Here is a 144179-nt window from a genome sequence, read left to right on the forward strand (position 1 = left end):
ATCATGTTATCTGCAAATAGTGAAAGTTTTACTTCTTCCTTACTGATTTGGATGTCTTTTATTTCTTGTCTGATTGCTGTGGCTAGGATTTGCAGTACTATGTTGAATAAAAGTGGTGAGAGTGGACATCCTTTTCTTGTTCCTGATCTTAGGGGAAAACCTCTCAGTTTTTCCCCATTGAGTATGATGTTAGCTATGAATTTTCCATAAGTGGCTTTTATTATGTTGAGGTATGTTCCCTCTAAACCTACTTTGTTGAGGGTTTTTATCAGAAATGGATTTACTTTGTCAAATGCTTTTTCTCTGTCTATTGAAATGATCATATGGTTCTTATTCTTTCTGTTATTGATGTGATGTATCACATTGATTCATTTGTGAATATTGAACCACCCTGGCAATCCAGGAATAAATCCAATGTGATCATGGTGAATGATTTTTTTAAATGTATTGGATTCAGTTTGCTAGTATTTTGTTAAGAATTTTTGCATCTATATTCATCAGATATATATTGTCCTGTAGTTCTTTTTTTTTTTTTTTCTGGTATCTTAATCTGGTTTTGATATCATGGTAATGCTGTCCTCATAGAATGAATCTGAAAGTTTTTCTTCCTTTCTATTTTTTGGAAGAGTTTGAGAAAAATCGGTGTTAACTCTTCTTTAAATGTTTGGTATAATTCACCTGTGAAGCCATTTGGTCCTGGATTTTGTTTGTTGGGAGTTTTTGATTACTGATTCAGTTTCTTTGCTGATAATCAGTCTGTTCAAATTTTTTATTTCTTCCTGATTTAGTTTTTGTAGGTTATATGTTTCTGGGAACTTATCCATTTCTTCTAAGTTGTCCAATTTGTTGGCATATATTTTTTCATAATATTCTCATTTTTTTTTTTTTGCATTTCTGTGGCATTTGTTGTTATTTCTCCTCTCTCATTTGTGATTTTATTTATTTTCCTTTCCCTTTCTCTTTTTTTTCTTGGTAAGTCTGGCTAGAGGTTTATCAATTCTATGGATTTTTTTTTCCCAAAGAATCATTTCCTGGTTTCATTGATCTGTTCCATTTTTTATGTTTCTATTTCTCATTTATTTCTGCTCTTACGTTTATCATTCCCTTCTGTCTACTGGTTTCAGGTTTTATTTATTTTCTAGCCCCTTTAGGTATAAGGTTTGGTTGTTTGAGATTTTTCTTGCTTCTTTGAGGTAGGCCTGTATTGCTATATCCTTCCCTCTTAGACTGCTTTTGCTGCATTCCAAAGGTTTTGAGCTGTTGTTTTCATTTTCATTTGTTTCTCTGTAGTTTTTTATTTTAACTTTTATTTCCTGGTTGATCCTTTCATTGTTTTTAGCATGTTGTTTAACTTCCTTGTATTTGTGGTATTTCCAGATTTTTTTTTCTTGTGGTTGACTTCTAGTTTCATAGTGCTGTGGTCAGAAAAGATGCGTGGTATGACTTTAGTCTTTTTGAATTTGTTGAGGCTTGTTTTGTGGCCTAATATGTCATTTCTCCATGAGAATGTTCCATGTGCACTTGAAAAGAATGTGTATTCTGCTGTTTTAGGATGTAGTATTCTGAATGTATCTGTTAAATCCATCTGGTCCAGTGTGTCATTCAAAGCCATTGTTTGTTGATTTTCATCAATCTACCTATTGATGTCAGTGGGGTGTTAAAGTCCCCTACTACTATTGTATTACTATTGATTAGTTCCTTTGTATTTATTATTAACTATTTTATGTATTCGGGTGCTTCCATGTTGGGTGCATAAATATTTACAATTGTTATATCTTTTTGTTGTTTTGTCTCCTTTATTATCATATAGTGTCCTTTTTTGTCTCTTGTTACAGTCTTTGTTTTAAAGTCTATTTTGTCCAATATAAGTATTGCATAGCTTGCTTTTATTGACAACAGTCTAAGCATTTGTTTATGGGTGCATGTTTGGGTTGTTTCCACTCTCTTACCTGTTATAAGGCATGTGTCTTATAATTTTCAAACATATGAGTCTGGTAGTTTTAATGTCAATGCTGTGGAGGAGAGAGAAGTAAAATATTGCTACTTAGGTAGAGAAGTTAAAGAAATTACTTTTTTTTTCTTTAAATTTTTTATTGTTATGTTAATCACCATACATTACATCATTTAAATTACTTTCTTTAGCCCTATCTCTCCACCTGATTAACTGCTTGTATTTCTCTTCCTAATCCTATCTTTTTGCTCTTCTTAATTTATATATTCTGGCTCCTGCTTTATTTCTTATCTTTCTAATATCATCTACACCTGTTCATTTAAATAGAGTAGGAGGAGTCAGTCATCCCTAAATTCTGAATGACTTAATAGAAGAAAAGAAAGTTGTGGTGGTTATTTTATTCAGATTTGTTTATATTAATGTTGATAGTCCCCTCTATGAAGACCCTTTCAACATTTCTAAAACTCAGAATGTGAGTTGAATTTTCTCTGCTGTTTCCTCTCAAAGTAAAGAATCTTAGTAACAATGGTCTGGGAGAGTTAGAGTGAAGTAAGCCAAGAAAAGTTTGATAGTTGAATAAGCTTGAATAAACAGAAAATAATCTTACCTGTTTCTCTCATCTTAATAATATTTAGCTTATGGCTATTGTTAAAAATGTATCAGTGGCTGGAAATAATAAAAGAAGCTCAACTGTTGGTGAGAGGTTTTGGGAGATTGCGTTTATAATATTAATTTTGTTTTTCTTATTTTGCCTCATTCCTTCTTTTCTCCTCTTCCCAAAACTGTGGGAGGAAATACACTACTGTAGTTAAGAATAATAGCTGGTGTATTAGGCAAGTAAACTGACCACTTTAAGGTTCATAATGCAGTTTCCCTTTTGATATTCTCAGGATTAAAAGTAAAGTGCTTAGCACAGTGACCAAAACATTGTGAGTACTAAAAGAAACACTGTATGTGCTCAATTACTAAAGAAAGATTAAAAAATGAATGATAGAATGCATTGCCCTTAAGGGGCTCAAAAGCTAGTGGGGAGAATACCTATCTATCTTTATATCCATCCATCTATCCATATTATTCTAAAAAGAATTTGAAATATATTAGAAATATAAATGAAGTGCTATTAGAGACAAAGGAAAAAGTGATTAATTTTGCTTAGGAAGAAAAGGAATAAGTAGAGTAGACCAAATAAAGGAAATGACATTTATACTAGACTTTGAAAGATAATTCAATTTTTTGATAGAGAAATATAGTTGTGAGAATGCCTGTTATGCATACAGAGAGAACAATATAATACATAATATGGGGTGAAGAAATTGGCGTCCTTGTAGACTGAGAGCAAAGAGTCAGCATAGAGATAGAGGTTGAGTGGAAAGGCACACAAAATAGAATTACATCTAGAGGAGTTAGGAATAGGAAATTAAGAAGTATAGGAAGAGAGTTAGCCTTGAAAAAAAGGAAGGTCTTTCCCTGAGTTGCTAGGAAAGGAGGTAATTAAAGTAGGCGTTCAATTTAGACATGGAAGAGAGGAAAATTGGGTGTTCATGGTTATGCAAAATATTTTTTATTATTTTGATGTGCTGTAAGATGAAGGCTGTGAGGTGGTCTGTTGAGGGCTTGAAAAAAGTGATGAATATTTAGAAAAGCCATTTGGGAAGTCAACCCAGAATGAATGAAAAGGAAACAGCAACAGAAGTTTACTTGAAGTTATAAATCTCTTCCAGGTAAGGATTATTTTTTGATGTGATGGATTACTCCAATTAGTTTAGTTTTGACATCTCTTGCAAAGACTACTGCTTGAGATAGTCATTCTATCAATAAATATTTATTCAGCACTTAAGAATGTTAGGCACTGGGCACCTGGGTGGCTCAGTTGGTTAGGCGACTGCCTTCGGCTCAGGTCATGATCCTGGAGTCCCGGGATCGAGTCCCGCATCGGGCTCCCTGCTCAGCAGGGAGTCTGCTTCTCCCTCTGACCCTCTTCCCTCTCGTGCTCTCTATCTCTCATTCTCTCTCAAATAAATAAATAAAATCTTTAAAAAAAAATGTTAGGCACTAACATTCTCATAGCTGACATTTAGTGTGTGCTTACTGTATGGTTGGCATTTTTCTATCTATTATTTAATCCTCCTAAAAACCTTTGAGGTTAGTACTGTTTCCTTGTCATATTTCACATAAGAAGTCATTGAAATTAGAGACGTCAGGGTCAGAAAGTTATGATTGGCAAAGCATGACTTGAATCCAGGCAGTCCAGCTCCAGAGCCTATGCCCTTAACTTTTATGCTCTATGTTTCTGCTTAAGGTACAGTAAACAAAACTGCCTTTTGGGGCTTATCGTATGAGAACAAACAAAAACAAATAAAATATGTATATAAGTGAAATGATTACAAATTTTAATAAATGCTAAGGAGGAAATGAAGAGAGTGGTAAGCTAGCTGGAGATAAGGTGCAGGATAGAAAGAGGTGGGAAGGGAATCTGCTTTAGAGAGGTTGTCAGAGGGATAATCTTAAGGTAAAACTTGAGGGTTGAGAAGGAGCCAACCAAGAGAGAAGCGGGGGACAGAACATTATTGGCAGAAGAAAATATCTGAAGGACCTAGAATGGGGATGAGCTTGGTGGTTTTGAAGACCTGAAAGAAATCTGAAGCATAATGAGGGAAGGAGTGAGAAGCATGAGATAAAGATGGAGAGGCAAATAGACATCATATCAATTGAGGCTTTGAGGACCATGGTAAGAAGGTAATCTTCTAAGTGATTGTGAGAAGTCATTGAAGGAATTTAACCAGGGAAGTGAAAATATTTATTAAATAGATATCTCTGATTTTTGAAAAGAATGGATAGGAGTGGGTGAAGGTGGCAGCTGGGAGACTAGTAGCAGCCTGCCATAGCAGATCAGAAAAGATATAATGGTGACCTTGACTAGGGAAATGGCCAAGGAGACTGCAAAAAGTGAAATGGTTCCATGTGTACTATGAAGAAGGAAACAACCAGTCTTACGGAGAGGGAAAAGTAGAGATCTCAGGGATGACTTCTAGGGTTTTGGTTTGAGCAGTTGGGTGGATAGAGGTTTTGTAATGGGGGAGACTGTTGGTATGGAAAGTTTTAGAGATATAAATCAAGAGCTGATTTTGGATATGCTAAATGTGGGAAACATCCAAGTGGAGATACTATGTCATTGGATATGCAAGTCTAGAACTTCCAGATAATTCATAAAATTGCTGAATTATGCATTCTGCTGGGAAATGGGCAGTTGACAAATGCTTTTAGAATCATAAACCAAATTTAATAAGATTTGATTTGTGGCTCCAAAGCCATCTAGTCAGGTATATTCTTTGTTTTAATAATGAGTTCAGGGAAGACTTTGATTTCTTAATATCAAAAATAATATTTTTCCATGAATCAAATGAAATTTTGTAACTATATCTTACCAGTGATGACTTACTAACTAGAAATGTGGGAGTAGGATCTCTGCCATGTATACAAGCAAGACCAAATCACTGACTGGCTATTTTTAGGTAGGAGTTTGCGGGCATGGCCAATTCTGTTTTCAAGTTTTATATGCACCAGCTCTGATCATGGGGAAAGATTTTCCACGTATCATTTTGGCAAATACATGGCATATACTGAGCCTGTGTGCATGTACATTGTCTCTGACATTCTCAAACTGAAAAATTGACCACTGATACTCTGTTTTGTTGCTTCCTCCCAAACAGAAAAAGCAAACTGGACTGTGTAATATTTGTGCACCTATAAGGCAAGCAGTAGGCTAACAAGGACCTTTCTAGTCATCTGGCATAACTTTCTTGATTCTCTCTAATGCTCTTGCCAAGGGGATATCAGATAATTCTCAAATATCCACAGTGTTATATAAATCTCCAGTTACAGGAGTCCAATTTTTCATTGAAAAGTCAAACTATTAGAAAGTTTATGTGAGTCAAAATTTATCTCCTTATTACTTTAATACAACTGTCCTTCTTCAATCTATTGGGCACATGGAGAAAAGGGAACCTTCTTGCACTGTGGGTGGGAATGCAAGCTGGTGCAGCCACTCTGGAAAACAGTATAGAGGTTCCTCAAGAAGTTGAAAATAGAGCTACCCTATGACCCAACAAAGGCACTACTGGGTATTTACCCCAAAGATACAAATAGAATGATCTGAAGGGGCACCTGCACCCCAGTATTTATAGCAGCAATGTCCACAATAGCCAAACTGTGGAAAGAACCGAGGTGTCCATTGACAGTTGAATGGATTAAGAAGATGTGGTGTGCATACAGATCAGGAAAGATATAATGGTGACCTTGACTAGGGAAATGGCCAAGGAGACTGCAAAAAGTGAAATGGTTCCATGTGTACTATGAAGAAGGAATCAACCAGTCTTACGGAGAGGGAAAAGTAGATCTCAGGGATGACTTCTAGGGTTTTGGTTTGAGCAGTTGGGTGGATAGAGAAGGTTTTGTAATGGGGGAGACTGTTGGTATGGAAGGCTTTAGAGATATAAATCAAGAGCTGATTTTGGATATGCTAAATGTGGGAAACATCCAAGTGGAGGTACTATGTCATTGGATATGCAAGTCTAGAACTTCCAGATAATTCATAAAATTGCTGAATTATGCATTCTGCTGGGAAATGGGCAGTTGACAAATGACAAATACTTTATATATAGTATTTTAGGCATTTGAATTTATAGTTGACCAAAACCCAGTGTCTTTTTTACATGCTGCCACAAACTACATCTTCCAACCCAATCTTAAAAATATAGGTTTTGGTCGAGTTTCATTCTTCTGTATATAGCTGTTCGATTTTCCCAGCACCATTTATTGAAGACAAGACAATTATATGGTTTCACTCATATGTGGAATATAAGAAATAGCACAGAGGATCATAGGGGAAGGGAGGAAAAACAGAATGGAAAGAAATCAGGGAGACAAACCATGAGAAAGAGACTCTTAACTATAGGAAACAAACTGAGGGTGGGGGGATGGGGTAATTGTGTGATGGGCATTAAGGGAGGGCACGTGATGTGATGAGCCTTTGGTGTTATGTACAACTGATTAATTACTGAACTCTACATCTGAAACTAATGATGTACTATATGTTGGCTAAGGAAATTTAAATAGAAGAGTCTTGTTTTGATTGTTTTTTTTTCCTTTGTTTCTGAAATTCCACATATGAGTGAAATCATAGGGTATTTGTCTTTCTCTGAATGACTTATTACACTTAGCATTATACTCTCTGGGTCCATCCATGTTGTTGCAAATGACAAGATCTCATTCTTTTTTATGGCTGATCAAACATCCTCACTTCATCAACATTCTTCACATGATGTGTTATTAGTCCCTTTACCATCTTGGTTGACCACGAAGGGCAGCATGTCTATAACCATTATATAATTAAATATAAAAATTTATGTGTGGTTTCATCAGCATACAATAAATTAAAATTATTATTTCCTATTTTGTTAGATATTCCACTTCTATTAACTTATCCTAAAACTGCATTAGTTTATTTGAGAGACAAATAAAAATGAAAATAATAACAACAACAAAAATACCATGGACTCAATATTGGCTATGTACCAGTCAATATGCTAAGCACTTTATATATAGTATTTTAGGCATTTGAATTTATAGTTGACCAAAACCCAGTGTCTTTTTTACATGCTGCCACAAACTACATCTTCCAACCCAATCTTAAAAATATAGGTTTTGGTCGAGTTTCATTCTTCTGTATATAGCTGTTCGATTTTCCCAGCACCATTTATTGAAGAGACTTTTATTCCATTGCATATTTTTTCCTGTTTTGTCGAAGATTATTTGACCATAGAGTTGAGGCTCCATATCTGGGCTCTCTGTTCTGGTCCATTGGTCTATATCTTTTTTTTTTTTTTTTTTTGTGCCAATACCATGCTGTCTTGGTGATCATGGCTTTGTAATATAGCTTGAAATCAGGCAACGTGATGCCCCCAGCTTTGTTTTTCTTTTTCAACATTTCCTTGGTGATTCAGGATCTTTTCTGATTCCATACAAGTTTTAGGATTCTTTGTTCCAGCACTTTGAAAAAGGTCATTGGAATTTTGATCGGGATGGCGTTGAATTGCTCTGGGCAGCATAGACGTTTTAACAATGTTTATTCTTCTGATCCATGAACATGGAATGTTTTTCCATCCTTTTGTGTCGTCTTCAGTTTCTTTCATGAGTGTTCTGTAGTTCCTAGAGTTTAGATTCTTTACCTCTTTGGTTAGGTTTATTCCGAGCTATCTTATGGTTTTTGGTGCTATTGGAAATGGAATTGATTCTCTAATTTCTCTTTCTACACTTGCATTGTTAGTGTATAAGAAAGCAACTGATTTCTGTGCATTGATTTTGTATCCTGCCACATTACTGAATTGCTGTATGAGTTCTAGTAATTTGGGGGTGGAGTCTTTTGGGTTTTCCACATAAAGTATCATGTCATCTGCAAAGAGAAAGAGATTGACTTCTTTAACATTTGAATACCATTTATTTCTTTTTGTTGTCTGATTGCTGTTGCTAGGACTTGTAGTACTATGTTGAACAATAGTGGTGAGAGTGGGCATCCTTGTCGTGTTCCTGATATTAAGGGAAAGGCTCTCAGCTTTTCCCCATTGAGGCGGGTATTCCCTGTGGGTTCTTCATAGATGGATTTTATGAACTTGAGGAATGTTCCCTCTATCCCTATACTCTGAAGAGTTTTAATCAGGAAAGGATGCTGTATTTTGTCAAATGCTTTTTCTGCATCAATTGAGAGGACCATATGGTTCTTCTCTCTCCTCTTATTAATGTGTTCTGTCACATTGATTGATTTGTGAATGTTGAACCACCCTGGCATTCCAGGGATAAATCCCACTTGGTCGTGGTAGATGATCCTTTTAATGTATTGTTGGATCCTATTAGCTAGGATTTTGTTGAGAATTTTGGAATCCATATTCATCAGGGATATCAGTCTGAAATTCTTTTTGATGGGGTCTTTGCCTGGTTTGGGGATCAAAGTAATGCGGGCCTCATAGAATGAGTCTGGAAGCTTTCCTTCTGTATCTATTTTTTGAAACAGCTTCAGGAGAATAGGTATTATTTCTTCTTTGAATGTTTAGTAGAATTCCTCAGGGAATCCATCAGGCCCTGGACTCTTGTTTTTTGGGAGGTTTTTGGTTACTGCTTCAATCTCGTTACTGGTTATTGGCCTATTCAGGTTGTCAATTTCCTCCTGTTTCAGTCTTGGCAGCTTATAGGTTTTCAGGAAGGCATCCATTCTTCCAGGTTGCTTAATTTATTGGCATATAATTGTTGATAATTTCTAATAATTGTTTCTATTTCCTTGGTGTTGTGTCTCTCCCCTTTCATTCATAATTTTATTAATTTGGGTCCTTTCTATTTTGTTTTGGATAAGTCTGGCCAGTGGTTTATCAGTCTTATTAATTCTTTCAAAGAACCAGCTTCTAGTTTTGTTGATCTGATCTACTGTGTTTCTGGTTTCTAATTCATTGATCTCTGCTCTAATCTTAATTATTTCTCTTCTAATGTGTGGTTTAGGCATAGTTTGTTGCTTTTTCTCCAGTTCTTTAAGGTGTAAAGTTAGTTGGTGAATTCTCTAACACCATACACAAAGATAAACTCAAAATGGATGAAAGACCTCAATGTGAGACAGGAATGCATTAAAATCCTAGAGGAGAATAACTTCAAACAGCAGGTGTACTTATTTCTGGATGGGTTCGTTTGGAGAAACTTCTATTTGTAGGTAGCACACTGAGAGATATATAAGGGAGGCTAAAAGGGAGAGAGCAACAGAACAATATTGTTGTGGGTAGAAATGAAAGACCTCCTGGGGTAAATGATAGAGGGGCATATTGATATGTTCCTGATATAGGTCACAGACTTGGGACAGAAAAAAGATATGGCTGTTCAGATACAAGTACCTTCACATGACTTACTGACAAGTTTCCATCAGTTATTACCACCTTTCAGATTATAAATTACTCAGCAAACTAGAAAGAAAATCTCCAAGGGTTTGAGAGAACTGTTCACCTTTCTCCATTCTAGTTTCTTCTTGGGAGTGAATTCTGTGATTTCTAGGTGGTACATTTGTTTTCAGTGACATAATCTTCCCTCGATGGACAAATATATACATTGATTATCTCAATTTTCTTGTTTATCTGTTCTGTACTTTTTCTTCAGGGCCCTAGAGGAGAAAGTAGCCCTGGGATGAGGAGTGAGGTCTAGTAAGAAGGGTAGAAGATTTGAATTTTGGGGAAGTAGGCAAGGGGAGAAATCCAAACCAAAAGTGCATCAGTGAGATATGGCAAAAAAATATTAACTTGAGAAATTTAAGCATATATGGGAGACTTCATGTTTACTCTCTGATCTTGTTTTAGGGCAATTAGCAATCTCAGCCACTAGTAGCAATGGAAAAACCTCTGAGAGCCATGAAAATGTGAGTCCACACATTTACCCAAGGTTTTCCCAAACGAGGGCCATAAAGTGCCAGGAGCATAATGATGCAGTTCAGAAATGGTTCAGCCTATATTTCTGAGATGGAGACAAAGCAGTTTCCCAGCTAGTTCTCTGTAGCTATGAATTTTCTGACAGTTTATCTGCATAAGTGGAATGTGGAAAATGGCTTAAGTATCCTTAAGATTGGGATTGAGTGAAGACTTGGAACTATAATTTCCTTTTTCTTCCCTCCTTCTTACCTCCCTCCCTTCCTCCCCGCCCCCCGCTCTCTCATTTTTAGATTTCAGATGGACCTTTTCCATGTTTTATAATCTCACAGGCCCTTCTTACCTCCCTCCCTTCCTCCCCGCCCCCGCCCCCCGCTCTCTCACTTTTAGATTTCAGATGGACCTTTTCCATGTTTTATAATCTCACAGAGTGACACATCCTTCTTTATGTCAATTATGTCAAATCAATAAGTTGTTGCAATCAATGAATTATTGCACCATAATTTAGACAAATCAGCCACTCCATAGAAGGGTTTTCACTTTTCACTGGGATGTAATAGCTCATTGTAATTGCAGGTTTATATCACATACTTTAGACCTGCCCTATGGAGTCATTCCCATCAGAGTTCACCCTCCCTATTATGATGAATCTTTAACCAAATGAATTCAATTTCAATGTGTTCTTCCCAGAATATTTTTGCTGAATTAGTGCAGAATCAGTTACCTATATCTAAGGAGACAAGTGCGCTACTATGAGGATTATTTCTTAAATTATGCTAACTATGGATAGTATTCATGACTTTAAAGACAATTTAAAGCATAACACTTTAAGTCATGAAGATATGCCCTGACTTGCCATAAGCAGGCAAGCAGCCATCTAGTCACCTAATGAACCAAATAAGCCAACCAATAAACAAAAGTGGGAAAGAGAGAAAAGAATTAGAGAAAGAAACTGAAAGAAAAGTCATTTTACCAATGATTCTTTTCTGCTCTGTTTGGTTTTATGATGGAGGGGATTTGGTTGTATGTTTAGGGGATATTTGAAATACAGTTCAAAAAGAGGCTTGTTTGGAAGTCTGGGTGCTTTGGGAGCAGATAAGTCCACAGTGATAGCCTATACAAAAGTAAGAAAGACTACAGATACAGTAGTTTGTTTAAGGTTTGTTGAATGCTTTGGATATATGACCCTTTGGAAGGTGAGGAACATAGAGCTATTTTGGATTTTTTTAGTTTATTTTGTTTGATAATACAGCAATTTACACACACACACACACACACACACACACACACACACACACACTTTTCTATTTCCCCTTTGGAAGCTCTGTGATTTTTATAAACACATTTTCCCCCAAAGATCTTGAAATGAATTTTATAGGAGTCTGCAGTGGAAAACATTAACACACTTCAGAATATGACTGAATTTGGCACCTGTAATAAATTTCCAGTGTCATTCTCTGAACCTGATAGACCTTGCTAGAATTTTAATAGCTTCTCCACATACCTGGAAATACAGCTAAAGTGTCTGTCACCTTTAGAAAATAATCATTCTGACATGCTTTATTCACTTACAACTCATTTGACACATTTTCAGTTACATTTGAATGTGAGTTTCATTTAGTCCCTCATTTCACATAGCAGAGGTTAGGTATTCATTACATAAGTTGTTTCCAGAGATAGAAAGACTCAGATCAACAGAATTAGAATGTAATGTGAGCATGGTATTCTTGTTAAATCTTCTGTGTTCAAAATATATTTACAATTAATTATGAATGTCTCTAATGGGATTTCAGGCTAATGGAAATATCATTATTGACTGTAAAACTACCCACCTGCATTTTTTTCTAGATAAGAATCATTTATTCTCATTAGGAAATATTTTATACTTGAAAATGTGCAGTTTGCTGAAAGGAGGAGAGAACTGAGTCATTATTCAGATCTTGCATTTGAAATCTTCAATTTGAAGTATTTTCCTTTTCATTTCAATTTGAGAAGGCACAGAAAGAGTTCACATTTTGGAGGCATGGTAGTTTATTTCCAAGCTAGAATGATCTGGCAATCTGTTGAGGACACAGGTGGACCAGGAACTCAGATTTTCTGTTTTTATTGAAAGGGAATTTGAGGCTGAGGGAAACTCATAAAGAAGACAAAAGCTCAAGAATTGGCTAGCTTTTCACTTAGTGATTAGTTTTCTGTTGCCAAACTCTAGTCTTGAGGATTAATGTTGCTTCATAGTGCCAGCCCCCGATGAATGTGTTGGCAGATGATTTGGATGATGTAGGGCGGTTGTCTACTAGGTAGGTAACTCTGTGGCAGGGGACTGTGGCTGACATTCAACTTATGGCCTGGAGGTGGAGGCAAAGGATGATTTCAGCTTCCTCCAGGTAGAACATGGCATGTTGAAGAGGGCTCAAAATAGGATCTTGTTCACTCTCAAGCTCAGGCAGCTGGGCTCTTTGCTAAATAGATGTGCAAATTGTTAAATTAATTAAACAAGGAGGCCATTAAACTGAGGTGGTTTTAAGATTTCAGACTATGTAACAGCAATCCAAAACCTAAGCTTGTAAATGCCTCAATGTTAAGAAATCAAAACCTAAAGGCAAGCACTAAATTATAGCCAATCGAATGATTTCCTTGCTTTGCTCCTGCCTTTTTCTATGAAATCTTTCACTTGGCTCCTGTAGGTGGAGCACTTCCAAACACATACGGTTTGGCGCTGCCCTATTTCCACTGATAAATGTTTAATATGCTTCAGTTCATCTTTTTTTTTTTTTTTAAACAAAATGTATTTAACTATGGTTTCAGATGGCCATTAGCAGAAAAGGAAAGGGGGAAGAGGAAGGGAGGAAGCTGTGGGGTTGGGGTTGCTTAATCTTATCCAATTATTATGCAGAGAATGCCAGTCAGAGTCCGTCAGGCCTTAGCTTGACATGGAAATGCTCTTTAGATTGAATGTTTATATGATGAAAAGATCCCAGTAAGTAAGGGAATGATTCTTCCTCCCAGGCACAGTGTAGAAAGTGAGCTTAAAGGAAGATTGTTCATTTAAAGTGGTGCTTGGCCAATTACATTTGTACTGACTGGCCTTTGGATTTTGCCAAGTGCCTTAATTTTTCATAATCTCTTTTGTCCTCTAAAACAGCCCTGTGAAGTAGTTCAGGCAGGCATTTTTCTCAGAGGCCTTCTGAAGCTTGTTTACTACACTGCTTCCCTGGAGGAGCCGTAAAAGGAGAAAGATAAAAATATCCTCATGGTGAACACAGTAGGGTCACAGCATTTATTCATTTAATCCAGACACTGGCTTTAGTTTATTACTTCAACCAGCATTGTTCCTCCACTTCACTCTTCCACTCCCAGATGCACATTAGAAGAGCTTGGAGTATGGAACTGGGCATTCACATGCAAAAACAAACAAAACTTTAACTTCCATAGAACCTAGCCACACAAAACTTAACCACAATGGATCATAGATCAAAATATAAAATGCAAAACTATAAAACTTCCAGAAGAAAATATAGGAAAAAAGTCTGTATAAACTTGGGTTTGAAATTGAGTTTTAAGATATAATACCAAAGCTTTTTTTATGAAATAAAAATTTGATAAATTAGACATTAAAATTAAAACATTGCTCTATGAAACACAGTTAAGAGAATGAACTAAGTCACTGTCTAGAAGAAAATATTACAAATCACTTCTCTGATAAAAGACATCTAAAACCTATAAAACTCCTAATTTCAAGAGTAACCAAAACTCAAAACTTGGCAAAAGATCTTAACAGACACTTCACCAAAGAATGTATACAGATGGCAAATAAACATGTGAAAAAAATGCTCAACGTTACTTGTATGTTAAAAGAACAATAGGATACCACTGCACATATATTAGAATGGTTAAAATCCAAAGAGCTGACAATACCAATCTCTGGCATAAATACAGAGCAATAATAACTCTTGTTCACTGCTGGTGGGAATAGAGAGGGAGGCAAACCATAAGGGACTCTTAACTACAGGGAGCAAACTGAGAGTTACTGGAGGGGAGGTGGGTGGGGGGCTGGGGTAATTGGGTGATGGGCATTAAGGAGGGCACTTGATGTAGTGAGCACTGGGTGTAATACACAACGGATGATTCACTAAATTCTACCTTAGAAACTAATAATACAGTATATGTTAACTAAATTGAATTTAAATAAAAATATGGTGTAGCTATTTTGGAATACAGTTTGGCAATTTCTTACAAAGCCAAACGAAGTCTTACCAAACAATCTAGGAATTGTGCTCCTAGGCATTTACTTAATTGACTTGAAAATTTATGTTCACATAAAGACTTGCATGTGGGTATTTATAGCAGCTTTATTCATAACCCACTCAAACCTAGAAACAACCAGAATGTTTTTCAATAGATGAATAGATAAACAAACTTTGATACATTCATACTATAGAAAGTATTCAGCAAGAATGAAAAGGAAAGAACTATTAAGCTATGCAAAAACATGGATAAAGCTTAACTGCTTATTGCTAAGTGAAAGAAGCCAGTCTGAAAAGGCTTGATGTTGTATCATTCCATTTATACTACCTTTTGAAAAAAAGTAAAACATTGGAGTTTCCAGGAATTTAGGAAGGGGAGAAGGATTAAGTGGGTGAAGTAGAGGAAATATTTTTAGGGTGAGGAAACTCTTATATGTAATGGTGGATACATGACACTATACATTTTCAAGACCCATAGAACTTAACAGCACAGAGTGAATTTACTGTATGCAAAATAAAAAAAAAAGATTTAAGAAGTTTGGGGATTCCAGGATGGAATGCAGAGTGTGATGAAATAATCTAACTGTATTTAATATGTAAAAAATAACCTCACCAATGGAGGTGGAAAACTGCTGACCTAAGTAACTTTGGAAATGAGTGGAGACTGAAAGACTGAGGGCAACTGGAAATGCACATTAGCATGTATTCTAGTTGATGAAATTTTTCCCACTGAGATATGGGTAAAAAAATTCTGAAACCACTATGCACGTATGTATCCTGGAATTGAAAAATGACTGATGTTGCGAGTGATTTTTTTTTTTTTTTTGGTTACTGCTGGAGTGAGAGGTTACAGACAAGCAAGGGGAGAAAGCTAGAATCATCCATGAAATTTTGAATCAGATATTCCTGGAATGTCTTGTAGTCCTGTGGTGCTAAAAGGCATGGAAGTGCTAAAAGAAAAAACCCTCCGAAGTGATGCAGAAGCCAACTGACAGCTCTTGCTATGGCCAAAGCTAGAACAATTGAAGCAACACAGTTAATAAAGCAGTATCTAAGTATAAAATAAGTATTCATGACTCATTCATGACATAAATGAATGATTAAATAAATAAGTTGGGGAAATAGACAAATCTGTGCCCAGGAATTCCAAATAATTTATGTAGATACTGTGTCCTCAAGGAGGAGGATCATGATCACAATTCAGCTCTCCTTAGATGTAGTATGAATAATTTTCTTCTAAAGAGTACCTGCCTATGTTAAGAGAGGAAAAGAATAGCTTTACACTGAAGGAACCTGATAAACCCTCAGCTTAGGGAGCAAGGTTAACATCAACAGTGATAAATCATGTTGATATGATGTGATGAGAATGACACTTTGTGGATTTCTTTCTAAAACTCCATAACTCCAATCAATCTTAAGAGCATCAGACAAATCCCAATTGAGGGACATTCTACCAAATACCTGACCAGAACTCCTCAAAACTGTCAGGGTCACCAAAAACAAGGAAAATCTGAGAAACTGTTATAGCTAACAGGAGCCTAAGGAGACATGACAATTAAATATAATTTGAGATACTGGATGAGCTCCTGAAAGAGAAAATGGATAAGATTAAAGAAATATGCATGAATTATGACCTTTGGTAAATAATAGTGTGTTAAAATATTGGTTCATAAATTATAACAAAGGTACCACACAAATATAAGATGTTAACAATTGGAGAAACTGAGTTTGGGATACACGGGAACTCACTGTACAATTTTTGCAATTTTTCTGTACATCTAAAACTATTCTAAGATTAGAAAAATAAAAACCCCTGAGAACTCTTAAAAGATTTAAAAAAACCAATTAAATAAATCTTACAGGAAAGTAACAATATTTTGAAAGTATCCACCCATCCCCATTGGCTGCCAAGCATTTGAATATTATAGTAGCAGAAATGTTCAAATAATCAGAAGCCTGCATGGATGATGTTTTTATTCCCTCCATTATTCTAGCTAACTGATTCTCAAACTTTGATATGCACAGTAATTACTATTCAGGGTTATTGATCAAGATCATGTACAGTGTACTTTATGCCTGATATAAGGAAACTTCTAGGTTAATTAGATTTATGTGATTTTTATCCCTGTACTGACTTTGTTATCTAATCCTGGAATAAGATTTTGTTTTGCTTCAACTTATCTTGGTCAAGAGACTTTGGATCCTTTGATGTGGACTGTTAATGATGGTGTGTTATAGACAAAGGATTATGATTGATCTAATTCTTTGCAAAGAATTTTTTAAGGTGGCAACAAAAAGGGAAAGGAAGGAAAACCTAAGCCTGCTATCCTTTCCCCCCCTTTCCTTTGAGTGTAGTTTACATACAATGTTACATCAGTTTCAGGTATACAACTTAGTGATTTGACAAGTTTATACATTATGCCATTTTCACCACAAGTATAGCTACCATCTGTCCCATTACATTGCTACTACAACATCATTGACTGTATTCCTTATGTTGTGCCTTTTATTCCCATGACATATTCCATAACTGGAAGCCTGTATCTCCCTCTCTCCTTCACCCATTTTGACCAACCCCCACCTCCCACTGTTTTGGCAACCATCAGTTTGTTCACTGTATTCATAGTTTTGATTCTGCTTTTTGTTTTTTGGTTTTTTTTTTTTTTGGATTCCATTTGAGTGGAATCATATGGTATTTGTCTTTCTCAGTCTGATTTATTTCACTTAGTATAATGACTTCTAGGTCCATCCATGTTGTCTCAAATGGCATGAGCTCATCCCTCTTTATGGCTGTGTAATATTCCATTACCCTACTGTTTTGATTACTACAGCCTTATAGTATATTTTAAAATCTGGAATTGTGATACCTCCAACTTTGGTCTTTCTCAGGATTGCTTTAGCTATTTGGGTCTTCTGTGGTTCCATACATATTTCAGTATTATTTTTTTCTAGTTTTGCAAGAAAATGCTGTTGGTATTTTGATAGCGATTGCATTAAATCTGTAGATTGCTTTGGGTAATATGGACATTTTGACATATTAATTCTTCCAATCTATGAACATGGAATACCTTTCCATTTCTCTCATCTTCAACTTCTTTAATCAGTGTTTTACAGTTTTCAGATTACAGGTCTTTCACTTCTTTGGTTAAATTTATTTCTTGGTATTTTATTTTTTTTGGATATAATTGCAAATGGTGTTGTTTTTTAAATTTCTATTTCTGTAACTTCATTGTTAGCATATAGAAATGCTACCAATTTCTGGGTATTTTTTTGTATCTTCCTACCTTATTGAATTCATTTATTACTTCTAGTAGTTTTTTGGTGGAATCTTTGGGATTTTCTATGTATAGTATCGTCATCTGTGCACAGTGACAGTTTTAACTTCTTTACCAATATGGATGCCTCTTATTTATTTTTCTTGTCTGATTGCTGTGGCTAGGTCTTCTAGTACTATGTTGAATAAAAGTGGTGAGAATATGTATCCTTGTTTTGTTCCTGACCTTAGAGGGAAAGCTCTCAGTTTTTCGTCATTGAGAATAATGTTAGCTGTGGGTTTTTTATATATGGCCTTTATTATGTTGAAGAATGTCCCCTCTAACCCCATTTTGTTGGGAGTTTTTATCATGAATGGATGTTGAATCTTGTCAAATTCTTTTTCTGCATTTATTGAGATGATGATATGATTTTTGTTTCATTTTGTTGATGGGGAGTGTGACATTTATTGAATTGTGAATATTAAACTATTTTTGCATCCCAGGAATAAATCCCACCTGAGGGTGGTGAGTGGTCTTTTTATTACATTGCTGTATGTGGTTTGTTAATACTTTGTTGAGGATTTTCATATATGTGTTCTTCAGGGCTATTGACCTATAGTTTTCTTCTTCTTTTTTTTTTGTAGTATTTTTGTCTGGTTTTGGTATCAGGGTAATGCTGGCTTCATTGAATGTATTTGGAAGCTTGTCTTCTTCTTCCATTTTTTGGAATAGTTTGAGGAGAATAGGTATCAACTCTTCTTTAAATGTTTATTAGAAATCACTTGTGAATCCATCCAGTACTGGACTTTTATTTTTTGGGAGTTTTTTTTAATTACAAATTCATTTTTGTTACTTGTAATTGGTCTATTAAGATTTTATATTTCTTCCTAATTCAGTTTTGGAAGATTGTAGGTTTCCAAGAATTTATCCGTTTCTTCTAGTTTGACTAGTTTGTTGTCATATAATTTTTCATAGTATTGTCTTATAATCTTTTGTATTTCTGTGCTATCAGTTGTTACTTCTCTCCTTTTACTTATTTCAGTTTTTTCTCCTTTTATGACATTTTTATTTATTTATGAGAAGGAGGGAGAGGGGGGGAGAGAGAGAGAGAGAGAGAGAGAAGCTCTGATCTTTATTTCCTTTCTTCTGCACACCATGGGATTTTTTTTCTTTTTGTAGTTCCTTTAGGTTTAAGATTAGATTGTTAGAGTTTTTTGTTTTTTGTTTCTTGAGGTAGACCTGTATTGCTATATACTTTCCTCTTAGAACTGCTTTCACTGTGTCTCAGAGATTTTGGACAATTGTGTTTCATTTCATTTGTTTCCAGGTTTTTTGTTTTTTTTTTTTTTTTTGTAATTTCTTCTTCGATTGCTTCATTGACCCATTGGTTGTTTAGTATCCTGTTTAGTGTTCACATGTTTGTGTTTTTTTTGTGTGTGTGTGCCAATTTTTTGGAGAAGATTTTATTTGACAGAGGGGGGAGAGAGAGAGAGAGTGAGCACATAAGCAGGGGGAGCAGCAGAGGGAGAGGGAGAAGCAGGCTCTCTGCTGAGCAGGGAGCCCAGTGTGGGGCTCTATCCCAGGACCCTGGGATCATGACCTGAGCTGAAGGCAGACGCTTAACCATCTGAGCCACCCAGGTGCCCCTTGCCAATTTTTTTTCTTGTGATGTATTTCTAGTTTCATACCATTGTGGTCAGAAAAGATGCATGGTATTTCAATCTTAAATTTATTGAGGCTTCTTTTATAGCCTGATATGTGATCTGTTCTGGAGAATGTTCCATGTGCACTTGAAAAGAATGTATATTCTGTTGTTTTGGTTGGAATGTTCTATATATATCTGTTACATCTATCTGGTCCAATGTTCATTCAAAGACATTGTTTCCTTATTGATTTTCTGTCTGCATGATATATCCATTGATGTAAGTGGAATGTTAAAGTCTCTTACTATTATTGTATTACCATCAGTTTCTCTCTTTATGTCTGTTAATATTGGTTTTGTATTTAGGTGCTCCAGTATTGGGTGTATAGATATGTTATAGCCTCTTGCTAGATTGATCCATTATCATTAAGTAATATTCTTCTTTGTCTCTTATTACAGTTTTTGTTTTAAAGTCTATTTTGTCTGATGTAAGTATTGCTACTCCAGCTCTTTTTTTGCTTCCATTTGCATGGTGAATGTTTTTCCATCCCTTCACTTTCAGTCTATATGCCTCTTTAGGTGTGAGTTGAGTCTCTTGTAGGCAGCTATAGGTGGGAGTTATTTATTTATTTATTTAAGCCATTCTGCCATTCTATGTCCTTTGATTGGAGCATTTAGGCCATTTACATTTAAAGTAATTATTGATAGGTATATACTCATTGACATTTTAAAAATTTACTTTCTGCTTGTTTTGGTAATTTTTTGTTCTCTTGCTCTCTTTCTTCGTGATTAGTGAGTGTCTGTAGTGTTTTGTTTGGCTTTCTTTCTCCTTATTTTTTGTGTGTCTATCATAGGTTTTGGGTTTGTGATTACCATGGTGCTCATATATGACATTATAAGTAAATAGCAATCCATATTAATTTGATGGTCATTTAAGTTTTTAAACACATTCCATAAAAAAGAAAAAAAACCTAATTTCTTTTTTCCTCATCCGTTTTTACTCCCTTCTCCACATTTTATGTATATGTTGTTATATTTTACATCCTTCTATTTGTATTTTTCTTATGTTTAATTATGGTCCTATCTTTTCCAGTTAACAAAATCCCTTTAATATTTCTTTTGAGGCTGGTTTAGTGATAAACTCCTTTTCTTTTGGTTGTCTGGGAAATTTCTATCTCCTTCAAATCTGCATGATAACCTTGCTGGGTAGAGTATTCTTGGTTGCAGGCACCTTGAATATATCATGCCACTCTCTTCTCGCTTGCAAAATTTTTCTGAAAAATAAGTTCATAGTCTTACAGGTTTTCCCTTGTAGATAATTTTTTTGTTTTTCTCTTGCTGGTTTTAGGATTTTCTCTTTTCTTTAATTTTTGATATTTTAATTATGTGTCATGGTATGGACCTCTTTGGGTCCATCTTGTTTGGTAGTCTCTTTGTGTCCTGGACTTGGATGTCTATTTTCCTCTTTAGGTTAGGGAAATCTTCAGTTATTATTACTTCAAATAAGTTTTTTTTTTTACATAGAGAAAGAGCATAAGAAGGCCAAGTAGCATGTAGAGGGAGAGGGAGAAGCAGGCTCCCCGCTGAGCAAGGAGCCCGATGCGGGACTTGGTCCCAGGACCCTGGGATCATGACCTGAGCAGAAGGCAGTTGCTTAACCAACTGAGCCACCCAGGCACCCCTTCAAATAAGTTTTCTACTTTGTTTTCTCTTCTTCTTCTGGGACCCCTATAAGGCAAATATTTGTTTGCTTGATGTTGTCCAGGAAATCTCTTACTCTATCTTCATTTTTTTATCCTCATTTTTAAGTTTTTTTCTTGTTTTGTTGTTCAGTTTATGTGCTTTTCATTACATTGTCTTACAGATTGCTGATACATTTTCCTGAAAATCTGTTGATTCCCTCTAGTATGTTCATTTCAGTTATTGTATTCTTCAGCTCTGATTGATTCTTTTTAATATTTTCTATCTCTTTATTGAAGGTCTCATTGAGTTCTTCCATTCTTTGCTCCAGCTGAGTATCTTTATGATCATTACTTTAAATTCTTTTCAGGCATATTGCTTATCTCTGTTTCACTTAATTCTTTTACTGAGGTTTTTTTCTTTTGAAGCATACTCTTCTGTCTTCCCATTTTGCTTGACTTTATGTTTCTATGGATTAGGTGAAATGGCTACTTTTCCTAAAGTTGAAGGAGTGGTCTTGTGTGTGGCAACTCCTATGCAGACTATGTGCTTGGTGACTTTTGCTGGCTGGCCGGAGCTGCAGCTCTATATAAACCATGACTTTTTACAGAGAGATGGTAACAACAACAACAACAACAAAACAACAAAGAAGTAAAGAAGGAAGAAGAATAATAAAGAAAAGAAAACCAAAAAGAAAAAAATTAAAACAAAACAAATTTTTGAAATGTAAAACAGAAAACAGAAAACAAAAAACTTCCCAAAACCACAGTTTGTTTTCTGTGCTGGGCTTGTGGTCCCTGGACTCACTGAGGTTGCAAGTTCCCTGTGAACCAGGCCCTGCTCTGGTCTGGGATTTTAAGGTGGAGGGGGAGAGAACATTCCCACAGTTGTCTCTTTTATATGCTAGATGCTCTTTTAAATCTCAGGTTTTTTTGTTTTGTTTTGTTTTTTTCTGTTTTCAAGGACAGAGGAATCTGTTCCCACTTCCTCAGTACTATCCCTCCTGGCTGCTATTCATAGCGTTGGGGCTGGGGATTCCCTTTGTTGCTGTATCTCCATCTCTCTTCCTATACTCTTGCCATTCTCTCTGAGTTTGGTGGTTTTGTCAGCCCTTAGTTCTTCTTCAGAGGGAATTGCTCTGTTAATAGGTATAATTTGGTGTGTCCTATGGAGGAGGTGAGTTCAGTCTTCTTACCTCTCCATCTTGAACTGGAACTCTCCTCCCTGCTATTCTTTTTTCAAGGACAAATTCAAGCACATCCTTTGAACTTTTCTTGATTTCCATAGTGGAATAAACCGATCTCTGACAACATGACAACCTGTAAATCTAGGTATTTTTAAAGTATATCTTTAAGATTTGATGCCCCTCCTCCTTCTTAGAGTATATAGGGGACATTTAAAAATCTTGACTGATGTTAGGATTCTGCTTGTTTATTCCACAAAATCTAAGCTGGATCACGTTTAATGTGCTCTACAAAACCCTAAGTTAGTCCTAGGGAAAATGAGTAAGTGAAACCTTTTGTCCTTTCTTTTTATTAATTGGTGCTCATCCTGGGCCTGTCCTTTAGAACCAAATGGATTTTTCTTTACACTTTCCTAAGCCTTTCCACCCCCACCAGAGTTAGCTGTCCTTTTCCTCATTTGTGAAGGCTGTGCTGGGTATCTGACTAACCTATCTCAATGGATGTCAGAACTGGAAAGGACATTCATTTATTCATTCAATAAAGCAGTTGTTTTAGGTCCTGCTTTTAGGTGTCATGCTAGGTGTTGGGGCTACAAAGATGAATGAAAGATGGTTTTTTACTTGAAAGGCATTTATAGTCAGGGATTGCAGCATAGCATGATAAATGCTTGGGATAGGTGAGCATGAAAGGCTTCTTGTAGAAGACAATGTTTGAGCTAAATTTTGAAGGATAATTAAGATTAGAAAATTAAAGAAAGCAAAATGTCATTATGTGTACTCACTATACACCCCTGTCCCCAAGGAGTGTGGTTTGGTTGGGAAGACCTTCATTTACCCTGTGTCTTGTATTGCTCCCTTAAGACATTTATGAGGGGGCGCCTGGGTGGCTCAGTCATTGGGCGTCTGCCTTCGGCTCAGGTCATGATCCCAGGGTCCTGGGATCCAGCTGAGCGTCAGGCTCCCTGCTCAGCAGGGGGCCTGCTGCTCCCTCTTTCATTCCTGCTGCTTGTGTTCCCTCTCTCACTGTTTCTCTCTGTCAAATAAATAAATAAAATCTTTTTTTAAAAAGACATTTATCTGAATATAACAATTTCAGAGAGAATTCTATACTCAGTCAGGGTTTTCCTGAAGGAGCCTCCTCCTATGTGCTTGAGTACCTCCACTGTGAGCCCAGCCAGCAGCCCTGGGCTGACTCCATCCTGCTCGCTAAAAATAGTCATAATGATGCTACTGTTTGTTTTGCCTGCAGCATTTCCTCAGCCCACAGCTGTTATTGTAAACTTCTCCAGATACAGGGGTGCATTAGGATAAGTGATATTTTAGGATAAATCATTTGAAAACCTAGAATGTGGCAGTTCATTGAGGTTAATTATAATTCCTGGTGAGCATTTGTGTGGGTTTTCTGGGCTGCTGTGAATAGCTAGAATCCTGTCTTCCTTCTCATTTTTGAAGTGGGGAAATTCTATCCTGTCTAGTGCCAATGTTTCCACCAGGTTATCTAGGTCGTACTTGGGAAAGTGTGTTTCATGGTGTTTCTGGTTAATACTGCCCATTTATGTAATGTTGTTGCCAAAGACATGCAAAGTTGAGTAGCCTGAGGAAAGTAGTAAGTCCTCTCTTTTAAAAGCAAAAACATCATATGTGCCTAAGCTATACAGTCTTTCTGATCTGAAATGAGGATATTAGAGATAAAAGTATTGTCATCTTTTGAGTAATAACAAGTGGAGCAGAATCAGGGAAGTGGCATTAGCTGAAAGTACTGGCAGAAGATTATAACGTTGCTGAAATACATGGGAAAGTTGCAGGTTTTTTTTATTTAGAATTGTTTCTGTTTCATATGCATTGCAGTTTTTGAATGCTTGTGGGGTAAAATGACTTGATCAATTATTATGATAATGACACATGAGTCAAATTATGAGTTTAATTATAATTACCATCTTTATACAGAGTTAATTAATCATAAAAGAGTACATTATATAATTTTTCTGTTTAATGAAATTCATTATAGAGGCTCCCAAAGGCCTAAATACAGTTTTAAACAAATTAAACCTGTGACCAGGGTGAAGGCCATTAATGCAAATATGGTGTGGATCAGTCACTAAAAAGGACTGAATAAGACATTAAGCCCCCAAAGTGTTAAAGCATCAGACCCTGATGACATATCCTTTTCCTCTGGTAAGCAGAACACATAATTTAGTGACTTTCTGAGCAGTCTGGAAATTTCATGATAAAGCTGAGACTGTATAATTTAACTAGCACAAATGAAACAAATGGCTGTGTTCAACACCTCTGTGTGTAAAGAGTTCCATTTTAGAGTTGGAGTCATTTAAATGTAGTGAAGAGGAATCTATTGAGCATATAAGCTTTGCACCGCTGGCTACCAAACCTTCACACTGAGTGGCAGTAAATTAGAGGAACATAAATAGTAAGAGATGAGTATGGAAACAGAAAATGTTTGGAGGACAAAAGACAAGATACAGGCCTATGTTCTTGACAGAACTAGATGCTATGGATCTGTGCACAGAGAAAATCCTGCATTTTCAGGAGTTCGTAATCAGGATTTGTGTTATTTTATTCCTTTGCATAGCTGAACACATTAGTCCTGGCCCCAGGGTTGAAATGAAATGAATCACTACTAAAAGAAATCAGGCCATGGCTAATGCAGGAGCATAATGGGTAGACCCTAGTGAGACCATGGGGCTCTGACTGTTCAGGTACAGACTTGCAAGTTGTGAAACCTTGTCAAAACTTTCTTCCCTGGTTTGGCCTGAGCTCTACTTTGCTGGCTGGATCCTTTTTCAGTGCTGTAGCTTAGGACAGTTCCACTGATAGGTTTGCTTTTGTGCATGGTTATAGATCTTCATATATTTTTGTTTTGCATTTTTAAGTAAGTATTTTATGGTTTAGATACTTACCTATTTTGTAGTGACTTCATGGGCTTCAGTTATTAAAATTTCCAGAGTAACCTTTATTTTGGTTATAAAAGTAAATCACTTGAGAAAAAATAGAAAAATAAAGATTAATGAAACAAATGATAGTAATAACACCAATATTTGCTTACTATGGTGCCAGGTGCTATTTCTAAGGGAGATATATATATATATATGAGTTCATATATATATGAGTTCATATATATATGTAAGTTCATATATAAATGAGTTCATATATAGCTATAAATGAGTTTATATATATATAAGTGAGTTCATATATATATATATATATATAAATGAGTTCATATATATATGAACTATGAAGTTCCAAATAGTTTAAAAATGACCTTTAATCTAATGACCCATTTTTTGGGGTGGCACAAAATAGATGCTGAGCAAATATTTAGTGACTGTTGATCAAATAAAATCATTTTAAAGACCACTGAGATACACACACACACACATATATGCTTCTAGACTTTTATTACAAAAATGAAACCATACTGGGGGAGGGGGGAAGGGTAATTATTATTTAATAGGTACAAAGTTTATGTTTGGGATGATGAAAAAATTATGGAAACGGAAAGTGGTGATGGTTGTACAATGTTGTGAATGTACATAGTGCCACTGAATTGAATACTTAAAATTGGCTAAAATGGCAAATTTTATATTATGTAGTTTACCACAATAAAAAGGCTAAAAAATTGGGGCCATACTATGCATTCCATCAGAAACATCTTTTCTAAAAACTTTACAGGTTTTAACTTATTCCAAGGTCAATAAATGAATGTGATAGATGAATATCTGTAATGGCTATCCTCTTTTGTTTTTTTAACTCAAACTTATTTGAGGGTTTTGAGGCACTCTTAAAAGAGTGCTTCCTTTAGGTAGTGGTTTTTATACAGTCAGGAGAAACGTGGGTGTTGCTGTTAGAGCCACATCAATGATTCTGATGTACTAAGAGATGGGACCATCTTGACCTGTGACATCATTACTATGTTCCAGTTTTTGGACTTTTCCTGGCCTTTGGGGAAAACACAACATTTTAAGTGGTATTGATACTCTGGAGCTGAGGGTTCATTGTCTCATGTAGAAGATATTTAATGTTGGTGCTGCATGCCCTGAAATGTCAGCAAAGTGCAGGAGTAACCACCACATAGAACTGGCAAAGGTCTTCTCATGGAAAGATGTAAAGTTCAAGAGGAAAGGACTCAAGATTCTCTTTCTATTTATTTCGATAGTATCCCCTTGCCTTTTAGTTTGGCTGATCTATTTGTATGGCCTAAATGTTTGTGTCACTCCCAAATTCATACATTAAAATTCTAACCCCCCAGGTGATGATATAAGGAGGTGGGGCTTTGGGAGGTGATTAGGTCATGAGGGTGTGCTCTTATGAATGGGATTATTGTCCGTAGAAAGAGGCCAACAGAGCTTCCTTCTTCCTTTTACCATGTGAGGACACAGCAAAAAAGATAGCATCTATGAATCAGGAAGTGGGCTGTCACCGGACACCAAATCTACTGACACCATAATCTTGGGCTTCCCAAACTCCAGAACTAAGAAATAAATGTCTGTTGTTTATAAGTCACCGAGTTTAAGGTATTTTGTTATAGCAGCCAGGACAGACTGAGACTTCTACTTGCCCAGAGTATAAGTTGCTGAGTCTCCCTACTTATTGTAAATGCAGAATTAAGAGGCATAAGTTGTCATGGGGATGGGATGGATAATGGGAAGGATTGGTAAAGTAGGCAGGATTTTAAGCTATATAACTTTCTATGAAAGTGAGATTTGAGATAGGACTTTACCTAAGTGGCAATATTGGTGAGAGATAAAAGGATAATAAGACATCCTAAAGATTCAGCCAGTCAGAATTAGGGAATAAGTAAATAAATTTTAGTAAAATTCTGCAATCCTCGTATTTGAGCATTTACTAAGGAGGTCACTTACTGTATTAGTTTCTGAGGGTTGCTGCAACAAATTACCACAAACTGGGTGGCTTACAACAACAGAAATTGTCTCACAGTTCTGGAGGCTAAACGTCCAAAATCAAGGTGATGGTAGGGCCAGCCTTCCTCTGGTATCAGTAGGGGAGAGTCCTTCTGTGCCTCTTCTAGTTTCTGATGTTTGCTGTCAAGCTGTAGCATTTCTTGACTTTACATGCATCACTCCAATCTCTGCCTCCATCTCATGGCCATCTTTTCCCTGTGTGTTTTTGTCTCTGTGTCTCTTCTCTTTTTATAAGGACAGCAGCTATATTGGATTAAGGGTTCACCATACTCAGTGTGATCTCATTTTAACTATATCTAGTCACATTCTGAGGTATTAGAGGTTAGAATTTCATACCTTTTTGGGGAACACAATTCAACACATAACACATGGTAAGTTGGTTCTTAAATTTAAGGTTACATATTTTAAGTTGAGATAACTAAAACTTATAGGGGTATCATCAATCTTTTACGAAGGGTGAATTGAGATGTAGAGGATTGAAGTAAATAGCCAAGGACATGCTAAGAGGTAGTGGTGTTCTTCCTGGGGACACAATGTATTTGATCTTCATCCAACTCTGGGAAGCAGGGAGGCTCTGAATGTAAACTTATGTGTATAATTCATATGTAAACATCCATGTATGTGAGTGTAAGAGTATATGTGAATGTATATTAAAGGAGAATGTGTTTATGTATCTGTCAAATCTAACAAGATGACTTACAGATGGTCACATTCCCTTGTCTCCTATTTCAGACTGCTGGCTCTGTGATTCAGTAAGAAGCAGTTGTTGGAAGTAAGGAACCATGAGTTTGAGATCTTGGTATGTTACTAATTTGCTGAATTATATAGGTATAGTAACCACAACTTTTCTTATGCAAATTGGGACATTTTTGAACATGAAAGAGAGGGTACCCTTAATAATTATGCCACCAGGACAATAGAAATAAATTGGGACAGTGAGTCCAAGTTTTAACTGAGTTTGGGTCTTTGATGAGAATTAAACTAAAATGTTTTTCCCCCTATATCAGCTTTATTGATGTATAATTTAAATATAATAAAATTATTTTCAGTGAGTTTTAACAAAAGTATACACAGGGGATGGGCAGGGGGATTGGGCTAAATGGGTGTTGGGCATTAAGGAAGGCACTTTTGATGAACACTTGGTGTGTATGTAAGTGATGAATCACTAAATTCTATTCCTGAAACCAATACTATACTTGAATTTAAATAAATTAAAAAAATATACACAGTTATCTAATTACCAACATGATCTAGAACATTTTTCTGTCACCCTACTGGTTTCTCTGTGCACCTTAGTAGTCAATCCCCAACCCTGCTCCTGGCTTGTGCAAACCTGACTTTCTGTAACTATAGTTCTGCCTTTTCTAGAATTTAGTTTTAAATGGAACAAAAATGTAGATAGCCATTTGCATCTGGATTGTTTTACTTAGCATAGTATTTTTAAAACTTTACCTATATTGTTGTATATATCAGTACTTTATTCCTTTTTATTACCGAATAGTATTACATCATATAGATATAACATCGTTTGTTTATCTAGCCATTAAATGATAGACATTTGGAAAATTTCCAGTATTTTGTCTAATATGAATAAAACTTTTTTGTATATTCAACTACAAGTCTTGTATAGACAAATGTTTCCTTTTTGGGGGGAGGTAAATACCTAGGAGTGGGGTGTCAGGATTGCATGTAAGTGAATGTTAAACATTATACAACACTGTCAAACTGCTTTTCAAAGTTGATGTACAATTTTGCATTCATGCCAGGAATGTGTGAGCATTTACAGTGGCTTCATGTTTTTACCAACGCTTGATTATTGTCAGTATTTTTAATTTAAAAGTGGTATTTACTGGGGGTTTAGTAGTGTCTCACTGTGGTTTTAATTTACATTTCCCTCATGAGTATAGAGGTTGAATTTCTTTTTCTATATATGATGATCATTTGTATATCTTCTATGGTAAAATGTCTATCAAAATTTTTTATTCATTTATTTAAAAGCTGGGTTGTTTTTCTTATATTCTTGTTACAAAACTTTTAATATATTTTAAAAATATATTCTTATAGGCATGCTTTCTTTTTTGTTGTTTCTGAAGAGAAAACATTTTAAGTTTTGATAAAATACAATATGTGTTTTTTTTTCTTTGCTAATTCATGGTTTTAGTGTCCTGAAGTTTGTCAGATATTAATACAGCCACTTGAGCCTTTTTCACAAAAATTACTGTATACATGGATTATTATTTTCTGTACTTTAACTTTTAATTTATCTGTGTCTTTATGTTTAAAAAAAGACTTTTTATTGAGACATATATCAAGGTCTTGCATTTTTTCAATCTTTCAATCTACTTTTTAATTGGAGTATGTAGATCATTTATATTTAATATAATATCCATAAATGTGGGTTTACTTTACTATCTTGATATTTGGTTTTTCATTTGTCCCAATTTTTTTTTTGTTCTTTTTTCCCCTGACCTTTTTGGATTAATTTTTTGTCATTCCACTTTCATTCCTACTCTTGGCTTAAAATCTGTGTGATTGTATTTTATTTGTTTTCTAAATTTTATAATATACGCTTTTGGCTTACTACACTCTATCTTCAAATATTATACTATATTACCTGGAATGTAAGAACCTTAAAACCATGTAGCTCCATATCTTTTCCTGTCCTTTGTGCTATTGTTGGCATGCATTTTACTTACATATGTGTAATAAATGTTAAAATATGTTATTTCTGCTTTGAAAAGTCAATTGTCATTTAAAGAGTTTTAAAGTGAGAAATATATGCCTTTTATGTTTACTGGTATGTTCACCATTTCATCATTTGTCACATTTCCATCTGATGTCATTGTACTTCTGCCTTAACTTAGTATAATAATTACCTTAGTATAGGTCTGCTGATAATCAAATTTTAAGTTAAGTTTTTGCTTAAATAACAGAGTCTTTAGATTGCATTTATTTCTCAAAGATATTTTCCTTGATAAAAATTTCCAAGTTGACTTTTTTTCTATAACTATTTTTTTTTCCCCTTAAGAAGGGCTTGAACTCACAACCCTGAGATCCAGGACCTGAGCTGAGATTAAAAGTCAGTTACTTAACCGACTGAGGCAACCCTATAACTATTTTAAACTAAGTGCTTTTGTCTTCTTGCTTGTATTGCTCTGACAAGAAGTCTGCTACCATTCTTTTAGTTGATCTTCTATATGCAGTGCTGTGCTGGGTCTGGCTTGTACCACCTTGTGAGGTCTGATTGTGCCCCTCAGTTGTAAACTCAGCATTCAGGGACATCAAATTAACAGACTGAAATAGGCCAAATGTGAGTATTTATATGTTAGGAATCAGCAAATACTACAGGTCATGCTTTTGTTTTTTGTTTTGTTTTGTTTTCTCAAGAGATCAAGTTGTTAAACATTTGGCAGCATCATTATCTTTTATAATCTTTCTCTTTTTTTCTTAGGCTGCATTTAAGATTTTTCTCTTACCTTTGGTATTCAACAATTTTATTATGATGTGGCTGTGTGTGTGTGTTATTTTTTTTCTTCAGGTTTGTTGATATTCTTAGATCTGAGGTTTTATATTTTTCATCAGATTTAGAGGTCTTTTAAGATATTTCTTCAAACATGTTTTAGTGATATTCTCCTTCTGAGATTCTAATTATCTAATATCTCATATTTTTCTCTTGAAGTATTTATTCTGATATCAATCCCTGAGAAGAACACTAGATGAGATTGGTATTTTATCTCTAGAAGTTCAGTATGCATTCATTGTATCATCCATTTGTCTCCTCACCGTGTTCGGACTTTTCTCTACCTTCTTGAAGTATGGAATGTATTTATAATACTCATTTAAATTTACTTTAATGCTAATTGTAACATCTCTTTACTTCTGTTTCTGGTTCTATTGACCGATAATTCTTTTAGTCATGAGTCATAAATTCGTTTTCCTCTATATACCTAATAATGTTTTTATTGGATGGTAGTTACTGTAAATTATATATTCTTGGCTCTTGTATTCTGTTGTATTCTTTTAAATTATATTGGGCTTTATTCTAGCATAATGTTATATTATTTGAAATCAATTGAATCATTTGAAGCTTTATTTTAAACTTTGTTAGAGGAGCCTTAATCTATGGCTAATTTAGCCTCTCTGCTAAGGAGATATCTTGCTCAGAACTTTATATTATGCCCTTTGTATAATGCCCTTGTATGTCCAATCTGGTAAAAATATGAACAATTTCTAGCCCTGTGTTAACTGCCTATCACTTGTCAGTGGTTATTTTCCTGGTCTTGTGTAGTTTGTTTCCCTATATGAGCAGATTGGTAGCTAGCTAAAGACTCTAGAACTATCTCTGTGCAGTTCCTTCCTCTGCAGTATCCTAGGTAGCAAATTTAACTGCCTTGGCCTCCTCAAACTCTTAAACTTAGTGGGACTTTGGATTCTGGTTGGGCTCTGCTCCTTACATTGTGGCCTAGCAGTAGGTAGGGATCATAGCGATCCCATTGCTTTTTCCCTCTGTTCAGGGATCAAAGCTTTGTACTGCCTGTTGTCCAGTCTTATAGTTGTAAATCCCATCCGTTTTATTTCATCACAGTTGGAACAAAAAGCTAAAGATTGTTTTTAATTTAATTATAAACACTATGAAACAAATGATTTTTATTGTATGTTTACCCTTGATTGTAGACTGTAAATAGTCTCTTAATTTTTGGTCCCTGATGAAAACACTAAGCAATGCAGTGTTTAGTCCTTTCCTACTTGTTCTTCAGGGCCTACCTTCATCCTTTAATCAACTAATAAACACTTATTCAGTACCTGGAGTATGCCCAGAACAATGTCCAATGGGTTTAAGCAGCATAGTATTTATTCATAGTATGTTTTCTAAAGAATATTGTTGACACTTTTTATTAAGTAAACCTGAAGTTGAGATTTATTTTTCTGTATAGATCTTAAACTTTTATTTTTACCTTCTTACTCATTCTTTCATACACAAACTATATTTTTGTGTATGATTTTCTACCCTCTTGGCGGGGGGGGGGAAGCACAAGTGATCACTGAATGTGAATTTCTACTATCTTTGGAAAGTTGGATATAAACTATGAAGAAATTATTTCCACTTATGATTGTAAAAATTGGAAGGCAATGGAAAAGATATATTGTCAAACAGACACATTCTGATTTCTTACCTTGGAAAAAACATAGAAAGCATCATGAGTCACATAAAGGAAGGAAAGAACATTGGCATGACTAGCCATGGCAGGAAAATCTATCAAATCTTTGGAAATAATAATTTCTTTTTGTAGGTAGTAAGTCAAGCTTTCTGTCCTTGGGCACTTTGTAGTAAGTGGAAATAGGCAATGTAAAATATAGCTCTTTCTTCTATAATATACCTTCATACTTCTCTTTATTAGCCTAACAAATCTGCTCTGTCTCTTGGCCCTCTTGCTTTTTAGTTATCTTACTATTTTCCATCCTTGAAAATTCTTTTTTCTTCTCTGACAAAATTTGTTTACCTCACTTCAAAATTAGTGTTAAGACTATTTTTTTCCAGTTTGATTATTATTTAAATAAGGGGAAATTATTATTTTTGTCAAGGATAAAGAGTTCTGGGACTTTTGTATCTTTTTTTATTATTATGTTATGTTAATCACCATACATTACATCATTATTTTTTGACGTAGTGTTCCATGATTCATTGTTTGCGTATAACACCCAGTGCTATTCAGGAAACCTTCCTGGGACATATTCACTTGGCTTTACTTCCCTTGACTTAAGGTCTCTTGTTAAGAATAGTTGATTTGGGCGCCTGGGTGGCTCAGTTGGTTAAGCGACTGCCTTTGGCTCAGGTCATGATCCTGGAGTCCCTGGATCAAGTCCCGCATCGGGCTCCCTGCTCGACGGGGAGTCTGCTTCTCCCTCTGACCCTCCCCCTTCTCATGTGCTTTCTCTCTCTCTCATTCTCTCTCTCTCTCAAATAAATACATAAAATCTTTAAAAAAAAAGAATAGTTGATTTAAAAAAAATTATACATAGTCAAAATGACTGAATTAATCATCGTTGACTACCCACATAAGGATGGAATCTCAAAAAGTGTACTTACGGTAGGCAGTATTTATTTGATAAAATAAATCACAATGAAGAAGATACAAGTTTTGAGTTGTGTCCCTAGGATTGAAGAATAAATAAAAATCACTACAATACTTAGCCTGATATTCATGGTTTTTCAGGATTTGATGTCAACCCTTTCCAGGCTTCTGTTTAACTGCCTCCTCACACATACCAATAGTTTAGTTAAATTTTACTTTGTGTTTTCCCAACTCTGAGCCTTTGTTCCTTTTCCTTTGAAGACCACTTTCACTTACTTTTATCTTTCAAGGAGCAGTTCCAAAACAATATTATTCTTAAGGCTTTCCTAGTATCTTTCTCATTAGTCAAAATTTCTCAGTTATGGGCAGCAGCTTCAAAATTACTATTGTGATGTTTTTCCATATCCTAGGATAGGGTTTTTCTAAGCCTCAGAAATTGTCATTCAAATCATGTAAGTTTTCAATACCTTTCAGTGATTTTTACTTTACCCATTGAAGATTATTTTCCTTGGAGAGGAGATGAACAAAATAAGGGTCTTTTTGCTTTGTTTTGTTTTAAGCCTAAAGTCAAGACTTATAAACCTCAACTGTGAACTCCTATAGCACTAATTTTTTTCTTAAAATTATATTTATAGATCTTGTTATTTCTGCAAGGTAAAATTGTAGTAAGGCAAAGAGAGACTATAGAGTGAGAGGCTATAGAGTTATTTTGCAGAGTTTTACTACCGACTCTGGGGATAGTTAAGTTTGGTAGGTTTGTTGCCATTTTCTGTTTTTCACCTTGTGTCAATTTAAAAACCTATACATTTCTTTCATACAAGAGTGAGGTCTCATTAAGCAGGAGAAATAATGGACAAACACACTTAGCAATTTTTTTTCCATTTTTTGGCATGTACATTAACTCTGTAGTCTACCTGAAACATTCATCTGCCCAAAAAAAATCTAAGATGATGGCAACAGAAATGGAAAGAGAATAAATTGCCAGCTTCTGACATTCAGAGAGGATTTTGCAGCATGATAATTGGCTGAAATTAAAGTGTGTTTTAGAGAGAGGAGATTTGCTAAATTTTTTCTCTCCTCCTTTAGGGTCCTACATGGTTTGGATGCTGGATTGAGTGCTGGGCTGTCTGCCATGGGGTCTGTTCTGCCATGGGGCATAAGAGGCATGTAGGGAGGAAAAGGCAGACTGGCTAGCTTAATGTGGCAGGGGTTCAAGGGGACCAGCTGGGGCATCCAGAGTTGAGTAAAGCCAAGGAGCACTACAGGATCCTAACCAAGACCAGCTTCTAACTTTAGAACCAGCAGCTGTGAGGATCAGCATGGCAAACAGCAATCCATGAGGCAGGAACCATCACCCCAGATACCCAAGGAACAAAAGCACAACCCCACATCTCTTTTACCTCCAGATTACATAAACCATGCCTATCCCCATGAGCTGTACCCTGAAGCCATCTTAAGAATAACCAGGAGATGGGGATAGAAACTTGAAACTAAGCAGTTTTGCCTAAAAAGTTTTTGCTTTACCTAAAAGTGGATATTTCATCATACTGCGTTTATCAGAATTGACAGTGTCTTTTGTTTGTTCTTTTGATTTGGTTGTTGTTGTTGCTTTTTGGTATACTCTGCAGTTGGGATGGTAAGAAAAGATTAGGGAAAAATTAAGGAGATGGATTTTTTTCTACATTGAGGTATAGACAATTTTGTGACTGTGTCATACTTACTGTGCACCAGACCTTCTGCTAAACTCTTGGACTACAGTAGGAGAGAGGCATAACGATTGCCTTCATGGAGTGTATAGTCTCATGGGTTAGGAGGACAACAAATAAGATAACAAATATGTGATTGCAAATCATGATGAATTTTATATAGATGTAATGATGTGAGTGAGGGGTGGGGTCAGAGAGAACTGTTCTGAGAGGTAGACCTTTAACTGATGCCTGAAGAGTGAGTAGGTACCAGGCAGAATAATGGAATTTGTATTCTAGGGAGAAAAAACAGCACGGGGCAAGACTCCCAGCCTCTGTTCAAAGACCAGCAGGGCTAGAGTGTCTTAAGAGTGGCGTGAGATATGATAGGAGAGGTAGGCAGGTGTCAAATCAGGACAAGCAGTAAAGGCCATGGTGAGGATTTTGGATTTCAGTCCCAGCACAATGGAATGATTTTGTGAAGATGATTGAAAAGAGATGGTTAACATTTTAAGGAGATGACTGGGTGGTTTGAGGGTTGGGGCCAGGGAAGGAATGAGTGTCAAATTACTTGATAGGCTTTGCCAGTAATTTAGGCCAAGGATGACAGTTGCTTGGACCAGGATGGTAACAATGGGGAAGTGGAGACACACATTCAGAAAATGCTTTCTTCTGCTCTCTTCTTGAAACCCTCATTGCTGTTGTACCTTCTCTGTCAACTTTGGTCTTTCCCCATAGCTTTGTCCTATAAAATGAATGCTATTCTTTTCTTTTATGGGGCATAATAGAGATGGGAAGGGAAAGGATTACTGTAATTTTAAGGAAATTGCCTAAAATTGAATAATAGATGTCATAGTTCTAAGGGACTTTTGGTTATTTCGTCATAAGGGCTCCTTTGCTGATGTCCTTCTCCTGAAGCTCCACTCTGCTGATACTTCCAGGGGCTTTTTTCATCTTAACAGCTCAAATCCTAGACTAGGCTCTGATGGCTACCTTTGATGAATACTAAAAATGACCCATTACTGAACTTTCTTAAGCTAAATTCTGTCTACTCCAGAGATGAATGTCAGGGATAGCCTAAAACAAAACAAACAAAAAACCCCAAGCTGTTGCAGAAATGTAAAACCATTTTCCCCACTGTTACATAAAATGGGAGAAGATAATACCTAGCCAGCAGTCTTGTTGTTAGGATGGAAGGTTATGTGAGTAACAGTACCTTGAGGAGGATGCCATGCTGGTGAATTGCCACATTCTGTGATTGCAGGACCAGGGGCGGCATAGATGTGTCTTGCACAGTTGTCCTCATTCGGGTGAGATGCCTTTGTAATTGCAAGAACCCCACAAGGGACCATGTAACCTTGTGTTCTTGAACTGGAATGAAAAAATTTGTGGGTGGCTAGTTCTCCCATTCTTCCTATTATTAAAGACCCCCAACCAATTTGCACGTCAACACAGGACACTGTGACAGGAAAGAACTTGTTCTACTCTGATGCTTATGAAAGAATGTATTCACTTGCTGTGAAGCTACTGAACTGTTTACAATATCCAGAAACATTATGCTTTTTTACTTTCTAACTTGCTTATCTATCTCTTTTGCCTAGAATGCCCTTCCCATGTATAAGACACCTAAATTTCTGCTCCACTCATCTCAGCTCAAGTACTGCCTGCTCTTTCCTGACTCACCACTTCCTGTCTTACCTGCTGCACTCCATGGTGAGCTATTTCTCCTCTATTCTGAATGTGTCTTATAAATATTCCCATTATAGAACTTGTCACTTTATGCTCTAATTGCCTGCTTTGTCGTTCTGGTAAATTATAAACTCTCCAGGGGCAGTCTTTCTACTTGTGAATCCCCGGCACTTCACATAATGCTTGACACTCACTGGGCACTCAAAAATCACTGAATGAGTAAAGGAAATAAATATGCATTTATAACTGGAGTTCCTACAGGATTTCTGACTGTGGCAGGTTAAGTTTATGAGGTTTTTATAACAGGGCACTAGATAATCTAGCGTTTCGTGTCTGTTCCTTCTCCCTTTTCTTTCTATGCTCCTCTCTTGCTACTCTCCTCCTGGCTCACTCTGCTCAGCCGCACTGTCTTCTTCATTGTTCAGCAAGCATACTAGACATGCTCCTTCCTCAGGGCCTTTGCAGTGTCTGTTCCCTCTGCCAGGAATGCACTTTCCTCAGATACCCGAATGGCTTGTTCCTCCTTCAAGTCACTACTCACTGATTGCAGCTCTTTCCCTCTCCCTGCCCTGTTTTCTTTTCTTTTTTTTCCCCATAGCACTAACTGCCTTTTAATGTATGAATATACTTCTGTCTGTTGACTGTCTCTCTCTCCTTACTAGATGTAAACTTCATGAGAGCTGTGATCATTGTCTGCTTTCTTCACTGATATTTTTCACTGAATGTACCCCTAATGTCTTAGAAGAGAACAAAGTTTAGAACTTTGGAGACACTCAATGAATATTTGTTGAATGATGAATATATTAATATTCAAATATATTTCCTAGAGGAATCTTTATTAAGCTGTTATATTAACAATGTCTTAGTCTGTTCGGGCTGCTATAACAAAATGCCATAGACTGGGTGGCTTAGAAACAAAAAATTTCTCACAGTTCTGGGGGCTGGGAAGTCCAACATTATGGTGCCAGAAGATTCTGTTTGGTGAGGGCACACTTCCTCAATGGTGCCTTTTTGCTATGCTTTCACACGGTAGGAGGGGGCCAGAGAGCTCTGTGGGGTCTGTTTTATGAGAGCATTTATACTCTTCATGAGAGTACCGCCCTCATGACCTAATCACTCCCCACTAACTCCATCTCCTAATTACCATCGCCTTTGGGAGTTAAGATTTTAACATGAATTTTGAGAGGACACAACCATTCAAGCTATAGCAAATAGCATAGTGAATATTATTAGTTCATTTGCTTTCCTAATAGATGTCTAGGGCCAGAGGAAATGAGGTAAGGGCAGTACATTTCAATGGAATGAGAAATGAACACTGCCTTGTGTTGGGAATGGGTAAGCTCAGGAAAGGTTTTACTTTACATGAGTGGCCCATGGGCAGCTGTAGAGTATAATGATGGGAAAATAGAACAAAAGAGGTGGTGAGTGCTAAGAGTTCTAGCATTTGTAAAACAAAGCTAAGCTTTTTTTTTTTTTTAAACAAGTTTGCTTAGGTTAAATCCTACTTAAAATAATTGCTTACATCACAACTTTCATCTGAATAGATTAGCTGAATTTTTGATATTACTATTTTAGACAGAGACCTAGGATGGTCATTCCCACTAATGAGAGCTGCGAATGGAAAAACCCTATTTACCAGCTTGATGAACTTATAGAGTATTCCAGAGCAAACAGACTCTATGTAGTAAAGAAGGCTTTAGGTAACATACAAATAAGTCTCAAGGGTTTTGACCACCAAACTCTATTTAAGTTGTACAAAGTTGAGATGAAATAATTAATTTGTAATGTGTAACACCTATTGTATAAAGCTGAAACATGATTAAAACCTATTGTGTTTGTGTGTGTGTGTCTATGTGTGTATACTATTCACCGTTATATTGATATGGAGAATTAAAACTCCCTCAATATATCAACATTTTCTCTTGTTCTTGAGTTAGTTTTTTGTCATTCCTTCCCTTTATAAGAATTGAGCAAAGATTTAGTATTTAACATTCAGGAGTCTTTCCTTGTCACCTACACTATTTCAAGCATAGGACACAGAAAATCATATTTGAGATATGAAATTGACTAGCATTCATATCTAAGATAAATGGAAGGAAAATATATCAAAATGTATTTCAATAAGCTGCACCTATGTGTTGATCTATGATGTTTTGACTTCCTGAAGAAAATTGTATCTTTATCCTCCAGGTTTGAGAACTGTATTAATACTGCAGGTTTCAGATTCATGAAAGAGTACAATCTCCCTTGGATTATCTTTGCTAATATGTCTTATTCAAGTCTAAGCAACAATAATGCTACATGTTTTTCATCACCATTGCAGAGGTAAAGATTAATATGATGTTAAAGAAGAAAGCATTGTATCTTGGAATGCTGAAAGTTCTTATTTTTTCTCTTGCTAATAAAAAGAAGCACTTTGGAGAAATTTATCTTTATACTTCAGGTCATAAGCTGATGACATAATAAAGACATGAAGAAACATTTTCCTCTGAGGTGTAGTGCTAAACATTTGGACAGGTACATCAAATATATTTCCTTTTCTCTCTTCTTAAATATTGATTGTAGAGGCCACATTTGTAAAGTGCATGCAGAATCAGAGAATAAATCTAGGATCACAATTTTCTCATTCTATGGAAGAGCTAAACCAGAGTTTGGGAGTTTTTTTGTTCATAGTCAGAGTTTACATTTATGTTAGGTGGCGGCTGTTATGATGTCTACAATCTACCTTATAATACTTCAGTAAACAGTGTGATGTAATTGTGCATTAGTTAGCTTTAATTTCCTTGGAAGGGCAGCCAGTTGCTCTAATCCAATATTCACACTCCAGGGGTAGTCAGCTAGCATTTAATTAGCAAGGCCACACTCCATAGGTACTGTTATAAGTGCTTTACTTTTCTTTATCCCTAGCACCAAAGATTAGCCAATTAGCACATTTAGCAATGGGTTTTCATTGGCAGAATTAATGGCTTATTAATTAGCATAATGGATGATGTAAATGAAATACGTTGGTGAAAGTATTGGTTTAAAAATATTAGATTGACTAAAATGTTTTTGAGGCATGCCGCACCTTGCTGAAAGAGGATGTAAAATTGAAGTGAATTTTTTGCCCTTCATCTTTGGGAATGGCACTGGAGGCTTACTGCTTAAATGGCCTGGTATGTTGTCATGACTTTGGAGGATTCTGCTTGCCTAGAGCCCACTATCAGGTTTGGTGAATTCCACCTGTAGAATATGTTCAGACATGCCCCCTCCATCCAGAAGTTTATACAGTGTATGGTTAAAGCACTTAAAATGTCATAGAGCTCGGATTAACGTTATAGTACAGGTTTTAAGAACATTTTATGCCTGCTTGCTAATAAATGCATGTTTCTCTATGTTTGGAGGTATTTGCTTTCTTTAGGATCTGGTTGTGAGCATTAAAAATACTTCTAGGGGCGCCTGGGTTGCTCAGTTGGACCGGGTGTTGGATTCTTGATTTTGGCTCAGGTCATGATCTCAGGGTCCTGAGATAGAACCTGTGTGGGGGTCCCCCTGCTCAGTGGGGAGTCTTCTTGAGATTCTTGCCCTCTGTCCCTCCCCCCAAGCAGGTGCATGCTCTCTCTAAAATAAATCTTAAAAAAATATGTCTAAGTCATCCTTCCATTTACTAATTTCCTTGGTCACTTATTTACTCATTTAATGAATACTTCAACAAATAATTACTAAACATCTATCTACTAGCCATTATGCTTTTGCTGGGGATATAAAAATGGAAAAGTGAAGCCCTCGTAAAGAGTGCATGTTTAGTGGGAAATACACAAACACACAGAGATATGTATAGTTAAGTGCAGCATGTTACCTTTGGATTGGATTGTAGAGGGCACTTTAACCAATTAGAGGGAATCAGGGACTTATGGGGAAAGTGACAGTTAAGCTGATCAGATTAGACAGGTTGGATTTGGTTTGTTGAGGGAATAAGAATGATTTAAGTAGAAAAAAATATGGGCCAAAGATTGGAGATGAGAGACAACACAGTGTGCACAGGGCAAAATTTTGAGAGAGTAGCCTGTAGAGGTGGGCTGGGACCTGGTCATGGAGGCCTGTGTGCTGCCCATGTCAGGGAGCCTGTATTTTGTCTTTGGACTCTGTGGAGCATCTGAAGAGCTTTAAGCTCTGGAGTGACATGTTAGATAGATATTAGACATCTTAGATATTTGACAGCTGAATGAAGAGGGACTCAGGAGGGCACTGTTTAAGAAGCTGTAGCAATGATGGAGGCAAGAAATTATAGTAGGAATTAATGTGAGAGGGTGAACTTGAGAAATAGGAGATAAAATTTGTGATTTGGGGGTAGAGAAGGAATGAGAGGAGTTGTTGAGGATGCATACCAGGTAGTAATTGAAGCCATGAGATGGTCAAGGTTTCCTAGGAGGAGGTAGTGAGTAAAAAGAGCAGTGGGTAAGAGAATAATTATCAAGGAGCCCTGCGTTGAAGATGTAACAGAAGAAAAGCAGGAAAGAAGAGAAAGCATAGTAGAGGGTGATCAATGTGGCCTTAACATTTCCCCTAGCTTGACTAAACTTTAGATAGGTTTCTTCCTGACTATAGACTCCTGACCTTCCTTTTCTTCATTTACAAAAACTTGGAATTGTATATTTTTTCTTTCTTTTGGGGGTATAAATCTTCTCCCAGCCTCTTGCCAGTTTTATAACTTAGGACTATCTTTCTCAAAAACCTGGAGCATCCCTTTGAAATGTGATCATCGGGAAAGATGGTGTCCCTATCTCCCAGTCTTTGTGGGAGAATAGGAGCCTAACTTCTATAAACCCCAACTAGCAAACACAGTTGGTCTAATCACATTGACTACCCCCCAACTAAATTCCTCCAGTACTTTTCCATTAGCTTACCCCAGCATTTAAAAATTTTCCTTTTCAGTGGAGTTGTTTCTCTCTCCTATTGCAGTAGTCTTGAATAAAGTCTACCTAAAGTACTAATTTCTCTGCCTCTCAAGGACTGTATGGCCTCCCTTATTTCTAGCTTCTGTGCATCTTTCAGTCTCCATCCCTCTTTATCTGCTTATATAACACATAAATATCAGTAGTAACTACAATTATCATTGTCAGTCTCCATGGATCTTAGATTTTTGAGACAGACTGTGAAGAGAATGAAATTGATTTTTGGTGAATCAGGAATTCACCTCCTGATCTAATCAGTTATAACCAGGAGCATGTGGTAAAGCAAGGCCTCTGGTTCTGCCCCATGGGCTGGGGCTATGGGTGTGGGGGGGGGGAGTTTCTAGAGGCAATGAATGTTCTATATATATCATCACTGTATCTGGATGTTGGTATCCTTATGGATATTGGTATTTCTATGGGTGATTTTTGTTCTACTTTTAAAGTATTTTCTAAGATGTCTGCAATAAATATTTTTTCATGACAAAATTTTATCAAAATAAAAATAGTGGGAGGAAATAGGAGAGAAAGTGTAGAGCAGTAAGGCAGTGTGACCAAGAATGTTGGAGGTGATGATGAACTAGAAATAATTGGCTTCAAGTACATTTGATAAAATTTGTTTGTGAGTAATAGACTGACAATCCCTGGTGATGTCTCACTGAAGCCCAGGCAGCTGATGAGGCTCTCCTGAGATTTCTAAAATAGGACCCGGGCTCCACATAGATGAGGGTTTGCAAGACTTTGGAGGAGAGTGTTCTCCTTATATTTTACTAGTAAAGATTATTTATCCCATGAAGATTGCTAACATTACTGAAACTAATAATGAAAAGACTTGCCTGTATATATACATCTTTATATTCTAATTTGAAAGCATTTTATTTAATATTCTTCTAAAACAAGTATTTTAAAAATAAATACATGTTTCTGCAAAATAAGAAAGGAGACTTGAAAATCTGAGCATTTTTCATCAGGATCCCTGATGATAGACTATTTAGGGGCATTGATGTTTCCATTCCAGTTACATCTTTTGTTCACTTATTTCTGCTATTGTGATTATGCAGAATCAGCTGTGATGTTCCTATGTGGGAAACATCCCACAGGAGAGGAATGATTGTAATGAGTAAAGTGGAAATTATCTTAATCAATTGAGCAGAATAATTGCAGGATCATACCTTAGTAAGAATTTGAGAAGGAATGCTAAAGTCCTGGTGTGACTGGGAAGAGATGCTTTTGGAACCATAACAAATACTATTTAACATGTTGCAAAGCATTCTTAAACCAAGATTTTTTTTAAACTTGTATTTTATTTTTTGTCTTTTCACATGGCTGTTTAAAGGGAGAATGCAAAGTTATTCTTTCATCTCAAAGAATAAACACAAAGATCAAATCCTATGTAATATTTTTGGACAGGCAATGTTGATTATTTATAGATGATATTTTCCTCTAGGATGAATGCTCATAGAGTTCCCATGCAACATAATTTTATAGATTCATCTGGGTGATTGGATCTCTCTCTGATCTTCATTTCATTTTTCAATATTTACTTCTTCTAGTTAAGTCAGACCTCTGTTTCAGTATTAATTTACCATCCAGAAACATTTACTAAATACCTTTTAAGTATATGGCTTATACTTGGTACTCAAAATGCAAAGATGCATCTTTGACTTCTTGGACATATGTACCTAGTAGGGGAAATAACTATGGTAAGGGTGCCCACAATACTATGTGAAATTGCTACATCAAAGAATATTCCAGTGGAGAGAGAAATTGACTTATCCTGGGAAAGTAAAGAAACTATTAAAAAGTCTTCTGTGTGGACTCTTTTTTTTTTTTTTTTTTTGGTAATCCTATATCCTGATTTGCCTTGACCGTCTGCTTACACTTGTTGTCCCAGGGTAATTAGGAATAGCTCCTTCCTTCATAATCAAAAGTATCTTAGCGTGTACCTCACATCTGTTGGGTCATCTCACTCTTAAAGGACAAAACTAAAAATCTTGGTTGCATCCAGGTTACAAAACACGTGTCCACCTCAGTGAGCAAGTTTCACTTTTATCTTATAGGTTTTGGGATCCTGGGTTTCAGCAGGAAATTAGGTTTTATTTTATTTTATTTTTTTTAAGTTTTATTTATTTATTTGACAGAGAGGGAACACAAGCAGGGTCAGCAGGAAATTATGTTTTAGAAAGATGGCCCACGTGGCAGTGTGGAGGATGGACTGGAGGAGAATGCTTAAAGAAAACAGTTGAGGTGGTTATTACAATTGCCCACAGGTAAGCAAACAAGATCCTGAATGCATGATCCTGGGGAGAGAAGAAGAGAAATCAAGAGAATAACAAATTTGAGATAAACACTCATTTGTTAGTTTTAAGATTACATTAACATATGTAGTTTCTTGTGGTTTAGAATGGATACTTTTGCTTTTCTAAGTTATAATTACTATTATATACAATCATTTTATAGTATAGTTGACACACAGTGTTACAGTAGTTTTAGGTATACAAGATAGCTCTATATGTTATGCTATGCATCACTTTTACATTCTTGTCTTTATTTGAGGCAGTTGTTGGAGTGTGATTAGCTGACAGTAAACTTTGTAGGTTTGTTCTGTAAGAGACCAAATTCAACCCAGTGCAACAATTAAAAAAATTTATACATAGAAGCTTTATGATTTTTAACTCTCATGATAAACTGGTTGTTTATAATTATTTTTTGTCATTCATTAATAAAATATTTAATCTGTGTATTAAAATACAAAGATTTATCAATTTACTCATTTTCCTTTCCACATACTTGCGCGTAAAAGTCTCACCATTTACCACTCTCAATAGTCTTCGTTGGCAATGAGTAGGCAGCTGTTTAACACATTTATGGATGTCATAAATCCAGCTGTTTTCATTTTCCATTACCCAAGTTCCTATAGTAACCGGTGACATTCAGTACTGACTTAATGATTCACACTGCACTAAAACTGCTTTTGCTTTTGCTCAGATGAGTTTCAATTGCTTAATATCCTCTAATTGCCTACCTTTTCATTCCATATCCATCCCGTTCCAATCCATCCCCCAACATGTTTCTGAGCTTGAAAATGTAGCAATCACAGTTTTTCTCAGTATAATCACCTAATTCAAATATAGTGTTAAAATTCACCAAGCAGATGAGTGCATTTTAGAGACTCCAGATTCCAACAGGTTAACCAAAAGAAATTCTCATTACATAAATGATAACTTAGGGTTTCAATATATCTTTTTAACTTGAATCACAGAAGATTTAATTGAGCTCTGTTGTGAGCTAGAGGATCATATGTCACATTTGAAAACTTCCTTATTTATTTTGGAATACAATTTGAAATTCCTTAGGCATGATTCCTTACTATTGCATAAAAATAGTGAGATAGCTTTTCCATTTGTAGAATTTGAGTGCCAAGAATGTGATACAACTGTTATATGTACCAATACAAAAGTCACTAGCCTGTATGGTTTCTCACTCTTACTGTCTTCTTAAAAGAATTTCAGCCTATGGGCGCCTAGATGGCTCAGTCAGTTAAGCGTCTAACTCTTGATTTTGGCTCAGATCATGATCTCAGCGTCCTGGGATGGAGCCCTGCATTGGGCTCTGTGCTCAGTGGGGAGTCTGGTGGAGATTCTCCCTCACCCTCTCCCTCTGCCCCTTAGCCTGCTCACATGCGCTTTCTCTAAAATGAATAAATAAATCTTAAAAAAAAAATTCAGCCTACACTTTCTAACCTACTCGGTAGGGGTGAAACTCAATGAAATGATAGAATTTTTTTCTCCTAATCTAGTGAAATAGGTTGAGTCCGACAGACATGGTTAGAATATGGACTCTGCCACTTAAACCACCCATGTGACTAGAGCAAGTGACAATCTTACTTTCCTCTAAAGGAAATAAAGAAACCATGGCCCATAGGCCCAAAATGACCTGGCTTTTGCTAGCCTCTCAGACATCATCCAGTGGCATTCCTACTACTCTGAACTCACTTGCCTATTCCACGTCCCTCGATGAAATCTTTCTGGAAACATGCCAGACTCATTCTGCAGTTTTTGACTCTCCCTCTGTCCAGAATGTTCCTTTCCTGGTCCTGCAAGTTGGGCTCTTTTTTATCACTCATGTTTATCTCAAATATCTTCTCTTAAGAGAGGCCTTTCCTAAAATAGCTGCCTCACACCATTACAGGGTCACATTAAGCCTGTTATTTTTTTCTTTACGCTTGTCATTAGCCAAAATTATCTTATTTACTTGTTTATGTCTGCCTCCTCCCAAGATATTCCCATGAAGGAAAGGACCTTGACTGCTTTCTTCACAGCTGTATCTCCAAGGTTCAAACAATGTCTGGCAAATGGTAGGGGCTAATTGAATTTATACTGAATGAAGAATGAATGAATACCTATTTTTACAAGAGTGTTGTAAGTGAAGTGCTTGACCCCGGGTAGATGCTTAAATGATAAATGCCATCATTTAATTGTATCTTGTCAAGTATACAAGTGTGATTGTATCTTGAAAGTTGTCAGGTGGTTATTTAACTGTAGAAATTATTCAGAAATGAATGATCTTTGCAAATCAACTCCCCACACTTTAGCTTACTTGGAATATTCCATCCACTTCTTTATGGAATCTTGATTAATACATCCTCCTCCTTCATTGGACAAGAGATTGCTTATTATTTTTAAATTTAGCATTGTTTTTTCTGGTATAACTTTGCAGGAGTCCTTCTCTTTAATCCAGGTAGGAAAAACTACTCTTTTAATTGTTTCCATGTTTATTACATACATCCATCTTAGCACGGGACTCTATTACATCTCGGTGCTAAAGCATTAATAATTTTTACTAGGTCATGTCCCTGTGGAGAGAGTTTGTGTCTTCTCTGTCTGGGTATGTATAATGCCAAGTACAATGCTGACCTCTTACAGGCTACTCAGTTGTTGCTGTTGAGTAAACGACTCTGAAAAGTATCACATATCATATCCATTCTAGGGGTTTATATCTTTATCATGGTTGCTAAAACTTCAAATCCAGGCTCACAATGCTGATGGTAGAATTTAAGTGGAGTAGCACTTAATCTGAGAGGGCAAAAATTGACACATCTCAACCCTACAGTATGGCTAAGGAGAACAAAGGAAATAGGTTGTGTTAGTTACATGATTCCAAACTGGGATTAATAGTCAGTGGGTCAATTAACAGCAAGGAAGAAGGGGAGTAGGGAAACAATATAGGAGAGAGTTTGAGTAGATAACAGTATTTAAAATTTCCATCCTAAATGCCTTTTAATAACTATATACAGTTCTTTTAAAATGGTGGAACAAAACTAATGTATGATTTAAAAAGTTTTGTGTTAAAATATTCGTCTTTCTGGTTCAGAGTCAGATTTCGGTACTTTTTAGAAAGGGTAAGGTTTGTCTTCTTGAAACTTGTTCCTACCTTTTTTTCTTTTATAATTGAAACCTCAAACAAGCATGATAGATTGTGTTTTATAAAGGTAATATGGTAAAGGTAATTACCAATTATGCTCTATTTTTATATTAAGTACTGTTAGATATTTTAGACAGAATTGTATCTTTACTATACATAAGCAAGCTAACAACATTTTAAATACACTCTAGATATGTAATTAATAACTTAATGGCCCTAACATTAGTATTAGCAGGAATATGTATTGTTCTTCATTGCTTTCGTAATGATATTAAAAGGGTAAATTAAAATTCCCCTACATGGCAGAAGAAGAAGAAAGCAGTTCTATTACCCATTTAAATGTCTCTTAAGACAAATTTACATAACATATAATTCAAATAACCCCACTTAGTCATACCAGGTCTTCAGTGAAAGTCTAGTTACTGACTTCAAATCTTCCAGGCCCGGTACACATTAATCTGTATAGATTGTTTTATTCTTTCTTCAGGGAGAGAAGACTACACCAAAGTCTAGTAAGGATTTAATGATGTTCTTAGTTACTCGATGAAAGGTTTTAGAATCAATATTTTATAGAACTCTGAATGTCAGATTTGTGTCTTTGTGACCTCAAAAGGCTAATGTGATTGCAGAGCTGGCCCTAGGCATGGGAAAATAGGAAGCCACATATGTGGTGAGGGGGAAAAGAAAGGTCTACCTGCTAACATATGTCTTCCCATTAAGCTAAGCTGATGCCTACCGTTTCTCATTAATATCACTTATTTTAAATTGAAAAAAAAATCTTTCCTAATAACTTTTTAAATATAAACATTCAACCCCTGATAGTGAAATCCTACTAATCAACAAGCATTGGTGAACTCATAAGCATTGATTAGTTTATAAGTGAAAGTGACGCACTCTAGAATTCCATCCTTGGTCCTTCTCTGTTTCCACTCCAGTTCTTATTCTTGAGCATTCTTTTCCACTCCTGCAAAAATATTAGTATTTTTCAAGGGTGCCCTGCAGACCACCTCCATCAGAATCACTGGTACTTGTTGAAATGCAAACTACTAGGGTACCTGCCAGTCTTGCTATAGTAGCAACTCTAATGGCAAGATTGTAGAATAGGCATTGAAATATTTTTAGGCTCCCTAAGAATCATTGGCCTATTTGTTGATGGTTCTTGTCTGTATCCTGGGGTCCTACCTCTTTCTTTCTTTTTCTTTCTTTCTTTCTTTCTTTCTTTCTTTCTTTCTTTCTTTCTTTCTTTCTTTCTTTCTTTCTTTCTTTCTTTCTTTCTTTCTTTTTTTCTTTCTTTTCTTTCTTTTCTTTCTTTTCTTTCTTTTCTTTCTTTCCTTTCTTTAATTAAGGTATAATTAACATACCATAAAATTCACCATTTTAAAGAGTATAGAATTCAGTGGTTTTTAGTGTATTCACAAGGTTGTATAGCTATCACCATTATCTGGAAAAGTTTGAGGCAAGTGCTGTGGACAATTCAGTTATGTGGGAGAGCCAATAAGAGAACTAAAAGGATTAGATATGTTGCTAAAAGTTACAGATGTTCAAGTTAGATATTGCATGGCTTTGTCGCTTTAAATAGTAGCATCCAAGATCTCTCTGGGGAAATAGTACACAGCTCTGGGAGTAGGGACAGAGGATAAGGATTGTTCTGAATTTACAAGATGAATTGTCAGTCACCGTAGTATCTTTGTTGTGTACGTGTGTGGTTTTTACATTGGAAAAGGTACAAGGAACAATCCATCCCAAACAATACACTACTAATGGTAGTCTCTTTGGCTCTCAGGTGAAAGAGCTGCTTTGGGCACCTTCCTTCTTGCGATCCTTAATACAAACTGTGTAGAAGACTGCTCTCCGTACCGTCAGAGGTGAAAATCAGCCTTATTAGGTCCAGTGTCTCCAGTGCCCACCGTGGTCTCTGCAGAAGGGGTAGGACATTAGCTAATGGCCTCTTCACTAAATGGAACTAAACAACTTCCATCAATAAGAACTCTAAAAGCATAGCACAATGCTGCTCTAAGTTGTAAGCATTAAAAATGAAATTGTCACTCTCCACCCTCAATGATAGAAGTTTATATTTTTTAGTTGAACTTTAAGAATATCATTTATGTATATATTTTGGAGATTATTTGCTTCTTAGTATCTGCCAAATTTCTGCAGTGTTTCTTTTTAGTTATTTCCTTTTATGGAATTTCCCTTTTTTTGAAAAATTGGAACGACACTTGGGTCAGGTCAATATAGTGGGAAAGTCAGAATGATGCCTTTAAGGCACTAAAAGCTTGGGATTTTAAAACATTTAATTGAAATTGTAATAGTTGTTTTTTATGGCACAAATTAAAGTGAAGATTTTGGTATGGAGTGAATTAGATTAATTTGTGAATAGATGACTTGTGTTGGATAAAAAATGGTACTTTGGAGCCCAGATGGTTTTTTTTTGTGTGCCCGGTGTTGACAACCCAGTTAGAGATTTGTCAATCTCTATTTTATGATGGAAAACTACTGTCTACAAAAATGCTCTCTTTGAAAACCAATAAGGCTGATTTAGTAAAACTAAATTCCAAGTATATAAGTGATCTTTTCAATGACCTGACTAAATTAAACCTATTTTTAGCAAACTGATTTGGATATAGACAGAATTTAAATAGCAAAAACATCTCTGCATCTGGCAAATAATGTATTTGCCCTTGGTATGTTAATGAAGACCTGTAGAATTTTCTTCCTCCCTCAACTAGTGTATCATGTATTTAGACTAAGCTTGCAAATTCCAAGCGGAAGTGAAGGTTCCTTTTTTTCCCCACCCTTTCCCAAACTTGTAAGTGTCTCAGGAAGGAAGCTTTTACTGGACGTGCCTTCTCAGCCTTTGCTACTGCATGCAGCCAGACACCGGAATGCTCTTTATTGGCAAGCTGAAAAATTTTAAATCATGAAAGACTGACATGAATGATAGAAGATTTGAAATGGTTTATGGCATGTTCATTCACACTAAATCAGCCTTTGCCTTTTTAGGCTTTTCTTTCAAGACACTTAGGCAAATCCAAAATGACAAGAATGGGTTTAAAATGATTTTCAGCATCTGAAGATTAGTAAAAAATGACAGACCCATAAAGTACTGTACTTTTTTTGAGGCTGAAAACTTCCGGGTGTTGTAAGCTGGACCAGACTGGAATGAGAATAGATGAACAGGTTAGAGCTATTCATTTCATTGTTGTTATTAAAGCAGCTCAATTCCTCACTTCTAGGATGCCTTCACATTCTTTCTGTGGGCATCGGGAGGTAATACCATTCTTGGCATACATACTGCCCTGCTTAAAGTTTTATCGTCTGTGTTCTCCTTGTTGTGTTATGTTGAACTAAGCATAGAAGAGGCTTTCATATTCACAAGTTTTATGGCAAAGGGCTGAATTTGACAGTTCTCCACAGAAGTTGATTTTTCTCATAAAAGTAAGCAATCTTACTATGTACTTTTTATTCATTTAAAAATGTGATGAATTGCATACCAGTCAGTAGAATTTATTTATTGTTTCCCCTTAATTTTCAGACATTTGTTTTCATTTTCCCATACTAACTACCTCCATCAATAGGATCAAGGGGAGTGAAGGGCAAGTGTTGGTGTTTAGTTGTTCAATTATTTGACAGTCTGGTGGAGAATATAGAAAAGTGGATAGGCAATTATAGTAAACACTGTAAGTGCTGTGGCTAAAAATTAAAGTTATGGTGTATTTTCCAAAGGTGGTAACAACAGTATCATCCATCCTATATGCTTTTCTGCAATGTGGCCTTGACCCCCCCCCCCCCCCCCCCCCCATCAAGAGATGGAGTCTAATTCTCCTTCCCTTGGCTCTGGTCTGCCCACAGTCACACTCTTGTATCCAATAAAATGAGACAGAAGTAATGCTGTAGGATTTCTGAGGCCAGGTCGGAAGTGTGACAGCTTCCTTGGATTCTTGGAATATCACTTTCCAGGTGCTCTTAGATTGTTCCCTGTTTGAAACCAGCATCCTGTACTTCCCTTTGACCTGTGTAAGTGTGGCTGCTTCAGGCCTGGTGCCTTAGGGTGTTGTTACATTTTGGAATGCCTTCCTTGGAATTTTCTAAGACCCATCTGGCACCTGGGACTGATTGGGCTGGCAGTGCTATCTGGACAAGATGCCTCAGGCTAGACTGAATCCTTTGTGGACCCTCATACTTGTTTCTCAACTCTTCTACTCCATACATAGGGAACTAGAGGATTCAGGACTATGGAGTTGTCCAGAAGCTCTGTGGCTGGGTCCAGTTTCCAAGGGACAGCTCAATGAGCAATGCACTTCCAGTCTGTGCTGTATTTATTTTATGGGATCATGTCCGAGTGGTGCTGACATGCTGACTTGGGTAACTCACTCTCACATTGGACATAAGAGGGTCTAAGGGCTCAGGGCTGGTGACAGTCTATCACTGACTCCTGGGCTCCAGTTGTCATCCACGTTGCAATTGCAGTGCAGACTCCAGTCTTAGTATATGTGCTGCTGAAGCGAGCACCAGACTCCAGTCTACGACACTGTGAGTCTTCAGCTGGGCTGGATGAGTGTATGATTATACATAACATGCCAGTGACAGTGCTCCTTTCACTTTGCCTACACAACTAATGGAAAATGATCTCTCTCTCTCTCTCTCTCTCTCTCTCTCTCTCACACACACACACACACACACATACACACACACACACACACGGAAAGAAAAAAACAAAACCATTGTCAAGTGATAAAGCAATCTGAGAACAAGGCTCAGAGGTCTCTATGAGGTTGAATATTGAGCAAAGCTTAAGTAACTGAGTGAGGGAGCTGGAAGTAGACATTAAATTTAGAAAAATGCTTGCATTTATTATTTCAGTATCAAGGGCTGCCAAACATCAGACTGTGGGCATAGACCCAGATGGCTGAAACAGAGTGGGGTAGAAGTCACTGAAGTTTCCAAGGAAATGGAGGGGCTCACAGTAGTGGCTTCAAATGTAAGAACATTTAGAATAGAAACCAATATTACATATAACTGGATATTTATATATGTTCTTAAGCCCAGATGAAGGATGTTCTAGTGTATCAATTTTAAAACAGAAATGAAATTAATAATAGCCAGAATTCTGAAATTTAGGAAGAATAGAAAAAGCTTTAAAAGGATTTTGAGGACTGATAAATATAAAATATGTCAGCTATGCTTTATGATTTAAATAATAGTTCTGTATTTGGAAAGGAAAATAATTTCAGGAACGGTGTTTTAGTCTCAGTGATTTTTACAGTTTGTATCCTGAAAATACACTTCACACCAAAAACCTCCAGTCTGCTGACCTAACTTCCATTACAAGGTCAATGTAACATTTTAATTCATAAATAAACCACTATTTGTCCTCAGAAACTTTTAATAACTAAAAGAAACCTTAGCATTTTAAATCAGGTGTTTACAGTGAATGTCCATATTTTGTTGTAATGTTTTTTATTAAGAAAATTCATTTCTAAGCAGCAACTTCATTTGGTAGCTAATAATAAATAATCAAGAACAATTTGGAAATGAATACAAATTTCAGTCCTTCTACCATTGTCCAATTTCTCATTTTCCTCTTGTGTAATGTGGTAATAACAGTAACTTTATATGTTAGAGAATTAAGGGAAACAATAATAAAAATAACATAATTTGGCTCCTTCACCTAGAAAGTACTCAGACATGTACCTTATTCCATCGAGAAAGGCATAGTTCCTGTCTTTTATGACCTGCTGGCTGATAATTCTGTGACTAATAGCTCAGAGATGGGAATAATTGAAAGTGATTTCTACATATTAAAAAAATGATCCATTAAAACCAAAATACATTGTGTTAGGAAAGATTCTGAGACAGACAACTACAAAGTACTTTAAAAAAAATTACTTATTTTAGAGAGTGGGGGGAGGGGCAGAGGGAGAGAATCTTCAAGCAGACTCCCTGCTGAGCATGAGCCCAATGCTGGGCTCTATCTCACCACCCTGAGATCGTGACCTGCGCCAAAATCAAGAGTCGGATGTTTAACCGACTGTGCCACCCAGGCACCCCTAAATAAAGACTTTTTAATATAAAAATACCTAGGAATTATGATGAGATAAAAATTACAAATGAGCCAGCAACAGGAGGTTGTATCTAGAAAAGCAAAGAGGATACAATTAATTATGAAGAGAACGGTAATCTTTCAGCCTTACAAATGAACACATTCTTGCTGACTATTGAAAAGTCTAGATTTGATTTCTGCATTTTAAATAAGATTAAAAAAAATGAGTAGGACAAAAGGTCAGAGGACTTCAAATTTAGGGTGACCCTACATCCCAGTTTATACTCATTCTAGCAAAACTATTTGTGAATGATAAATTCACGGTTGCCCTACGTCATAGCCATTTTCCAGGAGATGAAGATGGGTATGAGGAAGATACTCAGCAGCTTTTTTCCCATTGCCCCAGTATCTAAAGGAAGAAGCTGAGAAAGAGGTAGAATTTTCTAGTCTTACCATAATGGCACTTCTTTTAGTAAAATCCCTCAGTGGCTTCATATTTACCCCGAAAGCTCAAAATGTGCAACCTGGATCACAAGGCCATTCATAACCTGGAGCCTGCTTATCTCCTGAGGCTCACCTCCTTATACTTCTTTTCTCATTCTTAACTCCCCTGTCACACTAAACTTCTTGGAATTTTTTTTTTTTTTAAACCAACACTCTCTCGTGTACTCTCACTTGTCTCTTGTCTTTCAGTCCATGTTTCCCACCCTCCATTTCACTTTATGACCTCCTGGTTGTCCTGCCTGCCTTAGTTCAGATATAACTGCCTCCAGAAAGCACTTCCTGGACGACTAACACCTGGGTCAGGTGCCGTCCCTTCTAAGTGCTTCTATAGCACTTTGCGGTCACTACAGTCATGACCCTCATCCCAATGTGTTTTAATTTTATGTTTACTGTATGCCTAATTTGACTGAATATTCTACAGAGACAGGGTCTGTTGTATATTCAGTGTGTAGCCTAGGGCTTAGCCTATAAGCCCTTGAAATGACTGTACCGAATTGGTTTGTTGAATTAAAGACACTCTCTAGTATTAAGATTTCCTGGGTTTACACAAATAACTGGTCAGATCAGAACAAAAATAAATTTGAGCTATAATCCATAGTTCTGCATTGAATAATCATAGAACTTCTGGGATTTGTCAAGTCTAGCTCCCTTTTTCCAGCCTGAACTATAACTGCCCAGACAATGTTTGCCTTGTTTATCTTTAAACCTCTGGGATGGGCAAAGCACAACTCCTTTGGCAATGTTATTGCACTGTTGTAAGAATACTTGATACTAAGGAATTTATAAAAAGTAATATTTAAAAACAAGGTCTTAATTTCTTGTGTATTAGACTTTTGTTCTGCCCCTCAAAATAGGCAGATGGTTTTCAGTATGGCCATACATTTATTAGAAAAGGGCTGTTTTTGTATGCAAAATGGATGTCACAATACTGAAGCATATACCTCCAACAATGTCTTATTCTATGGGGAACGAACTCTAACAAGCATTACTAAGTTTCTTCATATACAAATTTAAAAAAAGAATTGGACTTTAAAATTTTGGAGCCCTAATATCTTTAAATATTTTAATTTTACTCTTACAAACTGGGTTAGTATTTTCTAAGTCATTTGGATAAGAGCCATCATGCATTTAGGACTGCTTTCATATGGTAAATATATTCTCACTATAGATGTTTTCTTTATAAAGAATTGTAAATCTTATAAAGTCTTATGTGCTATAAGATGCTGACTTATGTGTGTTTCATAAATCATAATTTTCACAATCCTATGAAGTAAGCATATTGTTATACCTTTTTTACAAATAAGGAAAAGAAATCAAAAGGGATTATATAACTTATCATCTATTCACATAGCTAGTAAGTAATAGATCTGAAATTTGTGCCCAGGCAGGCTGGCTTCCAAGTCTGAGAACTCAACCACTCTGCTATTAGTGTTAGCAGGTTAAATATAAATATTTCTATTAATAGGCTAATGAATTTTTCACTTAGAAGTGGAACAAATCATCTGATTATGGTTGACTAATCTATGATGTAAAATACAGAAAACTTAGTTTGAACAATCTAGGTCACCATGGGATGGTGAACCAGGCCCACACTTTCAAGGGGGATTCCTACACATAAGGCTAGCAGACATTAGAGATGGAATCAAGTGGAGCATCTCCAAATACATGTCCACTCATCCATCAATCCATTTAAAAAAATATTCATAAAACTCTATCACATAGGACTTGTAAGTGCTAATATGAAGCACTGTGAAAAATAGAAAATATAGAATATGACCTCTTTCCGATAGTCACTACTAAAAAAAAAAAGGCATTTTAAGTATAAACAAACAAGTGCTTGTTCAATAAGGTATTACTGAAATTTTGTTTTGAGATTGGGATGATGATATTGATAATATAGACAACAAGTCTTAAAAAATACAGCATGGAGTAATCATGACTCTGTGAAGTACTTACTAGAGCTGAGTACAACTTTCCAGGTGATTTTTAGGCTCACTAAATTTAAGAACCATGGAGCTTTTTTTGTTATGTGTCACATTATACAACACTGTTCTTAATTTTTCTATGTGTGAGGGTACCCATCCCTTTGGCAGTCTACTGGAACCTTTTATAGATACATGTTCCTAAAATATTCAGAGCCGAAATGGGATATAGTATAGTGAGTGTTATGAGTTGAATTGTATTTATTCAAAATTCGTATTCCAAAATCCTAACTCCTAGTACCTCAGAATGTGACGTTATTTAGAAATAGGTCTGCTACAGATGTCATTAGTTAAGAAGAGGTCATACTGAAGTAGAGTGGACCTTTATCCAACATGAACTGGAGTCCTTATAAAAAGGGACTCACATACAGAGAGAACACCACATGAAGATGGGAGTTAATGAAGCCACAAGCTAAGGAATTGTCTACAAAAGCCTGCAACAGATCTTTGGAGAGAGCATGGCTCTGCTGATACCTTGTTCTTGGACTTCCAGTTTCCAGAACATTGAGACCATTGCGGTTGTTTCAGTCACTCAGTTTGTGATACTTTGTTATGGCAATCTTAGCAAACTAATATAGTGGGGGAGGAAAATAATCTTTTCTAAAATTCTTGATTTAGCTTTTAGATTATTACTCCATTAAAGTAACAGAGACATTAAGATTTAGTTTCCCAGAAATATTCTGGAAGTGGAGGGATAATTGGGAAATAAGCTAATAATTAAGGGAAACAATATCGTTTATGGAAAATGGGCTTCAGCATTAGAAAGACCTCGGTCCAAAATCCAACTCTGCTCTTTATTAGCTGTGTCACCTCCAACAACATTAACTTAGCCTAGTGTTCTTATCTGTTGAGTGGTAATGATAGTAAATATCTCCCTCATGGAGTTGAGGAGATGAAAAAAGATAGTATCTGAAAATTCTCATTAGTATCCATTATTATTATCCTCTTATTAGTGTTAAGCCTTTAAGGATTCTGCTACAGAAAGAGAGCAAAACTAGTTTTATTATTTCTCCCCCCAACCCTTTACTAGATGTGAGAATCTTGCAGCTTGCTTGGTTTGATGGTTAGAAGAGAATTATGGATGTTTCATTATGAGCCTCGCCAGGCAATTTGTTGGTAGGTAGAATTTATAGTTTTGTAAGTAAAGTGATTTAACTTTTAAATAAACAGTTTATCTATAACCTAATGCAATACTGACTCATCCTGTAGAAACAGGTTTACCAAATCAAACTTTTCCACCTAGAAAGATCTATTTATAAAATATTTTTCTTTGTGTCCCAGGACATTTTACTTAATATATGCAAACTAATCTAGTAGGACAGCAGTCAACTTAAGAATGTTATTTTTTGATAATAAAGGTAATGCTTATATTAGGAATATAGGAAATATAAAGAAGAAAATAAAAATTCTTCACTACAATAGCTATAAGTAAAAAACCCACTAACTTCCTGATGTATATCCATATATATGTATGTGTGTTATATATTTGTATGTAACATATATACTTGTATATGTGTGTATGAAAAGAAATATGACTCAGTCTGTCCAAATTGTTTTGAAAGTTTTCCTTTTCTTAAAAAAACTTCTATATTCTGAGCATTTTATATTTTATATTTATATATCTACATCGTTTTTCAAGAATGAGACCACCTTAAAGATGTTCTCATATATTTGTATATTCTACAATTTAGTAAGCAGTCCCATATTTTATACATTTACATTGTTTTAAAGCATTTAAAATCATTGATGTGAATATTATTGAACATGATTCTTTGCGAATGTCTCTGATTATTTCCTTAGAGTAAATTCATGGGTTATTTATAGATCACATGAAACTTACAGATCGGGTGACTGATCTGTAAACAAAACAAAACCAGAAATCTGACTTGGGATGCATTTCACAAAGAGGAGATTTTGACTATAAATTCAGTGAAAAACGAAGTTGTATTTAAATAGACAATAGACTTGTGACATATGAAAATTAAAATCAGGCTTTTTTAGTGTACCATACACAAGGTCTTTACTTACCTGGACCCCAAACTGGCCAGAAAACACCATTCTGTCATCATTACCATTATCATTATTATAATAGCGAACATTTTTGAAATACTGTAATAGGCACTTTTTATATTATTTTAATCTTTTCAGTAGCACTATGTAGAAGGTGTTACCATATCCATTTTGGATATGAAAAGGCAGTGTAAGAAATACTAAGTAACTTTCTAGCATCCCATAGTAAATAGCCTACAAATCGAAAGTCAAGCCCAGGGCTGTCTGACTTGAGAGCACAGGCTCTCATCCATTCTATCTGAAGACCTCTCCAAACATTCAGGGATTTCCAGGATTCTCAAATTTATTCACAGCTTAAATCAATTATAATCTCTTAATTACACATCTCCTGGACTTTTATTCATATTTATCCCACATCAAAATTGTTTCCACTTTTAGGATGGTGCTAGATTTTGTTAAGTAGCTGAGCTCTGGTAGTTTGTTTCAGAGCATTTCAAAGTCTATGCATTTGAGAAGGGTAGACTGGGGCAACCCTTGCCTACGCCCCATGCTCTGGATGCTTCCTGGCAAAGACAATGTGTTCTGCCCTCTCTTTCTTCCTTTCCTGCCTTTCTTCCTTCCCTTTTTGCTTTTCTCGCTCTCCGTCTCTCTTTCTTTCAAGATTTTATTTATTTGACAGAGAGAGAGAGAGCACAAGCAGAGGGAGTGGCAGAGGGAGAGAGAGAAGCAGACGCCAGCGGAGCAGGGAGCCCAATGCAGGGCTTCATCCCAGGACCCTGGGATCATGACCTGGGCCGAAGACAGACTCTGCTTCTCCCCCTGCTTGTGCTCTCCCTGTCTGTCAAAAAAGTAAAATCTTTAAAACAAACAAACAAAACATTATTGATGGTACCTTGGATGCAGAATATGAGTTTTCATTTTTACCTTAATATGAGTAATATATGTGACTGTTAAAATCTTGTAAACTTGACATTGATATCCAACTTTGTTACAATTCTCAGCAATATCACAGGGAAATATTTAAATATCATACATATTGTACAGAAATAATCTCTGTACAATGACTAACAGCAAAGTAAAAAAATACATTTAAAGAATTTACATAATATTTTGAATGTTTAAGAAATGGTATGAGAGAGATGGATAAGTCTAAGCAATGCTAAAACCACAAATGAGGTTGTTCAATTTGATTAAAAAATTAAGTGGAGAATTCAGATAGTCTTCCTTTCAAGTAATTATTTCTATATTATTAGATTTATCTAAATTCAGTTATTGAAAAACATATTTTATCCTGGACTTGGAAAATAGACTAAAAGGAATAAAGTGCAAAGGTTTGTAGTAGTTTATTTTTTTCTTTTTCTTTTTTTTTAGAGAGAGCTAGTGTGAGTGTGTATGTGGTAGGGTGGAAGGGCAGAGGGAGAGGGAGAGGGAGAAAGAATCTTAAGCCCGCTCCATGATCAGTGCAGGGCTCCATCTCATGACCCTGAGATCATGACCTGAGCCAAAATCAAGAGTCGGATGCTTACTCACTGAGCCACCTAGGCACCCTTAGTAGTTTTTAACCTATTAGATCCTGCCCTATCTGTAAAGTTGATGTTCTTGTTAATCTAGTAAGCTGCTTCTCTAAATTTATTCAGATTTAAAATGTAAAATTTAAGCTTTAAAGGAGTAGTTTTTATCTGTATCTCAAGAAAATGAAAACAGATTTGAGAGTTCCCATTGATGTATTTATCCCAATATAAAGAAAAGAAAGAGAGAATGAATGAAGTGAATATGAATTCCTTCCATCTTTTCTTTTTGTCTCTCCTTTGTGACAATGTTTGCAAACTAGAAAGATAATACATGGCTAATCTTTTACTGTTGTCTAATGTCTAATCAGTAAAATTCAAATCTGTTTGAGTCAGAGGCTTCGTGTTATGGGATGGAGGAATGATACTTTGTTTTTGCCAAATCTAAGGTTCAGCATTATATGTAGGTTTATATGTTGAATATGGGGTTTGGAGCTAGAGAGAATGGTTAAATCATTAGGAGCAGAAAGAGCACTCATTACAATGCCTGACACAGGAGGTGACACTCAGTAAGTGCTTTCTTTTTACCTTTTAGGTAATAAGAATAGAGGGGAAAGTTCTGGAGAAGTAATGTAGGATGAAGAGCAGAATTGAAACTGATGAATGAAATTAAATATTCTTTCTCTTGCCTTTTGCCATCTCACAAACCAATTCTTTTTTTTTTTTAAAGATTTTATTTATTTATTTGACACAGAGAGAGAGACAGCGAGACAGGGAACACAAGCAGGGGGAGTGGGAGAGGGAGAAGCAGGCTTCCCACTGAGCAGGGAGCCCGATGCGGGGCTCGATCCCAGGACCCTGGGATCATGACCCGAGCCGAAGTTCAGATGCTTAACAACTGAGACACCCAGGCGCCCCAACAAACCAATTCTTCTGATAACAAGATAACCTTCTTGTTATCTTGTATTTTTCTGATAACCTCTTTCCAAGGTTTGTCACATTTCTGTACGTTTTGTGAGTGAGGGACTAATGGGTCTTTATTTTAGACTGTCTTTTAAAGGATGTCTGAATAGTAAACAGCTTTGAAAAAGAGATCGTCTCCCTCCAGAGGAAAGGGCAGGTATGATTACTGCATACTATGAAAGATTCGGGGTTCTCTAAGTTCTGAGTTTCTCTCTTCTACTACAGATCCCTGTGCATGTAGGCATTTGAGTCCATCTCTGTCACCTCCATAGGAGTTGGGGGAAAGGGGAACTGATACAAATATGATGATGTTCCTGTTGCTTGCTGTTCCATAAATAATAAAAGTCCTCTGTTTCTGACCTGGGAGTCTCATGTCTTCTGCCAGCATCACTGAAACTTCAAGTTAAGTTGTTGTTTTGGGAATATGGTGAGCTCAGACCCTTCCGTTATTATAGATAGGTTTTCAACAAACACTGGTTGAGTAACTAAACAGTTTTTCCTGTAAAATAAAAATAGAACTTGATTTACAAAGTTGAATTACAATTTTAAAAAATTTATACACCGGGTGTAAAGCAAGGTTTATCTTTACTGACTGGTTTTCGGATTGTCCTTCAGAGCTGAAAAGAAAAAAAAAACAACATTCTGACATTTGTTAAAATGGTAAGGAAGACTTTATTCAAGACTTTTGCAATGGGAGTCTTGCAAAGGGGAAAGGGATTGGGCTCAGCTCCACACACAGCAAAGATAGCTAAGGATTTATAGCCAATGAGCAAAGTAGAGGAGGTCAGTGGATGAAAAATGACTAAGTTGAAACAACAAATATGGGAGAATTCTTGCTAAACTAATTTGATAGGATTCTTGCTGAAGACGAGTCAAGGGCTTAGACATTAAGAGTAATGTATAACAATTTGATCAGATCTCGAGTGTGGGGGAATTCTCACTAAACTGACATGGCAGGATTCCTAGTAAGACGGGGGTAGACAGTTCAAGACAGGATGGGAGCCAGGACTTGAGGCCTAGTTGAAAAGAAAGTTCAGAGGAGACTAAAGTTTGGTCAAGGGAGACTCTTTGTCAGAGTTTAAAGTTCAAGTGTGGAAAAATTCTATTATTTGTATAGGTGGCAGTGTGCACTAGATGGTTCCTTCATAGGAAAACGTATTATTTAATTGTATTGTGTTATTTAATATTCGTTATGTAGGGTTTCTGCTGACTTCATAGAGAGTAAATGATCATCACAATTGCAGCTCAGATGGTACTTCAACCAGAAAACCTATCCAGATCAATCAGAAATATTTATTACTTCTAGGAATACTCTGTTAATCTAAAGTTTGGGAACTCACAACTTAGTGCTGTATACTAGTTTGCCGTATGTGACTTCTGATTTGTATTATGCAAAATTTTATCCTCCCAAGATTCAAAATTCACCGGAGTTTTAGTCATTGTCTGACTCATATTTGTAATCCCAACAACAGCCAGCAAACATTCACACATTCTTCAGCCAAAACAAGTATTAAAATTCCCGCTCTCTGCTTTCTTTTCCTTCTCTCTATGTATATAGATATACAACAGTCATATACACATACGCATTTAAACTTGCGCTTTTCAGACTTTAAGACTATCCAGGCTGTGACATTTCAATGCACTGCACATGGGAAAATCAGGCTGGGTGATGGCTATTACAATAATCATGTTTAATGTATTACTTGGCAAAAACTAGTAAGAGATTACAAAATTCTAAAAGGCATAATTTGAGGAAAACTATAAGTTTGGCTGTTTGAATTAGACCTTTGATTTTTCCAAAGCAGCTGAGTGCAGTCTCGTGCGGATTAACCACAAAGGGAGTTTGAGTTCAGTTTTTACTCTCTTAGCTTTTTTAAAAATATTTGTTTTTCCTGAGCCATAGTCTATTAGGATTGATTTTTTACTAGTATCTTGAAGGTAGGATTGTGTTTTGTTTTTTGTTTTTTTTTTAACACCAGCATAATTCATGATGCTCATCAAGTCATTTCCCAATAAATGTTTGGTCAGTAAAAAAAAAGTTTTGGATTCCTTTTATCAACAGTGTTAATAATTTTTATCTGGTTATAAAAATACATATTCATTGTACACAATTTTGAGAGTATATATATATACATACATAACAAAAAAAAAGCATCCACAAATCCAATATCGAAATCACTACCTTTGACATGTTAATAAACCTATTTCTTTTATTATAGGTATTTCAGAACCTTCATTACTATACATATTTTAAATAAAATCATGTGTAGGCTGTTTGTTAATGCAATTTGTATTCAGTTAATAGAATAATCTGAATACTTCTCTGTGACATGAAATATTTATTAGTTTATTGGCTGCATAGAATTCTACTTTATGGATGTAGTACAATTTTTTAAACCAATTATCTACTTTAAAAATTTATTTCCAATTTATTGGTTGTTGAAAATACTATATTGAGGAAAATCATCACTGAGGAAATTTGTGTATATCCATTGTTATTACCCTAAATGTAACCCAAGAAATGAAATTTTTGTATCAAATATATGCATATATTAGGTTCTAAAAAAAGGATGCTGATTTAAACTTCCAGGAATGATATCTTCTGATAAATGATAAGTTGTTAAAATTTTAAATATAAATGTACAGAGAGTAATGAAAAGCAACATGCTATCAAATTATGATATTAGATTTGTCTGCCCACTCCTCATCCAACCTTAAAACACATATATATTTAACTGTCTTATTTTGTACATGAATTTCAGTCTAACCATTTATGTTCTTTTTCCTTTTTCTTTATTCTTTATTCTTATTATTTTTTAACTTTATTATATAATGTATTATTTGTTTCAGAGGTACAGGTCTGTGATTCATCAGTCTTACACAATTCACAGCACTCACCATAGTACATACCCTCCCCAATGTCCATCACCAGCCACCCCATCCCTCCCACCCCCCCTCCACTCCAGCAACCCTCAGTTTGTTTCCTGAGATTAAGAGTCTCTTATGGTTTGCCTCCCTCTCTGGTTTCATCTAGTTTCATTTCCCCCACCCTTCCCCTATGATCCTCTGTCTTGTTTCTTAAATTCCTCATATCAGTGAGATCATATGATACTTGTCTTTCTCTGATTGACTTATTTCGCTTAGCATAATACTTTCTAGTTCTATTCATGTCGTTACAAATGGCAAGATCTCATTTTTTGATGGCTGTGTAATATTCCATTATATATATAGACAACATCTTCTTTATTCATCTGTTGATGGACATCTGGGCTCTTTCCATAGTTTGGCTTTTGTGGACATTGCTGCTATAAACATTGGGGTGCAGATCACTACGTTTGTATCTTTGGGGTAAATACCCACCAGTGCAATTGCTGGGTTGTAGGGTAGCTCTATTTTCAACTGTTTGAGGAACCTCCATACTGTTTTCCAGAGTGGCTGCACCAGCTTGCATTCCCACCAACAGTGTAGGAGGGTTCCCCTTTCTCCACATCCCCGCCAATGTCTGTCGTTTCTTGACTTGTTAATTTTAGCCATTCTGACTGGTGTGAGGTGGTATCTCAATGAGGTTTTGATTTGCATTTCCCTGATGCCGAGCGATGTTGAGCACTTTTTTCATGTGTCTTTTGGCCATTTGGATGTCTTCTGAATTGTCTGTTCATGTCTTCTGCCCATTTCTTGATTGGATGATTTGTTCTTTGGGTGTTGAGTTTGATAAGCTCTTTACAGATTTTCGATACTAGCCCTTTATCTGATATGTCATTTGCAAATATCTTCTCCCATGCTGTCGGTCGTCTTTTGGTTTTGTTGACTGTTTCCTTTGCTGTGCAAAAGTTTTTTATCTTGGTGAAGTCCCAATAGTTCATTTTTGCTCTTGCTTCCCTTGCCTTTGGCGATGTTTCTAGGAAGAAGTTGCTGCGGCTGAGGTCGAAGAGGTTGCTGCCTGTGTTCTCTTCTAGGATTTTGATGGACTCCTGTCTCACATTGAGGTCTTTCAACCATTTGGAGTCTATTTTTGTGTGTGGTGTAAGGAAATGGTCCAGTTTCATTCTTCTGCATGTGGCTGTCCAATTTTCCCAACACCATTTGTTGAAGAGACTGTCTTCTCCATTGGACGTTCTTTCCTGCTTTGTCGAAGATGAGTTGACCATAGAGTTGAGGGTCCATTTCTGGGCTCTCTATTCTGTTCCATTGATCTATGTGTGTGTTTTTGTGCCAGTACCATATTGTCTTGATGATGACAGTTTTGTAATAGAGCTTGCGGTCTGGAATTGTGATGCCACCAGCTTTGCTTTTGTTTTTCAACATTCCTCTGGCTATTTGGGGTCTTTTCTGGTTCCATACAAATTTTAGGATGATTCCATTTCTCTGAAAAAAGTTGATGGTATTTTGATAGGGATTGCATTAAATGTGTAGATTGCTCAAGGTAGCATAGACAACTTATCAAATATTTTTAAAAATATAAATATTCAATAAGAGATATTTCATAAGACATTTAGGATAATCATCTCTGGTTTAAAATAACTTCATAAGAATTATATTCCTAGATTTTGATGTGAATAAGGATATCCAAAGAGGATAAAATTGAAAATACAAGTAGGTTAAAATTGAAGGATAGATCAAACAATGTTAGTAAATAAAATAGGAAACAAAACTATGTGTATTTTTACTTTAAACATGGTAGGTAGAAAGGCAAGTATGTAATTTTAGCCTCATTTTATAAAAAATGTGATCATATGTGCAAAGGAAAATCTCAAATGAGGAATGTTATAACATTAGCATCCATGCATGCATATATATATATATATATATATATATATATATACACACACACACACACACACCATACTAACACTAATCAAAATTAAGTATAGTATCAGAGGAATTATATTTCAGAGCTGAGAATATTATAAAAAATAAAGATCATTTCATAATAACAAAGGGATCAATCTTGCATCTAATAACAGAGTTTCAAAAACAGTATCAAAGAGGGGCACCTGGGTGGCTCAGTCGGTTAAGCCACTGCCTTCGGCTCAGGTCATGATCCCGGAGTCCTGGGATGGGGCCCCACATCGGACTCCTTGCTCAGCGGGGAGCCTGCTTCTCCCTCTCCTCCCCGCTCGTGCTCTCTCTCTCTCCATCTCTCTCTCTCTCTCAAATAAAATATAAAAATGTTTTAAAAAAAACAGTATCAAAGAAGCAAAAACTGAGAACTAAAGGAGAGATAGACAAATCTTGAATTATAGTCAGATAGTTCAGTACCCTTCTATAAGTGCTAGAACAATTAACAAAATATCAGTAAGAACTTGGAATCAACACATAAAGAAATTGATGTTTTAAGAACACCACCCCTTATAATAGCAGAATATACATTATTTTCAAGCATATGTGAAACATTTATCAAGAGAGACCTTATTGTGGGCCACAAAACAACTCTCAACAAATTTAAAAAGATTTAAACCATACAGTGTATGTTCTTTGATTGCAGTGAAGGTAATCTAGAAATCAATTACAGAAAGATCACTGGAAAATTCTCAAATATTTGGAAATTAACGTACTTCTAAATAACCATGGGTCAAATATAAATCAAAAAGGAAATGAGGAAGTATTTTGAGCTATACTGAGAACTAAAATCAAATGTATCAATTTGTGAGGAGACAGAATTTAGGGGGAAATTTATAATAATAAGCATATATGTTAGAACAGAAGAAAGGTCTAAATCCAGGACCTCAGCTTCCATTTTTTTTAAAAGTATTTTTTTTTTAAGATTTTATTTATTTATTTGAGAGAGAGAGAATGAGAGAGTGAGCATGAGAGGGGGGAGGGTTAGAGGGAGAAGCAGACTCCCCGCCAAGCATGGAGCCTGATGTGGGACTCGATTCCGGGACTCCAGGATCATGACCTGAGCCGAAGGCAGTCGCTTAACCAACTGAGCCACCCAGGCACCCCTCAGCTTCCATTTTTAAGAAACTAGAAAAAGAGCTAATGAAATTGATGAAAGCAGGAGAAAGGAAATAACAGAGCAGAAATCAAGGAAATAGAAACCAGAAGCACAATAAAGAAAAATCATAGCTTACAAATTTCTAGCCAGACAAATTAGAAAAATAAGACAGAAATTACCAATGAAGGAATATCACTACAGATTCTACGGCTTTAAACGAATAAAGGTAAAATATCATGAATGAGTTTTTGCAGACAATATAATAATTCAAATGTCCACAAATGATACAAACTACCAAAACTCACTGAAAAAGAAATAGATAATATGAATAGCCTTATTAAAGGAATTGAATTTATAAAAACAAGCTCATACAGAAAACTCCAGGCTCAGATGGCTTCATGGTGAATTTCGCCAAACATATAAGGAAGAAATAATACCAATTCTATTTGAACTCTTCCAGAAGCCTCAAGAAAAGGGACTACTGGGGAGAAAACTGATTCTTGATAAAGGTGCAAAGGGAATGTGGTGGAGGAAGGGGTAGTATTTTCAACAAATGGTTTTGGGAAATTCCAAGTCTGAATGCAAAAAATCATGGTTAAATATAAACCTAAAACTATGAAACTCCTAAAGGAAATCATATGAATAAACAATTGTCACCTTGGATTAGGTAAACATTTCTATGTATGGCACCAAAATCATGATCCATAAAAGAACAAGTTGATAAGATGCATTTCATAAAGATTTAAAACTTTCGTTCTTTGAGCTGCATTGTTAAAGGAATGAAAAAGCAAGCACGGGCTGGGATAAAATATTTACAAATATCCATATAAATGATAAAGGAAAAAGCTCTCAAAACTCACTAAGTAAACAAAAATCAATATAAAATGGTCAAAGATTGAACATACCCTTTATGTAATAAGGTTTTACAGTGGATATTAGGCACATGAAAAGATGCTCAACATTTAGTCACTAGGTAAATACCACCTGAACCACAATGAGACACCATTAGATGCTTATTAGAATGGCTGAAATGGAAAAGACTCATCGTATCAAGTACTGGTGAAGATGTAGAGAAACTTTCAAACACAGCCATGAGGAATGGAAAATTTGGAAAATAGTTTGGCTTGAGTTAAATCTCAAGAGTTTAAAAGTATACCTACATGCGATTCAATCATTCTACTCAGGTTTTACCCAGTAGAACATGAAACCACACATCCATACAAATACTTGTACACAAATATCCACAGTGGCCCAAACTGGAAATAATTAAACAGTGGAATGGATGAATCGATTGTGGTATATCTATACCTTGGAATACTACTCAACAATAAAAATATGCCACTGTTCCTGGTATATAAGCATATACATGCATATGTATATGTTCGTATGTATATTCCAACAAAAGGGATGATCCTCAAAATAATTATGCTGAGGAAAAGAAACCAGACCCCTACCCCCAAAAGTACATACTGTATACTTCCACTCATACAATTCTAGAAAATGCAAACCAATATATTGTGGTGAAAAGCAAATCAGTGCTTGTCTGGGAAAGGGAGAAGACAAGAACTGGGGTGGGATTACAAAGGAATATTCGAGAAACTTTTGGGGTTACAAGATATGTTCTTTATCTTGATTATGGTGATGATTTTATGGATACATAAATATGTCAAAGCCTTTCAGATAATGCACTTGATGTGTCTTTTTTTTGGTCAACATGTCAAATATACTTCAATACAAAATGATAAAAAAATTAGATTCCTTAATTCTTGAGGATTTTCTCTGGGGATTCATTTTAATTCCTGGTCAATATTGTCATTTATATGTGACCTTGTGCTGAGTGCAATTGTGTAAGGTACTATCTCGTTATTTTAGCTGAAATCCTTTCCTAACCAGTAACACTAAACTAAAATATCTCTAAAACAATTTTAAAGACTTAGCTGGCAATCTGATCTAATGAAGAAAATGATACGAGGACATGCTTATCTTTTAGGTATCTCATTGCTATTTGTACTTTAACATTTGTTTTGAAAATTAAACATGTTTTAAATGTGAACATGTCCTAGACAAGTGTTTGCAAACATGAAGATCATGCATGTATGCCTAGAATACTCTTGTGCTTGGTGAATGTGTAGTATGTGAGAGAGGGGCAAAATATCTCAAGGTAACTGCTTGGCAAGTCTGAAAAATATTTGTTGTCTGTTCACAACATTCAGAAAAGGATAGAATATTTCTCAGGGGTGATGTACAAGCTGACAAATCTAGGACAATCTCTTCAGTTCTGCACATCGCCAGGATGAGGCACTGACTGGCCTACTGTCTCTCATTTCTGATGTTAAGAAGCAAAGGATCAAAAGTCTAAATCCTTTGTGCCAGGTCAGTGAGCTCTGTCGTTAGGATGGGCATCTCTTGACTATTGTTAAGACACCAGCTTAGGTTCTTCTATGCCGCTCCACCCTGATGGTTGAGGACAATGAGATTTTTTTTCTGTCATATTAATTTTATTTGGATCAAATGCTGACATAAAACTTACAGAGCGTGTGGATCTTATTTTGAGATACTGAACTATCAGCTTCTGTTAGATTGAGTGAATGCCCACAATTTGTTAGGCATATGTGGAAATAAAAACCTCTAAGGTTTGTACATTGTAGAAGTGTCTGAGAAATACTTTTCTGAGCATGTTATGATTCTTTTCCAGACAACCTTCTAATGGTGACAATAGTATTTCTGTATGTGGATGAGCCTGAAAAGACAGTGCAGAACTACGTCACCCCTACACTGTGTGTACCTGACATTTGTCATTTGTTTTGTTCTGCAGGCTGCAATTTGAGTCTGTTGTTACAGTTTATTCTGAGCCACGGCTAAAGAATTTTATAGCTGGTTGTCATCTTGATCGATCTATCGGTGTTTTCTACAATTACGCCAAGTTGCTTGAAAGTGTTAATCAGTGGCTCATAGAAAACCTTTCTTCAACTGCTTGTTTGTGATGACCTCACTTTGGTTCACTTACACAATAGCTAACCTGTCATTTTTTTCTTTGAAATTTGCTATCATTTCTTGGGTTAGCTGTATGGTGGGATCTGAACTCTCCACTCCTGGAATGGGCTTTTTTCCAGAAACTCATTATAGCTCATCTTTTTATAGAAAGTGGTATCAAGTGAATGCTCAGGATCCTGCAAATGTTTTCCGTGATAGGTCCAGGTATCACAGCTAGATAAAAAGGTGAGAAATGCTAGTGATTCACTAAACTTACTAAATTAGTAAGTTCTGAAGCTTGTTGTTGGAGCTATGGCATTAGACTTCCAAAGTACCTACCAGCTTTATGATTTCAATCTGTGCTCATAGACCACATTGAATTATTCATATATTTAACAAATATTTCTTAATTGCTTTTTTGGGTCAGGTGCGAGAGCTTCAGTGGAGAATAAGACAAATACCATTTATCACAGGGTCATCATCTAGTAATAATTTTACTCTGGCCAGTATCTTGTACATAATGAGTTTAATTATATCCCCTCTCCAAACATAAGTTACAGTTTTAACCCCCAGCACCTCAGAATGTGACCACATTTGGAAATAGGGTCTTTGTAAATGTAATTAGTTAAGATGAGGTCATAATGGATTGTGGTGTGTCCCTGATCCAATATTACTGTTGTCCTTGTAAAAAGAACCATGTGAAGACACAGAGACATAGGGAGAATGCCATGCGATGACAATGGCAGAAGATGAAGCTGTGCAGCTCCAAGCCAGGGAATCCCAAACTATCAGAAGCTGGAAGAACTCTCTAGGTTTCTGAGGGACTGTGGCCCCACCAACACCTTAATTTCAGACCTGTAGCTCCCAGAATTGTGAGACAATAAATTTCTACTGTTTAAGCCACCCAGTTTGTGGTACTTTGTTACGGCAGCCCAGGAAACTGATGCAAGAGGGGTTCAGTATTTTTATGGGATTAAATTATTGCCTCTTTTTGGAGAAAGTTTCTCTAAAGTTGTCAATCTCCTTTGGTCGCTTACTCCGACAAGAATTTGATGTGACATGTAAACTCTCCAAAAGAAAAATTCAGTGATAAGAACCTTCCAAAGTCTCAGATTCCACCTCCTGCTTAATGCAGTGCTTCCCTCCACAACATAAGCTATATCATGTTCCTTACCAAAGTACTTAGGAAAACAAGTGAAACTTACACTTACATTCCACTTTAAAGATTTTTTTTATTTCTATTGTTTAATTGTGATTAATACATACAACATAGAATTTACTATCTTAACCATTTTAAGTGTACAGTTAAGTAGTGGTAAGTATATTCATATTGTTGTGAAACCAATTTCAAAAAAGTTCACATGACTGCCACTCTATACCTATTAAACTCCCCATTTCCCATTTGAAAGCTCCACACTAGAAAGTATTTTTCCCTAGTAATTTCTAGAAGATAGCATTATCTTCTTATCTACTGACCTGAGCTCATTCTAATTCTACCCTTTGGAGTTGACCAAATTGGCATCATACCTTTCCTGCATGAAAACTCTGTAAATTATGATTGTTGTTATTTGCCTTCCAGGAAATTCACACCGTCTATAAAGTATTTACATTTAGCCAGGCAGCAAAAACCTTCTTATGTCTAAATATTCCTTGGATTTTTTATCTTTTTTTCCCTCCATTTCCAGAATGATTACTCTGGTCTAATTCACTCAGTTCTCTTAATGTTCTCTGATTTCCATAAATCTCTTTCAGTCTTTCAAAATTATCATCTACCTTAACATAGTTACCAGGACAGTATTTTAAACACACTTTTGTATCACGTTTCTTTTCTAGGACTTGTATGTTAGTACTCCATTTCCTGTGTTAATCAGTGTAATTCCTTGGGCCAGTGTTCAAAGTCTTTTCTTAATGCCCCCTCCATACCTATAAATCACGTCTTGTCTCTTCTCAGAATGCCCCTCCTGCTGCCTGATTTTGAGCCGTGTGTTGGGATGTTGTAGCATTTCGTAGCACCATCTTTCAAGACGCAGATGGTGATTGAATTCTGCCAATGATCTTGGCTAGTATATTCAGTTTCATGGAACTTAGGTTTTCCTCATCTGTAAAGTGAAGATAATAATAATAGAATCAACCTCACGGTATTTTTTGAAAATGAAATCAGAAAAGGCAAGAAAAATTCTTGGTAAAGTGAGTGTTTCATAGTAAAGGACCAGTCCATTGTGATGTTTTTATTTGTTATTTCTTCACATTTGACAAGATGGCCATTATATGTATGCAAATCTTATTTTTCTGGTTAGAATTTAAGATTTTTAGAGACAAGAACCAAGTCTTAAACTTCTTTTGAATTCTCTATAGCCATTTGGTACAATGCTGGTCATATAGCATTAAATTAAATCCTATATTCAATGAATATCTGAAGATACTTTTTCTTCACCTAAGGAGAGTTAGGCCAAGAGATTTAGTGGAAGTCTGGCAGATGCCAGATATATAAAGATCTGTATTGTAAAGAGAAACATGTCATTTCTCATTAGGGCACTGTAGCAACATTGAAGCTGTTTTGACAACAATATGGTCAGGGCATCTGCACAGCAGCAACAGGATTGCTAGTGATGAGTCTGGGTATATGTCCATATGAATATGTGTATTTGTCCACATGTCTTTGGTCAGATGTGTAAATGATGGAAAACTCTTCATGAAGATGTGGTTTGAAAAAGTTCACTTTCTAGAATCCCTGTGATGTATGCTGAAGAAAAAGGTATTGAACTCTCTTTCTGAAGCAAGAGACTGTGCTGTTTTCCAAAGCAGGTGCTCTGCAATGTGTTGATCGTGGCATCTTACTGTGTTATCACAGAAAGTTCTACGTTAGCACAATCTATGCCATCTTTAATGGTTATGTGATATCATCTCAAATGCAAAGCAGATTTTGCCTTCATAAAGAAACCTAGGTTTCATAAATGTTTACATATGGACTACAAGGTCGTTATTGATGACTGAAGGCTTCTTTTGAATTTACTTAATATTTGGCATACTATATTTCTGTCCAGGCTAGAATAGTGGTTTGTTCTATATAACCTGGACTCTATTTTTTTCTCTTGCTGTACATAGTTAACCTTTGTTAATTATTATGTACTTTCTTACCATGATCCAACTTTTAAACGAATTTATTAATTTAGCAAATATTTACTGAGTGTCTTCTATACACCAGACATTTTGTGAGGATCTAGGGAGATGCTACTAAAACAAAACAAAACAAAATCACCACCTTAAAGAGCTTACATAATGATTTATTTACAAATAAAATTAAAGAGGACTTTAGTTTTGGCAAAGCAAAAGCGATATTAAAAACAGTTGTCTAAAAATAATTTAATTGGCATCATGTAACAGCACCAACTCAATATGCCTTTTAGAAATTTCAAATTTACAAGACCAGTGAATTGCAGTGCATCTCTGTGGCAAAAGAGTAATTACTTTCCTTATTTATCACACAAATTAAGGTCTATTACTTCAAAGATACTTCTACATTTCCAGAATGTTTGGTTTATTTTTATTGAACTATGAATTATGCTTCAGTCTGTGGTTTTATGAATGAAAACAGAAATAAGGATTGCTGATTTAAATGCTTTTATTGATGTAAAAACATTATTTTTTCAACATTTCATCTTGTTTCTTTACATTTTTCTACTTCTCATCTAAAGCTTGAAAAATGCATGTACGGTTAATACTACTTTATAAAGCCAGGTTTTCAGGTGCTCTTTAAATGTTATGTAGAGGATAAGGGTGCTTTTTTTTCTTCTTCTTCTTTTTGGTAGTGATTCACAGTGTCAACATTTTCCCCATAAATAAAGATTATAGCACGTTACTTAATTTACAGAACTAATTTTTATTAAATATAAATTGACTAGTCAGATCTCTTAATGACTATGTAAGAATTAGTTGAGAAATGACCTATGTTTGTTTTTCTCTGATAGGTAAATAATGAATGAGATTCTCTACATATTTTGTTTTACTCAGCATTTCAAAAAGAATTTTCCATCATATGTCCTGTTTTCTCAACCCTAGGGAGGGGTTATTGTTGGGGTTTGGCCTCCAATGTGAAAATATAACCCTGAAATAAGAACCCAATGACAGAATTCACTTTTCCATTATACAGTCTTCATATTTTAAATGGTGTTGTATTTAGGCTAAGGTTTTTCCTGGTGAATTTAGTGTAAACTCAGGAGTGAGAAACATTGTAAAATTCAATTTCTGGCTTTTCTAATTCTGTTTATTATAGGTTGCATATAACCTCTGGTGATAGTACTTGGAAATGCAAATTAGTATTTGTTGTGGTATTGCAGAGAATTAGAAATAATCTTAGCCTTTCTTTTTCAATTTGTTGTTTAGAGGCTCTTTCCCCCCTCTCTGAAGATCTTTGAAAAGAAGATAACACTCTCCCCACTTCCCTGCCTATTGTTCATACTGTCAAAATCTCCTTGGAGATGATTTCTTGCTATGTTATGGAATTGAACAATGCCCAGTTCAATTTAATACAACATAACTATATCAAGTGCCATCCCAGTTTTTTTTTAAAGAGGATGATGCTCACAACATACTTTAGAAACAGATTGAGAATATGACTTTGCAACTTAATATTATAATTTATAAGATGCCTTAGATATTGAGTCTCCTTTCCAACCTTATTGTATTGGACCGTATTATACCATCCTGTGTATGTAATCTGAAACCCCTGGGTTGAGGTATATCTCAAAAGTAATTTGGATTTTGTCCAGCGGAGTGGGCTTTTTTCCCAAAATTGTTTTCTTTCATACTACTACTAAGTTTACTTACTTCTCTATGTAATGTAGGAATTTTTTGGGTAATATGCCCCGGAGATGGTCAGAAAGTTTATGGGCAAATATAGGGTAAAGTGGTCCTGGGATGTCATATTTATTATATATCTGGCAACAGGGTATCATTATGTGACAAAAGACATAAAGAATAAACTCCAGTGTAAAATATTAACTAATCTACTGAGATCGATAAGCTATCTTTTAGGCACAGTTTAAAAAGAAACAATAAAATTCATAAAAATCATAATACAAAATACTTGCAGGTCTTTGCTTATGCTATCTTTGAGATATTTAACTTGTGCTCCTACTTATTTAAATTTTCTGTATTTTCTAAGAAATTAGACAACTACCCTATGAAAGTCTTTTCCAGCCCTTCCAGCACTCCATATGCACTATGTGGTCTTTTTGCTTATTGTTGTTATAAAAATATTGCTGAGAAAAATATTGGGAAAAACCTGCCATCACATTATTTTTCTCAATGCACTATCACAAAGCAACACAGTTGGTTCTCTACTGTTTTATATTAACTATACGCTTAGTATCCGTTATTTTGGATTTGGAGAAGTCTAACAGTTCTTTCCTTTTGACAACTTGCTTTGCCTTAAAACCTTTTACAGATGTTCCTCATTTCTGGGATTATTCTTCTCATGAAGAATGCCTTCTGGAGCGAGGCAGTTTGTAGACATTGTTATCTATTCGGTGTTACCTTGGTTGTTGAAGATGATAAAATCGCGACCTAATGATCAATTATACAATAGAACCACATTCTGAAGAGCTTCAGAATGTTCCTGTAGTGTTTCCACTTTGAAATTGAAAGGGAGTGAACAATCACTGTTTATATCCCTGTGTCTCTGGAAGCTAAATTACAGAGTGCTCCTGGGCAATAAAGCCCTTTTAGCAAGAACCACAAATCTTTGAAAGAGCTCTAAACGAAAATATTTAAAATGTTCAAGTGCATAACAATGTTTTCTTGAATAATTACTGGTTGGACTTGATTTGAGACAAAACGGGTAGTGAATTATCTGAAACAGTGACCAACAAAATATAAAAGTCTTTGTATATGGACACACAAAAAATCAGTTGTTAGCACTACCCGTTTTGGCGACTTGTGACATTGGAAGAGTCAGTCACTTAAACTCTTTGAGTAACTGTCTTCCTCTTTGTAAATTAGGAGGCTTACATGAATAATCCCAAACATATCCTTCGCTTAAAATCATCAGATGCCTGAGTTCTTTGGAACGGTGTATGTTTCTGTGAATAACGTAAAAAATAATGAAATGATTATATAAGTATTAAATATTTACTATTACTACGTGAAGCCTGTTAAACTAAGCTTCTATAAATCTAATGGTCGATCTATTCATGATTTTGAATATTTTCTCATGAAAAGATTCAGTGAGACGGGAAGCACAGTGTGCACAGGATACAGAATGAGATCTCTGTCTTTTCATCTTAAGCTTGTATAGACTTTACAAGTGTCACTTGCGTAGAATTATTTGGCCAGGCCTGTAGGAGGCCAGTGGTCTTTTACAGTGGACTCAACTGAGAATCCAGTCAAGGCCTCTACTACTGATGATGTCTTTAATAGAATCACCTTCCTTCTCTGGCTTCCCATTCTACTTTGTACACCGCTTACAGAATTTACCCACTGTGGCCTTGTATCATACATATATATATTTTTTAAATAAGTAAAAATTTTAATCCTCAAAGCCAGAAAAACATAGTTTTTCTATGTCAAACAAGCATAGTTTTATGCTCACTTTTTAGCAAATAACGTACATATTTTTTTGTATGTGCCAACTATTCTGTTAGATTGAAGATTTCTTGGGATTGCAATCTATGCTTTTATTATATTTTCTACCATCCTTAAAATTGGCTTAGCATATAGTCATTTAGTAAATATTTATTGAATTGAACTCATCTGCTCTTATTTACATGTCCCCCAAAGATTAGATTGACAACTTTTGGACATGCATGTGAGGTTTCCCGATCTGTGTGATCAAACCAGATTCTGAATGACATTTGCAATAGAATATGTGCTCAGACACAGGGGACTGGGATGACTGGAATGCTCTAAGACTAGCCTCCAATCCAGGGTTTTAATGAAGGAGGTGATCATAGTCAGTGGCTTTGAGGCTTGCCAACAGCATGGATTTTCAAGCTCATTTTATCCAGCTGTACTTTTCTTTTTTTTTTAATTATAAGACACTATCCCAAACTTTTTATATTCTTTTACTATGTCATCAAGTTTTGGCACCTTACTTGTAGGATGATTTCAATTTAAGAACTCCGACATCTCAGTAGGGAGGTAGGAGAAGGTGTAAAAGCAATGTTGTTTCATAGTTCCTGTGAGAAAATGAATGAAAATGAAATTTGTCACTGAAACCATAGGCCAGTTCATGGAATCACCCTAATGAACATCTGGCCCAGATCCTAAATTAAACTCTGATTAACAAATCTACTGGTTCTTGGCTTTATGATTTGGCCAAAGAATAAGGTGATAACTTACAAGTGCCATTAAGCTGGAGGAATGGTCAGACGATTAGAATGAAGAATTAGAATCTTAGCGCAGTTGCTCCTACGTCTTAGAATGCATACATGCTGGGTACCAAGCCAAGCGCCTGCAAATTCCTGTGACGGCAATTGTAAGCACAATTAAATTGCCTTTGAGTACTAAGGAAACCTTCAACTCCTGTGTCGTTTAATGGCAGGTATCTTCAGGACTATTTTGTCTGACTAAAAAAGAGGAATAAATCAGAGGGACAATTATTGTGATAAAAGGTAACTACTAACAGCTGAACTGGGTTAAAGGAAGGCACAAAGAAATCAAAGGTGCAAATTAAATTTCCATAATGATAAAAATTTGCATGATATCAAACAGCGAGATTCCCTATGAGTTGATAAATAACCTCATTGCTATGTACCTTAATGTATCTTTCTCACATTTTATGATAATTATTTCTTGCCTGGGGACATTTGTTAAGAAAATATTCAACACTCACCGGCAGAAAGGTCACAAGATACACTTTTCTAATTAAATTTTAGGATGAATCAAATACATTCTTTGATTTGTGCTGTGTCTACAGAATTCTGATATGACTGCAGTTGATTTATGGCAATCTGTTAAAACAAGTAAGATAAACAAAGGAATAACAGTATAATTAGTGTGTTTTGATGTAGCTTTTAAGGGCATGTGTTATTAATAAAAGTATCCATTAGTTCTTTTTAGAAATTTTGATATATGTAAATATTAAATATTAACCATTCTTAGACCAGATGAGCAAGGTGTTCATTAAGAACTAATTAATTACTCTTTTCTGTATCTCTGTGAATAATTTTAAAGTAGAGAAACCAGATGACTCTATCTTAGCCAAATACCTGACGTTAACATTACTGGTAATAAGATAAATATATTAACATATCTCCTAATAGGATGTACTAAGAAGCACACACACACTTGGTGATAATCCTATCCCAAAGGCACAAACTGCATCTAATCATATGGAAACATTACAGAAATTCCAACTGAGAGACATTATAGAAAATAACTGACCTGTGCTCTCGAAAAATGTCGAGGTCCTGAAAGGCATACAAAGACCGAGGAAACTGCTAGACTTCACCTAGAGAAACAAGACAACCAGATGTAACATTTAACTCTGAATTACATCCTGAATCAGGGAAAAAGAAGATTTCTTTTGCTATAAAGGATCTAATATTGGGATATATTGGCCAAATTTGAATACAGTTTCTAAACTAGATTGTAATTCATTTTCTGATCGATGATTGCAACTGTGATTATATAAGTGAATGTCCTTATTTTTTAAGAAATACACACTGAATCATTCAAGGATAAGGCACATTGCATCAACTTCCTTTCCAATGGTTCAGAAAAAAGTAAACATATATAAACATAATACAGAGAGACGGAAGGGGGTAGGGAAATAGGGAGGGAGGGAGAGAAGCCCTCAATGTGTTAAAATATTAACATCTGGGGGCTTTGGTGAGGTGTATGAGAATTCTTTGTACTATTTTTGTAACTTCCTGCAAGTCAAAATATTTCAACACAGAAAGTTTGCCTTTGACTCTATTCTGGTGTCAGTCCTTTCTTTATTGATTTATATGTTCTGCTTTTTAAAGCATGCCATAATGTTCTTTAGTGGAATGAAAACAGTTTAGTTTATCCTTTGCTGAAATTTCTAATATGGGCTGCATTTTCCCCTCTAGGCCAGGAGACGCAAAGAAGATCAGACTGGCATTTTGATCCCCCACTAACTCTGATGATAAATATGAACATGGTTAGGAGATCTTTGGCCTGATTTAGATTCACTTATCATCTGGAAAAGTAACTTAAATATGTTTTGTGTGTTTTGATTTCCCTATGGGCTACATTATTTTTATCTCAGGTTATTAAAATCTTAAAACATACTTATGATATTACCTGTTTAACACCAGATGTTTTTATATGCATAGCTTTCTGATAAGATTTAATGTCTTCTGGTGCTAACAATGATACTGTAGCTTTGATTCATGCTGTGGAACTCTTAAGATGAAGTTACTATCATGAGTTTCTTCTAGCACTTTTAATAATTAACTTCATTGATGGGGTTCAGGATAAACCTGCCTTAAACTTATTCTATTTTGCACAAAGGGGGAGCTATATTGAAGACCATAGAGTATTTTAAAAAATAATAGCAGGTTTTCAAAAATTAGAACTTATTCTAAAAGTCTGTGGGTTTCCCTAATGCAGGATATATTGACTATCCCATGCATAAACCTAGGTCTGGAAGCAAGACAGGAGCATGCTGTTGACTTTTAGTGAAGACCATAAAACTCTGGACATACAAATACAATTTCTACTACTTAGTCAATCTGGAACTGCACTGGGAAAGGAATGGATATACAGAGCTAGTGTAACGATAAAGTACAAAGAAAGACATATTCTCAAAAGTAGAGCTAAGTTAAAAATTCTAAGAAGACAAAGATGCAGTAAATTATGCAACAAAACCTGCAATTAAATGTAATTTATAGTGACATAAAAATAGCTCCCCATTTAGCAAAACCTAGTTGTAAAAAATATCCCATAAAGCCCAAGGTAGTGCCGATGCTTTGTGCTGCATTCTAATTGTCTTCTGCATCCTTCTTTGGGTGCTTTAATTAACCTTTGTAACCCAGTCCTCAACCATAGCTGAGCTGCTACAGAATTATGATCCTGTTCAGCAAGGGGTCACCAAGTTGAATGATGCAAGGTTTCTACCCCAGAACTTTTCTCCATTCTGGGACTACAGAGCAAAATGAACCATGAAGAAATTTGGTGATCCTGGACTGTTGTGCATTTTAGCTTTTACTTCTCTCCCTGAATAATTTCCCATTTCCCAGATAAAATGATGCACATTATTTGTAAATATCTACCGGAAAACTCAGTAAATTTATTATTTTGATGAAAAGGCGAAAGATTTATGCGATCTGAAGAGAAACCAGAGTATTATTATTTTGATGAAAAAAAAAAACTTCAGAAAGGATCAAATAGAGTATTTGGGGGGCATTTTAAGATCACGTAAACCAATGTTGTGTGAATGCTCATTACAACTGTGGGAACGAGTTCAACCTTCTTAGCCTTGCCTCTGCTTGCTGGAGTGCCTAATGCATGTGGAAGATTCAGTACTAATAAAAGGAAGCAGCTAGTTTCTGAGCAGCATGGGTGTTTTGGAGAGCTAATATGGCAAACATTTGGAATTACACTTAGGTTACTTTTAGAGAATGAAATTACACATATTATAAAAATAGGTATGACAACTATCATTTACAAATTTCCATTTTTTAAAAATATTTATTTTGGAGAGTGTGTGTGGGAGTGAGGGGGAGGGGCTGAGGGAGAGAGAGAAAAAGAATCCCAAGCAGACCTCACTGAGCACAGAGACGGGTGTGGGGCTCGATCTTACCACCCTGAGAACATGACCTGAGCTGAGACTGAGAGTCCACTATTTAACCAACTGAGACACCCAGGCACCCCCATTTTATTTTTCTTTCTGCAAATACTTTTATTTGAATATTAGTGATGTAAATAAGGTTGATCAGTGGCTTCAAATAAGGTTGATCAGTGATATAAATAAGGTTGATCAATGGCTTCCCAATTAGAAATATGGGAAACCTGATAGGCGTATGTTGTTGGTATCTTGTTAAGTAATAGGACAGTCATTTGTGTCTGATTATGGCTTATACGTGGCTAGAATGCACTTCCCAGCTTCCCCTGCATGTGACTGTACTTTGAGCAGAAATGTGTCCCATTGCCAGGCATGAGCCTCCATATTCTTCCCCTTTTAGCTTGATGTTGACATCCAGTTGAAGGTATAGAGTTAGGTGCAGAGTTTCTGTCAACACAAGTTTCAAAATAATTGTGTAGAGCAGAACCCTACTATATGTAACTACAATGTGGAAATGTTAATGTAAATTAGGAATAAGTTCTTGTATATTAAACTACTGAAATGTTGGGATTTATTTATTATAGCAGCTTGCATTTCCCTAACTAATATAGAAGGTAACAATTAATAGCCCGAAAAAGTATAGCTGAATTTAAAAGTGAAGAGGGGAAGAATGTAAAAGTAGATGAAAAAGTACTGAGGATGGATGCCTGAGTGGCTCAGTCAGTTAAGCATCTACCTTCAGCTCAGGTCATGATCACCTGATCCATTCCCCTGCTCAGCGGGGAGTATGCTTCTTCCCATCCCTTTGCCCCTCTCCCCTGCTCATGGGCACACTCTCTCTCAAATAAATCTTTAAAGAAGTACTGAAAATGTTAAGAAATAGATATATAGGGCAAGCAGTGGTGTTAAAAAATCATCATAAAGTAACATAAAGCAGGTGGAAGAAATAAAATATATTCCAAGTATGAATGGACCAATTTCCACTAAAAGGCAGACTGCTAGAGGTAGAAAAATCTACCAGTATGCTACTTATAAGAAATAAACTATGAAAATGATGAAGAAATATTGACAATAAAGAGACCTTGGCAAAGATATGCAGTACTGGGCAGATGCAAAGCTAAAGAAAGGAAAGAGCTCAACAATGGTAATAGTTTATATCTGGTAGCAAAGTTATATTAAAATTAAGAGCACTACACAAGATAAAAAAAGGACAATGCATAATACAAAAGGTATTTTTTGAAGAAGATGCATTAGTAATAAGACTATGAAATGTACTTGGCAGCAAAGAAAACTTGCAATTTAAAAAAAATGGGCAATTTTATTATATTACTCTTGGTTCATAGGACAATACAATTGAAATAATTAGAAATTGAACATGTTTTAACTACTTAAAGTTGGAAACACATACCTAGGTAACTCTTGTATCAGTGAAGAAATTAAAGAAATTATGAGCCATGTAAAAAGTAATGGGAAGGAAAACAGTTCATACGTATGGAACGTAGAAAAAGCTAAATGTAAGGGATACTCCACAGCCTTAAAAGTCTTCTTAAGTCTTATCACTGATCGACCTCTCTTTAAAAAAAGAGAAATACAGAAATCAAGTACTCACCTTAGGAGTTAAAAAAAACAACAAAAACAATGTACTGGTTGGGAATTCTAATCATATTAGAAATAAATTTCATGACCGTGGGGACTTAGTCTATTTCTTTATTTCCCCAGTTTTGTTGAGATGTAATTTATATACATTACTGTATAAGTTTAAAGGGTATAACATAATGGCTTAACATATATATTGTGAAATGATTACTGCAATAAGTTTACTTAGCATCCATAACCTCATACAGATATGATAAAAAAAGAAAAAAAGAAAAAAAATGCTTTTCTTGTGATGAGACCTCTTAGGAGCTACACTTGTAACAACTGTCCTACATATTCTAGAGCGGTGTTAGCTATTGTCACTATAATGTACTATAAAGTACGTCCCCAGTACTTACTTTTCTTAAAACTAGGAGATAACCTGCCTCCAGATCCTTCCTCACTACTCCACCCCCCGTAACCCCAATCTGATCTTTTTTTCCTGTTTTGGTTTGTTTTGATTCCACATATAAGTGAGGTCATACCATATTGGTCTTTCTCTGACTTATTTCACTTAGTATAATGTCTTCAAGATCCATCTATATTGTCACAAATCATAGACTTTCCATATTTTTTTAATAGCTGAATAATATCCCATTTATGCATGCATGTGTATGTGTGTCTCACTACTAAGTTATCCATTCATCAGTCAATGCACACTCCTCTTGGCTATTTTAAGTAATACCACGATGAACGTGGAGGCGCAGATAGCTTTTTGAGTTAGGGTTTTCATTTCCTTTGGATATATTCCCAGAGGTATAATTGCTGGATCATATGATAATTCTTTTAATTTTTGAGGGAATCTGTTTTTCTTTTTTTAGATTTGTAATCTTAGCTTCTAGTAGACAGCCTAGCTCATAAGAGGCCTTTGGTACATATTTCAAAAAATAAACTATAGGAAACCCAAAATGAAAATACCTGCCATTTACTAAGCATTTAGAATGTGCCAGTCACTGTGCTTTACATGAATTATTTCACCCACTCAGAAATCCTATAAGGCATAAGTTACCAAATTTTTATAAATGAGAAAATGAAGCCTAAAGAGGTTAAATGAATTGCTTAGTCTAAAAAGCTAGGAAGTGTCAGGGCTGAGACTGGAACTCATGTGTCTTATTTCAAGAGTTCATGAGCTAAACCACTGTTTTACCTGGGAATAACAGAACCTGAATAACCTGGCAAAGAGAGGGTTACATTTTTCTTAAATTGGGGGCTATCAAATTTTAACTTGTCTGGCCAGCTGTAAATATGGAGCTACAAAAGTTCAAGTGTCTGATTAAGAAGGGCAAAGCTCAGCTATATGCTGTACTACATTCTCTCTGTGAGGAGCAATGGGTCACTTATCAAAATTATTTGGTGGACTGTATTAGTTTCCTGTGGCTGCTATAACAAGACAAAACTAGGGGCTTAAAGCAACAGAAATATATTCTCTCACGGTTCTGAAGATCAGAAGTCTAAAATCATAGTTAGCAGGGCTGTGATCCCTCCAAAGAGTCTAGGGAAGAATTGATTCCTTGTCTCTTCTGGGGTCCAGTAGCCGTTGGCATTCCTCTGTTCATAACCATTCCACCCCAGTTCCTTTGTCTTCACGTTGCCTTCTTTTCTCTGTGCTATCTCCCTTTGCTTCTCTTTTATGAAGACACTTGTGAAGACATTTAGAGCTCTCCTGGATAATCCAGGGCTACCTCGTCTCAAAATTCTTTACTTCATTACATCTGCAAAGACCCTTTATCTATATAAGATAACATTTACAAATTCCAGGGATTAGGACTTGATATCTTTGAGTGGCTGTTATTCAACCTACTGCCAGGACTTAGGGAGAGAGAGAGAGAGAGGGGGGCCTTGTGGGGGATGCAGGAACACATCCATCAGAATAGTGCAAAGACTGCTAAAAGAATTGAGAAAAGAGGGGAATCATTTTGTCTCGGGTTTTGAGAGAAAGCTTCATGAAACTAGATTTCGAGGTACATTGGGAGGGCTATAAAATATTTTTTTTTTAAGATTTTATTTATTTGAGAGAGCCCGATGTGGGACTGGATCCCAGGACCCTGAAATCATGACCTGAGCTAAAGGCAGAAGCTTAACTGACAGAGCCACCCAGGTGCCCCGGGCTATAAAAGATTTTGTGGAAAAATGGTAAGCAGAGACCTTGAGCTGGGGAGGTCTAAGATAAACATGGGGCCAACAAGGAGGTCTGTTCCGCAGGATCTGGTTAATATTACTTGGGACAGTCCATATTTATCCATTGTTAAGTGATTAATGTAAAATGCTTTTAAGAAAAACTGGCTGTGCACGAATTATTAAATGTGAGCTTGCATCTTCTAATACCCCATTTTCTGGCAGGTGTCAGAGTAGTGGTTCAGAAATCCCAAATGTTCCTCCATGTGCATATGGATAAGGCTGTTTTTCTCCCTATATAAGAGCTCAAAACATGCACCATCAGTGAGTCTCTGAGATCCCTGAGGGGAATGTGCTCCAAAGATACAAATGGCTTTAGGAAAATCGGGGTAACATCTAGGGATTTGAGAACTAGAGCCTCTGCTCTTGAAAGATGATCAGTCTTTACTGATGCTACTTCATTATAAATGTAAGTCCTCATTTACCCAAGTTCTTTGCCCAGTGCTTTCAGCTCAGTTTTATGTCTCACAGCAGCTGATCACTTGGGGCTTAGTGGAACTCTGTTAACTTGATTTTTGCAAAAGATGTATTTATTCTGTTGGGGAATATCATAATTTTTCTTCATTTTCTCTGACATTTTGTCCATTATATTCTGAGTTTGCCCATAGGACAGAAATAAATAGCTCAGTCTTCTTTAAAAACAAAGTGTGAATTGAATAAATTTAGAAGCTGCTTGGTGCTCCTGATGCTGATTGAAGAGTGTCTTCAATTTATTCAATCCCTCTTTATCCCTAAAGGAGACTGGTTATTTTTGGTTCATGGAAAGAGCTCTTGGCCTTATGGACAGAGCCAAAATAATTACAAGTAATAGTTGAGCCTAACTATAGCCAAGTAAAGACATCACTGAAAATCTGATTCACTGTTTTGTAAGGTAAAAGCAATAGCTCCATACAAGACAGATTATATTTGTAACTAACAGTTTAACATTTAAAATCCTCCTCTAGTGTAAATTGTTTGTGTGTCTGAGGAAAGTAGTCTCAGTGTAGAAGTCTTCAGTGTTTTTCTGCTTTATTTTCACAGGGCAGGGGTGGAGACTGTCGTTCTCAGGGAAACTGTGGCTCTCAGCTGTCTGTCAAAATGGAGGGTTCTTTCAAGCAGCAATTTCACCGTGAAAACCTTTTGGTCTACAAGGATCAGAGTACTCTTACAGGAAGTGGAATTCAAGAGTACTCTTCAAAGCACCTTCCAGTCTTTCTTATCCCTCCTTAGCTTTTGAACAATGTTAAGGACCCTGCTGCTGCTTTGAATTTTCTCCAGGTGCACTTCTGACCCTGAGACTCGGGTCTCACCTGGGTTTGATCACCCAGTGGTAGAGAAGTTGGTTAGGGAGAGAAAACTAATATCCTTGTCCTGTTCTAACTCTGATTGATGTGCTAGGGTATTTCCTGATGTCCCAGCCTGCTACTCAGTAGTCTTAGGCATGATCTAAAGAAAATGGATAAAATTGGGTAGCTCCAGATTTAGGGGAAAGAAACTCGAAGATGTAAATAATGCCAGGAATGGTCAGGAATAGAAACAGCTAAAGGCAGGAAGGGCTGGAAGACTGATGGCCAAGTATTATAATTTCAAGTACCTGCCTTTGTTCTGCTAACGTGAGAATGTGCATAAAATTTTAAAGGAGTTTTGACACATGGTTTCCTGTCATAATGCAAAGTTTACATATGACCTGAAGTATTATTGATAGTGATGCTCTATTCTATTTGAATAGGTACAGATCCCATAGGTTACAAACTCTGGCATGTGTAATATAAAACCGGTTTTTAAAGAAAATTTTCAATATTGATTAATTTTCATCCTGACTTTTATTTCACTTGGTAGTAGAAACATCATCTTAGTTCCACATAGACACTCTTAATTAGGGTTTTCTAAGCCAGTTCCAGATATCCGAGGCCAATTCTCTCCTCTCAACTGTGGTAGGAAGAATTCTTCGAGAGATCCCACAATTCCTGCCCTCTAGAGTTCATATGCTTTCAGTTAACTCAATCAAGTACTAATCTAGGTACTGCTGTGAATTAATTTTGAAGAAATAATTAAGGTCCCAAATTAGTTGCCTTTAAGAAAGGGAGATTATCTGGGTGAGTCTGAACTAATAGCATGGGCCCTTGAAATCTGGGTTTAGAGATCAGAGACCAAGAAATCAGGAGGTTGGAAGCTTGAAAAGGATTTGATGTGAGGGAGATGGATTGTATTGAAAATGGAAAGGGCCGCAATGGAAAGGAATGAAGGCGGTCTCTAGGAGCTGAGAGCAGACCCTGGCTGATAGCTGGCCCGGGACAAGGACCTTAGGAGTCCTATAGGCACAAAGAACTGATTCTGTGAACAGCCTTCATGAGCTAGGAAGCAGATTTTTCCTGAGCCTCTAGAAAAGAACTCAGCCTGGCAGACACCTGAATTTCAGGCTTGTGTTACCCTGAGCAGAGACTCAGTGTGGCCCCTCTAGACTTTGACCCACAGAACTGTGAACTAATAGGTGCTAAGTCCCCTGAATTTGTGGTAACTTGCCAAACAGCAATAGCCAACTAAAACATCCTCTTTCCTTTAAGATTGCACAAGTATTCTAATAGGCCAACATAATGCCAACGTCCTGGAGGGGAGAGAGGTCAGGAAATAACACCAGGTACTCGGTTGCAATCAGTCCCAGTTAGAGACCCACTGCTGCACCATCATCTGCTCCCCGTTCCTATCTGCAGTGAGCAGGCCTTCCATACTAGCCTTTGTTGTATAGTCTCAGTTCTGTCTGTTCTCTAGTCCATGCTGGTATGTGCTGCTGTATCCCTCTGTCCACCCACCTGCCTCTCTCGGCTGAGCCCTTGGGGTCTCTGTGAAGCTGCCCTCAGGAGGAGGTTCCTTGAATCCTTCTGCAGGTATTTCTAATCCATTGTTCTCTAGCCTCTAGACATGGGATTTTTCTACAAGGCTGGAAAAATTCTTGGAGCTGGAGACTTATTAGAGAAAATAAAAATTGTCTTCTGTGCTCTCAAATTTCCATATTTATTTGAGGCTCTTCTGTCATTTTCAGCTTTCCACTTCTCCAGCCCCCACACCAGATGATTGATTCGAGAGAGGATCAGGATATAAATTTCCTTTTTTTAGAGATCTTTAACATCTGTCTCTATGGTTTTCCTTTTCAACACTTTCCAGGAAAAATCTATAGCCCCTTGAATTGGAAAAACCTGTACAGCAAGCATTCTTCCAGTTTTACTTGTCTCATACCTGGATTCCAGGATATTAAATTGAAAGCCAATAATTTGATTCATTTGTTTTTTGCTGTGACAACTCCATCCTAAGACAATTAGGTGCTGAATGAAGACAATGGGGTAGAAGAGGACTATGGGGAAGAAACTAACAAATTAATGCTTTAAACAGTTTAAAATATATTTTATAATTATATTTTAATGCTTTAAATGTTCCTTTACCATGCATTTTTTTTAGAGTAAATTTGGAGCTATTTAAAAAGAACACGAGTGTCTAGTTCTCTCTCAATTAAAATTACTCTAGAATAATGACTGTGAGGAAGTAAAAGTATTCTCTCTAGGACAGGATATTTAAAACAAAGTTGTTTTAGGGGTACTTGGGTGGCTCAGTAGGTTAAACATCTGACTCTTGATTTTGGCTCAGTCATGATCTCAGGATTGTGAGATCGAGCCCTGCATGGGGCTCTGCGCTCAGCCAAGAATCTTGAGGATTCTCTCCCTCTGGCCCTCCTCCCACTCACACACAAGCTCTCTCTTAAATAAATAAATAAATAAATTTTTAAAAAGCTGTTTTAGAAAGATAAAGAATTAGTTTATTTTTTATTTTTTTTAAAGATTTTATATATTTGAGAGAGTGAGCAAGCACGAGCAGGGGGAGAGGCAGAGGGAGAGAGAAAGGGAGAAGCAGACTCTGCTGAGCAGGGAGCCCCATTCGGGGCTCAATCCCAGGCTTCTGTGATCATGACCTCAGCTGAAGGCAGACACTTCATCCACTGAGCCACCCAGGCACCCCTATAAAGAATTAGTTTAATTAACATGGTGTTACATAATATTTTTCAAATATTAAGATAAATATTTTATTAAGATTTTTCAAATCTTAACACAACATTCAGTTTTTGAAAAGATAATTGGTAAAGATGAAGAAGCTTTTTTAAGTTTTTCCTTGGAAATTAGCCTGTAAGTGTTGGTGATCTTTGATATGTTACTTTAACACATTGGCTTCTATTTTTTTTCACCTGAAAGAACATTTTTATTAAATTTTGAAGGTAGTTTAACAAAATAATTAAGAGATTTGTAGAACAATAAAGCACTAAGACTATAAGGGACTTAGGGATAATTTGTTTTAATCAACCATTAATCAACCATTAAAGTGTGCACCTAACTTACCCTTGTTTATAAAGGACATTTAGTAAATTCCAACCTGCACTGTAAATTAGTAGGAGTTTAAACTATATTTATGTCAAAGATTTAAAATTGCTCTATTTATTTCAGTCCTGATAAATTTGAAGAAAAAAAATAAAATTGACCCATGTATGAAAAATTTACAGAACTGAATGTTTTAGATTTTGGCTTTTAAAAATTTGTCTTTAAGGAAGTAAACTAGTTTAATGTATTCTGCTGATGGAAAATCCATTTTATATTTCTAATTTGAAAACTCTGTGTTAATGCCATGTTTCTACAAAGACAAGTGATAGGGAGAGGACTGTGTGAATAGCACTGTATGAAAGACCCATGTTTTTTAATATAACACAGTTATTGCTAGTGGAGGGTTAAATGCTTTTGTGTAAGCATTGTACATGAAGTACAACTGACTGGCAAATCTTGTAATTAATTAGTTAAAATTATGACTAGGTGTGCATGGGTGGCTCAGTTGGTTGAGTAGGTGACTTGGTTTGGGCTCAGGTCATGATCTCATGGGTTGTGAAATGGAGCCCCCAAATCAGGCTTTGTGCTCATCTAGGAGTCTGCCTGATGATTTTCTCCCTGGGTTCCTTGCCCAACTGGAGGGTGCTCTCTCTCTCTCTCTCTCTCTCTCTCTCTCTCTCAAGTAAATAATCTTAAAAAAAGTATATCTATAAATCGTAAGGGGTAAAATTTGTGAATATCAAGTTTCAGCAATATCTTCTTTTAAATAAAAGATTTTATTTATATATTTGTCAGAGACAGAGAGAGAGAGCACAAGCAGAGGGATCGGCAGGCAGAGGGAGAAGTAGGCTCCTCCGCTGAGCAAGGAGTCCAATATGGGACTGGATCACAGAGCCCAGCAGAAGGCAGACACTTAACCTACCGAGCCACCCACGCATCCCTCAGCAATATCATCTTATTCAAATTTGGGACACTATTAACTGGTGAATACTGAGGTTAAATGCAGGTTTGCCATTAGACATGAAGCAACTGTCTTAGTGTACTGCTGCTTGTCTTTGGGCACTTTACATCATTTGGCAGTTATTTAGCGGACATCAGAGTGTGTAGGAAGAACATGGGTCTAGAAATTAGGAACAAATTGTATTAGAATCCTTACCATTGCAAATGCTAGAAACTCAACTTGTACAGGTTAAACAGTAGAAGTACAAGGAGATTCAGCAGCAGCCTGAGATGGTTTCCAGTGATGTCAACATTAATTCTCTTCCCCTTTCTCCACTCCATCTTTTAGCTGAATTTTGGTTTCAGAGCCGCATCAATCTAAGGAGAATAGTGACTTTTAAAGAACTCTCTCTCAGGGTCTTGCTGGAGCTACAATTACACCCATGAACAAATCACAGTAACCCAGAGGTGAAGTGGAACACTCTGATTGGTCAGCTTGGGTCCCATGACTTGTGGATGTTGGAGGAAAGCAGGTGTACCTAATTTGCACCCTCATCCAAAAAGCACCGAGTAAAGGAAATGCAGTTCCCAAATAGGAAAGATCCTGATAACTAAATCCTCTTTACCTGTGTTCTATCACATTCTTTCTTTCCTTAACTACAAGTGTGGCTTACAGCAAATCACTTAAATAATCTAGGCCTCAGTTTCTTCAACTATAAAATAAAGTGTTGTGCTCTTCAATTTATATTCACTGACATCTTTCCATCTATTCATTCTACAGTTAGTGATCTCTCTGCTAGGCACTATGCTACTTGTTAAGAATTCAAAGAGGATTATATATTATCCCACTATCTGATGGTCTAGTATGGGGGATAGACATCAGTTAAATAAAGACAGGGCACTCTCAGAGTGGTATGGAATACTACTAATAGCTATCATTCCTTAAGAATCTAGTATGTGCTAGATTCTGGTCTATGGGATTTATGTACCTTCTGGAATTTGGTCCTCACATTACATGATAAGGTAATCACTGAGCTAAACTACTTTAAACAAAGGGGAAACCAAGATTAGAGGGATTTGGTAAATTACTCAGGTTCAGATGATCAGTGGTGGAAGCTGGAAATTTTGAATTAATGCTGGACTTGATTCTCTGTTTTTTTCACTATACCATAAGCAAAGAGGGGATAACTAACTGCAGGCAAGGATCAGGGGATCCTTCATAACAGAGGTGACGTTACAACTGAGTGGAAAAATAAGAACTCGTTAAATGGAGAAGAGAAAAAAGCATGAAAATGTGTGGTTTATCTGGGGAACAGTAATGAAATGTTCTTGTTGCGTTAGGAGTGCTGGGGAAACAGCTAGAAGAGGAGGGTTACAAAGGTGGTAAGGGCTTCGGTCAAAGGACATTTAGTCTTTACTTGTATACAGTAGAGATACTATGGAAGAGTTTATTCAGAACTTTGAAGAATCACATCTTGACCCAATATCATCAGTGGGCCTTTAGATCCAAATAATTTATAATCTAGTAAATTTTATTAGGTAACTTAGAACAAGAGCTTGAAATAATGTATGGAGCAAATATTGTAAGATTTGTTGCTTATAATTTTTAGGTTTTGATTTCCATAATGTCTTCCATGTAAGAGTTAACATATTCTGTCTTTTTCCCCCATGCCAGTTCTCTTCTTGGTTGGTATTTCTTTTTTTTTTTTCTCCAAGATTTTATTTATTTATTTCACAGAGAGAAAGACAGCGAGAGAGGGAACACAAGCAGGGGGAGTGGCAGAGGGAGAAGCAGGCTTCCCGCCGAGCAGGGAGCCCGATGCGGGGCTCAATCCCAGGACCCTGGGATCATGACCTGAGCCGAAGGCAGCCACTTAACTGACTGAGCCACCCAGGTGCCCCTTGGTTGGTATTTCTTGAGCACCATAAGAATGCAGAATTTTAGATTTTATATTTTTACCTGGTCTCCATGAGCATTTTATGTAAAGAAAAACAGATTCAGAAAGCTCTGACTTGTCTGCGCTTATATCTACAACTGGGCTTTTCAATTCAATGCCTTTTTTTTTATGCAAGGTACCTTGCTTTTGTATTAACCAATAGATAGGACGATTTAAATGTCTTGGGGTCATTGTCTCCATGGAAAAAGATATGAGCTGATGGTGATCAGAATAGTTGTGCTTCTCCTAAGGCTGCCATTGTGTTCGGCTTACTTAGTTTTACAGGGTGGATGATGACAAATGAAATGGAATGAACAAATCAACGAAGTATATTTTAACAATGATGTTAAATTATTTTTGACTCACTTTGCCTGGGGTTTAATTGTGCATTCATGTTAAACCATTATTCATTTGAAAATGCCCCCTGGTACTTATGGTGATGATGTTTCATTCATTATAATAATTTCTTTGAGTGTATCACATAAAAATTGTACTTGAGTTATTATGGCTTTTCTTGAGACGACATTAACCCTCTGGCCTGGTGCTGAAAATTCCTTGACACTTTAATAGATTAGACCATGTCTTGACACATTTAATAAAGAACAGTCCTACAGGATCCTCAAATTGCGGGAAAATAAAACCTTACACCTTACATGTTTTGAAAAATTAAAAGCACAACACGAGTCTATTTCTATGTTTCATGATTTGAGGTGTAGATTCTATTGGTATTTTTATTTTAAATGGAAGTTTAATTACATTTAGATAATCCAACCCATCAAACTTCCCTTTCTTGATCCTTTTTCTTTGACTCTCATTTCTATATACAGAAGCTGGGTGACAATACTGATATTGCAAATGCATTACAAGTCATGCTGGGCAAACATGTTAAGACTTTGTCATGTTTGGCATGTGGAATGGCTCATCACATTCATCTTGGAAAACACATGAGCTCTCTCCATATATATATATATATGGATATGGTATATATATATATATATATATGGATATGGTGTATATATATATATATATATATATATATATACATCTAAAAATATGTTTTTTAAATTAAATTTTTAATTTCAGCATAATTACCAGCAGTGTTATATTAGTTTGAGGTATACAATATAGTGATTCAACACTTCCATATAACACCTGGTGCTCATCATGACAGTGTCCCTCCTCAATCCCCATCACCTGTTTCACCCATCGCCCCACTCACCCACCCACCTCCCCTCTGATAACCATCCAGTTTGTTCTTGGTTTGTCTCTTTTTTTTCCCCTTTGCTCGTTTGTTTTGTTTCTTAAATTCCACATATGAGTGATACCGTATGGTATTTGTCTTTCTCTGACTTATTTCACTTAGCATTATACTCTCAAGCTCTACCCATGTAGAGCTTGCAAAGGGCAAGATTTCATTCTCTTTTATGGCTGTATAATATTCCACTGTATATACATCCTGTATCTTCTTTATCCATTCATCTATCAGTAGACACTGGCTGTTTCCATAGTTTGGTTATTGTCAGTAATGCTGCTATAAACATAGTGAAGCATGTATCCATTTGAATTAGTGTTTTTGCATTTTGGGGGTTAGATCCCCAGTAGTGCAGTTACTGTATCATAGAGTAGTTCCATTTTTAGCTTTTTGAGGAAACTCCATCCTCTTTTCCACAGTGGCTGCACCCCTTTGCATTCCCATCAAGTTGTATATAAGAATAGACTTAATAATATTTGTCCTCAGGTCACCATACCTTACACTCACACTGGAACTTTTTCTTACAATAAATCTTTCTGTCCATGGACACTTAAAGCCAATTCCCACCTAGTTTGACTCCCAATTTTGTTGCATGATTTGTTGCTTGGTTTATTAGATTTACAAAGTTATCCATGATTTAGATGCAATTGTATTTGCTCTGTAATTCCCTGGTGCTCAGTGGACACACTACCATTTCTCATGGTTGTCTACAGGAGAGTTTTCAGCACACAGTTATGTTGTTTCATCTTTGCTGGTACAGGAGTTCAGATAAGGTAATGGATTAGAAGACTATAGCCTTTATTTGATATTGATAATGTCCTTGCTGACACAAGGGAAGTTTACACATTTAGTAGTGAAAATCTCTGTTCATTGACCAAATAGTCTAGGAAAAATGGATCTTCAAAATTGTATTGATAAGTATTGATAAAAGAATTGTATTGATAAGAGAAAGGTTGGATATGTAGACGTTATTTCTACCTAAGGAAATGATGGGTAAAACTGAGAGGGGAAAATGAGTTAAGGGAAACTGTTCTGGAACTTGGTTAAAAACGGAATCTGATTGTTAATAACTTTCCCAGGTTACTGTTCATTTGAGGGTAAGTGCTCCTCTATAGGGACTCATGAAAAGACAACACATGTTTTCATTCCTGTTTGCAAAAGTTTCTCTGACTCCAGAAGACTGCCTGAAAACTGCTTAGAATGAATTTTGCAAGCTGCTTTCCATTTTATTCCAGGAAATAACGGGGAACAGTCCATACTCGAAAAGCAGAAGGTGACATTACAGAATGCAGTTTACCTAATGAAGCAGAAATATTTCACTGAGTGTTAAAAAAGCTTTATTGAGGTATAACTGACACACGATAGACTGTGCATGTTTAAAGGGTACAATTTTAAAGATCTTGTCTATCTAGATACAATTCCTTACCACGTATATGATTTTGCAAATGTTTTCTCACATTTGCTGCTTGTCTTTTTACTTCCTTAACGGTATCTTTCTAAGAGGTCATACTTCAGGTTTAATTTTAATGAAGACCAATTTATCAGTTTTCCTTTTATGGATTGTACTTTTGGGGCTGTAGCTAAGAAACCTTTGCCTATCCCAAGGTCACAAGTATTTTTTTCTCCTATATTTTCTTCTTAATTTTCTTTATAGTTTTGGCCTTTACATTTTTGTTCATGATCCCTTTTTAAGTTAATGTTGGTATAAAATGTAAGGTATAAGTGGAAGTTTATTTTTGGTATATGGACCTCCAATTTTTCCAGCACTATTTGTTGAAAAGACTGTCCTTTATTGAATTGTCTTTCAAATTTATCAGAATTCCATTTTTCATATATGTGTGGGTATATTTCTGGACTCCATTCTGTTTCATGGAGTTATTTTTCTATCTTTATAACAATACCACATTGTCCCAATTATTCTATATTTATGGAAGGCTTGAAATCAACTGGTGTTACTTCTCCAACTTTGTTATTTTCTAAGTTCTTTTGGCTATTTCATGAAGATTTTAGAATTAGTCAATTTCTATCAAAAATCCCACTGGGATTTGGATTAAGATTGTATTAAATCTATAGATTAATTTGAGGGAATCATCATCTTAGCAATATCAAGTCCTCTGACTCATGAACAAGGTATATGTCTCCATTTATTTTTTCTCCACTTATTTTGTCTTTTAAATTTCTCTCAACACTGTCTTGTAGTGTTTAGATCTTACGATATTTTGTCAGGTATATACTTACAAAAGAGTATGTCATATATTTGTGATTATTGAGGGTGGTATTGTTTTATAAAATTTCAATTTTCAGTTGATTGCCATATAGCAATGAAATTGAATTTTGCATATTTATATTCTGTAACCTTGCTATTAGCTTTTTAAATAGATTACATTAAGTTTTCTATATATTTAAATAATTTTATACTAATAGTTTTATCTACCACTGTCTTAATGTTTAGGGGTCATGAACACTTAACAATTGCTTTGTCTGAGGTCGTCTGTGAAGGATTTAGCAATCCTATAACAATTAACGTTTAGATCTCTAACAGAGGATGCATGGTGTTATGAGTTATGGCTTGGACCCAAGTGCAATTAGGAATAAAATAACTATCTTTTGCCAGAGACCATGACTAACCTGAAATTTTAAACTGTTTCCTACATATTGTTAATGCTCAATAAATATTAAATATTAGAAGTTAAGTGGGCTAAAACTTTTTTCCCCCAATATTGATTTACCTTCATATAACATTTATCTTCTTAACAGAATAATGCATTGAGGCAATCACAGTGTCTCTCTTTTAGATCATTATTTTCTGTTCTTTGTCCCTCGGACCATTATAAAGAGCTTTAATTAGAATTAGCAACAGTGTTCTGCCTTTATCAAAGTGCATTTAATGAAGGTGTTTGGTTATTTTCTCCTGAATAATTTCAAGTATCAAAACTTTCTTCTTTTAGGATGTTTACAGAGAACTAGTCATAACCCATAAATCACTTTCAGAAGAAATGTGTTCAAAGATTTATACTGAAAACATTCTATTCAAAGATGTGAAGATGCAAAATAATGACTTCTAAATTGCATGGAATTTTTCAGGTAGTTTCTTGTGATCTCTTTTAGGGAACGAGCTTTGTAACAGAAAAGCTTTTTATTTCAATTGTTAAGTAATTAGATAAGGATTTCTTTTGAGAAATCATTCTTAACCTATAAGTCTGGATTAGAGAGCCATCCTGGGCATTCTCTTTTCTCTTACCACAGCAATGCTCATTCTGTGTTGGGATTGCCTGTTCACACGTTGATAATCTCTCTGGGCTGTCAGTTCGATGTGGTCAGGGGTCTTATCTCACCTTCTTGCTGCCTAGCCCTGTGTGGAAGACAGAAGGCCTTCAAAAAATGCTACTACTGAGCAACTAGATTGAAAACATGCTGTTTTTAATCTAGTTTTAAGTCACTAGATTCTGTGATGGTGTCGAATCACTAAGTCATTTAGAATTATCATGACTTAACTTTTATATATTTAAACATCACTTAAGTAATTTCTAGTATTATTGGGTAAACCAGGTAGAATCATTTTTTTTAAATGAAGATTTTAAAATATTTTCAACATCATGTGCTGCTAACACTCATAACAAAATGTTAGTAACTGAGGAAAGCAAAGCATTCTCCACTATCTATAGTTAGCTAACTGCAAAATTGTTATTGTAGTATTTCTTCTTTTTGAACTTTTTAAACAGTATGCAAATATCAATAATGAATTTTCAAAGGAAAGAAAGTGGATAAATTTGCAGCGAGCTATATTTGTTTATAATTCTAGTTAAAATTAAATGAAATAAATGAAATGAAAATGAAGTTTGAAACTATTAAATGTGGTTTATTCCTATTTGTAGATATTATTATTCATACAATCTTTCCCCCTGTTGATAGAGATAGTGAGTAACCAAGGGTAAATTCCCTTCTTCTTTACCTAATTAAAACCATGTTTTAATTCTTCTGCTTCAGTTACTAAAGGTTTCTAAACTTTCCAGACAATGGAAGCTTTTTTTTTTTTTTTTTTTGCCTTTTCTAATTGATAAACTATGGAACTATGGTTTAGCACCAAGCACAGAATTATAAATTTCAAAGAAAATTTAGTGTTAACTCCAGCCCCTTTATTTAGCAGAAGGAAACTTAGGACCAGAATCACACATTATTTTGAAAGTTGTATGATAATAGAACTATGATTTCTTATCTTTAGGGTTTTACAATTTGCTTAAATCCTCTCAACAAAATCCTCTTAGGTGAATGAAAACAATAAAGAAAAAAGGAGAAAATCCCCTGTTTGCATGAGGCAAGATCATATCTAACTTAAATCTCAATCAGGATACATATTTACTTGAACATTTGCATTTATTTGATCCTGAGTTGCCAAAGGAACAGTACTTTGATCTAAATCACAAGGACTTGGGATAGAAATAGGCTATCAGAAAGTTTGGGGATATTTCTTGGGGTTAAGTTCTACATTGCAAAGAAAAGGGGGATGAAGGGCTTAAAGAGAGATTGTATGAATATGTGTTTTAGTTTGGGTGTCTTCAGAGCAGAGCCTGAAAAAAAGATTCTGGTATAGAGACTGGATAGTGATTCCAGAAGCAGGAGCTGGGGATAAGAGAGGGAGGGACAATGGTGGAAGGAGAGATGAGGATGGAAGGAAAGCCATGTGCACGTGGGTTATCAAAGTAGCCATGGTGAGTAATGAGCATTAGATCCCACTGGGACCTCTGAAAAGTGTACAGCATGGCTCTCAGAATTTTCTGCTTGAGGGACCATAAGCAGAACATTTTATCTACAGGATCCTATCTCTTGCTGGTTGAAGGTTGCCTAAGGGGTCCTAACTACCCAGTGCTTCCAAGCAGCACTTGTGAGAAATCAACAGGCTCCTGAAGCATCTGGGAAGGATTTGAGACTGAAAGCAGAACAATACACAATTCTCACTTCAGGTTGGCGCTGGTGGTATGAGGTGAAACTGAGCCCACACAGAACTGTCCACTAGAGCTACAGCCAAAATCAGAAGTGGAGGGGCTATGAGTCACCAGCCTGGTCCAAAATGAGAGTATTACCTCATGAGACCTGTAGTTCTAACACAATAAAGTGTAATAGAGTTGAGGATGAGGTAGAAGGGAGAGAGAAGGGAAGCAGAAACTAGGTTTGTGGTTTTTGAGCAATACATAAATTCTAAATCACTCTGTGGCTGTCTCACCTTGTGTGTTGGAATTTCTTCACAGCAAGAGGATCACCAAAGTGCTAGTTGGAATGGTCTGTAGTAATGCCCATGGGATAACTTAGTTTACATTAGAAAAGTAGAATTTGACTCTAAACAGTATATAGAAATAAAAGAGAATATGGACTCTAAGAAAAAAGGAAAAAAATACCAAAGAAAATGAAAAAGAGTTTACAGAGAACAGAAAAACAGGAGAAAAAAGGTGGGCCAAGGAAAGAAATTGAAGATAACAAGGAAGCCATTACAAAAATTAGAACCATATTGAGAGCAATAAGTAGAATACATGATGAAAAAAATTGCCAGTGAAAACTTACAATGCTAATCAAAGCTAATATTGACTTACCACATACCAGGAACTCTTCTGAGGGCCTTACTTTTATAGGCTCATCGAGTATTCAGAAGACTTCCATTAGTTAGTGCTACTATTATCCATGTTCTATAGATGAGGAAATTGAGACTCTGATAGCATGCTCTAGCTATATCTCTTATGAGACTGTGTAAAATTAAATTACGTATGTGTGAAATCTTTTCAGCTCTTTACTCTCACTGCTAGACAATGTAGAAGCAAGAATATGTTTGAGGAAATTACATAGACAAAGCCACGAAACAATTAGCCATAAAGGCTAGAGAGTGGAGGGTGCCTGGGTAGCTTAGTTGGTTAAGCGTCTGCCTTCGGCTCAGGTCATGATCCCAGAGTTCTGGGATCAAGTTCTGCATCAGATTCCCTGCTCAGCGGGGAGCCTGCTTCTCCCTCTGCCTGTCTCTCTCTCTGTCTCTTATAAATAAATAAAAATCTTAAAAAAAAAAAAAAAAAAGACTAGAGAGTGGAGATACAACATTTGTATAATTGTTTTTGTATTAGAGCCTGAAATAAATACAAAAAACTCAATAGAACTTTATATAAAAAGGACTGAGTTTACAAATGTAAGCTGAACATCATGTTCCAAGAAAAAGTAGAATTATCAATCCTGAGGAGCACTATAGTATAAATATTAATATTCAAGATTAAATAAGAGTATTACAGTCATCCATCAGAAAAAGCACTTACCTTCAAAAAGGGAAAAATTAGGCTAAACTCAGATTCTTCATAGCAGTGTGCAATGTCAAGACACAGTGGAGCATGTCTGCAGAATTTTGAGTTTAAAAAATTGTGATGCAAAGATTTAATAACTAGCTTGGGTTCCATGAATAAAGGCAAAAGGAAATCATTCTTAAATACGAAAGGATTCAGAATATACTACCCATGAGAGACTATGGGGGGAGAATCTTAGTTAAAGAATTCTGTCAACCAGCCTGTATAAGTTAGCTTTTGCTATGGAACAAATGACCCCAAAATTTAGTGGTTGAAAGCCAAAACCCTCTATTTATCTCAAGATTCTTTGAGTGGAATGAGCAGTTTTTCTGACCCGGACAACTTGATCCATCTCTCTGGATTCTCCTACATCTGCTTTTTTATCCAAACTGCAGTCGGATAATCCAGCGTGGCCTCATTCCAACATCTGATGGTTGGCAGGCTGTTGGCTAGGGCAACAAAAGTAAACTGGGTCACATGTCTTTCATCATTTACAAGACTACATCAGAATTTTTGCCAGGTGGAGGTGACAACATCCCCAAAGCAAAAGTACCATAACAGCTGAAATTTCAAGGGTCCCTGAGGTTTAGGGTCCCCTCAGAATCCACATGGCATCACTCTGCAGCATCCTACTGATCAACGCATGTCCTAAGGGATAAGGGCATAAACTCCTCTCTTATGGGAGAGTTGAAAAGTGCTGGGACCATTTCACCATCTGTCACACAACTGAAAAAATAGCAACACTATGAAAAGAGAGTAACATCAAGAACTGCCTGTGCACTTTGAATTCACATAACTATATAATTAAAAGTAAAAATGTGTAGGCATATTATGTTTAGAAATCAGAATATAAACTCAAAGATCAAAATATTAAGGTAATAAGCTAGGCAGAAGAGTTGTTAAAATAAGTGGAAGTATGTCTAATCTTTCATACTGTGTGGAAAACATTGGTACTTTCTAAACTTTTAACTTGGAACATTGAGTTTTAAGCATATTATTTAAAATTATGAGGGTAAACTAGTTGAAAATTAAGAATAGATTTTAAATGGTCACAATTATCAGAAGGAGAAGAAAAAAAGAAGATACAGACCACATCAAAGGGATCAGTAACAATAAAATGAGTAATTAAAGCTGACAATAAAACATAGTATGTAGACTGAAGATCAGATATATTTATCACATACATATAAATGAAACAAACATACCAATAAAAAGGTAAAAGGCTATGGGATTTAATAAAAATAATGAACACTGAGTTACATCTTATATATAGGAATCAAACATTTATATAACGTTCTCAAATTGTGTAGGAGAACAGATTAGTGACTTAGATTTTTTTAGTTGAGAGATAATTGACATATAGCATATTAGTTTCAGGTGTACAAAATAATGATTCAATATTTGTATATTTAGTGAAACAATCACCATAACAAGTTTAGTTAACATCCATCACCACACATAGTTACACATTTATTTTTTCTTATGATAAGAATTTTTAATATTTACTCTCTGAGCAACTTGCAAATATAAAATACCGTGTTATTAACTATAGTCACCATGCTGTACATTACATCCCCTTGACATAGTTATTTTATAAGCTTGTACCTTTTGACCCATTCACCCATTTCACTTACCCTCCACTCCCCCTCCTGACAACCACAATCTGTTCTATGTATCAATGAGTTCAGTCTTTTGTTTTGTTATAGATTCCACATATAAGTGAGGTCATAGGTACAAGAAAAGAAAAACGTCTGTTCAGATCTTCTGCCCATTTTTTAATGGGTTGTCTTCTTTTCTCTTGAGGTGTTTGAGTTCTTTCTATGTTTTGGATATTAACTCTTCCTTAGATATATGATATGCAAATATTTTCTCCTGCCTTTTCATTTTGTTGATGGTTTCCTTTGCTGTGTAGAAGCTTTTAAATATGAAGTTTTTAAGTAATCTCACTTGTTTGTTTTTGTTTTTGGGGTCAAAAATATCACCAACCAAAGTCAAGGAGGTTACTGCCTATGTTTTCTTCTAGAAGTTTTATGGTTTCAGGTCTCACGTTCAAGTCTTTAATACATTTTGAGTTAATTTTTGTGTTTGGTGTAAGAAAGGGAGAGTACTTTGCATGTTGCTGTCCAGTTTTCCCAGAATGATTTGTTGAAGAGACTGACCTCCCCCCATTGTGCATTCTTTGCTCCTTTGTCATGAATTAATTGACTGTGTGTGTGTGTGTGTGTGTGTGTGTGTGTGTGTGTGTGTGTGTGTGTGTGTGTTTGGTTTATTTTTGGTCTCTCTATTCTGTTCCATTGATCTGGGTGTCTGATTTTATGCCAGTATGATACTGTTTGGGTCACTACTGCTTTGTAATATAGTTTGAAATTAGGAAGTGTGATGCCTTCTTTGTTTTTTTTTTTTTTCCCCTCAAGATTGCTTTAGCTATTTTGTCTTCTGTGGTTCCATACAAATATTAAGATTATTTGTTTTCTTTCTGTGAGAAATGGCATCTGAATTTTAATAGTGGTGACAGTAAGTCTGTAGATGACTTTAGGTCACATGGACGTTTTCACTATATTCTTCCAGTTCACGAGCATGGGATATCTTTCCATTTATTTGTGTCTTCCTCAGTTTCTTTCATCAGTGTCTTACGATTTTCAGTGTACAGGTCTTTCACCTGTACACTGAAATTTATTCCTAGGTATTTCATTCTTTTTGATTAATTTGTAAATAAGATTGTTTTCTTAATTTTTTTTTCTTTTTGATACTTTCCTACTGGTGACTTCCAATACTATGCTGAGTAAAAGTGGCAAAAGTGGGCATCCTTGTCTTGTTAATGATTTTAGAGGAGAGCTTTCAGCTTTTCACCATTGAGTATGATGTTAACTGTGGGCTTGTCATATTTGACCTTTATTTTGTTTCAGTATGTTCCCTCTATACCCAAATTGTTCAGTTTTTATCATAAATGGATGTTGAATTTTGTCAAATGCTTTTTATACATCTATTCAGATGATCATATGATTTTCTCCTTCATTTTCTTACTGTGGTGTATCATGATTGATTTGTGGATATTGAACAACCCTTGTATCCCTGAATAAATGCTACCTGATCATGGTGTATGATCCTTTTGATGTGTTGTTGAATTCAGTTTGCTAGTATTTTGTTGAAGACCTTTACATTTACATCCATCAGAAATATTGGCCTATAATTTTCTTTTTTTGGGGTGTTCTTGGAAATTGTTTTGGTATAGGGTAATGCTGGCCCCATACATAAATTTGGAAATGTTTTCTCCTTTTTTTTTTTTATTGGAAGAGTTTGAGAAGGATTGGTATTAATTCTTCTTTAAATGTTTGGTAGAATTCACCAGTGAAGCCAACTGGTTTTAGACTTTTGTTTGTTGGGGGGTTTTGATTACTGATTCATCACTTCACTAGTATTCAGTGTGTTCAGACTTTCTATTTCTTCATGATTTATTCTTAGTGGATTGTAGTTTTCTAGGAATTTATCTATTTCTTTTAATGTTGTCCAATTTGTTGGTATATAATTGTTCATAGTAGTGTCTTCATTTGACTTTAGACAAAAGGCCAAAAAGCAGTCATACTCATGTCTTATGATTCTTTATATTTCTGTGGTATCAGTTGTAACGCTCTACTTTCATTTCTTTTTTCTTAATAATTTTTTAATTGTTATGTTAATCACCATACATGACATCATTAGTTTTTGATGTAGTGTTCCATGATTCATTGTTTGTGCATAAAACCCAGTGCTCCACGCAGAACGTGCCCTCTTTAATACCCATCACCAGGCTAACCCATCCTCCCACCCCCTCCCCTCTAGAACCCTCAGTTTGTTTTTCAGAGTCCATTGTCTCTCATGATTCGTCTCCCCCTCCGATTTACTCCCCTTCATTCTTCCCCTCTTGCTATCTTCTTCTTTTTTTTTTCTTAACATATATTGCATTATTTGTTTCAGAGGTACAGATCTGTGATTCAACAGTCTTGCACAATTCACAGCACTCACCATAGCAAATACCCTCCCCAATGTCTATCACCCAGCCACCCCATCCCTCCCACACCCCCCACCACTCCAGCAACCCTCAGTTTGTTTCCTGAGATTAAGAATTCCTCATATCAGTGAGGGCATATGATACATGTCTTTCTCTGATTGACTTATTTCACTCAGCATAACACCCTCCAGTTCCATCCATGTTGTTGCAAATGGCAAGATCTCATTCCTTTTGATGACTGCATAATATTCCATTGTATATATACACCACATCTTCTTTATCCATTCATCTGTCGATGGACATCTTGGCTCTTTGCACAGTTTGGCTATTGTGGACATTGCTGCTATAAACATCGGGGTGCACATACCCCTTCGGATCCCTACATTTGTATCTTTGGGGTAAATACCCAGGAGTGCAATTGCTGGATCATATGGTAGCTCTATTTTCAACTGTTTGAGAAACCTCCATACTGTTTTCCAGAGTGGTTGCACCAGCTTGCATTGCCACTAACAGTGTAGGAGGGTTCCCCTTTCTCTGCATCCAGGCCAACATCTGTTGTTTCCTGACTTGTTAATTTTAGCCATTCTGACTGGTGTGAGGTGGTATCTCATTGAGGTTTTGATTTGGATTTCCCTGATGCCAAGCGATGTTGAGCACTTTTTCATGTGTCTGTTGGCCATTTGGATGGCTTCTTTGGAAAAATGTCTGTACATGTCTTCTGCCCATTTCTTGATTGGATTATTTGTTCTTTGGGTGTTGAGTTTGACAAGTTCATTATAGATTTTGGATACTAGCCCTTTATCTGATATGTCATTTGCAAATATCTTCTCCCATTCTGTGGGTTGTCTTTTGATTTTGTGGACTGTTTCTTTTGCTGTGCAAAAGCTTTTTATCTTGATGAAGTCCCAATAGTTCATTTTTGCCCTTGCTTCCCTTGCCTTTGGTGATGTTTCTAGGAAGAAGTTGCTGCGGCTGAGGTCGAAGAGGTTGCTGCCTGTGTTCTCCTTTAGGATTTTGATGGACTCCTGTCTCACGTTTAGGTCTTTCAACCATTTGGAGTCTATTTTTGTGTGTGGTGTAAGGAAATGGTCCAGTTTCATTCTTCTGCATGTGGCTGTCCAACTTTCCCAACACCATTTGGTGAAGAGACTGTCTTTTTTCCACTGGACATTCTTTCCTGCTTTGTCAAAGATTAGTTGACCGTAGAGTTGAGGGTCCATTTCTGGGCTCTCTATTCTGTTCCACTGATCTATGTGTCTGTTTTTGTGCCAGTACCATACTGTCTTGATGATGACAGCTTTGTAATAGAGCTGGAAGTCCGGAATTGTGATGCTGCCAGCTTTGCTTTTCTTTTTCAACATTCCTCTGGCTATTCGGGGTCTCTTCTGGTTCCATACAAATTTTAGGATTATTTGTTCCATTTCTTTGAAAAAAGTGGTTGGTATTTTGATGGGGATTGCATTGAATGTGTAGATTGCTCTAGGTAGCATTGACATCTTCACAATGTTTGTTCTTCCAATCCATGAACATGGAACGATTTTCCATTTCTTTGTGTCTTCCTCAATTTCTTTCATGAGTATTTTATAGTTTTCTGAGTACAGATCCCTTCCCTCTTTGGTTAAATTTATTCCTAGGTATCTTATGGTTTAGGGTGCAATTGTAAATGGGATCGACTCCTTAATTTGTCTCTCTTCTGTCTTGTTGTTGGTGTATAGGAATGCCACCGATTTCTGTGCATTGATTTTATATCCTGCCACTTGACTGAATTCCTGTATGAGTTTTAGCGGTTTTGGGGTGGAGTCTTTTGGGTTTTCCACATAAAGTATCATATCATCTGCAAAGAGTGAGAGTTTGACTTCCTCTTTGCCGATTTGGATGACTTTGATTTCTTTTTGTTGTCTGATTGCTGTGGCTAGGACTCCTAATACTATGTTGAATAGCAGTGGTGAGAGTGGACATCCCTGCCGTGTTCCTGACCTTAGGGGGAAAGCTCTCAGCTTTTCCCCATTGAGAATGATATTCGCTGTAGGTTTTTCATAGATGGCTTTTATGATATTGAGGTATGTACCCTCTATCCCTATACTCTGAAGAGTTTTGATCAAGAAAGGATGCTGTACTTTGTCAAATGCTTTTTGTGCATCTATTGAGAGGATCATATGATTCTTGTTCTTTCTTTTGTTAATGTATTGTATCACGTTGATTGATTTGCAGATGTTGAACCAGCCTTGCAGCCCAGGGATAAATCCCACTTGGTCATGGTGAATAATCCTTTTAATGTACTGTTGGATCCTATTGGCTAGTATTTTGGTGAGAATTTTTGCATCCATGTTCATCAAGGATATTGATCTATAATTCTCCTTTTTGATGGGGTCTTTGTATGGTTTGGGAATCAAAGTAATGGTGGCCTCATAAAATGAGTTTGGAAGTTTTCCTTCCATTTCTATTTTTTGGAACAGTTTCAGGAGAATAGGTATTAATTCTTTTTTAAATGTTGGGTAGAATTCCCCTGGAAGCCATCTAGCCCTGGGCATTTGTTTGTTGGGAGATTTTTGCTGACTGCTTCAATTTCCTTGGTGGTTATAGGTCTGTGCAGGTTTTCTATTTCTTCCTGGTTCAATTTTGGTAGTTGATACATTTCTAGGAATGCATCCATTTCTTCCAGTTTATCTAATTTGCTGGCATAGAGTTTCTCATAATATGTTCTTATAATTGTTTGTATTTCTTTGGTGTTGGTTGTGATCTCTCCTCTTTCATTCATGATTTTGTTGATTTGGGTCATTTTTCTGTTCTTTTTGATAAGTCTGGCCAGGGGTTTATCAATCTTGTTAATTCTTTCAAAGAACCAGCTCCTAGTTTTGTTGATCTGTTCTACTGTTCTTTTGGTTTTTATTTCATTGATTTCTGCTCTGATCTTTATTATTTCTCTTCTCTTGCGGGGTTTAGGCTTTATTTGCTGTTTTTTCTCTAGTTGTGTATTTGAGACCTTTTTTGTTTCTTGAGAAAGGCTTGTATTGCTATATACTTTCCTCTCAGGACTGCCTTTGCTGTATCCCAAAGATTTTGAGCAGTTTTGTTTTCATTTTCATTGGTTTCCATGAATTTTTTTTAATTCTTCTTTAATTTCCTCATTGACCCATTCATTCTTTAGTAGGATGCTCTTTAGCCTCCATGTATTTGAGTTCTTTCCGACTTTCCTCTTGTGATTGAGTTCTAGTTTCAAAGCATTGTGGTCTGAAAATATGCAGGGAATAATTCCAATCTTTTGGTAGCGCTTGAGACCTGATCTGCTTTCATTTCTGATTTTGAGTCCTCTCACTTTGGTGAGTCTAGCTAAAAGAATGTCAACTTTGTTTTAAAAAATGTACCTCTTAGTTTCCTTGATCTTTTTTGCTATCTTTTTAGTCTCTATTTTATTTATTTCCACTCTGATCTTTGTTATTTTCTTCCTTCTAACTTCAGGCTTTGTTTGTTCTTCTTTCTCTAGTTCTTTGAGGTGTAATGTTAGGTTGTTTATTTGAGATATTTCTGTTTCCTGTTGTAGATATTTATCACCATAAACTTCCCTCATAGTACTGCTTTTGCTAAATCCCATAAATTTGGTATGTTGTGTTTCCATATTCATTTGTCTCAAGGTATCTTTTGATTTCTCTTTTGAGTTATTCTTTGACCCACTGTTTAATAGAATGTTGTTTAATCTGCACATATTTGTGAATTTTCCAGTTTTCTTCTTGTAATTGATATCTAGTTTTTAAAAAAGATTTTAAACATTTATTTGACAGAGAGAGAGGGTGTGAAAGAGAGAGAGCACAAGCAAGAGGGAGAAGCGGGCTCCCCACTGAGTAAGGAGCCCAATGTGGGGCTTGATCCCAGGATCCTGAGATCATGACCTGAGTGGAAGGCAGATGTTTAACTGACTACGCCACCGAGGCACCCTGATTTCTAGTTTTATATCACTGTGATTGAAAAAGGTACTTGATATGATTTCAGTCTTGAAGGAGTGTCCTGTGTAGAAGACAAACCTTCTCATTTAACCTTGTCCTAGCTCTTGGTTATCTTTCAAACCTCTGTGATTCTCCAGGCAGCCTACTTTATTTCCAACAGCTCCCAGTAGTTGAGAGTATGCTAAGACCTTTCAGTGTTCCAAAGGGGAGGATCTCAGTCAGCACCTCTATTCAGGCTGACTGAAAACCAGACCCTCAGGCAGCAGCTTTTATTTATTTATTTATTTTTTTGGGGGGGGGAAACAATGGTTGGCATGACCCTTCTTTTTTTAAGATTTTATTTATTTATTTGGCAGAGAGAGAGAGACAGCAAGAGAGGGAACACAAGCAGGGGGAGTGGGAGAGGGAGAAGCAGGCTTCCCGTGGAGCAGGGAGCCCGATGCGGGGCTTGATCCCAGGACCCTGAGATCATGACCTGAGCCGAAGGCAGATGCTTAACAACTGAGCCACCCAGGCACCCCATGGCAGCAGCTTTTAAAGTATGCAAATGTATACAGTCTGGTGGGACCATGAGTGTAAGCCCTATTGGCCCCCAGAACTAGGTGAACTTGAGGTGTTTCCTGGGCAGCAGTTGCGAAAATCAGGGAGCCAGATGGGTATACAAGCTTCTCTTTGGGAGCTACCAGCAACCTGGAATGAAGGAAAGGGAGAGGGAAAAGAGGGCATCCATTGGCCTTTGTTCCCAGAGAGCACCGCATTAGGCTCCTAAATGTATGCCAGACTAGAAGTTTGCCCTTCAGGCCAAAGCTCCAGGACAACCAAACCAGCCTCTTTTTATGGAAAGACTAGTGGTATGTTCCATTCTGCTGTCTGTGCTGTGTGCCCTGGGTGTGGTAGTCAGCCAACTACTGTCTCCCCATTTGTTATAGTCCCATGGGCCCAGGAACTCAAGCTCCTTTGGCCACCGCAGCCAGGTGATCAATGGGCATTCTCTGACAACAGCTACAAAACCAGGGAAGCAGATGTGTATATAAGTTCCCTTTTAGAAGGTATTGGCACTTTGGAGCATGGCAGAGGGATAGCATGAAGATACTGCCACTCTTCAAGGTCTTTGGAGATGATCACAGTTAGCCCTTAGATCTCTGTGTAATTAGAAGCCTGTTCCTCAGGCCATAATTCAGAGAGGTTAATAGGCCTGTTTCACAGGAAGACTGGGATTCTTAGTTGTTGCCTCTCTGCTCTGCCCTTTAGATGGTAGCTGGTTAAAAGCTCTCTCTGTTGGGGGCGCCTGGCTGGCTCAGTTGGTTGAGGGTCTGACTCTTGATTTTGGCTTGGCTCATGATCTTGGAGTGCTAGAATTGAGCCCCATGCTCACTGGGGAGTCTGCTTGAGATTGCCTCTCCCTCTGCCCCTCCCACCCAGTGCATGCTCTCTTGCTCTCTCTCCAAAATAATAAGTTAAAAAAAAAAAAACAACCCAACTCTCTCTGTTACAGTCCTGTGGGACCTGTAAGAATAACCCACCAGAGCCAGGTGACCTAGAGGTGTCCCTTGGGTGGTAGTCACAAAAATCAGGTAGCCAGATGAGGGTATAAGCCCCTTTTTAGGGGATACCAGTGAACTGGAGGAAGGCAGAGGGAGGCTACAAAGATGGAAACTGCTGGCCCCCATTTTGGAGAGTACTTCAGTAGATCCCTAGGAGAGTATTCAGTGTTAAATTAGATGCCTGTCACTCAGGCCATATGTTTCAAACAATCAAATGAGCTTCTTTCTCAGAAATTCTGGGCACTTTGCCAGCCAGCTGCTTCTATGGTGGGCTCTGTGTAGGTGAGTCCACATGTATGAGCCCTCTGGGAGTCATTTCTCAGTTTGTTACAGCCTTGTGGCACTCATGGATGCCGGCCCCATTGGCTCCCAAAGCTAGATGACTTGAAACTCATCTCTCAGCCTCTCCTACCCACTTTGATATGTTTGTTTGTTTGCCCAATATATAGAAGTTGCTCAGCTAGCTTTTGTTTTGAGAGGAATTATTCCGTATATAGCTATAGATTCAGTTCATCTGTGGGAGGAATGGAGATCAGGATCCTCATATGGCACCATCTTGATTTGGAACCTATTAATTGTATTTTGACTTTTAATATAGACAATACAACAAGCTTCTTTGGAAACATGTCTATTCAGGTCTTCTGCCCATTTTTAAATCAGATTATTTTTTTTTTGGTGTTGAGTTGTATAAGTTCTCTATCTATTTTGTATATTAACCACTTATTGGATATACCATTTGCAAAAATCTTCTCCCATTCAGTAAGTTGTCTTTTTGTTTTGTTGATGGTTTCCTTTGTTGTGCAAAAGCTTTTTATTTTGATGGAGCTCCAGTAGTTTACTTTTGCTTTTGTTTTGCTTGCCTTGGGAGACATATCTAGAAAAATGTTGCTATGGCCAATGTCAGAAAAAGAAGTTAAACTGTCCTATTTGTAAGCTACATAATACTATACAAAGAAAATCCTAAAAACTCTACCAAAGAACTACTAGAAGTAATAAACAAATTTAGTAAAGTGACAGGATATAAGATTAATACCCAGAAATTGGTAACATTTCTATATATTTATATCTACCAATTTCTTTTTAAAGTCATTTTGATAATTTTTGCATTAGTTTTGCCATATGTTTTAATAGTTCAAGCCCATTGAAAAACAAAGCAATATTAGGTGACAATTTTGACTGCTAGCTAATAGAATAATTTATCCAAAAAACTTGTAGATCACTTGCTATGTGCTGGGTACCATTCTAGACACTGGGCGTATAGACACTTGGGATGTAGAGGAACTAAACCAGTGATATCCCTGACTTCATGGAGATTACATTCCAGTGAGGAGGACAGACAATATGCAAATGAATAGCTACCAATATAATAGACTAAGAAGATGAATGAAACAATACAGAAAGATCTAGAACAATGGGAGATGTAATGAACAGTGGTGTGAACAGTGAAGACCTCTCTGAGAGGGTGATGTTTGAGCAGAACCTGAATGTCTAAAAGTTGGTCCTGTGAAAGTTTGTGTGCATGTGGGAAGGTGGTGGGATTTGGGAAAAAGTCTTCGAGTCATGGTGACCAAAGGGAAAAGGCTGTGAGTTGAGATTTTTCCTGGCTTGGAGAAACCACAAAGACAGTAATACTAGAGCAGAAGAATTGAAGAATTATAAGATTCAGGTCAGGGATCAGAGCATGGGGTTAAGCCATGAAGAAAATAGTAAGAAAAATTGATTTCATTCTAAATACAGTTGAGGTGACTTTGAGCAGGAGAGTAAAATGATCAAATTTGCATTTTAAACACACCATTCTAGGTGCAGTGTGAAAAACAGAGGGTATTTGGAGCAAGGGTGGAAACAGCAAAACCAGTTAGGAGATTGCTGCAGTAATCTACAAAAGAGACGCTGGTGTTTGGACCAGTGTGGTAGCAGTAGTGAGAAGTGTCTGGATTCTGAACTTTATTTTTATATATTTTGATTGTGGAGATAAAATTTGCTGATAGATATGGTAATGGGTGAGTAGATGAGGGAAAGTCAAGAGTTAAGAATGACTACAGTTTTAGAGCAGAACAACAGAGTGGACTTTGCTGCCCAGTTTCTGAAATGCAGACACTTCCAGGATTAGAAAAACAATTCAAGAGTTCTGTTTTGGACTTGTTAAGTTTGAACTGTCCCTTGGACATTCAAAAAGAGTTGTTGAATGTGACTGCATTTATGAAATGGTCACTCAAGGAAGAGATCAAGGCCAGATGCATATTTCCAGTTTGTTAGTGTACCCAAGCTATATAAAGTCATGGGGCTGGGTGAGTTCAGCTATGGGATAATTTCAGAATAGAAGAGGAGAGAATGGACACAGCTACTCCAAAATTTACGAAGAGGAGCATAAATAATCAATAGGTATCTAGGACTAGCCAGGGAGATAAGGAACACCAAGTTTCAGAATTGTAACCTGAAATCATAGATTGTTACTGGTTGGTGTAATAATCTCTTCCTGGAGTAATGTCTTATTGAGACATAGGAAAAGATAACTTTGCTCACAGAAGCAGAAGGTACCTAATGTTTTGTGTACCTGAACTTAGTGTCCAGGGTTCATGAGCAGACATGGAGAGGGATGGTGTTTGTTTCTTCACTTTGCTATGAAAATAATGAATTCTTTCCTCTGAAGTTGCCTGAATCATTCATTACAAAGGCATTAGTATAAATAGTAACATGGCACTCCTTGATAGAAGGCAACCCTACTTAAACTTTGGCTGTTGTATGGAAATTAAAGTGTAGAGGGCACTAAATGTGGACTCAGGGAAGCCCATTAGGAAGCCATTGCGGTGTTCCAGGTCAGAGATGATGGTGGCTTGAGGTAGGGTAATAGTGACATTTTAAAAGGCCTGGAACCAACGTGATTTATTCTAGTGCTTGCTGGATATAGTAGTTTCAGCATCTAAAGGGGTTCTTTTAACATGAGACAATACAATGTCATTATTTATTGAGAAGAGTTAAATTAATCTTTGAAACAAATGGCCTGTATTTTACCAAAAGGTTATTTTAAAAATGTTTATCCACAGTGTAGTATACTCCCCTATTTTCTATAGTTGTTCCAGTTTGGCTTTATCTCTTTTCTCTGGAAACTGGGGATACCCTTCTTCAAGAGAGGCTCTCAAAAGATTCTGTTCTTGTTCTCTTTTAGATGTCCTCTTCTTGTGTCATCCGATTCTGTCTCTTTCTCCAGGCTGCTCCAGTGACCCATGAGAGTCAATGTTGTACTGATTCAGGTCTTGCTGACTTCTTTATATCGCTGTGGATACAAAGAGTTCTGCAACTCTTATAATTGTTCAAAGCTCAGTTCTCAGAATATTTCAATTGAATTTCTGCTCCTAAATTATTTCTCTTATTTACTATTGGGCACTGGTGAAATGCACTAAAAAAATGTTTGTGTATTCCTCTTATCAAAATGTCCTCCAAAAGTGCCAGCATTTCTATAGAAAACCTCCATGGAATTAGATAAGAAAGAATAGCTTTGTTCTGTCAATATATTTGTAATTGACATATAGATACTGTGTGATATATATGTAATATATGTGTGATATATATAAATATATGTGTATATATTATATACGTGTGTGTATGTGTACTGTGTGCATGTATATATACACATATACATATATATACACTATATATATATTTGCATGTAAGTGTGCATGTGTATATATATGTGTGTGTGTGTACTGTGTGCGTGTATATACACACACACAGTACACAGAGTATACTTACATGCAAATAATCACTTAGCACCTAGCACAAAGTTCATTCTGAACTCACTATCCCACTGTCAAAAAGTAAATGCCTCTTTTTTGGCCTGGCACAGTTTTGCAATAAATTACTCAGTAGCCAGCTATGTGAAGATAAAATGTAAAATCATAAAATGACTCTGGCACTTTTCCTCTTTTGCACACATACCATTATCTACAAACTTGCTTCTCTCTGGTAGTCCCAGACAGACAGGAGACCAAGTCAACAGGTGGGTGAAATGCAGACCAAAATATTAGTCTCTTTTTATTTGCTTTCTTTTGATTAATTCTTCACTTTTAGGGGAAATACCACATGTGTCCAATGACTGGTTTAGTATCAAAGATAGACATTTGTCAAAACACAGTGCTTGCAAACCTGGTTTCTATTCTAGTATAAAAGCATGTAAATAGAACCAAGGACTTGGAAGTAGCTTGAATATGGTAGGCATTAGGACATTTGTTTGTTTATTTTTTTAAATTTTTTATTCTTATGTTAATCACCATACATTACATCATTAGTTTTTGATGTAGTGTTCCATGATTCATTGTTTGTGCATAACACCCAGTGCTCCATGAAGAATGTGCCATGTTTATAATGTATAAAACTAATTGGTAACCACAGAATAAAAGATACACACATGTGCACACACACAATTATATAACTGAAATTTCTTTTTGACATAAAAATTTCAAGGAGATTATAAACTAGAAAAGGATTTCAAAATATATGACCAAGTATTACTCTACTTAATACACAAATGCTAGAATTCTACAAGACCAAATTTTAAAGTTTTACTCAATGAAAATGGGAAGCCCAAAAATGAAGAAATAAAGTTATAAAAAAAGTTCAACCTCATTAGAAAGCAAACATTAAATAATAAAATTCAAATACAAAATTTTTACCAAAATGATTAAAATTTAATATATATATACACTCAGGTATGTAAGGATATGAAAAAAATGGATATTACATTAATTTTTTTGAAGAACAACTTACTAATATAATTTTTTAAAGACCGTGGAGGCCATGCCTCATTTTAATCTGATAATTTGATTTATAGAAAATAACATTAATTATAACAGTGGTGAAGGAAAAACAGCTCTAAGTGTCCATCATATGATAATGGTTGCCTCAAGAAATTAAAAATAGAGCTACCTTATGACCTAGCAATTGCACTACTAGGTATTTACCCCAAAGATACAGTTGTAGTGAAAAGAAGGGGCACCTGCACCCCAATGTTCATAGCAGCAATGTCCACAATAGCCAAACTGTGGAAAAAGCTGAGATATTATTCAACAGATGAATGGATAAAGAAGATGTGGTTCATATATGCCGTGGAATATTACTCAGCCATCAGATAGGGTGAATACCTACCATTTACATTGACATGAATGGAACTGGAGGGTATTATGCTGAGTGAAATAAGTCAATCAAAGACAATTATCATATGGTGTCACTCATATGTGGAATATAAGGAATAGTGCAGAGGACAATAGAGGAAGGGAGGGAAAACTGAATGGGAAGAAATCAGAGAGGGAGACAAACCATGAGAGAGTCTTTTTTTTTTAAATTATTATTATGTTAGTCACCATACAGTACATCATTAGTTTTTGATGAAGTGAGATCTTGACTCCAGGAAACAAACTGAGGGTTGTGGATAGGGAGGTGGGTGGAGGGATGGGGTAAATGGGTGATGGGCATTAAGGAGGGCACGTGATGTGATGAGCACTGGGTGTTATATGCAACTAATGAATCATTGAAGACTAATAAAAAATGAATGATGTACTATATGTTGGCAAATTGAATCTAAATAAAAAAAATAAAATTGATGGGGCATCTGGGTGGCTCAGTCATTAAATGTCTGCCTTCGCCTCAGGTCATGATCTCAGGGTCCTGTGCTTGAGCTCCCTATTGGGCTCCCTGCTCAACGGGAAGCCTGCTTCTCCCTCTCCTACTCCCCCTGCTTGTGTTTCTTCTCTTGCTGTGTCTCTCTCTGTCAAATAAATAAATAAAATCTTTTAAAAAATAAATAAAATTGAAATATGCTCCCCCCTCCTCCCAAAAAAACCTTCTGGCAAACTCACAGAGTGGGATATGGCACAGGCATGACATTACGCTGCCAGAGGATATTTAATTATGTGGGAAAGGATACCCCAAACACTGTCTGGTATGACTGTGTGTGCATACTATGCATGTGAGTATGTGTGTGTGTGTGTGTGTGAGAGAGAGAGAGAAAGTAAAGGAAGAACTAGTAACTAAGAGTTTGACTCTGAAGCCAGACTACTTGGGTTCATAGTCTAGTCTGTCATTTCCTAACTCCATCTTGGGCAACTTATTCAACATCCCTCTGCCTCAATTTCCGCATTCATAAGATGGGGTAAAAATTATACCTTTCTAATCCGATTGTTGGGAGGATTAACTAAGTTTACACATGTAAAGCATTTGAAAGAATGGCACAAATAAGCACCCCCAAGCACTATTTTTTTAGAGAGAGAGTAAGGGGAGGGGCAGAGGGAGAGGGAGAAGCAGCCTCCATGCTGAGCATGGAGCCCAAATCAGGGCTCGATCTCATGACTCTGAGATCATGACCTGAGCCAAAACCAGGAATTGGACTCTCGACCACCCAGGCACCCCATTCAACAAATATTTATTGAGAGCACACTATGGGTCAAGAACTTTATCAGCACTGGGGATGCTCTGATGAACAAAACAGATCAAGTTCCCATCCTCAAGCAGCTTACATGTTAGTGGATTTACGCAACATGGAGATCAACAAATGAATAGCAATATAAAGTGAAGTAGTGGTCAGTGGTAGAGGCTAAGAAATGGCAGGGTAAAGGAGAGGGTGTCATGGGAGGGGGGTTGCTTTAGGTGGGGTTGTCAGGGAGGACCTCTGAGGGGATGATGTCTGAGCAGAGATATGAATACAGTGCACAAAAAAGGCTGAGTGTCTGGGTGAAGAATATTCCAATCAAGAAGCAGCTGAGAAAATGTCCTGTGCTAGGAATGTGCTTGGCATGTTTGATAAATTTCAGTTCAATTCTTGGATGGAGCAAAAGGAGCCTGTGGGAGAATGGTGGGAAATTTGGGAGGAAGTGAGAGTGTCCAAGATCAGGTCATTTTGGGCTGTGTAGGCATGGAAATATATACTTTTTTTTTAGGTGTTGCAGGGAGCCATTAGGGGGCTCTGAGTAGATTAACAATTTAGAAAGATCACAGTAGTTTCTTTTTATAAAATGTGTTGTGCTGGTGCAAAAGCAGGTAGTGGGATAATGAATTATTTAAATGATCCTCTTTTTGTCCATCTGTATTTTCCAAGTTGCTTACAATGGACAGGTATTCCTTTATAAGAAAGTTAACTTGTTAATTTTTCAAATGAAGGTTTTAGTTGATAGGCACATGGGATAATTGTTTTTACCATTTTCCTCAATTTCCAAAGTTTACCTGACTTTTGTACAGACACACAAGGTCTCCATGTTTCTGTGTTATTTTTTTTCTAACCAATTTTTAAAATTTATTTCTAGTGATACATCTTTGTCAGACCTAGAAAGCAGTTCATTTTTGTTATTTTCCTCTATGGAGATATCAGTCTGTCATTATACAAGGGCATTGTCATATCCACTCCAGAGAACAGGACACTTATTATACCTTTCTCTTTTGGTTTTGTTTTCAAGACCCTAATACAAGTGCCATTGTTGTCAAAAACACCTTCTTTCCATTGTAGAGTTCATGCTTCAAGTGTGAACAAGGCATTGTTGGTTTTCTAGACCAATAGAAACCATGATAGTTACTGATGAAAAAAATGACACATTTGAGCTACTATATCATTATCTATTGACACTTTGGTCAAAACAAACAAACAAACAACAACAACAAAAGCCCCAAATCTCTCATGCCGGCAGTGAAACATGGCGTGTCACAAAGATGGGATTCCTTAGTTTATGCCACAGTGCCTGTGAGAAAGATGGATGGCTGTGCTTGATCATTACTTGAAGCATGTGGTTCATGAAGGCTAATGTGAGCACTTAGGCATTTATAATCATGGCGAGTGTGTCTTTCTCATTGTCATTTTTTTTGGACAGCTACTTCATATCTGACATGGTGCCCTTAGCCAGAATTCCTAGGAACACAGAAAAAATGTTAAGTTTCAGAAAAAATCTCAGGTGTGGTTTCTCCTGTGTGAGTCTGTGTTAAAAATCAATAGTATAAATAAGTACAAATATAAATAGAAGTATACTTATATTTATAGAAGTATAAGGCATATATAAAGTATATACGTAAAAAGCAAATTAAATGTGATTTCAAACATTTTGCATGACATGCTGTGATTTTAAGATTTATAACACAGCATTATTTGACATATTAAAAATGATAGAAAATAACTAATAGGTAAACAGATAGTTCTAATTCATCCATTCTGCTTTTTTTTCTTAGCACAAAACAAAGGGCTTAGAACCATGCAACTGTATGTTCTAGAAACTGATAATGCCCCCCCAGATATCACCTCACATATTCTGCAAATAAGGTGGTAAGTGACCTTAAAACAACAAATAAAAATTATAGCTAATATTTCCTGAGCTTCTACTACAGGCAAAGTGCTAAGGATACATATTTTATTTCATCCTTACGATAACTTGTATAGTGGAGACGTTTATTATCCCTATTATATCAAAAAACAGGTCAAAGACGTTGAATTGTTTCAACTGCACAACTAGTAGATGACAGAATTGGATTTGAAACCCAGGCAATCTGACTCCAGATCATAAGTTCCCAACTACTTTGCTATTTGGTTTAGCAAGAGCCATTCATGGTGTTGTAGGGAGCATAATATCAGAACTTGTAGAATACATTCAGTGCATTGTACACAATAATTGCTCTATCAATGTCAGTCTCATATGATATTATTCATGTCTTTTCTAGAACTCAGATTACATAGGTTGGGTTTACTCAAATGTTTCAGAAAAGTGAGGTGAGTCACAATTTTTCTTCATGGGCTAAGGAGATATTCCTAAAGGTATATACCTCCCTCACTGGTTTCTTGTAAAGAAAGATCTGTTCCAGTTGCTAATCCAGTCTTCAATCACATGTTTTGCACAATATTTAGACTATCTGAGCTGCTGTGTGAATGGAGCTTAGACATTTTCCTTAAGATTCCGTTTTGCTTTTTCCCTTGAACAGATTGAATAAGCCTCTGTTATTTTCTCTGTGGCTTAGGAACCCAGCTAGGTCTATAACCATATATACCCTCTCTCAATCTACCCTAAATACACAAAGGCCCATTAGGTTCATGCAGTATGTTCAGATGGTTAATTAGAGTAATCCAAATCTACTCACAGCCCCTGTAAAATCATTTTAGACCAAAGGTACTAGCAATTGAATGTTTCTTGTTAGACCCAGAGAGAACATGAACTCTCACTAGTGGCAGCAATTTTTTTCAAAGAAAGCCTTTGCTCTCGTGCACACATACTTAAGATTTGTCACACGTCCAGGCAGAGCTGCTGTATAAGCCATGCTAATAACTATCTGGGAAATTTGGTTATCCATTTGAAGGGAGCAACCCTGTTCTTAATAGTTTTTAAATTTATTTTAACTTCCATTGACACAAATTAAAATGGGAATCTTGCTGTCTATTGATTGTCAGTGGTAGATTTTTTTTCTCTCTCTAGAATTCATTTTTAAAGACTTTACTTTTATTAAACTAAATACTGCTGGTTAACTAAAGTCTTGGCTTTTATAGACTCGGGAGAGCAGGATCTAACATAAATTAATCATGACTTAATTGACTGAGCTAATTCAAGTTCCCTCCAGTCCACTGCACAACAATATTCTTGTCTTCCCAGTGAAGGCTAAATTGTACATTGCTTCACGAGTATCAACGTTTACATCTTCAGCACTGCATTTTTTCTGAGATCTAAAGTTTTAATATTATTGGAATTGTCTACAAATGTCTTCAGAGTTAGGAAGACTAAATTAATTGACCTCACACATTATACCTGGCCAATTTCATCCCTTTATTTATTCCATGTATGGACTAATATCTTTATTTGGTAATACAATTATGCACACACACCCCAACAATTTGATTGCAATTTACATCTGTCTTTTCCCTACCCAAAGATGATGTAAAAGTTCATTGAATTCCTAATGCTACCGCTATATTGCTATAAAAAAAAACAAAACACGTTTAGTAAAATTAGCTAAGTCATCAATTGTAATAGTTTTCTCAAAACATGCTTATACATAATAGTAAGTACTGATAATGCCGGTAAAGGAATAATAAAAAAAATTAATGTTTCTGGAGCTTAGTTCTCTGAGTATCATATACAAGAAGGCAATGCAAAAGTATATGAAAACACAACACATCCAAGATTTTTAGTTTTTTTAAACTTTTATTTTTTTATTTTATTTTTATTTTTTAAATTTCATTTTATTATGTTAGTCACCATACATTACATCATTAGTTTTTGATGTAGGGTTCCATGATTCATAGTTTGCGTATAACACCCGGTGCTCCATGTAATACATGTCCTCCTTAATACCCATCACCGGGCTAACACATCCCCCCATCCCCCTCCTCTCTAGAACCCTCAGTTTGTTTCTCAGAGTCCATAGTCTCTCATGGTTCATCTCCCCCTCCGATTTCTACCCCCCACTACATTTCTCCCTTCCTACTATCTTTTTTTTTTAACATATAATGTATTATTTGTTTCAGAGGTATAGGTCTGTGATTCATCAGTCTTACACAATTCACAGCGCTCACCATAGCACATACCCTCCCCGGTGTCCATCACCCAGCCACCCCACCCCACCACTCCAGCAACCCTCAGTTTGTTTCCTGAGATTAAGAATTCCTCATATCAGTGAGATCATATGATACATGTCTTTCTCTGGTTGACTTATTTCGCTTAGCCTAATACCCTCTAGTTCTATCCATGTCATTGCAAATGGCAAGACTGTGGTTTTTTTGATGGCTGCATAATATTCCATTGTATATGTATACCACATCTTCTTTATTCATTCATCTGTTGATGGACGTCTTGGGTCTTTCCATAGTTTGGCTATTGTGGACATTGCTGCTATAAACATTGTGGTGCACGTACCCTTTTGGATTACTACATTTGTATCTTTGGGGTAAATACTCAGTAGTGCAATTTCTGGGTCACAGGGTAGCTCTATTTTCAACTTTTTAAGGAACCTCCATACTGTTTTCCAGAGTGGCTGTACTAGCTTGCATTCCCACCAACAGTGTAGGAGAGTTCCCCTTGCTCTGCATCCTCACCAACATCTGTCATTTCCTGAAGTTTTTTAAAACTTTTAAAGCTAAAGAATTATGCATGCTTATACTGGTAGGAGAGAACCATGTAAAGAAAAAACTAAACTTGCTCTGTTATCTTTTTTTTTTCTCTCCAAATTCATTAATTGGAATAGCACAAAAGAATGAAGAATTTTTTTTGTTACAAGAGATTAAAATAGCTATGCAAAACCTGAATTTTTTGAAAAGTTTTTGTTTTTTCTTTTGGTTATTTGTGTTTTGTTATAAACGGTTCATTTTTTGTCTTATTTTGTTTTGATTTTTGTTTTGTTGATTTTGTTTTGTTTGTTCCACTCAGAGTCCTCCCCTAGCTCCTCTCTTAGGACTTAAATATAGTTAACAGCTATTAGACTGATATTGAATTCAGGGGTGTCATTGATTCTTCAGTGATCATGACTGTAGGCAATAAAATGTCACATGATGACAGGAATTGACTGTGGCCAGGTCTCCAAATCAGGGAATAAAGGACAGCAAAATGCAAATCTTCAAGCTTTAGTGAGGATCTCTTTGTATATCTCATGACATGTTTAGCATTAAAAATATTGTTTAGCAATATGTTTAGCAATATAAATATGTTTAGCAATAGAAATCAATTTCACAATAATGAAATAGGTGAAGGGGATCAAGACGTACAAACTTCTAGTTATCAATAAATCATGGAGATGAAAAGTATGGTATAGGAAATATAGTCAGTAATATTGTAATAACGTTGTATAGTGGCGGATGGCGATTACACCCATCATGAGCCATGAGTGATGTCTAGAACTGTCAATCACTGTGTTGTGCATCTGAAACTAATACAACATTGTATAGAAAAAGAATTTCCATGATATAAAAGAGAGATGTGTATGTAGTCAGATAGTAAGAATTTTAGTTCTATTTCTGCTACTTGCAACTTGAGCAAACCCAATTTACTTAGGCTTACTTTTCCTCAACAATAAAGTGGGATTTTATGTACCTTAGATGTTACTAATGGTAAAATTAAATCATAAGTAAAAACATTTTATAAACAGAAAAAACATTATCTCCTTGTGAAGAGGCCCTGCTTTGCCTTTGAGATGTTAATGGACTCTTAATTTCAGGCATATATTAATTATAGAATTACTCTCAGAATTTTCTGACTTAATTTTAGTGAACAAAAAGCAGCCCTTCCATTAGTGACCTGAGTGTTTCTTATGAATTTTGGGTCAAGGATTTTTCCCTGTGTGTGATAAGTAAAGAACAGGTAAGACCTGTCACCTGAGCTATTTAAGTATATATAGGAAATTTGTGGAGGTAGCATTGTTAAATATTCCCCAACTGTCTTCTTTCTGCTAAGCCTTAAGTATTGAATCTGTGGAGTATTGGATTTTGTATTTAATGTATGCAAATCTAAAAGACCAGACTGAAGCAGCTGACCTGTCACGGATTCTTGTTGAACCACAATTGCTCGTCTCACTGTACAGAGTTTCCTCTGATTTCCCAAGACCATAGATGGGAACTGGGAAGTTACAAGATAAAATCAAACACTAGAGTGGTGGCTTCCTTAACAAGTTCCTTGAGACTGAGGCAGCAGTTTTATAATAACGAGCTTTCACACAATTTCATTTCCCATAAGATAAAGTTCTCACTAATTAGATAATATCAAGCTTGTATTAAAAAGCCAGTGTGGTAGTCAGTAGATGATCTGACATTTAATGAGAAGCTGCTAAGGTGGCACATGGATTTTGGAAAGTTCTGAGGATGTGATTAGGTGAAACTAGAGAAAAAATAAATGCCCTTTAAGTAGTTATAAACTATTGTTTCTTACATAATAGTGAGACCAAAATTGAATGCTCAAATTCATCTTAATAAAAAAAATTCTTTATCCCTTTTTGTACATGATTACTTAAAAGTGAATTAATAAAGTTAAAAGTTAGATGCATATGGAGCTTTTAGCTATTTAAAAGTTTGAGTTATTTACAAAACTTAGGTTATACTTACTCTTCATCACAACTGGAAAAGTAACTCCTTGTAGGTTTCTGAAATGTATAAGACTGATCAAGATCTTTACTGCTCTCTTATATATTATGTTGAATCATAAAAATAGTTTTGCAAATAAAAAGTGATCAAATATTGGGAATTTCATATGGTTCAACCTAGTGTATTTGTTTCTATTTTCTAATCTTGTTTTGTGAAAGACAGAGTCCTTCTTGACAGACAGTACAAAGGCAATTAGACAATATATGTGTAATATCATTAGATTTATGAGTATTTTTAAATTGTTTTTACTTGGTTTCCTGAAAAGCTTATCATATAAAAAGGGGTAGTGTCAATGAAAAGGAAAGAAAATACACTTCTTCTACCTTCTAGTGTTGTCAATATAAGAAATAGTCTGGATTAAATATATTTGAAGTACTATTTCCAGAGCTCAATATGATACTCAGTAATTAAAATTTGTGAAAACTTTGTTTTAGGATTCTGTGTAATACAGTATTCAATGTTTGACACACTACGTACAAACCATTTGATTCTATTTGCTTTTTTGATTAAAAGACTACCAAATGCATGGAAGCTACTTCTCCAGCAAGTAGTTTTTTAAAAAGAGATACAAATTTCTGTGCAACAGTAACTACTCAATTAAATACTGACTTTAATAACCTCTAAGTACATTTTTCTAATATTCTCCTTAAGGAATATTTCATTCCAAGGTTTGATTCTTTTATATGTCCATTTTGGTTACAGGTCATTAATTGCTGATAGGGATTATTATTTTTTACAATTTTGGTGGTAACATTTCATTTCCTAAGATTGCTCATGCCTTTACTAAAACAATGTGACATCCTTGACAAACAAGTATTTCTGTAGATATCTTGAAAACAGATATAAATGCTGAAGTGTGTTTTAATGCAGCTGCATGTAATGACACCTGAAATTAAATTCTAACTTAGTAAAGTAGATTTTTAATTGAATGTTTTCCCCCCTCAGTTGGGAATATTACCATTTTAATTATATTTCACTGAAGAGGAGGAAAATGAAAATCAATTTATGTTCTGACAGCTAAAAGAAAACTTAGAACATTTCTTACCAAATATTAAAAAAAATTTTCCAATACAATTGATTAGAATAATTCAAAATTGACCGATTTTAGTTTAGGTTTATCATTTAGAAGATGACTTTTGTGCCAAAACATGAAACATAAATATAATTTTGATAAAAGTAAAAGTGTGTTGGGAAGATAATTAGGATGTTTCATTTGAATATGGATGGGAAAAAGGGAAAACTCAACATGTTTTCTCAATTGATTATTGTTTTATATTTTCACAACACATTAAACTTACAGAATTCAAAAAATAGTATCTCAAATTTTAAAATGCATTTTAGAAGTATAACATTTATTACTGCTGATGAAATTCAGAGAAAATAAAAGAGAAAAAGGACAACTATAACCTAGGATCTGGTTCAGGAATACTCTTCTTTTGGCTTGGCATTAACAAGTTTAAGATCTTACATATTTAACTGTAGACATGTTGTTCTCGAGGTGCCAGGTGGGTACTAGACATCCAAGTGGCATCTAGAATATTGGATATACTAAGAGAACAATTCCATACTATTAGCACTGATAACAGTAATATTTATTTGGCATTTCCTGTCAGCTGTGGGTCCTAAAACAATGTACTTGACTATCTTTACCTTTTCAACAATTCCATATGAATGTGTAGTAGGCATTCTCAACTTCATTTGTCTCAAAGAGAACTCTGTTTTGGCTCCACCTCTTTCTTATCATCTTGCTTCTGTCCCAGTCTTTTACATCTCAGTAAATGATGTCATCATTGATCCAGTTCCTAATATATACGTATTAGATATATATTATGTACATGGTTACATAGGAATCACTATTGACTTTTCTGTACATCTAATCCATCATCAATTTCTGTCAACCCTACTTGCAATATATAACCCAAACTTTATTATTTTTCATCTTCTCTATGATTGCTATGTCTATGATTACCAGCCTTGCAAATGATCTGCCTCTAATCTTGCCTTTGTACCAACTGGTTATTTTGAAATATGTAAAGCTCTATTGTTTAAAATAATCATGTTCTGTCATGCTTTAAGAAAATCCAAACTTCTTTCCATACCCTATGCAGTCATGAGTAATCTGGCCCCTGCCTACTCTCTCACCTCTTCTTATATTATTCTCTACTCTGTTTCCTCTTCTTTGTCCATTTTAGCTTTCTTCTTTTCCTCCAACAATCTAACTGTATTCTTTGTTTAGACGTTTGTATTTGTTGTTATGTAGCTCTGGAATTCTACCTTTTCATTGCATTGCAATGCTGATTTACTTTCATCTTTCGCATTCCAGTTGCAATGATATTTCCTTACTTAGTAGGGCCTACACTGACTAAAGTAACCCACTTAGTCCAAGTTACTATCCATTTCTTAGACATCTTCCTGTTTATTTCCCTTTTGACTCTTAATAATTGTCTTGTGTTTTTATTGAGTCATTCATTAATTCAGTTATTACTTGTGTTGTTACTGATTGATTCATTAATTCAACTATTGCCTGTTTACCTATAACTAGACTATTAGCTCTAAGAATGTAGGTGCTTGGTTAGGGACATAACACATGCTCAATAAACATTTGCAGAAGGAATTAATGCTTTAGAATTGAAAAAAAGGATTTTTTATGAATATAAACTCATCATCTGATAGAGTACTATCAGCAAGGAATGTAGTAAATCCTGCTCATCTGCTACTATTATGAAAACCTCAGTGTAGAGAGATTTAATTGTCTTACATAAATCATAAGCAATGATTTACCCCTAAAAAGAGTTTAGCCCTAAAAATATAACATCAAATTATTCAATGTCTTCCTTATACCCTCTTCTGACAGGTTAGTTTATGACACATTTTAGAAAATGTACTGATAGCATCTACAAGTTATCTTCTTTAAGTATAGCTAAATATGACTGATATTCAACTTGACAAGATTAACATCTGAAGAACCCTTTTGAAAAAAAAAGATAAATGTATGACTTTTCAGAATAGGGTGTTTCTCAGTCTCTGACATTTAAAAAAGTTTAAAAAGTTAATCCAAGGGTACCAAGATATCTTCCATCATTCATTAAGTTTTTTGGAATATATCTATATTCAGATTTAACCAACACACATGAATAGATACTATGTGCTAAGTATTATGCTGATTACTTTGCCTATGTTATCTCATTTAATTCTCACAATCATTTGGTAGTTATTTTTATAGCTTTTGGTTTGAGAGAAAGCCTTGTAAAGTGCGTATGTTACCAAAGTCTTCTGATTCATAATTAATTGCTCCTTACATTGTATTTTATCATCTCTGCACTGTCAGGAAAATATCTGCATGATATAATTAGTGGAAAGAAATTTAGCATCTTGACAACTATATTGCAATATACCATAACATTCTAGGACTTATCACCCAAGTCAGAAACCCTGGATTTTCCTTTATTTCTCTTGGCTGCATGCCCATATTTAATTTTTCAATAGATCATGATTGTTCTGTCTCTAAAGTATCTTAAATTGGCCCACTTCTCTCCATCGCCACTGTCATTGTGATAGTCCAAATGCAAATCATCTTTAAACTGAACTCTGGTATCTCTATTCCCACACTTGTTTCCTTACAAGATATTCTTTGTATACTGCAACTAACATTATCTTTTAAAAATTGAAATGAGTTCATAGCTCTCTGTTAAAACAAAAAAATAAAAATATCCTGTAATGAAAAAAAAAAGTTGAAAGTAGAGCTACCCTACGACCCAGCAATTCCACTACTGGGTACTTACCCCAAAGATACAAATGTAGTGATCTGAAGGGGTACATGCACCCCAGTGTTTATAGCAGCAATGTCCACAATAGCCAAACTATGGAAAGACCCAATATGTCCATAAATAGCTGAATGGATAAAGAAGATGGTATATATATATATATACACACAATGGAATATTATGCAACCTCAAAAGGAATGAAATCTTGCCATTTGCAATGATATGGATGGAACTAGAGGGTATTATGCTAAGCAAAATAAGTCAATCAGAGAAAGACATGTATCATATGATCTCACTGATATGAGGAATTCTTAATCTCAGGAAACAAACTGAGGGTTGCTGGAGTGGTGGGGGGTGGGAGGGATGGGGTGGCTGGGTGATAGACATTGGAGAGGGTATGTGCTATGGTGAGCACTGTGAATTGTGTAAGGCTGATGAATCATAGAACTGTACCTCTGAAACAAATAATGCATTATATATTAAAAAAAAAGATAGTAGGAAGGGAGAAATGAAGGGGGAATTGGAGGGGGAGATGAACCATGAGAGGCTATAGACTCTGAAAAACAAACTGAGGGTTCTAGAGGGGAGGGGGGTGGGGGATGGGTTAGCCTGGTGATGGGTATTAAAGAGGGCATGTACTGAATGGAGCACTGGGTGTTATACACAAACAATGAATCATGGAACACTACATCAAAATAAAAGTAAATAAAAATATCCTGTAATAACTTATTATTGTATTTAGGATCAAAACCAAACTTTCAACCTTGGCCTGTAAGACTCTACATATTCTGACTTCTACCTGCTCCATTCTACAAGTCATCTCTTCTTTTTCTGGGTTCCAGTTACTGGGGCTTTCTTTCTCTTAAACATGCCAAATTCTTCGTGGTCTTTGCATCTGTTATTACTGTTTTCTTTCCTTGATTTTCCTATTTCTATGAAAAATGCCATTGGAATTTTGATAAGAGTTGCATTAAATCTGTAGATTGTTAAAATGTCCATCCTACCCAAAACAATTCTAATTCTTACCATATACAAGCATGGAAAATCTTTCCACTTATTTGTGTCTTCAATTTCTATCATCGGTTTCTTATAGTTTTCCATGTACAGGTCTTCCACCTACTTGGTTAAATTTATTCTGAGGTATTTTATTCTTTTTGTTGTAAATGTAAATGGGATTATTTTCTTAATTTCTCTGATAGTTTGTTATAGCATTAAAAAACACAACTGATTTTTGTATGTTGATCTATCTAGTCACTTGGCTGTTTATTATTATTCTAACAGGTTTTTGGTGGAGTATCTAGGGTTTTCTATATAACATCATATCATCTGCAGTAGTCACAGTTATACTTCCTCCTTTTTTTGAGAGAGAGAGAGAGAGAGAGTGCGTGCGTGCACAAGAGCAGGTGAGCATGAGGGGTTGGGGAGGGGCAGAGGGAGAGAGAGAACCTTAAGCAGGCTCCACACCCAGTGTGGAGCCCAACACTGGGTTTGATCTCATGACCCTGAGATATGACCTGAGCTGAAATCAAGAGTCAGACGCCTAACCAACTGAGCCACCCAGGTGTCCTGTACTTCCTCCTTTCTTATTTGGATGATCTTCATTTCTCTTTCTTGCCCAATTGTTCTGGCTAGGACTTCTGATAACTATGTTGAATAGAAGTGGCAAAAGTGGGCATCTTTGTTCTTGATCATAAGGAAAAGGCTTTTACCTTTTCACCATTGAGTATAATATTAGTTATGGGCTTGTCTTCTTTTTGACCTTCATTATGTTGAGGTATGTTCTCTCTATACCCACTTTGTTGACAGTTTTTATAATAAATGGACATTAAATTTTGTCAGATGTTTTTGTACATCTGTTGATATAATTTTTATCCTTCATTTTGTTAATATGGTGCATCATATTGATTGATTTTCAAATATCAAAACATCTTTCCATTCCTGGAATAAATACCACTTGATCCTGGTATATTTTCCTTTTAATATACTGTTGAAATCAATTTGCTAATATTTTCTTGAGGATTTTTATATCAATGTTCATCAGGGATATTGATCCATGATTCTCTTTTCTTATAGTGTCCTTGTCCGGTTTTGGTATCAGGGTATTGCTGGTCTTATAAAATGAGTTCAGAATTGTTCTATTTTTTTGGAAGAGGTTGAGATGGATTGTTCTTTTTTAAATGTTTGGTACAATTCACCAGTGAAGCTGTCTAATCCTACATTTTTCTTTGTTGGGGCAAGTTTTTGATTACTCATTAACTCTCCATACTAGTCATCAATTTATATTTTCTGTTTCTTCCTGATTCAGTCTTGGTAGGTTGTATGTGACTAGGAATTTATCCATTTCTTCTAGGTTGTCCAATTTACTGGTGTATAATTGATAGTAGTGTCATATGATCCTTTGTGTATCTGCTGTATCTACTGTAATGTTTCTTCTTTCATTTCTAATTGAGTCCTCTCTCTTTCTTGATGAGTCTTAGCTAAAGGTTTGCCAATTTTGTCTGTATTTTAAAAAAGCAAAACAAAACAAAACCAACAGCTCTTAGTTTCATTGATCTTTTCTATTTGCAGTCTCTATATGTTATTTCCACTTTGTTCTTTATTTCTTTCCTTCTATTAACTTTGGGCTTCATTTGTTCTACCTTTTCTAGTTACCTGAGGTATAAAGATAGGTTGTATATTTAAGATTTTTGTTTTCTGATAGGCATTTATTGCAATGAACTTCCCCATTAGAACTGCTTGTGCTGTATCCCATAAAGTTTTGGTATGTTGTTTTTTTCCATTTTCATTTGTTTCATGGTATTTTTTTTTTTTTTTTGCTACCTTTTGATTCTTCGACTCATTGTTCAGTAGCATGTTGTTTTTAACCACATATTTGTAAATTTTCCAGTCTTCTTGTAATTAATCTCTAATTTCATACCATTGTGGTCCAGAAAGATGCTTAATATGATTTCAATCTTAAATTGGTTAAGACTTGTTTTATGGCTTAATATCTGGTTTATTTTGGAGAATATTCCATGTGTACTTGAGAAGATATGTATTCTATTGCTTATGGAAAGAATGTTCTGTATATGTGTTAGGTCCATCTGGTTTCAAGTGTTGTTTGAATCTAATGTTTTCTTATTGATTTTTTGTCGGGATGATCTATCCATTGGTAAAAGTGAGGTATTGAAGTCCTCTATAATTGTATTGCTGTCTATTTCTCCCTTTAGGTCTGTTAATATTTGCTTTATATATTTAGGTTCTCCTATGTTGGGTACATAAATACTTATTATATCCTCTTGTTAGATTGGCCCCTCCTTTAATTATATAATTACCTTTGTCTCTCATTGTGTTCTTTGTCTTAAGGTTTATTTTTTCTGATATAAGTGTAGCTACCCAAGCTTTCTATTGGTTTACATTTGCATAGAGTATCTCTTTCTATCCCTTCACTTTTAGTTTGTGTAATTCCTTACATGTAAAGTGAGTCTATTTCAGGCAGCATATGAATTTTTTTTAATCCATTCAACCACTCTATGTCTTTTTATTGGATAATTTGGTCCATTTGCATTTAAAGTGATTTTTGATAGGTATGTACTTACTGCCATTTTATTAATGATGTTCTGGCTGTTTTGTTCTGTTCATTTTTTCTCTTACCTTCTTCTCTTGTGATTTGATTATTTTCTTTTGTGCTAGGCTTAGATACTTTTGTATCTAAGGCCAACATAAAACAACATACTTATAATAGTCTATTTTAAGTTCATAACAACTTAAGTTTGAACGCATTCTAAAGTTCTAGCTTTGTTAACCACCCACTCCCAAGATTTACGTCATTGATGTCACAATTTACATCGTTTTGTGTATCCCTTAACAAATTATTGTGGTTTTACTTATTTTTACTACTTTTGTCATCTAACCTTTATATTATCTTTATAAGTGACTAGTACCTTTACAACATTACATTATTCCAAATTTTATTATATCTTTCCCTTTACACATAAGGTTTATATTTTCATATGTTTTCTTATTACTAATTAGTGCCCTTTAATATCTGCTTAAAGAAATCTCTTTAACATTTCTTTTAAGGCCATTCTAGTGATGACTTCTTTTAGTTTTTGCTTGTCTAGAAATCTCTTTATCTCTCCTTCAGTTCTGAAGGACAACTTTGCCAAGTAGACTATCCTTGGTTGGCAGTGTTTTTCTTTCAGTGCTTTGAATAAATCATGCTATTCCTTCCTGCCCACAAATCTTCTGCTGAAAAAAAATTGTTTTTCTCTTGCTTTATTTAAGATTAGCTCTTTAACTTTTGATTATAATGTGTCTTGGAATGGGTCTCTTTGCCTCATCCTTTTTTTTTTTTTTTTTTTTTTGGAACTCTGTGGGCTTTCTGGATCTGGATGTCTGTTTCCTTCTTCACATTAGAGGAGTTTTTAACTATTATTTCTTTAAATAAGTTTTCTGCCCCTTTCTGACACTGTTCTCCTTCTAGGACCCCTATAATGCCAATGTTGGTGTGCTTGATGATGTCCCATTAGTCCCTTAGGCTATTTTCCCTTTTTTTTTTTTCTGCTTTGATTGGGAAAAGTAAAAAGTATGACGATAAAAGCAGAAAGGGCAATGGGTAAAAATGTAAATATACTATTGTAAGATATCTTTCGTGCTATAATTAAAAATAATCAAGGCCAATATAAAAGATAAAGTGGAATAGAAAAGATGAAAACAATAATAAATATTATTAGAAGAAAGTAGGATAAAGGAAAAATAACTGAAAAAGGTGGCACAAATAGAAAACAAATGGCAAAATGTCCAACTTAAACCAAACTATATCAGTAATTACTTAGAGAAGTAATCAATTATCAGCAACCCTTTAATCCACACAAACTCCCAAAACTAATTGTTATCAAATTTAATTAATGGTCTCTAATCATAAGTTATGATGTGTTTGTCCGGGTAGTACTGAGTTATTTCAATGTGTAGGAGGAGAATATTGAAGTGGACAACATGACATAATTATTCTATTCTCAGTCCTTTCCTAAAGGAGGAAAAAACACTTGGTATATCATTAGAAATTACTATTTTCAAAATTCTTTTATGTAAAATAAAAGATTAGCCTGAAATAGTTCTATTTCTAAATATTTAAAAATTCTGAGGCCATGTAGTAAACTAACAAACACCAAAAGAAAGATTATGCATTAAAAATAAATATTAGTTCTCTGTGACTACTCATGCTAAAAGTTGAAGAAAAAAGGATCTCAAATTCTGTATATTACAAAATCTGTTGGATGATAATGTGTGGATAACTTTTGCTCATTCAGACTTTGTTAAAAATTAAAAATTAAGGGGTGCTTGGGTGGCTCAGTCAGTTAAACCTCTGGCTTTGGCTCAGGTCATGATCCCAGGGTCTGGGATAGAGCCCCGCATAGGGCTCCCTCCTCCACAGGGGGCCTGCTTCTTCCTCTCCCTCTGCCTGATGCTCCCCCTGCTTATGCTTGTACTCTCTGTCAAATAAATAAATAAAATCTTTAAAAAATAAAATTTACACTGCAAATTCAGAACTAAATGTCTTTAAAAAATTCACGTAAGACAAATGACTATATTACTGAAATATGTTGACATATAAGTGTATAAATTTAAAGTGTACATGTTAATTTGAAACATTTATAGATTATGATTGCTATTGTAGAGATAATTAGCACCTCTATCAAGTTACATAATTGTTCTTTCATTTTAGTGGTAAGATCTTTAAGATCTAGTCTCTTAGCAAGTTTGATGATTATGATACAATATTGTCTATATTCACTACAATGTGCATTAGATCTCTAGGACTTATTTACTATTTGTTGGAAGTTTGTACCCTTAAACAACATGTGTCCTATCCTCTATTATAACCATTTTACTTTCTATTTTTATGAGTTTGGCTTTTTTTAGATTCTACATGTAAGTGATATCATCTACTACTTGTCTTTTGTGGTCTCATCTCACTTAGCATAATATGCTCAAGGTCCATTAATGTTGTCACAAATGGAAGGATGTCCTCCTTTCTCATGACTGAATATTATACACACACACACACACACACACCATCTTCTTTATCCATTCATTCATACATGGAATTTACATTGTTTCCAGATTTTGCTATTGTGAATAATGTTGCAATAAATGTGGGAGCTTATATCTCTTCAATATTCTGTTTTCATTTCCTTTGTTTATATATCCAGTAGTGGAATTGCTGGATCATGTGGCAGATTGATTTTTAATATTTTGAGGAATCTCCATGTTGTTTTTCATAGCAGTTAAACCAATTTACATTCCCACCAGCAGTGTATAAGGGTTCCCTTTTGTCCATATCCTTTCCAACACTTATTTCTTGTCTTCTTGATTATAGCCATTCTAACAAATGCAGTGATAGCTGTTTTTTTTTATTTTTTATTTGACAGGATAGAGAGAATACAAGCAGGGGTAGTGGCAGACAGAGAAGAGGGAGAATGTGGGACTCCATTATAGGATCCTGGGATCATGACCTGAGCCAAAGGCAGATGCTTAACCGGCTGAGCCACCCAGGTGCCCTGCTCACTGTGGTTTTGATTTGCATTTTCCTGATGATTAGTGATGTTGAACAACTTTTCATTGTACTTGTTGGCCATTTGGATGTCTTTTTTGGAATAATGTCTTTTTTATTTGGATGTATGAGTTCTTTACAGATGTGGGTATTAATTTCTTATCTGATATATGGTTTGCACTTTTCTCTCAGGTTGCCTTTTCAGTTTGTTAATTGTTTCCTTTGCTGTGCCAAAACTTTTATTTTTGCCTTTGTTGTTTGTGATTTTGATGTCCTATCCAGAAAAAACATTGCCAATACCAAAGTCAAGGACCTTTTTGTCTACGTTTTCTTCTGGAAGTTTTATGGTAAAAACTTGGTATCAGGTCTTACCTGATAAGTCTTTATTACATTTTAAGTTAATTTTTGTGAATGGTGTAATATAGGGCTCCAGTTTAATTGTTCTGTATGTTTATCCGGTTTTTTCAATACCACTTGTTGAAGAGACTGTCATTTCCCCATTGGCTGTCTTGTCAAATATTAGTTGCCTATATATACAGTGTTGAATTCTGAGCTCTCTGTTCTGTTCCATTGGTCTGTGTATCTATTTTTTTATGCCAATACCATACTCTTTTTTTATTAATAAAGCTTTATAGCATATTTTAAAATCAGGACATGTGCTACCTCTGGCTTTGTTCTTTTCCCCCAGGATTGCTTTGGCTATTTGGGGTCTTTGGTAGTTTCATATAAATTTTAGGAATTTTTTTCCTGTTTTTGTGAAAAATGCCATTGGTATTTTTGTAGGGATTGCATTGAATCTATAGCTGGCTTGAGTAGTATGGACATTTTAACAATAATCTTCTTATCAATGAACACAGGATATCTTTTCATTTGTGTGTTCTTTGATTTCTTTTAACAAAGCTTGTATTTTTTCTTGTACAGATCTTTCACTTTCTTAAAGTCTGGATATTACTGTTTTTGATGCTATTATGAATGGGATAGTTGTCTTTATTTCTTTTTCAGATGTTTCATTATTAGTATATAGAAATGCAACTGATTAGTATATAGAAATGCAAATATTGATTTTATATCCTACAACTTCACTGAAGTTGTTGATTAGTTCCAATAGTTTTTTGGTTGAGTCTTGGTGATTTTCTATATACAAAATCATATAATCTGCAAAGAGCAAAATTTTCTTCCTTTTTGATTTATATGTCTTTTATATCTTTGTTTTGCCTAATTGTTCTGTCTAGGACTTCCAGTACTATATTGAATAAGAGTGATGAGAGTAAGCACCCTTGTTTTTTTTCTTGATCTTAGAGGAAAAGCTTTCAATTTTTTCTGACTATAATGTTAACTGTGGCGTTGCTTTATATAGCCCTTATTTTAAAAAATATTTTATTTATTTGACGGAAAGAGAGCACAATCAGGGAGAGCAGGAGGGAGAGGGAGAAGCAGGCCCTCTGCCCCCTTGGCAGAGCGGGATCCTGATGCCGGACTTGATCCCAGGACCCTGGGATCATGACCTGAGCCAAAGGCAGATGCTTAACTGACTGAGCCACCCAGGCACCCCGTCTATGGCCCTTATTATGTTGAGGTTATATATATATTAGAAAAGGATGTTGCATTTTGTCAATTGCTTTTTCTACATCAATTGAGAAGATCATGTGATTTTTATCTTTGATTCTATTAAGGTGATCTATTACATTTATTGCTAGGTTGAAGGCTGCTTCAACCCAGGGATAAATCCCATTTGGTCAATGTGTATATTCATTTTGTGTGTGTGTGTGTGTGTGTTTTCAAGGAACTGAATTTTTAACTTTATTTAATTTTAATTAACATAAATTTAAAAAGACTCAATTCAGTTGTCAGAAAAATTATTAAATATATCTGGGATAATTTGGGTATGTGAATGTACTTTTTCAACTGTAAGTTTTGTGCACTCTAATTTTGTGCACTATTTTTTTAATTTTATTTTATTATGTTAGTCACCATACAATACATCATCAGTTTTTGATGTAGTGATCCACGATTCACTGTTTTTACATAACACCCAGTGCTCCAGGCAGTACGTGCCCTCCTTAATACCCATCACTGGGCTAGCCCATCCCCCCACCCCCTCCCCTCTAGAACCCTCAGATTGTTTTTCAGAGTCCATAGTCTCTCATGGTTCATCTCTCCCTCCGATTTCTGCCCCCTTCATTTTTCCCTTCCTTCTCCTAATGTCCTCCATACTGTTCCTTATGTTCCACAAGTAAGTGAAAGCATATGATAATTGACTTTCTCTGCTTGACTTATTCATTTTTAATGTGTTCTTGATTAGGTTTGCTAATATTTTGTTACCTAATATTTTTTGCTAGCATTTTTGCATCCACATTCATCAAGGATATTCGTCTAGTTTTCTGTTGTATCTTTATCTGGGTTTGGTATCTAGTAATGCTGACCTTGTAAAATGAGCTTGAAGTGTTCCCTCCTCTTCAGTTCTCTGAAAGACATTGAAAGGATTGACATTAATTCTTTTTTAAATACTTGGTAGAATTTGCCTGTGACACTATCTGGTCTGAGAATTTTCTTTGTTGGCAGGTTTTTGCTTAGTGATTCCATATCTTTACCTGTTACTGGTATTTTCAGATTTTTTACTCCTTCCTGACTTAGTCTTGGTAGCTTGTGTGTTTCTAGAAATTTATACACTTTTTATAGGTACCTAATTTGTTGACATATAACTGTTCATAGTAGTCTCTTATGATCTTGTATATTTTTGTTCTATCAATTGTTTTGTCTTCTCTTTCTAATTTTGATTCTTATTTTGATACTTATTCTAGCTAAAGATTCATCAGTCTTGTTTATCTTTGCAAAAAACTAATTCTTAGTTTTGTTGATTCTATTTGTTTTTATAGTTTCTATTTCATTCCTCTGCTAACTTTGGGCTTAATTTGTTTTTGTTTTTCTAGTTCCTTGAGGTATAAAGTTAGGTTGAGATTTTTCTAATTTCTTAATACATGTTTTTATTACTGTAAACTTTTGTGTTAGAACTGCTTTTGCTGTTAGAAGTGGGTTTGTTCTATATTGGCCCTTATTATGTTGAGGTTATGTTCCTTCTAGATGCAATCTATATCCTGTAAATTTTGACATGTTGTATTTTCATTTTTATTTGTTTCAAGGTAATTTCTGTTTTCTTTTTTATTTTTATGACCCATTGATCATTCATTTTTTTTGAGTGACACCCTTTTTATTTTTATTAAATTTTATTTTATTTTATTATGTTAGTCATCATACAATACATCATTAGTTTTTGATGTAGTGATCCACGATTCACTGTTTTCGTATAACACCCAGTGCTCCAGGCAGTACATACCCTCCTTAATACCCATCACCAGGCTAACCCATTCTCCCACCCCCCTCCCCTCTAAAACCCTCAGTTTGTTTCTCAGAGTCCATAGTCTCTCATGGTTCATCTCTCCCTCCGATTTTCCCCCCTTCATTTTTCCCTTCCTTCTCCTAATGTCCTCCATGCTGTTCCTTATGTTCCACAAGTAAGTGAAACCATATGATAATTGACTTTCTCTGCTTGACTTATTTCACGTAGCATAATCTCCTCCAGTCCCATCCATGTTGATGTAAAAGTTGGATATTCATCCTTTCTGATGGTTGAGTGATATTCCATTATATATATGGACCACATCTTCTTTATCCATTCATCTCTTGAAGGGCATCTCAGCTCTTTTCATAGGGTGTCTTCGCTTTTAAAAATGTGTTCTTTGAACTGAATTATTTCTATATTTCTATCCTTCAAGTCACTTACTTATTCTTCTATCCTTTCTGCCCTGTTAACCTATGCTCCCAATGTATTCATCTCAATCATTGAATTCTACAGCTCCAGAACTTTGTTTGGTTCTTTTTTATAATTTCAGTCTCTTCAATAAAAAGGAGTTCTTTACCACTCTTTTTTTTTTTTTAGTTTTTTGGTAGCTGTATGAATTTTTTCATAAAAGTTATTTTGAATTGTTTACCAGTTAGATTGCAATATTCCATGCTTTTGAGTTCATTTGCTGCAGAATTTTTTTTGTGATATATATTTCCTTGATTTTTCATGATGTTTAACCATTTGCATGTAGGGTAGCACAGACTCTCCTCAGTTAAGAATTTGTTTCTTACAATTCAACAGGCTGACAATTAGAATTCTTTCTCTAATACATTAGAAAGTGGCTATAGCTCAAGTTTGTGGATTCTCCTCCTGGAAGAGCCAGTTATAGAGGTAGGAAAGAGGCATCTGGGACTTTGGGGGGTCCCCCACTGGCCCAGTAGGGGGATATTCAAGTGAGGCACTCCTGGAGGTTCATGGCATATCTTCCCCAGAAATCCTGAAGCAAACATCAGGAAATATGTTCCTTCAGTGCCCTTAGAAAAGATTATCTGCCTCCTGCACTTTCCTTCTGCACTCCTCCATCACACTACCCCACCCTCCACCAACACCAGAGGTCTCACCTCAGCAATTCAGGTGCCTGTAAAGAAACGGATCCCTTTATCTGTGCCCCAAATACCTTGGGCACCTGGGTGGTCACTTGTCACTTTTGCTTTCCATCTCCTCTGTTGGAGAGGTAACCTCTGATCTTGCCAAAAGCCCAGTGCTGACTTGGCAAGTTCTGTCTCCCCTGCCTCAAAACTTGTCTTTGTTCCTCTCTGATGGCATGCTGGATTCCGCTGTCAGGCAGGCTCAATCTCCACAAATTCTCCATCTTCCATGGGAATCCATCCAGTTTTGTTCCCTCTCCATTCCCCCTTTCCTGACTGTGTTGATTTGGGGTAGGGCAGGCTCACTAACACCCTTGGATCCACTGCTCCCACTGAGGTCTTGTCTGCCCACTTTTGGATGCACTGGTGGGCAAAAATCCTGGGTGTTCTGTTAAAATGTGCAGAGGAGCTTAGAGTCAGTTATGGATGTCCAATTAATTGTAAATCAAGGGAGAGAGAGAAAAAAGGAATGGCTCACACTACCATGATGCTGACATCCAAAAGTGACTTCTGCCTGAATTTTCAGAGGCAATATTTTCTTCACTTTGTATAATGAAAAAAATGAGGAAATAAGCTAAAATATATATTTTTAATATAAAACAAAGAGACTTTGAAAGTGGAGGCAACAGATGATTAGTTTGCTCTATAATACAAATTAGTCTCCCTGAGGTTTTCACACTTGATGGAAAAGTATGTGCCAGCAAAATCCTTCTCTAAAACCTTCCTTGCCTTAAATGATAAAAAAAATGGATTTGAGTAAGATTCACCCAGAATGAAAAAAAGATGAGTTCAGAATGATAAGAGACAAAGAAGTCATGAAAGATAGTCTCTGAAAGCAAGGAAAGTAACACCTGGCTTCCATAGCACAGAATGAAAGAATAAGAAGTACCACATCAATATAGCACCGTGTTTACCAAATGGATAAACTTAATTATTCCATGAGTATTTAGTGAACTTCCATAATTGAAACTGATGTTTTTTATTAATACCCCTATGGATTTCCCTCTTTGCTGCCAAGTTCAAGTGGCTTGAATTGATTATAAAGAAAAAAATGCTGTTTTCAAACCTAACATTATCTCTATGCTGAGCATAGACAAGCTAATAGAGATTGAGGCTATTTTTTTTTTTAATTTGTAAAAGTAGTACTGAAATTAAATAATTGGGGAATGAAAAAAATGATATGCTTGAAATTCAATAATTATTAAGTTTAAAATTTGCCACTGCCATTTTCATGGGATATTTTCTCTACATTTTTGTGTTTCCCTGATATTTTGTCATTTTTCAATAATGGAATATTCTGGAAACTGGTATGAGGTTAAAGAAAAGGAGCATAATATTCACCATTTACCTGTTCATAGTTATTCAGGCACTTTTATTTTAAAATCTTAATAGCTGATATACTTGTTTCTGTATATTAGTGAGTTTCTTGAAAAATTAATATATTTTACCTTTTATCTTTAAAATGTCAACTTATTGTAATGAATTTAATGGAGGGTTTTAATAATTATGGTATTTCATTGAATAAAAAAGTAGATGACAATCACTTTTACACAAAACTTATTTCATTTTGACCATAAACTGTTATATTCTGGAAAAGTCTGGTGAGTTATTTCAATGGTGTTAAGAAATACTATTGTTGCTTTCAAGTAAATTATAGATTATTTGTGGCATAGAATGAGGTCCTTTGCAATAACATGTATTGACGGCTTGATTATTTTTAGCTCAGTCATGGAAAAATGCCTGAAACATTTGGAGACTGGTGTCTAGACAATTCAGAAAGCTGACTTAAAGGCAAAAAGAATTGTTGGTTTGGATTTCCTAAGGTGTATATGAAATTATTAGGATACTGTATGTGGAATAAAATGAACACTTTTTCTGAGATATTGTTGAGGTCTTTAACATGGAGAGGGAGTGCTCAAAAACAAAGACATTTCTTTAGCGAATTATTAGAAAATGTGTACTTCACTATCCTTTTTATCAGTAGGAAACAGATTCAAGGAGAAGACTGATAGACCACAAAGGAAAAGAATGCTATTATTTGTGCAATTTGTGGGGCTATTACAAGAAAATAGTTTTGCTATCCAAACACTACCCCTCTTCTGGAAGTAATGAAGACTTTTTCTCACTTCACCTGTGGTATAGAGGATGCTTTGTTCTATATAACCAGCCTAACAATGGACTGATATAAAAGCTGAGAAAATATGACCAAAATTAACTTTACACTGTCATCTTAATTTTAAGAGATTAGTGTATAAAATATACCTTATCAAGTCCTAGAGCCCATAGTCATTAGAAGTGAGCAACAGATTGGTATCATACTTCCTGATGGCAGAAAAAAAGGAGACTGAATTATAGTGTCCAAGAAATAAAATCACACAGTTCATAAGAATAGGCTTAACTACTGTTGGACTTGAAACCTGAGAGAAAGTAGTCAATAAATGATGTCACCAACATCCCTATGACAAACATGGTATTAAGTTTCAACTGAGTAATTCTTGTATGGACTCAAAATGTGAGCCAAACACAAAGCAAATCAGTAAGGAAAATTCTACAAGGCAAGAAAACTGTGTTACTTATCTCGGCAGCTTTCTGATTATCTAGTTTGATCTAAGGAAAAAACCAACAAAACACCTATCCTTTAGCTCTGGGTTTTCTGTAGTTCAGTCACATAAGGTCTTTGTTAACTTGCAGATCCCAGTACTTTATTTAAAGGTATTCTATGGGCCACATATCAATCACCTTAAACATGGCATTAAGCAGTCTTTCATGAATATTGTATGAGTGAGGATTATATTCAGCGGGAACTGTGGAACACCTAACATCATGAGCTTAGACAAGGGGTACTACTCATGTCACAAAGTGTGAAGGAGACAAGAAAGGGCGGTTCCTCAGCATCATCAAGGACCCAGGCATTCTATCTTCTTGCTCTGCAGTCTTAAGCATGTGGCTCTCATCCATTCAGTCAGAAAATTTTTCTGTACCTTCAATGTATCATATTTGAGCAGGAAGAAAAGGGAAACACAAAGAAATGAAGGAAGATTCAGTCTTATTCTGTCCTTTGGAAAAGAAATTTCTAAGAGTCCCATCTTGTTATATCTTATAATTTGTCTTACATTTCAGTCATTTGAATTAAGTCATATGGCTACTGCTAGAAGCAAGAATGTCTGAGATGGTGGGCAGTTTAAAGAAAGCACATGGCTGCACCATAGAAAAAGTGGAATTCTCTTAATAAGAGGAAAGAATGTGTTTGTTGGCACCCAGCTGTGTCTGCCATATATATCATTTCTTGCAATCAAGGTTTAAGGAAAAATGGTCATCAGAAAGATCATGGCTATATTTTATGTCAAGAATATGAAGTGCAGTTGTGCTATGTTGTCAGGGAAGTGTAACCTTGTGTTCGATGTGCAACTGAACAGAGAAAAGTGCTGATATCCTCTCATGAAAGTAAATAAGCCTCACCAAGGTAGAGGCTTAAAACATAGTCAATCCTGTGTCCAGGTTTGTACTAAGGAAATACTTGAGTATGGAATAGTAGCTTGTCTCAGAAAATAACCATGGTCCCATTTAACACATTTAAAAAACAATGTGTTAAGATATTCAGTAAATGATCAATTCATTCAGCAAATATGTTTTTGTGTCTTTTATACACAAGGCACATACCAGGTATTATGGATGACACCAAGAGGGAACAGGCACAGGCTTTATATACAGTATTGTTGTTTGCTAGGAGAGATTCATATGTACAAGTAGCTATTAAAATCTATATAAATGACAACATAGAATATATCAGTATATATTAGGAAAGGCCTGACACAATTGCATGAGATTTGAATTTATTTCCTGATGATGGTGATGTAAATAATAGAATTGAAGGTGACATAGGTCGATGAGTGTGACAGTCTGGAGAGACTTTGGAGCCAAAAATCCTAGGTTCAGTTCTCTCTAGATCGGCCACTGACACCTGTATGATCTTACATAGAGATGCAGCTAGCCTCACAGGGTCTATTTTTATTAATAGGTATAAAAAGGTCAGTTCTATCTTTACCACCTACCTCATTATGGTTCTGGCTTTCAAAAAGTATAGATAGAAAAATCTGTTAATTTGATACTACATGTTTGCAAAGAAATAGCCTCAAAGATAGCAATACCATACTACCTTATTTTTCCTCTGGATTGTTTTGTACTTTTATAATCTAAAAACTTTAATCTTAATTAAAGGTAAAATATTTTCTGTTGCTCCATGAAACTCAGGAAATAGTGAACATTTTAGGGGAAAATAACATGAAGATGTAAAATATAACATCATCTATAACATATTCTTATTTGTATATTTAAGTTTGCAGTTAAGTTTGAATAGACACTTTTACAAATTTTATTTAAATTCAATTAATATATATTGTATTATTAGTTTCAGAGGTAGAGTTCAATGATTCATCAGTTGCATATAATACCCAGTGCTCATTAGATCACCTGCCCTTCTTAATGCCTGTCACCTAGTTACCCCATCACACTGCCCACCTCCCCTCCAGCAGTTTGTTTTCTATGATTAAGAGTCTCTTATGGTTTGTGTACCTCTCTGATTTCATCTTATTTTATTTTTCCCTCCCTTCCCCTATGATCCTCTGTTTTGTTTCTTAAATTCCACATAGGAGTGAAATCATATGATAATTGTCTTTTTCTGGTTGACTTATTTCACTTAGCATAGTACCCTCTAGTTCCATCCATGCTGTTGCAAAAGGGACGATTTCATTTTTTTTTGATGTCTGAGTAATATTCCATTGTGTGTGTGTGTGTGTGTGTGTGTGTGTGTGTGTGTGTATCACATCTTCTTTATCCATTCATCTGATGATGGACATCTGGGGCTCTTTCCATAGTTTGGCTATTGTGGACATTGCTGCTATAAATATTGGGGTGCAGGTGTCCCTTTGGATCACTATTTGTATCCTTTGAGTAAATAACTAGTAGTGCAATTGCTTGACTGTAGGGTAGCTCTATTGTTAACTTCTTGAGGAACCTCCACACTCACTGCTTTCCAGAGTGGCTGCACCAGCCTGCATTCCCACCAATTGTGTAGGAGGGTTCCCCTCTCTCTGTATCCTCACCAAGATTTGTTGTTTCCTGACTTGTTAATTTTAGCCATTCTGACTGGTGTGAGGTGGTATCTCATTGTGGTTTTGATTTGTTTTTTTCTCTGATGCTGAGTGATGTTGAGCATTTTTTCACTTGTCTGTTGGTCATTTGTATGTCTTCCTTGGGAAAAAAGGACTGTTCATGTCTTCTGCCCATTTCTTGACTGGATTATTTGTTTTTTGGGTATTGAGTTTGATAAGTTTTTTTAGAGATCTGAGATACTAGCCCTTTATCTGATAAGACACTTGCAAATATCTTCTTCCATTCCATAGGCTGTCTTTTGCTATGCAAAACTTTTTATCTTGTTGAAGTCCCAATAGTTCATTTTTGCCCTTGCTTCCCTTGGCTTTGGAGACAGATCTAGCAAGAAGTTGCTGTGGCTGAGGTTGAAGAGGTTGCTGCCTGTGTTCTCCTCTAGGATTTTGATGGATTCCTGTCTCACATTTAGGTCTTTCATCCATTTTGAGTTTATCTTTGTGTGTGGTGTAAGAAAATGGTCCAATTTCATTCTTCTATACGTGGCTGTCCAATTTTCCTAGCACCATTTGTTGAAGAGACTGTCTTTTTTCCATTGGATATTCTTTCCTGCTTTGTTGAAGATTAGTTGACCATAGAGTTGAGGGTCCCTTTCTGGGTTCTCTATTCTGTTCCATTGATCTATGTGCCTGTTTCTGTGCCAGTACCATACTATGTTGATGATTACAGATTTGTAATAAATTTTGAAGTCTGGAATTGTGATGCCACCAGCTTTGGTTTTCTTTTTCAACATTATTCAGGCTATTCAGGGTCTTCTCTGGTTCCATACAAATTTTAGGATTATTTGTTCCAGGTCTGTGAAAAATGATGATGGTATTTTGATAGGTATTGCATTGAATGTGTAGATTGCTCTGGGTAGCAAAGACATTTTCACAATATTTGTTTTTCAAATCCATGAGCATGGAACATTTTCCCATTTCTTTATGTCTTCCTCAATTTCTTTCATGAGTATTCTATAATTTTCTGAGTACAGAAGCTTTGCCTCTTGGGTTAGTTTATTCCTAGGCATCTTATGGTTTTGGGTGTAATTGTAAATAGGATCAACTCCTTAATTTCTCTTTGTTCTGTGTCATTATTGGTGTATAGAAAGTGCATTGATTTTATATCCTGCCACATTGCTGAATTCCTGTATGAGTTCTGGTATTGTTTTAATGGATTTTCCACATAGAGTAGCATGTCATCGGCGAAGAGTGAAAGTTTGACTTCTTTTTTGCCAATTCAGATGCCTTTTATTTCTTTTTGTTGTCTGATTGCTGAGGTTAGGACTTCTAGTACTATGTTGAACAACAGTGATGAGAGTGGACATCCCTGCCATGTTCCTGACCTTAGGGGAAAAGTTCTCGGTTTTTCCCTGTTAAGAATGGTATTTGCTGTGGGCTTTTTGAATATGGATTTTCTGATATTGAGGCACGTTCCCTCTATCCCTACACTGTGGAGAATTTTTTTTTTAAGATTTTATTTATTTATTTGACAGAGAGAAACACAGCGAGAGAGGGAACACAAGCAGGGGGAGTGGGAGAGGGAGAAGCAGGCTTCCTGCCAAACAGGGAGCCTGATGCAGGGCTTGATCCCAGGACCCTGGGATCATGACCGATCATGACCCTGGGAGCCGAAGGCAGACACTCAATGACTGAGTCACCCAGGCACCCCTGTGGAGAGTTTTAATCAGGAAAGGATGCTGTATTTTGTCTCTGCATCAACTGAGAGGTTCTTGTCCTTTCTTTTATTAATGTGATGTATCACATTGATTGATTTGTGGATGTTGAACCACCCTTGCAGCACAGGAATAAATCCCACTTAGTTGTGGTGAATAATCCTTTTAATGTGCTATTGGGTCCTATTGGCTAGTATTTTGGTGAGGATTTTTGCATCCATGTTCACCAGGGATATTGGTCTGTAATTCTCCTTTTTGATGGGGTCTTTGTTTGGTTTTGGGATCAAGGTAATGCTGGCCTCATAGAAAGAGCTTGGAAGTTTTCTTTCCATTTCTGTTTTTTTGAAATGGCTTCAGAAGTATAGGTATTAATTTTTCTTTAAATGTTTGGTAGAATTCCCCTGGGAAGCCATCTGGTCCTGGACTCTTCTTGTTTGTTGGGAGATTTTTGACTACTGCTTCAATTTCCTTGCTGGTTATGGGTCTGCTCAGGTTTTCTGTTTGTTCCTGGTTCAGTTTTGGTAGTTTATACATCTCTGGGAATGCATCCATTTCCTCAGGTTGTCTAATTTGTTGGCGTATAGTCGCTCATGATATGTTCTTATAATTGTATTTCTTCAGTGTTGGTTGTGATTTCTCCTCTTTCATTCATGATTTTATTTATTTGGGTCCCTCTCTTTTCTTTTTGATAAGTCTGGCCAGGGGTTTATCAATTTTATTATTTCTTTTCAAAGAACCAGCTCTTAGTTTTGTTGATCTGTTCTACTGTTCTTTTGGATTCTATTTAATTGACTTATGCTTTAATCTTTATTATTCTCTTCTCCTGCTAGGTTTAGGCTTTGCTATTCTTTCTCTGGCTCCTTTAGGTGTAAGGTTAGCTTATGTATTTGAGACTTTTCTTGTTTCTTGAGAAAGGCCTGTATTGCTATATACTTCCCTCTTAGGACTGCCTTTGCTATATCCTAAAGGTTCTGAACTGTTGTTTCATTTTCATTTGCTTCCATGAATTTTTTTTAAATCTTCTTTTAGTAGGATGCTCTTTAACTTCTATGTATTTGTGTTCCTTCCAAATTTTCCCTTGTGATTTAGTTCAAGTTTTAAAGCACTGTTGTCTGAGAATATGCAGGGAATAATCCTAGGCTTTTAGTACCAGTTGAGACCTGATTTGTGACCCAGTATGTGATCTGTTCTGGAGAATGTTTCGTGTGCACTGGTGAAGAATGTGTATTCTGTTGCTTTAGGATGAAATGCTCTGAATATATCTGTGAAGTCCATCTAGTCCAGTAGACCCTCCTTTCTTAACATTACTATTTGTGTTGACTAGAGTGTGGCATATTGAACAATAAGTGAACTCAAAAGCCTTATTGGTCATTTTTCTCTGATATTTGGCTTCAAGATATCCTTGATGATCTGCAGAAAATTTTCAGTATGAATGTTTGCTTTAGTATGTTGAAAATTTCTTTACAATGAGCTGAGTTAAATGCATCAACTCTTGTACTTGAAACTTTGAATTAGATTGGACTAGAAGCCCCTTAAACCATTAGCCTATCATAACCAACATGTTGAAATAGTCTTGCAAATTCCCTACTGACTTTTGATAGGGTCTTT

The sequence above is a fragment of the Zalophus californianus genome, chromosome 6 (assembly GCF_009762305.2).
Source record: "Zalophus californianus isolate mZalCal1 chromosome 6, mZalCal1.pri.v2, whole genome shotgun sequence".
NCBI classification, from domain to species: Eukaryota; Metazoa; Chordata; class Mammalia; order Carnivora; family Otariidae; genus Zalophus; species Zalophus californianus.